The 144,179-nt window shown below is 37.8% G+C and overlaps 5 protein-coding genes across 10 annotated transcripts in view; 4 read left to right on the forward strand and 1 right to left on the reverse strand.

Moving 5' to 3' along the window:
• Nucleotides 1-8,235: 8,235 nt before the first annotated feature.
• LOC127621081 (transcription factor 7-like 1-B) lies at nt 8,236-70,406 on the forward strand. The gene is made up of 12 exons (XM_052094528.1): nt 8,236-9,090; nt 9,200-9,272; nt 9,357-9,484; nt 49,609-49,692; nt 60,093-60,225; nt 60,316-60,418; nt 60,604-60,687; nt 62,330-62,470; nt 64,308-64,467; nt 64,739-64,846; nt 65,048-65,099; nt 68,957-70,406. Exons 1-12 carry the CDS (start codon nt 8,905-8,907, stop codon nt 69,424-69,426), a joined length of 1,722 nt encoding a protein of 573 aa, XP_051950488.1. The 5' UTR covers nt 8,236-8,904; the 3' UTR covers nt 69,427-70,406.
• A 15,549-nt stretch (nt 70,407-85,955) lies between these two features.
• Nucleotides 85,956-94,038, forward strand: tgoln2 (trans-golgi network protein 2). The gene is made up of 4 exons (XM_052094511.1): nt 85,956-86,109; nt 88,528-89,255; nt 90,924-91,007; nt 91,981-94,038. The coding sequence occupies exons 1-4, from the start codon at nt 86,061-86,063 to the stop codon at nt 91,981-91,983; spliced, it is 864 nt and encodes a 287-aa protein (XP_051950471.1). The 5' UTR covers nt 85,956-86,060; the 3' UTR covers nt 91,984-94,038.
• Nucleotides 94,039-95,625: 1,587 nt separating this feature from the next.
• stambpb (STAM binding protein b) lies at nt 95,626-103,054 on the forward strand. The gene is made up of 10 exons (XM_052094170.1): nt 95,626-95,846; nt 96,670-96,907; nt 97,927-98,002; nt 98,132-98,227; nt 99,255-99,615; nt 100,675-100,799; nt 100,944-101,081; nt 101,987-102,099; nt 102,650-102,749; nt 102,918-103,054. The coding sequence occupies exons 2-10, from the start codon at nt 96,705-96,707 to the stop codon at nt 102,972-102,974; spliced, it is 1,269 nt and encodes a 422-aa protein (XP_051950130.1). The 5' UTR covers nt 95,626-95,846; nt 96,670-96,704; the 3' UTR covers nt 102,975-103,054.
• A 1,231-nt stretch (nt 103,055-104,285) lies between these two features.
• Nucleotides 104,286-138,423, reverse strand: fkbp15b (FKBP prolyl isomerase family member 15b). Of its 3 annotated transcripts, XM_052094166.1 has the most exons (30): nt 138,248-138,423; nt 135,937-136,043; nt 135,768-135,846; nt 135,482-135,551; nt 134,547-134,621; nt 134,358-134,456; nt 134,106-134,255; nt 128,817-128,885; nt 128,590-128,733; nt 128,310-128,437; nt 128,136-128,184; nt 127,207-127,332; nt 126,988-127,078; nt 126,732-126,808; nt 124,399-124,441; nt 124,178-124,287; nt 123,971-124,069; nt 123,779-123,873; nt 122,060-122,162; nt 118,610-118,642; nt 118,111-118,282; nt 116,830-116,966; nt 116,559-116,714; nt 114,884-115,036; nt 113,840-113,932; nt 111,741-111,854; nt 111,182-111,289; nt 109,492-110,126; nt 108,335-108,464; nt 104,286-104,422 (listed from the first exon to the last, which is right to left on the reverse strand). In XM_052094166.1, the coding sequence occupies exons 1-30, from the start codon at nt 138,295-138,297 to the stop codon at nt 104,342-104,344; spliced, it is 3,576 nt and encodes a 1,191-aa protein (XP_051950126.1). In that variant the 5' UTR covers nt 138,298-138,423; the 3' UTR covers nt 104,286-104,341. The 3 variants fall into 3 exon arrangements, with proteins under 3 accessions (XP_051950126.1, XP_051950127.1, XP_051950128.1); XM_052094167.1 differs by lacking the exon at nt 118,610-118,642; XM_052094168.1 differs by lacking the exons at nt 104,286-104,422; nt 108,335-108,464 and adding an exon at nt 105,071-105,324.
• The window catches only part of LOC127620858 (uncharacterized protein C9orf43 homolog), a 10,321-nt gene continuing 3,978 nt past the window's right edge, over nt 137,837-144,179 (forward strand). Inside the window, exons 1-5 of one of the 4 annotated variants that reach the window (XM_052094171.1) lie at nt 137,837-137,978; nt 139,920-140,080; nt 141,585-141,741; nt 143,738-143,813; nt 143,912-144,024. In XM_052094171.1, coding sequence (XP_051950131.1) covers nt 137,908-137,978; nt 139,920-140,080; nt 141,585-141,741; nt 143,738-143,813; nt 143,912-144,024 — 578 coding nt within the window. In that variant the 5' untranslated portion in view covers nt 137,837-137,907. Of the gene's footprint in view, nt 137,979-139,523; nt 139,578-139,919; nt 140,081-141,584; nt 141,742-143,737; nt 143,814-143,911; nt 144,025-144,179 lie in introns of those variants that run through there. The other 3 variants (XM_052094172.1, XM_052094174.1, XM_052094173.1) reach the window with 3 other exon arrangements.

Here is a 144,179-nt window from a genome sequence, read left to right on the forward strand (position 1 = left end):
AGCATGTATCTGAAGCATAGCTAAGGTGTAAGAAACACACAAACTATAACAAATCAGTTATTTTTCCTTTTAGAAATGGGTACATTCACATGTTTCTTGTTCTAGGTAAAATCCAGCAGTTTGCAGAGCAGTGAATACATTGCATCCACTTCCACACATCACTGTTACTTCACACCAACACATTATTTATTCTCTATGAGCACATCTCTGGCAATGACGCAGGTGTGTATTCTTGCTGGTGTGTGTGTAAAAAAGACAAACCAGACATTCATAATTTAAGAGCAATGTCTGTTGAATGAGTGACTACCTGAGGGGGAACGAAACATTGGATTTGTTGAATAAAATATAAGAGTTTGAGAAACCCTCGCATGGAATTTAGTATGTGTGTGCGTGTGCGTGCGTGCATGTGTGTGTGTGTGTGTGTATGCAGGTAATGATGTCAGTAGGGACTGAATAATTAATGAGCATGCAAATATACCTGCTTATTTAAACATACAAACAGCGACTGTGTCCCTAGATAAAACCAAAAAACAATTGTACCTACATTTTAATGTTATAATCTACATACTATTCGTGTGCTGACAGTGGTAAAAAAAAGAAGCCCTACGCTGCAGGTTTTGCTGGGTCCAGTTTAATGTAAATGATACTGTCTAGGTGTGTGATCAACAACAGTTGTAGAGAGTGCCAAAAATTGAAGGATGAATACGTGGACACAACACGAGAGTGTGGTGGTTTGACATTTTGAATACAATTACTAGATATTATTAGATAGAGCCAATGATTAGAAAACAGCGCACTGATAGAGTGAATAAGTAGTCCACATTCTGTATTCAGATTCATGTTACATCACGGCAGATGATGCCCAGGGTTTTGGGTGTAATCTGATTACGTAGTGTAATGCATTATATAAAAAAGTTCCTATAATTAAATTACAGTTACTGTCAGCAATTAAGGTAATTTAAAGTACATTACTTGGTACATGTAAAGTACATTATTTCGATATGAATGTCTGTTTGCATTTCTGTGACAGCTGAAGGGTGTGTGACAATGGACGAGGAGGAAATAAAGACATGATTTTGAACTCGATGAACGGAAAAAAATCTAACTTTTCCGTGAAAAGTGTTTTACAAAGTAACTTAAAAGAAGGCATACAACGATATCCATTAATACGGTAAATCACAGTGATTAACATGCAAAATATTGTTATTGTGGGCACTTCAAAATACCGTAAATAAGTCTTTATCGCACAGTACTTTTTTCCATCAATGAATGAAGATTCACAACACAATGTGTGACATAAAACCTGTGCACTCTGATGTAAACAAAATCAACGTGGATGAGAAGCATGGCTGAAGGAGGAATGCAGCCGGCCCTTTATCCGCCTTCTATAAGGGTTAAGTCGAAAGTGCGTATATTGGGTTACTGGTCGGAGATGTTTTCTCTTTGTGTAAAACATGTGATAGAAAAGTGGCAGTGAAACACAGAAACACCTCCAACATGTTCGCTCATCTGCAGGATCCTCCCTAAAAAATGTAAACTAGCCGTAAACTTGATGCAAATTTTCAGCAAATAAAAACGAATCGACCCGACTCATGCACTGCATTCCAAGTGTTCAGAAGTGATACGATCACTTTGTCCAATAAACAGAGTGGAATTTAAACTTCATCGGTTCTCATTGCATCATTATCGACATAGCTGCCATATTTGATTTAATTTGAGAATAAATAACGACTTAAATTTTATTTCCATTTTGTGTTACAGGGAAGTAAAGATAAATTGGTTTGGAGCTACACTTAATTTGGTGAGCTTTTCCATTAATGTAAATTAAATTGTCTAGTCATGTGATCAACAACAGAACTGGATGTATGATCGATTACGTGAACAGAATACTAGATCGTGCCGATTTGACATTTTGAATACAATAAAAGGTATTAGATTTTCAGCACTAAATGTAGCAGATATTGGAAACTGTCCCTACAGGCTAGTTTTCACATGCCTGCAACTTAAGCTGGAGATGACTTGTATTGTTCGAGCAAATTATCCACCTTGGGCAGAGAGGTGTGAGTGTACACACCTGCCAGACTGCATCAAGATACACACATGCACAAATGTATGCATGCACATAATAAGAGGAGCACACACACACACACACGTGCGCATGCAGGGAATGGTGTCCTAATAAGGCCCTGAGAGGCCCTGCTGGTCTGGCAGTCAGACTGCACCGTGCTGACACATGGCTGACAACAACATTGGGCTACTTCTGTCTCTCCCTCTCAGTGTAATGCAGCAAAACTATTGACAGGATTACACTGGCACCCAAATGAATTCAATTAATAATGTTCTGTGTGTCTCTCTCTCGCTCACAAGGAGGAAAATAATAAACTGTGATTTGTGAGTGAACAATTTATGACATGAAAGTGATTCACAGGGTGCTACTTACGGTATTTAGAATAACCTTACTATACCTACATTTTTTTAAATACTTTTTTCATGGCTCAATATATGCATGGCCACTCTTTCCTGTTAAAATTACCACTAAAGGCGCTACAAAAACAATTACTTTTATTTCCTTTCACTCAAATCACAAGTAAAATGTGTCAATGTTGCTTTGTGGGGCTGGTGGGTCACCCAAAACAAACGGAGGAATTTTTGTAGTGCCACATAAACGCAATTACATTTTTCAGGAAAATTACCCTACAAATGACTTATTGTGTGAATATCTTTCTTTCTTTTGCTGAAAACAAATGAAGATTTTTAGAAGAATAGCTCAGCTATGGTCCATTCAATGCAAGTGAATGGTGACCATAAGCTCCAAAAATCACATAAAGGCAGCATAAAAGTAAGACTCCAGTGGTTACATCCATGTCTTCAGAAGCAATATGATAGGTGTGGGTGAGAATAAGATGAATATTTAAGTAATTTTTACTATAAATTTCCCTTTTACTTCCACATTCTTCTTCTTTTGTTTTTGACGATTTGCATTTTTTGTACATATCGCCACCTACTGGGCAGGGAAGAGAATTTATGTTAAAAACTTCACCTCGGAACCGCCATGATACATGTAAGGAACCACGTAATATCTTTATTATTACTTCTTTCTCTTTTTTTGTTGCAAAAATTGTGCCACTCATGTCATTTTCATGAGATTATACTGTACTCTCTGTAAAGGAATAATACAACACAAAATGAAAACAACTGTCATTATTTACTCACCCTCATATTGTTCAAACCCGTATGCTGTTATTCTTTTCTTTTTTTTCTTTCAAGATTTTGAAAAAAATGGTAAGGCACCTCCATAAAACAACAGTTCCAATTTCAGTAAGCTCCAGAAAGGACAAAAACACACCATTAAAGCAAAGTAATCCATATGACTGTAGTGCTATACTACAAGTATTCCAAAAACAATGAAGAATTTACATGTTTCCATTGATCATGGTATAAACATGGTGGTGGGGGTGGGGGTGTCGTACTTGCTTGTTTTGATTACTGGGGGGTTACCTCCCCCATCCCCCCTGGAATCTACGCCCCTACTGAAAACAATTATTCAGTCTAAATGTACGCTTTTGATGGTTGCCAAACAACATTAATATAAAATGTGCGGTCACAAGTGTGTATTGATCAGCATTTTACTTTGTCTTCAAAGGCAGTTCATACAATCAGAACTGTTTTATAACATGGTACCAAACAACATTAATAATTCATTGGAGGCCTTCTTTTATTCTCTTTATACCTGGTGGTCCAAGGCTATGTCTTCTAGTCGATGAGCCGCAGACACAGTGAATTCTCTGGATCTGCTAAGGAAGCATTGTTCTCAAAAACTAATGACCCACAGAGTAATCAAGTCAAACAAACACCTCATCAGCAGAGAGAGAGAGAAAGTTGAGACGTGCCTGAAGCAGATTTTTACATATTAGAGTGACAATGCAGATATAAACAGTGGAAAGATTGCAAATACAATAAGAGCACAATAGCAGTGTGCGTGCACTCAGACGCATCCCATAGTACTCATTTACAACAGTTAGTCTAAACTAAGTGGCGTAGTTGCATTCTTTGAGAAGGCGGTTTCTTATGCCAGCTTATTCTCTATGTTTAGCCTCTAAGCTCAAGAATCACATGGGAGAGTTCCCATCATCTCAATTCTTAAGCAGATTTACTTTCATAAAATGCAGCTCAGAGGAGGAGCCAGTAATTGACACCAAGCTTAAAGGAATAGTTCACATGAGAAAAAAAATTAAGATTCTGCCATCATTTACACTCATGCTGTTCCAAAACTATATGCTGTTATTTATATACAGCATACAGTTTTGGAACAGAGTATTTTTTTAAATTATTTGGATTAAGACTTCATTATCACCTCATATTATTTCTGCGTGTGTTGAATACACAATTGTGCCTAGCAGATTCAAGTGTGTGTGTGACTAGCCCTCGGGCAGCATCTCAGTGGGAGGTTTGGGGATCACTCTGTTCTGAGTGGGGATTTCATCACCCAGCGAAGGTAAAGCCTTCACTAGCAGAGCTTTATTCCTACCACAGCCCTACCTTTACTATTCCACTTTTCTTTCACATGCACACACTACCTCACACAGCTGCAACCAACAATTATGAGAACACCATGTAATTAGAGACTTATATAGACTATTATCACACCCTCACAGACAGGCAGCAATAAAGGGAGCTATGAATAAGAAATCCAGTTTTAAAGAAAACAAGCAAATAAAACCGTGAATAGAGCTGGATGAGGGCCTGTCTGTGTTTAACTATTTAGCAATCATTGTATCAACATAAAACATGATAAGCCTTTCAGTATATGGGTTTAAAGAAATAGTAATGTCATCATCTACTCGTTCTCATGTCGTTCCGAACCCATATGATTTTCTTTCCTCTGTGGAACACTAAAGGAGAAATGTTGACGTATGTACTGTCCACTCTTTTCCATATAATGAAAGTGAATGGGGACTTGAGCTGTTGAGCTCCAATATGACAAAGGGTGCGACGCAGCGCATGGATACGTGAACGGAGGAGATTGGATACAGTGACACCCGGGACGGAGAGGTGTGCTGAGTGGGGTGGCCAGGCTTCTGTTGGGCCCCCCCTCTCTAGCTCCGCACGTGGTCCTAAGTCAAGACAGGCAAGTCCCAATCAAGACAGACAAGTCCAAGTCAAGACCCAAGTCAAGACAGGCAAGTTAAGTCCTCAAATTTAGCAATTAGAATACAAAAATATACATACAAACATTGAAATATACATATAAACATATATATGTAAACAGTGAAAAAAGAATAACAATAGGACACAACATAAATATAAAGGGCAATATGTTGTTCAAATATGTTATATACAGAAATACAGTTATGTGCAAGGTGAATTAATGTGTTGTGCAGAAGAGGTAGGATATGTCAAATAAACATAAATGGAATATAAATATGAATGAATATTTAAATATGCACATGATTGTATTGCCACAATAGAGAGTATCGGGGACAGTTTTAGCTGTTCATAAGGTGAATGGCCTGAGGGAGATACTCTCCTTGTGCCTGACTGTTCTGGTACTCAGTGCTCTGTAGAGTCAGCCAGAGGGCAACAATTCAAAAAGGTAGTGTGCTGGGTGAATGGGATCCAAAGTGATTTTTCCAGCCCCTTTCTTCACTCTTGAGGTGTACAGATCTTGAGGGTGGGAAGGTGAGAACCAATAATCCGCTCAGCATTCTGGACTATCCTTTGAAGTCTTCTGATGTCTGATTTGGTAGCTGAAACACACCAGACAGTTACTGAAGTGCAGAGGACAGACTCAATGACTGCTGCCACAGCAGTGCCTGTGGAAGGTTGAACTTCCTCAACTGGTGAAGAGAGTACAACCTCTGTTGAGCCTTTCTCACAATGGAGTCAATGTAGGTCTCCCACTTCAGGTCCTGTGAGATGTGGTGCCCAGGAACCTGAATGACTCCACTGCTGCCAGGAGTCATTTTGGTTGTTTTGACTGCACCATTGAGCCAGTCATTCAATCTCCCTTCTGTATGCTGACTCATCTTAGATGAGACCAATGAATGTAGTGTCATCAGAAAACTTCAGGAGCTTGACAGAGTGGTCATTGGTGGTTCAGTCATTTGTGTACAGGGAGAAGAGTAGTGGGGAGACCACACATCCCTGGGGGGGCGGGGGGCACCAGCGCTGATTGTACATGTGCTGAAAGTGAATGTCCCCAGTCCCATTTAAGCGTCAAGTCTTAAAGTCAATAGTGCTCTTTGCCCAAATTAGTGTCTGAGTTTTAATTACTATTGTGGTTACACCCTCCACAGTATTATCAGATTGTCCCTTACCCACTGTAGGCAAAATGTCCTACCTAATGTTAACTATCGATTTCTCCGTGACACCATCTGACCAGGTTTTATAGGGGACACATCTCGATTCCTTATTTTACGGGATGGGTTGCAACCCTACCTTCAATGGTACACAGTGCATCTTTTAACTGGTTTCAGCAATTTGGCATGAAATGTAATTCACTGTAGTTGCAGTGCACTGAGCTCTCTGGAACTACATTGCTAGCTAACCCAGCTAACATGATAAATGAAATGCTACTGCAGTCGTTTAGTTACCTTTGATATTTTATTCTTTATATCCAAATGATATTACCTTTGGTGAAATTTTGGCAGTTGAATGTGGAGTGTGGAATTGCAGATTTGAAAATCAAATGAATCGATTACTGGGTAAACTAATCATTGATTTGCTGCACATTTTTAAATGTACAACTGTGATCTTTGGTTTTAGAAGGTATAGTCTTTCCAAGTCACAGGGCTCGAGTCCAAGTCAAGATACAAGTCATTGTTTTCAAAGTCTAAGTCGAGTCGCAAGTCTTTGATTATGTTGAATAGAGTTGTAAGTCATAAAATGTATGACTTGAGTCCAAGTCAAGACCAAGTCATGAAACTCAAGTCCACAACCCTTTTAAATTAATACAGAACTGTACATTTTTGGGTGAACTATTCCTCAACAATACGGATTCCACATCATCATGATAGCTACTGGATTTGACAGTTATACAGAGCAGTGAAATACTAGTGTGTCTTATGACCAGGCCTAGCTGGAGTCTGTAGACTGCTGAATTTGGAGAAAAAAAGAAATCAGCTAAATTGATTTCCATATGACACAATATGTGAAAACTAAGCTATGAATGTGACAATAGTATTAGTAGCTGATAGCATGATCAACAAAAAAAACAAACAGTTATACGGGTGCAGATTCCATGTGGCTGTGCTTAAGACTGTTAAAGATTGGTGAAGTATTTGGGTGGGGGGGAACTTTAGTTTCTGTCTCCTTCATTGATGGTTACGCCCTAGTTGTTCTTTTGTGATCTGTATTGATGGGGGGGGGGGGGGATTACGGCGGCGGCATGCTACCAGTGACACATGACGTGACAGTCTGGGAAAGCATGACATCATTGATTTTCGCCCAAATATCACTGAACCATGACAAGGGAACAAAACCCTAACTTTTATAGTTCTGGACAACACTGGACTACATTGACCATAATCCAAAAAACTGAGAGTCCATTTGGAACACAAAGCATATATTTATTTTTTTTGGGCATTTGCTAGGGTCCTCTAGGTGGTTGCCTACTGGGTCTATTCAAAAGAGCTTCAAAAAATGTCTCAAAATGGGGGTCCCTAGATATGGCTCAGGTCACTCCCCTAATGTAAGCGAGTTGCAAACCGTAAGTACGATAACTTAGAAAAGAGCACCTCTACTCAACCAACATGATCACGTGGGAAGTCGACATGTTGCTACCTTAAGTTCCAGTACCCTAACTTCGACCACATTTTGCCGAGATATTGGCAGAAGGCATATCCCATCAGACATTTTTGCAACAGTTCAAGTGTATTTACCTTCCCCTGTGGCACGACTTGGTTTCTCGTCCCATGTTGAAACCAGAAAGAAATTGTGTTTGCATAATCAATACGATTTGAAGGTTCCATTTTCCCTCTAAGATTAATTTTTTACTCCACTGAAAGTTAGGTTTAAGGTTGGGGATTGGGCCTTGTATAAATATTGATAACGCAATCCCAGGACTTGGTGTCAGTGAACTATTTCAAGAATCAAGCCCTGAACAAACTGTTCCTTAAAACTTCTCTGAGAGTGTGTATGCATGTTGAATGGAGTGTCGTTTTTCAGCGCTTAACTCCTCCTCTGCATTTTGCTCCTCCACTACACACACACACACACACACTCTCCGCTGCTTTCCTGCGCATTCCCCATCAGCGGAGAAACGTGCAGGGAAACGGAGCCTCTTCGCGTTCAAACACGTCGTTTTCAGTGTTTGCTGTTTAGTTTATCCGACGTGAGCGTTTAAATCGCTGTGTTGAAGAAACGTACAGCTGATTTGCGGAGGAATCCGTGTTTTACTTGAATAAAACTAGCCGGTGGGATAGAAAGTAAGAAGGCGACGCGACCGTTGTTGCAATCAGTACGCGTGCTTAAGTGACGGTCGCCTGTTTTAAAGAAAAAGTTGCGCGACTTCTGTTTGGTGGTTTTGGAATGCACAGACAAATTCACAATTACGCGCGTTTGAATTTTGGACGTTACAAGTTCTTTTATTTGTGTTAGTAAGTTTCTCAGGACGGGCTGCAGCGGAGCAGATAGCGTTTCGCATCTGGAGTTGAGTTTGCGAAGTTTTTTGCAGGGATTCTGATGAAACTGGTGTGCCTTTGCGCGATCGCGTGTTTAAAGTAATAATGGACAATTTGGATTTCAATTCATGTGCAAAGGATTACTTCTGAAACGACAAGAAGATTCAAGGTCTTGTGTTTACCTCTCGTTGACTGAGTGGACTGCGCCGTCCTTCTCGCACTTCAGAGTTTACTCGGCTGGTAACGCAACCGTAATCTCGATAACCGTTGCCAGAAAGTAAACATGCCGCAGCTTAACGGAGGTGGAGGAGATGAGTTGGGGGCGAACGATGAAATGATCCCATTCAAAGATGAGGGCGAACAAGAAGACAAAATCTCCGAAAACGTGTCGTCGGAAAGAGATCTTGACGACGTGAAGTCCTCGTTAGTGAACGAGTCGGAAAATAACAGCAGTTCGTCCGATTCGGAGGTGAGTCAAACACGAGCGCGTGCTGTCAAAACAAACCAATGTGGTTGTTGCCGACGGAAAATAACTCTTATGCATTGTTTTCCTCCTCTCTGTCTTATTTCTGCTCCAGCAAACCGAGAGGCGTCCTCAACCGAGAGCTGATGATGACAGTTACGAGAAAGCCCGAGAGTATTTTAGTGAAGGTAAGTGCACTCTTGTATTAAACTAACTTATTGTTTACATCAAATAGAAACCTAAACACGTTTCTCTCCCTGTCGATCATCAAGCTTTGAGAAGACATCAAGATGGAGGATTTTTTAAGAGCCCCCATTATTCAGGCTACCCGTTTCTAATGATTCCAGATCTGTCCAATCCTTACTTGTCCAACGGTGCTCTGTCTCCCAGCGCGAGAACGGTGAGTGCCATTGAAACACATTGTTTGTCTCAGTACATCCGCGTGGCTATTTAGGGAGCACTGAGAAACATCGTGCTCAAGTGTATAGTGGCCCTCAAACAAGAATTGTCCTTTTCTTAGTCTAGAAGTTAGTGGAGCCTAGTGTTAAATATCATGTCTGGTGACCAAAAGGTTAAAGGTTCAGACCCCTCAATAAATGACCATTAATGATGTTAAACGTTTAGAGCAAAGGTTAAGTTTAAAAAGTCATTCTCCATATAGACTGACCACTATTATGAATGTTTTGGGGGGTTGTTTTCCTCCAATGTCTATGGTGGTTATGGTTATCACCCTATTGTCCCCTTGAGCAACACACATTATCAATTTTTTTTTAGGGGGATTGTCTGTGTTAGTGTAATGTCAGTCGCTTTGGATGAAAACAATAGCTTAGTGAGTTAGCTAGTTAGTAAACAAACATCTCTCCACAGGCACTTAGTTGAGAATATTACAAATTTGAAACTGGAAAGTGTTAAGTAAGGATTATTTTGTTCAATTGTGCTAGTTCTGAGCTTACTGATTCAGTGTGGATTATACCTTTGTCACTGCATCACATTTAGCGAATATGCAAGTCTCAAATCAAATTTTCAAGTAAATTGCTGGGGTTTGATGGCATTTCAGTGTGTATTTAGGTCATGTCATTTTTAAAATGAGTTGAAATTCTGTGCTTGAGCTGCTTGACAGATTTGTATTAATGTATTTGTGGCCAATTTTTGTGGTCCAAGTGAGGTCAAGCCACTAATTGTCACCACTTACTACATCAAATTTGCAGAAATCTTAAGTGTTCTTGTAGTGTTTTGGCTTCATAATGTCCTGTTAGAGCCCTTTTGGTTGTCTAAATATGCGCTAAAGATCTCTCGTGTTTGTCTGTGAAATGCTTGGCTAATTAAGCTAATACGCAGTGAATCTAATTCTGAGTTTTCCGCCACTTGGCTGTAATTAAGCATTTTCTGGCTGCTTGTTTAGCCTGCTTTAAAATAAGATTAGTCTGGCCGAGAGTAGGGGTCTGTCAAACTGAAATTATATCTGGGAGTTCGTCCTTTTCAGATAGTTGCAGAGTTTGCCTGCTTTGGCTGTTCTCCCCCTATAGATGTGTTTTGAGTTTTGTGTCAGTGTCTGGGAAAGGTTGGCTGCCCTTTTAGCCTCAGCATTGGGTCTTTTCATCCCAATTTGCAAAGAACTCAGCTGGCATTCATGTATGGCTTTGCTGCGTGCTATGCGTCGGTGCTCTGGAAAAAAAAGAGGAGAGAATAAAAGTTTGGGTCTTTGCTGCAAAAAAAAAAAAAAGAGGAACGCTTCAACCGTGATCTTTTTTTTTTGGCTAAACTATGAGCCATCTCATCAAATGTACAAATTCTACAGTCATTGTTTATTTCAATGCACAAATCCTTCTCTCCCTGATTCACAGTGTGATTTGATTGGATTTGGCCAAGGGTATTGGTGAAAAGTTGTGACCCCCCAGATGCATACACACACACACTCACATAAGTTTTCCTTGGCCTCTCCATTTCTTTTCACTCCTGCGTACGAGCTCTCCCTCCTTCCCAATCCGTTCCATTCAGTTCCTGGGGCGTTAGTCTTGCATTGTCATTCGGAGTGAATGCTGATGGCTTCATTGGGATCTCCATAGGCCCTCATTAGCGTAATGGCTGCTCCTTACAGACTAGATGCATAGTAGTAGTACCCAGATTTTCTTTTGTTCCTCGCCCTATACAGTTTTGTTGTGGGAAAAGCCAATTGGCTTAAATTATCTTAAAGCAGCATGGTTCATCCTAGTTCATCCCACCCTCAACATCGCTTGTACACGCAACTCAATTTCGTATTCTTGTTTTGATGTTATAACTTTGGTGTTTCGTTTGTGATTATTTTTTGTTTTGTTTATTCAATGGCAATTTAATATATTTCCTTAAAGTTTGTATATTGTTAGCGACAGTACTTAAATGAGTGTGCTGATAGCCTTAGACAGTTAGCGTGGTAAAACCATTTAAATTCATCACCTTTACAGCACTGCCGCTGCAGCCATACTCATTCAGATGGAATTTCTTTGCTGTTACGTTGAGACTTGTGCTGTTTTTTTGAGTACCTCACGGAGTTTTGTGTTTTTAAGATGCCATGTCAAATTAAATAAAAAATATTTTTTTATAAATTTGTTTACCCCATGCTCCATTCCATTTGTTCTCTGTCTGTTTTTGAATGCAAGAATACATCTTATGTAAATGAAGAAATTACCTCAGAAATGTGTCGGATTGTGGTCAGATGGTTCTAATTATACAGGGCAATCCATCGACTAGTCGATTTTAAAATGAGGTTATTTTGCACATCCCAAGAGACGTGACATGTTAGAAAAGTATTTGCAGAAACGACCCATTGTAAGCTCAGCTTTGTGCGTATCAAATACTCTCAAATGTTGGTTTATTAAGCCAATGTAATGCAAATCTTACACATACTGAAGCCTTCTGTTATCACTAATATAATGCGCAATAAGGAGCCAGAGGCTAATATGGGCTTACTAGCGAACATTCAGATGATGTCATTCAGGATGAGGATTTAAACTTTTTTTATTTTGTTGGCTGATTGGGCAGTAAAAACTGTAGAAAATTTTTGTTCCCTCATAAAATGACCCCATGTAGCCCAATTCATCCAGCTGTACATTTCAGACAAATATCTATGCTGGATTCATCTTCCCACTCATACTGTTTTGAAAAAGAGGCAGCGCCCACATTTAGCCTAACTCTTTTATTATTCCTCCACAGTATTAGGGGGCTTTCACACTAGCACTTTTGGTGCGCACCCCGGTTCGAATGACGTCAGAGTTCGGTTCGTTTGGATGATGTGAACGCTGTCTTCCGAACTCGGGTGCGCACCCGCGAACCGTACTCGGGTCCGCTTAAAAAGGTGGTCTGGGGTACGGTTCATGTGAACTCCAGTATGGTTCGCTGCTGATATGAACGCAATCGAACCAAACCGTGGAAGTGAACCGCTATTGATGACGTATAATGTGGTCGTCAGTCTCACACGCGTCACTTTCAAAATGAGCGGAAAGGGTTTACTTCGTGCGTGCGTGCGTGTGTGTGTGTATACACTTACCTTGACGAAAAGCGGGATTGACGCACACGCACTGCAAGCAGAGAGATGATTTCTGCTTGCCTTCGCAAAAATTGTCTTCGGCGGACAGCCCGCTGTCTTTTGAACGATTTCAGTATTTTTGCAGCAGACAGACGCAAGTGTGTTTCTGTATCTTGATGTTGAAAACAAAACCAAAGGTTAAAAAAAGAACAAATGTGAACCGAGCAAGTCTATTCATTGAATTTTGACGCCTTTTCATTTCGCGGTTATCAAGCAACACGATTACGCACCAGCTGCAGCTTGATGACGCAAGCGTACCGCGGTTCGGATACAAATATATAATGTGAACACAGTCTATCGGGGGGAGGGGGGAGCAATCGAACTCTGGTTCGGAACAGGCAATCGAACCAAGTGTGAAAGCCCCCTTAGAATCACAGACGTTCGTAACCTACTGAAGTTGAATGGATTGGAGCTTGTATTTTATCTGAAAGTTCCAGTAAACAGATTATCCCAGAGTAAGATATCTCTCTTGTCCTTAAGCCTATCAGATCTAACCCACTGCGGTCCACTGCGGTCCAAGGAAAATGTGTTTGTGTGTGTGTTTCTGACGGGGAGGTCACTGAGGCAGATGAGTTTAGCCTGTCAATCGACACCTCTGACTGAGTTGCGAGTCAGACAATGAGTGGTTGGCATACTTTAAATATTTACTCACTAATCTTAATCTCTCGCTCAGACAGCCTCAGTCATAGCAGTCAAAGTCACATAAGAAAGTTTCCAAAAAAACTGAGGAACTTGAAAGAGCCCCTCAGAATGTGAATTGTCTCCAGTGTTTTACCCCAACTTTTAAACAAATGCACAAATGTGTAGGATGTTTGCCAGGAAAAGCATATGTCTGTACTGTTTACCCTTTTTCATCCAGAATATGAGTAATTTGACACTGTGTGCTGTTTGCCTTAAGAGATATTCAGTGGGTTTGACTATTAACAGTAGACTGAATGTTTTGGAAATGAAGAAATGAATCAAATAAATGACAAGAGAATTATCTTTGTCAGAATGAAAGCCATTCAGCTTCTACCATGATTGAGTGTTTCCAAAAAAATTATTTGAAAATGCATTTAAATCTCTGGTCTAGCTGAGTAGGTTTGTCTAAACCTTTCTTAACCAAACGGCTTTCAGTAAAGTGCACAAATCACATTAAAGGAGAATACGCAGTGCTTGCTAAGGCAGTCCTCAAACACCAAAGAGAAGCCTAAAGCAATTGCAAATAGAGTAAACATCTAATAGTATCGCATCTAAAGTAATATATTGGATTTTGCGAGTGACTTTGTTAATATCCCAGAGGATGTGTTGCGAAACTGCTCAGAATTCTGAGTTATCATGAAATATTTATTGTGTATAAAACTAAAGAAAAATGCCAAAGAATTGGCCAAAGGGAATTCAACGCTCTGAGCACCTGTGGCATTAGCTGAGGCAATTCAAACAAAACCATTCCTAATTTCTTAGCATTCCTCAGAGGACAGAAACATAGTCAAGTGTTATCAGATTGTTATTGTTGGCTATTATTTTTGGGTATCATATGCCTTATTCTGGATATTTAGGGTGCGTTGAGGCATTTAAATATCAGTGTCAAATATGTTTAATTTGTGTGGACGTGCATATCTGAAGGTGGATAAGGTGTTCAGACCTATTCTTTAATTCAGCTAACTAACCTCGCATGTGATTGTGAGTTCATACATGGGCCTCAAGAAATATATCAGGAAAGGTGACACAAGTTCTGCCAAAATCTGAGTGTTCTCTTTTTGATGGTCAGATCCCAGTATTATTACATTTGCCAAAGCCATTGAGCAGCTCAGATTTAAGCTTGTACCTCACACTTGTTTGATCAGATTTCTATTCATCTACAGGTGAGTGTGCCCATCTTAATAACTTAAAAGCATTGTGTAAGAGACGCTCTTAGTAAAAACCAAAAAGAAAGGTAATCAAGCCAAGTTTGTAGAAAAAGAGTCTGAGAGAAGGACAAAATTGAGAGTAAGATGAAGAGAAACGGAGGTATAAAGTGACAGATGGGAGGGACGTGGGGAAATGCAGGCGTGCAGATTTCTTATAATTGATTTAGGGTCTGTTCAGAGCTCAAATTCCTCAATAATCCAGAGGGACTTTTTTTGAGGCCCTTGTGTGTCAGCCAGCCATCTCTTCAGCTCTTCTCAATGGTTGTCAGTGACATGAATGCTTGCGCTTGGCCTGTGGAATTTTCTGTTGGAGGGACTCGGGTTGGAAATAGAGAAGGGGAAGTAATATATACACTCACTTAGCAATTTATTAGGAACACATGTACACCTACTTATTTGTGTGATTATCTAATCAGCCAATCATGTGGCAGCAGTGCAATGCATAAAATGCAAATACGGGTCAGGAGCTTCAGTAAATGTTCACATCAACCTTAGAATGGGGGAAAATTTCAGTGATTTCAACCGTTGCATGATTGTTGGTGCCAGACTGGCTGGTTTGTGTATTTCTGTAACTGCTGATCTCCTGGGATTTTCACATGCAACTGTCTCTAGAGTCTACTCAGAATGGTGCTAAAATCAAAAAACATCCAGTGAGCTGCAGTTCTGCAGACGGAAACATCTTGTTTATGAGAGAGGTCAACGGAGAATGGCCAGGCTGGTTCAAACTGACAAAAATTCTATGGTAACTCAGATAACCACTCTGTACAATTGTATTGAGCAGAATAGCATCTCAGAATTTACAACACGTTGAACCTTGAGGCGGATGGGCTACAACAGCAGAAGACCAAATTTATTAGTCCCTAATAAATTGCTCAGTGAGTGTAGAGTACTGAAGAAGAGGTAGACCAATATATATCAGTTTTACCGATGGACCCGTTTCACACAAAGCAGAAGTTGTCATAGTTGGATGAACTTGAATGGGATACCACAGCAGATGTAATTTATGCTTACCTGTTCGCTCCAAAAGCAAAAGAAAAAAATTAATGGTTACCCTTTCACAGTTTTGCAAAATAAAATAAATATAGAGCGCTGGATAACAGCAGTAAGAAGAGAGAAACAGGACACATTTTCTGTCACTCCCTCGGAAGCTGTATTACAAGCCTCATCGTAGCTATGGTAACTGATTTTTTTTTAAACATATTCCAGTGTAATATAATACAAAGTACAATTAAAAAAAATGTATCCCCAATTCCATATGTGCTCTTAATCAATCTGCGCATTTTATGCACATGGCTTGATGAGCGTGTTACTGCGGAGAATAGCGTGAGCCTCCACACGCGCTACGTCTCCGTGGCATCCACGCACAACTCGCCATGCGCCCCACCGAGAGCGAAACAAATGTACAATGTTACACATTTACACTAAATGTTTTTAAAATTGTAAATATAAAAAAGTTTGCTATATTGAAGTTGTAAAGAAGGCGGAAACGTATTATAACAGGTCTGTGAAAAGGGTCCATTAAACAATCCTGATTGTTGCTTTTCGATACTATCTTTTATCTGCAAAAATCTATGCCGATAGTTGCAAATATGTTTTTTCCTCCTTTTCCAAATCTTAATTTTTTTCTGGCTTTTATTGGGAGTTTGGTTGAACAGTAAACTAGATGGCCATAGTAAGGAAAGACTAAGATATTTTTTTATTTTTTTATTTTTTGTATTGGACGATTATTCTGTTATCAGACTTTTCCATCAACTTAGTTATCGATAATGTCAAACTACACTATCGGTCTGCCTCTGTACTACAGTATGGTGTATATATATACAGTACATATATGTAGTTGATGAGCAAAGTGCAACCTTTTATGGTCTTGTGAGTTGTGGGCCTCTTGGAAAGTCTTAAAGTTCTTTGGAATTAGGGGTTAGTGGACATAGTACCAAGTCCCAACACATTGTAATTTCCCCAATTCCATTCTGTCCTTCTCTCCACCATTACCAGTCCTCTGTCTTATATTATGAATTAAAAATAGCATAAGGTGAACATAAAATGAGTTCTGTCAGTATAATCTCGTAACAGTCACACCATTTCACATAATGCCTCTATCCATTATGATGGCAGGCTTTGATATGTAGGATATTAATGTGTCGTAAGCATGTTTTATGGATTCAATCATAAATGTTTTTCATTGGCCTGTGGCTGTTGCTAGCATTGCACTTTAATCCACATTTACATGCTGAAATGATTTTCTGGTAAATTTTTGCTCTCCTGAAAAGGGGATTGAAACACTCTGTCCTACTTTGACTCCTTTTTTATTCGATTTCGTCCTTCAAACTCCCTGTGCCACAAAACCTTCCAGCACATGCCCGTGTTATTTTAACACATTCAGATGTTTTGGGCGCTCTCGGCTGCAGAACGGTAGTGAACAGAGCGACTCGCCAAACCTTGTAACTGTGGCTTTTGTGTTGCGGCGCCCACGTAGCCAAACAAACACACCTCAGTGGAAACACATTTTAAACTGTTTAGTCTTGTCTTTATGGAGAAGAATAGCACAGGGCATACTCGCACACAAACACACAGTTTTGTAATGCCTGAGCATGTCATCATAGCTCAGGCCACATGTCTTTCACAGCGTTCCAGGCCTCCACTGGGCATTTTTCCACATTCAGGTGCTCAAAGCTATTAGTGCTTAAAATCTTCGAGACAGAGTTGAGTCAATAGCTCTATTGTGCATGTTTTTAAAGATCATTTTCGTGTGTGTATTCATGAAGACGGGCTGTACCTGTTTGATTCTTAAGCCTCTGGCCTCCTGCTGCTACAGTGATGAGTGTAACTGTAACTTCAACAGAGTGAACATTATGGCAAGCAAACACACATGTTTGAGGTGTAGGCATAATGTTCGAGAGAACGAGAGAAAGACAGATCTGTTGAAGGCCATCTGTTAGGTAGTTGTCAAATGTTCCACGATGATACTTTTATCACAACTGTGTAAACAGTCTTGACTGACTTCTACATGGATTTCTTTAATTTGAGAAGAATTTCCCTTCAAAAACTTTCAAATCTTTGGTAAGAGCTACACACATTTACATTTATGCATTTGGCAGACGCTTTTATCCAAAGCGACTTACAGTGCACTTATTACAGGGACAATCCCCCCCGGAGCAACCTGGAGTGTTAAGTGCCTTGCTCAAGGACACATTGGTGGCTGTGGGGTTAGAACCAGTGACCTTCTGATTAACAGCCCTGTGCTTTAGCCACTATGCCACCACCTGCAATTGAAAATGATACTTAAGAAATATAGTCAGTTTAGGCTAATACAGTATATATTACGCGGTCAATTTAAACTGCTATGTACAGTGACTATATCAAAACTGCTGAACCAGTACCGTCTCTTTTAGAATTGCGGCATTTCAGCAAGTGTCTCACAGAAGGTTTTCAGTCGAGTGCACATTAATGAGAGTGGAGTCGCACAGCTTCTTTAGTGAATCCGTACTATGTGTGATTGGAATAATGATTCTAATTTTGTTGTTCTGATCACCAACTGACTGTAAAGAAAAAGTGAATTCAAAGAGACATTATTTAAGGACAAATTGATTGTGTGTGGATCTCGTCTTTGGACACACATTCCACAGAACGAGTCAAACCAAACTTTTACTGTCAACACGCAGTGAAAGGATCTTTGTGATGAACCTCTTTGCCTCTAAACTACTAAATAACTGCCTAGTGATATCTGAAAGCCAATGGCTAGTTGCAGATTTTTTTAGTCAAAACATTTGGTCGCAAATGCGAGGGTTGCACGTCTATAAAGATCAATCTTATAATTTTAGAATCAATATCTAGATTGTAATTAATTGAAAACTTTTCAACAAAATCACATTTTTACTCAACCCTATATGGCATTGGGCCTTATTCATGAAACATCAGCAGAACAAATTTCGGTGTAAATAAGTCCATTCCTCCACAACTATGGGACAATTTTTGTAATGATAGTTTTATGAAGAATTTGTAAATGTAAGAATTGGTTCTGCTCTTATTTCATGAATGAGGCCAATGGAACGGAACAGATTTCCATTTTTCAAAGCGTCAAATTTGAATGGGTAAGGACTATATTCTACCACACATGAATATACATTTTAATTTAGCACAGGACCAGTGGCTGCCTTTGAAAAGACTTTTCAGGACTTATTTAGTAACCAATGTCACATTTATCGAACATTTATATTAGATATTTGAAGAGTACATCTGTTGAAGGTTCTTGTCAAACATAAACAGCACAGACTCCCATAAACCACTCAACTCCTGTCCCAGAAAAGAAATCTATGTGTGCATCGTGTATATGGATGTGTGTTTGCATTCTCCATACTCTTTGAATTGTGTGAAACACTGCCAGCCTTGGCCTTCCCTCCTCCTTCCTTTCTCGTAGGAGAGCTGGAGTTGGCGTCACTTTCTCTGCCACCCATAGCTTGCCCATCAACCCTCCCTCTGTTCCCTCCCTGCCATTACATATTCTGTTTATAGCCTTCTCTGGCTTTTCAAAAGCAGGGCCCTTCAGGAGAGATGCTACCCCCTGTGAGGACTGGCAAACCAAGCAGCCCTCTTTATACACACACACACACACACACACACACACACACGCGTGGATCCCTACGTTATGTGACATCAATGAAAAGGCCTTTGAAGCTGCTTGAGATGAGCATGTGTATAAATGTATTTTTTTCATCAATTTATTAATCTGTGGCAGGCGCTTCGGAGTCGGCCAGGTTCATACAGAAGCACAGCACATGGAGATGCCCACTTTAATTCCGCACTGGGATGTTTTCGACAAGACGGCAAACTGTTTTTGCACACTTTAAAGTCTCTCTCGAACTCTTGGTGGACTGTTTTTATGGTGCCTATTCCCAGTAATATACACATGAGTGACTGGTGTAGAGATACTGCAGCTTGAATTTCTTTCTTTGTGTGAAACCAGCTGTTCATAAACAGGATATTACAAAGTCTCGAGGTAGTTTTTTATAGTTAGATTTATTATATTTGTTATGTAATGGACAATTTTTGCCAGCTGTTCATGAACAAGTACTTAAACCATACAGTATTAAATCTGAAGGTAGTTTTTTGTATTTGCGTAGCATTCTTTAGACAGGTAGACATATTTTTATTATATTATCTAGTTGACCTTTTTGCTGGTTGTTCGTAAACAAATTCATAAACGGCAGTACAAAATCTGTGGACAAGGTATTTATGTAGCATTCTTTTTATGGGGTAGGCTTTATATTTATTATATGATCTAGTTAGCTTTTTGCTTTCTGTTAAAACGACACAATGCAAAGTCTCACTATATTTTTTACACTTGTTTTGCATTCTTTATATGGGTAGATATTAGATTTAGTTGTTTGGATTTCAAAAGTGGTAAACGTAAATTTCTACATGTATACAGCCTTTAGAGACTTCTTATTTATGAGAATTAACCTTTACATGTATTATTTTCTCTGATAATATAAAACCACATTCAATTTGATTAAAACGGCAATGTCAATAAATAAACGATGTAATGTCAAAATTATGTTCAGTGTGTCATACTGTCGTATGTCTAAATTTAAAAACTTAAGTCGTCCAGAGTGTTTTGTCTATTGCCATGTTTTTTGAAAGTCATAGTTTCAAGGGTTATAACCATGGGTGTATATTCTCAAAGAATAATCCAATAAAAATAAAAAACAAGTACGCCCAAATGATAGTTTAACCAAAAATAATCATTCTCTCATCATTTACTCACCCTTATGTCATCTCAAAATGGTGTGACTTTCTCCTGCGGAACACAAATGGAAGATATTTTCATAGATGTATGATGTATTTATATCCATACAATGCAAGTCAATGGAGTTCAAAACTTCCAAGTTCCAAAAATGACATAATGCAGCATAAAGATAATCAATACAACTTCTGAAGCGAAACGATCGATTTTGGGTGAGAATCAGACCAAAATGTAACTCCTTTTCCCCTTATAAATCTTGACATCAGCAGTCTCCTTGGCACGTTCATGATAGAAGCTCAATTACACTTCCTTGCGTTTGACTATTCTTGCGTTATAGACACAAATAAATGCAGCAATTTACATAAGAATGGTTTTACGAACAATTTTCACATTTGTTTTCCTCATGTTTCAAAAGGCCCATTGAACATTCTGTACTTGTAAACCTCACTGCATTTTTTTCTTTTCAAATTTAATGTGACATCCATTCTAAGGTCTATAGATAAAGTTACTGTTTACAAATGAACGCTCTGCCCCGCCACTTCTGGGATCTTTTGGTAGCCCAGAAAAGAACTGCTGCCTTTTGATGCTTCGTACAAATTGCACTGAAGCTTCCCAAAATGTGCTGTTTGTGGGGTTGAAATACCCTGTTTCCCACAGATTATTTGAGATTTGGGCTTCTTTACATTTCCATCAGATCGCTTCAGGAAAACTCAGAATTTTACTTAAATTATGATATTTCACGAGTCTATTAGACACAATTGTCAGGATATCACAAAGCAGCTGTTGGTGGTTATAACCTTTTGTTGTTTTTATGAAGAAATCGTGCAAAAGCCAATTACAAATGGTGTTTTTCATATTCAAAGTGCTGTCACTGTAACATATGAAAAAAATTATCTGACAATTATCTTATATGATCAAGACCACCATGTAGGATTTACCGGGAGGAACGAGACCTGTCTCCACCACTGCAGTTCATTGACTAGATATTCCTTTATAATAACATTTTATTAACATTAACAGAAAAATGCAGTGCTGCCTATTTCCACCATTGAAATATGCTGCTCAAAAGAACCCGGAAGCATGTTTTACTGCTGTGTGACATAAGAGTAATTTCATCTATAGGGTTTAATTTAGTCAGTTGGACCTGGTCATTTGGCACTCTGACTCATGAGCTGACGTTTGCAATGCACACCCAATTGTGCATAAGCACTAGCTGTAGTCTATAGGCCAGGGGTTGGGAACCTGTGGCTAGCGAACCATAAGTGGCTCTTTGTTAAAAATCAAGTGGCTCGCCGTGTCTCTCACCATTCACTAACACATGATCGTTTAAAACTTTCTAGAAAGTTTAACACATGATCGTTTAAAACTTTCTAGAAAGTTTAACACATGATCGTTTAAAACTTTCTAGAAAGTTTAACACATGATCGTTTAAAACTTTCTAGAAAGTTTAACACATGATCGTTTAAAACTTTCTAGAAAGTTTTTGCAATCGCACCACACTTTCTAGAAGTGTGGGTGCGATTGCAAAGCTTGAAGTCAATGACACTGTTTTGGTTTCCTTTCTCCTGAATTTTACAGCCTACTTCTGGTGAACAAGGTTTGAAATGAACACCCGCCAAATGCAGAGTTTTCATGCAGAGTATTTTGCTGATGTACCAGCCACTGTGGAAGGCAATCCTAAAGACTTGTCGGAGAGATATATAACAAGAAATTAGAGACAAAGACACTCGTTTGACGAATTCATTATATTTTGAAGACCAGATGAAAGAAAAGCCGCCGATGCTTGTCTGATGTGATGTGTGCGCGCAGTGAGATCTGAGTGCAATGAAAGCACTTCTCCAACATACGCCCATTCATACAGTTCTGGGACTCGTTTCCCAATAACTTTTGATCTTAGCTGTTAAGAGCATTTTCTACGAGCGATTTTATTAATTTAGTTATTTTTTATGTGCAACCAGGGTGTGATATAGCACCCGTAAAATGCGACGAGACTCAATCCAGTTTGCGAGCTCCTCTCCAAATGCATTTCATGCACGAGTAATTTTGCTCATCTACCTGCAAAGGTGTCTTGGAGTGACACATGACAAGAAATGCTGACGTGTTTGAAGAAACACTTTATTATATTTTTAAGAACAGACAAAAGAAAAGTCGTCAATGCTCGTGTCTGATTCACTGTTCAGAGGCGCGCAACGGGACCCTGTCTAGTGAAACAAGCGCATGTAAAGAGTTATCACTCCTTTTTCTCAGTTTCATTCAACTGACAACTGTTTGGAAGAATAATGTAATCTATGAGAATGCTGCAAATGATCTCCGATCATCTCGTGAGGTACTGCAAGCTTAGTTTGCTCTTAAACATTTTGAACGCAACTTCAGTAATATATACGGGTATCTTTGTTTTGAAGAAACAAAGATGAAGGTGATTAAAGTTTAAGGTAATATAAGACACGTTCACCTTGAACCTAAAATTGAGTTCTATTTTTTTTCTTTAGGCAGCATAAATATGACCAAAACGGAATACAAACACATTCGCTAAGAACACACATTTGGCAGCATTTTTTGGAAACACAATTTTTTTTTTAGGCTTATTTATTATGATGATTATTATAATTATCTTTACATTTAGAATTGTCTTTAGTTCTTAATTTGCTCCTTTTGCTGCATATTGATACTTGCGTGATGGCAAATGGAGCCGTTGGAGATGGTTATATATAAGATTTTTTTATCTCTTCGTTATTTGTATTGCTTTTTCGTTTAGTTTAAAGTGCTATTTGAATTTAAAAATGTCTTTTGTTCAAGTTTTTTGTGTGTCAATAAATGTATAAATTTTTTAAAGCAAAATCAATAAAGCTAAAATATTTACCGATCCTTGGGGATTGAACATATAATCGAATATTTATATTTTAAATGCGGTTATCATTAAAATGTTTTTTACGTATCGTTCAGCCCAAAAGGGAAGTAACGTTTTTCATGAAGTAAAATTAAGTCATTTTATGGAGACCCGCACAAACATTTGTACTCAAATCCATATTGCAACATGTTACCTATTAATATTTGCATATTTGTTTGTTTTTGAGGAGTCTATGGGCAATATAAACATTTTATTTGATTGAAAAACTTAAACTAGTGAATTATTCATTTGTGGTATGGCTCTTTCGAAAAAATGCATCAACCAAAAATTAAAAAATTGGCTCTTTAGTGAAAAAAGGTTCCCGTCCCCTGCTATAGGCTATAATGTGGAAAACACATGTAAACAATGTAATGCACTTTGTGTTTCCAGAAAGATATTGCAGCTGCTCGTATGTCAAAAGTATAGAGTTGGCCATGATGAAATATAGTCCTGTTTGTGTGTCTATGTATGTCAGGCAGTTCATGCTTGTCGTATGTCAAACTAATACTGACTTGTCACATGTCTGCATTAAGTATACAAGTATATGTGTGCACGCACTTCTCATATGTCCCACTAATATCCACTTACCCCTCTAGGCTGTGTGTATCAGCGTTAGGCCAAGCTTAAGCCCCCAACCACTGGGCCAAGGTTAACCCCCTGTAGGTTGACTGGGTGTGGGGGTCATCTGTCTATCTCCAGGGTGATAAGGGGTGTTTGGCTGATTGATAGCAGGGCTCTGTACGCCCTCCATGCCATAAGCTACAGCGGGGCCCCTCCGGATCATGATTGGCCCCTCACGTGGAGAGCAGGATTTTATTTCACATTAAGAGCCATCGGTGCTCTTAAAACCAGAATGCTAAGTGCTGGAGTATAAGCTAATAAAATCTGATTGTGCAGAAAGAGAAAGAGGGAAGGGAGGGGGAATATGTGTGGTGTGGGGTGGGGGCAACTCCCAAGCAGACCTTCATCAGTCTGGTATTCCAAGCAGATGGTTTTAGTTAAAGCTTTTACAGAGAGAGAGAGAGACTGGGGTTGATATGCTGCACAGTTGGTGGGTGGACAGAGGAAAAGTGATAGTGATGATAAGGAAATAAGTAAAAGGAAGGGGGGTTGACGGGGAGAAAAAAAAGGTGTAGAGAGAAGAAATGTTGGACAAAGAAGTTTTACACTCGCATAGAGTTCGAGAAGACAAAATATTTTTCTAAAAGAATTAATTTTTTTTGTGTGACTCCTTGCCCAACAAGAGCAGTGCCTCGTTGGGTATGCAAACATGTGGCCCATCAGCCCCTGGATGCTGACACATCCAGATTAGGATCTCTGATCACTCTCATATTTGTTTGAAGGCCCTGCCTCAGCCCACAGGTCAAATGAAGGCCAAAAAAATATTCAAGAGTTGCAGGGCTGATATTCTTCTGCAAAGACAGCTAAGGCACAGCAGTCCCAGCAAACTAATGATAAGATGACTCCTCCAATATTTCATGTAGAAAAAGGAATGAAGCGATTCTTTCTCTCACTCTGTTTGTTTTTGTCTTGCTGTCGGTAGGTCACATTTGTCACAGGATATGCCCCTGTGCTTGCGTACCACCACCTGAATATCCTGCTCTGTTTCTCCTGCTTCTCCCCTCCATCTAGACTCCTTCCCCTCGCTCAGCAGAGCTCCAGATGTGAACGATTAGCTTGCTTAACAAGGCCGCTCCAGGCAAGACGCTTTGCAACAACAACAACAGTCCCAAACAGAGTTGTCAGGCCTACTGCGCAGCTTTCCGAAACCTCAAAACTCGCTTGTCACCTTTTCCATTGGGTCAGTGAGATTTCAGGGACATTTTTGTGACTAAGTAAAGAGCACATCAGTGAGCCATCAAATCTTTTTTCCTATGTCAAAATACTTTCCTGGTTAATGTGCAGAAACAACTATAAGCAAGGTTTCGTAGATCGATTACTGTTGTGTCCAAATGGTAAGCCTCATTCAGCGAAAAGTTGAGATTCATACATTACATTTATACACAGTTTATTTGGAGTCCAGAAGTAACCCTAATCTAGTAGCAGAAAATGCAATCCTAACAAAAGTTTCACAGAACAAAGGTTACCATCAAGACACAACTGTTAATTCCCCAATGCTTTCTGGGGCTCCCTGGCAAAATATTTCTATTCGGTAGTTAATGGATAGTAAATTTGCATAGAATAAAACTTTTTGCTGCAGATTATGGAAAGAAGTTTGTAGCTCTTTTCCAGTAGTTGTGAATTTGCCGTTAAGGGTTTGTAAATCAAACCTTTGGCAGTAATGGACAATTTGCTACTGCTAGCAAATAATTATATGGCAAACCTGTGGCAACAATGAGAATTGTTTGGCGCAAAGCTCATTTGCATTTTAAAATATTAAGTGGCAAATTTGCCAGAACTTTAGATTTTTATTATAAAAATTTTTTTATCCTCTTCTCCCAATTTAGAATGCCCTATTCCCACTACTTAGAAGGTCCTCATGGTGGCGCAGTTGCTCACCTTAGTCCGGGTGGTGGAGGACAAGTCTCAGCGGCCTCCGCTTCTGAGACAGTCAGTCCGCACATCTTATCACGTGGCTCGTTGTGCATGACACCGTGGAGATTCACAGCATGTGGCGGCTCATGCTACACTCCACGATCCACTCCATGATCCTCCAAATAACCACGTGCCCCATTGAGAGCTAGAACCACTAATCACAACCACAAGGAGGTTACCCCATGTGACTTTACCCTCCTTAGCAACTGGGCCAATTTGGTTGCTTAGGAAACCTGGCTGGAGTCACTCAACATACCCTGGATTCAAAGTCGTGACTCCAGGGGTGGTAGTCAATGCTCGCTGAGCTACACAGGCCCCCCCTAACTTTAGATTTTTGTAAGGGCATTCAAAACATTGCCTTGTATCATTGAGTCCAACATGTCAACTTTTGGCTCACCCAAATGGCGTGAGATTGGGACTGGACTACTTGTTTGTCTGAAAAGTTAACAGGATGGGGGCTTAGAGTTAGGAGCATGGTTTGGGCATAGTCATTATTTTTGAATTTCCATTTGGCACTACTAGTGGGGCAGAATTTACAGAAAATTTAAGCATACCCTAGCTGAGAATCTTTATAGTTACACTGCCATCACCTCAGGGTGAATGGATTAGAAGCCTAACCTCTGAACAACCTTTGTGTAAACACGTCTAAATCAATTGGACTCGTTAGCAAGTCACGATGTTCCACCACTGTGCTGGATTAAATTAGAACCCATGAGACGTCTTCTAACCAACTTCCTGTTATTAATAACAGTTCCTGATTGGTTAACACACTTTTGAGTAATAGTGTGATGTCTTCTGTCTAAAACTGGTATGAAGATCAACAAGAATGCCTTGTTTTGGTCTGTCATAGACACGCGGTCAGTGCTGACTCTAGCACTCAAAGATCTCTCACCCCCCCCGTTTGGTGAGTTGGTGGTTTGTTCTGTAGTTTGTACTTCAGAAGGAATGTGTGTGTTACATTTGATTGTGGAAAGGAAAGTACAGCAGTGGTTGTGAATGGACTCTTTGAGAGTTTCAGACTGGCATGTGGGATGGGACAAAGATACAAAGCACAACAGCTTGGAGTTGTACAGCAGAGGCCTACACACGTACCTTTCTCTTGTTTGAACATTACTGCTAGAGCTGCGTTTTTGTGCATTTACACACTAGCGAGAGATATAAGATAAGGTCAGTTCTGAGGGTGTGGAAAGAGCCGGATCACTTAAAAATCTTAAAGCACAACTTGACCTGCTTATGTTAGAGTGCATTGCGGTAAAAGTTAGTCAACTCTTGGTCAGATGCTCCATCATTATTGCAAACCTGTATGTCCTTGCAGTGTACTACGGCATTTAAACCAATGGTTAAAATATGAAAAACGTACATTTTTATTTACAATTGTTGCTGTTACATTTGGTGTAGTGTTTGTTAAAGCCAAAATGAAATAAAAATTATATTGTTTCTGAAAACACTTTCTTTGTCTTATTGTGCATCCAATATATTCCTGGTGGATGGGGTCGGGAACCAAGAACTGGTTCAAATAAAGAACAATAGCTACCAGCTTACTACAACAGAGAATGAAAATGACAAATCAGTGTTCGTTTTAAGGGTTAGCTAGTGTCCAGTCTGATACCTCAGCTTGAGTTTCCCTCTTGCTTGTGATATGGTGTGGCGCATTAAGTGTGGGTTTTAGGGCAACGCTGCTGGGGTGTTGGCTCGATGATGGGACTGCAAATCGAATGCATATCGATTTTGGTCTCTCTTTTGGCCCAGGCTGACCAGTTGATGGCAGTAGCCCGATAGTGGAAAAGTGGCTAACATGTGGTTAAAGGCACATTATGAGCTTTGATTTACTGAATGGTACTTTTTATAATGAATGACTAAAATATCTTTGTGAAGTCTGTGTTAACAACCACTCAATAGAATCAGTTGTGTTTAAATATGAAATGATCTAATCACTTGATAACATACTGCTGAGGGCAGTAAATCCAATTTGAATTGCATTTCTTATTACCAAATAATAGTTTGTTTCACATTAGTTATGTTGTGGTGCTCGTGCAGGAAAGGCGCATGTATCAATGTGTCAGTATCAATCCCATTCTTCTTCCCATTCATTTCCAAAAAAAGGTATTGATAGTTCCATACAGCAAACAAGAGGCTATATTGGCTGTTTTATGTATTTTCTTATCAGTTTTAGAAGAATATAGCATGTAGAATATGCGTATTATGTGTGTGTGAGTTTAACCTAGTCAGTGGGTACGCTGTGTTTTATAGTTTTTTCCCTCCCATCCCCTGCTGTGGCATTACTTATATTAGTTTTAGCTCAGGAAAGGCTCTTAAACAAATAGCAGCACTGTTTTAATAAAAACTATTCTCTCTCTCCTCTCTCTCTCTCTCTCTCTCCTCCCACCCCCCATTTTGCTTTTCCTTTCACATTCTCTCCTTCTTTCTTTAGCTGTTAATCTCTGACATGATATGATTAATTCAGAGGTGTTGGAAAACAAATGCAATTAAATGGGGGAGAATCTTAGTCCCAGAATTAGACTCACTGCTGGGGCCACATGGTAACCATAACAATTCACAGAGGCCCACTCTTGAGCCAAAGGGTCAGTTTATGCCTGTATACACACAAACGCCCACACTCCTAAAAGCTTACTCTGGTTTAGCTGTCACTCAATACTTTTAACAGTGAAAGGTCAAGGTTCAGGGTCACAAAGCTGAATGGGTTTCTTGAGACTTGATTGTAAGTTTGAATGAATAAATTTTTAAGCCCGGGTTTCAGTGTTTTTGGAATCTAACACAGAAGATTATTTTAAATGATTTATATTTCTCTCTCTCTCAAAACCTGTTCCATAGCACAAAGCATTATGGTTAGAAATGTACAGTACAATGAATCGACCAGATCTTTCAAAAACGTTTCAATCCTCAGGACTTTGCATTTATATGTGCCTCATTCACTCAGAAGGAAAAACTTTCACTTCTGCAATTAAAGGCCCTTGAACTTGGTGATCAGTCACAATATTCCCTCTGTAGTTTTGTATAGGTGTATAAGTATTTATGTGGCAAAACGAGGCAAAAAAATATCCTCAGAAATCTGTATCTGTTTAATTTTCTTTTTCTCCACTGTATATACATCTTCATCTCGTTTGAATGGTATCATCTGAAGTGTTGACTTAACCTTGATTTCAATGCATCCTTCAGTTATTTGGAAAAGGCAGTTTGTTTGAAGCTTTCATCTAAATAGGAGTTTTGCACTTTCATTGAGTTCATGTCAAAGTGGCATCTGAAGTAATCATGGTTCACATGATTACAAGGGTTGGCTGAATAGGGAGCTGCTCGTAGCTTTGGACATAAAACACTATCTGACTTCAGTGTTAAAGAGAGAAATGGGTGAAAGCTATATGACCTACTGAAAACATCACCCCATATGTCCAGCAGTTATAACTGTGAAGAAAAACTGTGCTTTTTTATATTAAGGTGTGTGATTCCTTTTAAGATGTGTCAAAATTGTATACATGTTTTCTCTCGTTCTGTGGCAAGTTGTTTCAGCATTTTGGTTGAACTGTTTCTTCGTTATAGTTATGGTAGTTTAGAGTTTGTGATACTTGCATCAAGAATGCATTCACAAATTTTGTTATCTGTTTCAGAGTGAAGCAGGAAAAATATAGGCCGGGAGTTTTTCCCATCAGGGATTGGTTGTATTGCCGAAAGTGGCCGTTACATACCATTTTTAACTTTAGGAATAACTTGTGTAGCTGAATCATGCACATAAGGCCATGAAAGTGTATGATATAAATGACATAAGATATAAATGGTTTATCAAATGTTTTATTTTTTTCTATTTGACTCTTTGGTTTCCATTTCATTTCATGCTTTCTCTCTCTCTCTCTCTCTTTTTTGTTTTTCTTTCAGTCACATTCTAAATAGGGTTGGTGTAAATAACTGTGTGCTTGTGCTGTCATAATGTTGCTGTAGTTTGGCTGTAATGGGGTGTTGAGTAGATTTACATATCAAAACTCTGTTGTTCACACCTCATTTTAATAGAGCATGTTGCATTCCTGCTTTTGTGTACGAAATTCCACCTTTACTCTGGAAGTTGATTAGTCAAGCGCATAATCCTCACAATTAAATGAATCGTTCACCCAAAAATCTCTCATAATTTACTTTAACCTGTCAGATGTGTATGGCTTTCTTCTGCAGAACACAAACAAAGATTTTTAGAAGGAAATTTGAGCTCTGTAGGTCCGTATAATGCGAGTAAATGGTGACCAAACATTTGATTCTCCAAAAAGGACATGAAGGCAGCATAAAAGTAATTCATAAGTCTTCAGTGATTTAATCAATGTCTTCTGAAGCGGTCCAATCAGTTTTGAGTGAGAACAGACCAAAATACAATTCAATTTTTACTGCACATCTTGCCATTGTGGTCTTAAAGGTGTGATCATGATTTCAAGCTTGATTACCCTTCCTAATGCTTGATGCATGTAGAGTGCTAGAGGGTGCTATTTGGAAGTGTAATTGAGTTTGAAATCATGATCGCCAAGGAGACTGCAGATATCAAGATTTATAATACAAAATTAGTCATATTCTGTCTGTTCTCATCCAAAACTGATTGGATCTCTTCTATAGATATGGATTTAACCACTGGAGTCCTATGTGCTTTTTGGAGCTTTAAAGTTTTGCTCACCATTCATTTACATTTTATGGACCTACAGAGCTGAGATATTCTTCTAAAAATCTTTGATGTGTTCAGCAGAAGAAAGTCATACACACCTGGGATGGCATGAGGGTGAGTAAATGATGAGAGCATTTTATTTTTGAGTTAATTATTTATTTAAACCTAAAGTGTATAATTTCTGTGCCACTAGCTTTTGAAATTGCAAAAATAATGACTGTTTTCAAGCAGGTTTCTCTGAACATTCCTTCCTGTCTTCAGTTTCCCCAAACTCACAATATTGTTGAGCCAATGTTGCTGTGTCGGGCTAGCCAGGATGTTCAATGTTTTGATACTGCCACACTGTTAAAGGTGCATTCAGTAATTTGGGGCTAATTTAAAGTTTTACACATTAATAAATTAATTGTGTTTTTGGGAAGAGTGATCTGAAGGGTGAGATGAAGACTGTACAATTCTATAAATGTATTTTTATTATACATGGTATGGGTCACTTTCTTCATTGTGTATCGCCATGATATGACCCGTGGTGTTTCACTAAACGTCGAAGAAGCAAATACTCTTTTTATTGGCTGCCGCCTATGTAGGTGACGCGAAGAGCGAAAAGAACACAATGGAACATATTTATTATAGAAGCGGAGAAAACAGGAGATTCAGTAGCTGTACGGCTGAAGAATCGAAAAAGGTCCGAAGCAAGGCAAAAGACAGAAAGGCAAAAAACTACAGTAAACATCATAACAGTATACACAAAGTGGAAAGATTTGATGATGGAGAAAAACATGAGTAGTGATGCCGATATTTCTTCTTTTTTGTTGGACAGGTAAGACATTATTAATTGTTTAGACCACTCTTTAAAATAGTATCAGTGGAAAACTCGTACAAGTTTCCCTTGAATTATGTGTGTAGTCTACGTACGTTAGTAATGGACAGTTTTTAGCTGTGTTTACAAACGCAACTGTAAAGCAATGTGTAATTTTCTTTATCACAGCTATAGTCAAGGGGGCCCCTCTACCTCTATGAAATGGTTAATGTCTTTATTCGTTTAGTTGTTTGAACATCGATTGTTGTGGATTTTGAGTAAACCGTGACATTGATTTGCTTGGAAACAAACAAGTTCTTCAAATACAGTATTCATGGACATGCTTTTTGTCCAGATTTGGTCATCAAAAACACTTCTAATCATTCCTTTACAATAACATTCTGTATTGCTGGATAATTGAGGTTTATTTTAAGCGAAGCAGTTCTCTAATAAAGGTAATAACTGTCTTTAGAAATAACGTGAAACGTAGAGTCTCTGAAGATAATTGATTTGAGGGGCAATAATAATGTGTCCTTAACTGTATTAGTCTGTTCACTTGTATTCTGACATTTGTTTTTAGGCAAAGCAATTATATTATAGTAATAATAAATAAGTTAAGAAATTACCTCAAACCCAACATTTTCCAGATGGAAATGATATTGCAAAGCTGGCGGGGGCAGCAGAGATGATCATGCTGATCCATGTCGATAGATGGTAGTATAGTGTACTGTTGTAACACCACTGTTGTATTGGTACTTAAAGTACACGAAGAAGAGCAATGCTAACGCTAGCTAGAGAACTACTGAATGCCCCTTTAAGACTTTTTGGGGGAATCAACCTACCAGTTGCTTGCTTATTGTTGTCTCTTCAATTTAAGTTGGAATTGGAGAAAGTATTTGAAAATGTAAAAATGACACACTTTATACTCCTTTATTTTCATTTCCAATCTGTTATATGCATGCACACTGTCCTTTGGAGATTGTGTGTGAGGCAATGTACTGGCGATGGGAGGTTTTACGAGACATTCAGGACACCAGTGCGATGACGTAAATGTATTTAATAGCTATTTACAGTTTATGGCGTGGATATGTCTTATTCTTTGACTACTTGCAAAGTTTTTTGTGATTCAGCGTCCCACTTATTTTCACTCCCCGGTGATGAGAAAATAAGGCCAAAATAACATTTGTGTTCAGAACATTCTCACCATTCAAATTCATCTCTCAACACAATGAATTTCCACGTAACGCCAGGCCTCTAATCCCATTCAAAGTTTTCAGTCGCAAATAAAAACAATGGACTTTGTTAGTTTGTTAGTTTAACTTGTCCAGCTAATTTCTCAAACGTGTCACACACACCGCCGGGTCCATTAGTGCCGGACGCATTCTTGAAAAAGCCGAATCCTGTAATGTTTGGCTTCCCTTCCATTATCCCATTCTCAGGGTACGTTTTTGAACCGTGTAGAGGTGAGAAGGCTCCTGACCCCTCAGACCCTCGACCTGGTCCACGGCCATAATACGAAGCTCCTCTTTGGACTTCACCCAAACCTCACACAATCATTGGAGTTGGATACTGTTTGCTTTTCTCATTGTGTGGTGAGCTTTCCTGTTTGCTCTGCTCTAAAACAACACAGATGATCGAACATGTTTTGAAGAAGGCCCACTGGTGTTGACAACTCAAGAACTCGTTGTCGCATTACGAATAAAGGTGATCATAGTGATGAATGATGAGATCAGAGGGTGGAACATATTAACATTTGGGCTCTCTGCTATATTATTAAAAACACCATTAAAGCAGTTCATATGACTCGTGCATTTTATTCAGAGCCACTTAAAGATGTGTGATAGCTCTGAGAATCACAAAAGGCTGTGTTTAATAAGTAAATATATAAAATGCACGTGCAGCTCTGACACGTCAGCGAATGGTGCTGCTCTGTTTACACACACACTCGCGGCTATTTTTATCCTTCACAGCAGTGCGCAGTATTTGAGCGCTACTTATGAACAACATCTCAGATGTAGATGCTCAATAGTTCGGTTCACTTATAATATGCATTTAGAACGGCACTCAAGGTGTATTATTTTTTGTTTTTACCAGAATTTGAATAAGAAGCGAATTAAACTACCGTGAACTTGCCTACACACAGACACTTACAGGACTTCCTGGAGAGTTCAGAATGTCAAAATAAAAGCGTGAGGGTTTATAAGTTAAAGGTGCATGATTGAGATATATTACTATTATAATATATTATTATTATTATTATTATTATTATTATTATCATTTGTTTAAAAATTATAATAATATTTAAGTTGAATGGGTTCCAAAAAATGTCTGTTTGAATGAAAAATGACCTAATAACTTACAACTAAAAAAGAAAAATAGATCTCAAGTCCAGATGCAAGTTGAAAAAAAAAGGCTTCTTTTCTACTGATGACTTATACTGGAATTACTGTTAATTTTGCTGATACATTATCCAGCATAATCAAGTGTTTCTTAATAATCTATACATTTATATTGAATTAATGTGTAGTTAGAGGTTTGAGTTTCTTTACATATTAAAGAGCACACTCAATTAGTTCCACATAATAATGTAAAGATATTCTAAACTGATTATGCAAAACAACAACACTGGTAGGATCGGTATCGGCCGATACTGAGATTTCCGATAATGGATCGAAAGAGAAAAAGTGGTATCTGTGCATCCCCAGTATTCATATAGTGTATTTGTGCTGAAATGGATTTAAATAATTTTTTAGAGAAACCATTTTAACCAACCAAAAAAAAAAAACTAGTAAAATACATTACAAATTGAGTTTACTTTCTAGTCTATTAAATAATCAAGGCACGTTTCCTACTCACAAAATGACCACAAGAATTATTTTAATATTTTTTACTAATTTACACAATTATAACAATAAATGGTAATGAACAGCAATGTTTATATATATATATATATATAAACATTTTTGAGTGATGCAAACAAATTGTTCAAGCAAAGATTTAACATTTATACAGAAAATAAATCAAACTTAACAACTAAAGGGGTCATTCAGACCAAATGTGTTCAAACATAGCATAATGAATAGTAACTTTTAGCGGCCAAGCATGTTTGGAACTACGAAAATAAGCAATTAGTTAATCAAGAGCGATGTAAATGTAACGCACTCCGCTCATTAGCTGTGTGCTATGAGTGTGTGTAGTATACCACAGAAAACAGAGCTGCGCACATACAAAAGGCAAAGTGAGCAGCACGTGCAGACTATTTATTTCATTAAATCGCAGCCCTTGCGGTTTAATAATAGTCATATCACAATTTCGATTTTATTTTGATGAATCGTTCAGCCCTTGTCTCTACTGCGTCAAACATTCTATAAACAGCTGTGCGCGTGCGTGAGAGTTTCTGTCAGAGGAGCTTCAGAGTGAACACAATCAGTGCTCTGTTTTCATAATACTTGTGGTATGTGTGAGCAGAAACAAATGTTTTATTTAGCCCTGTCTGTTCCTTCCACCATCTCTCTCTCTCTCTCTTTCTCTCTCTCTAGCACTCACTCACTTTCTCTCTTTCTGAAATGATGTGTCATGACAGTGAAAGGCTAGTTAAAATGGTAGCAGTGTGTGTTCAGCCTCTCTTAGCACAAGCCCTTATTGAGCTGCATGATCAAATTTACACTGAAGCAAATATTTATTTTCTCTTTTGGCCTCAAAGTACTGAATTCAATTATTATAATTTTTTTTAATCCCATGTTTTAAAGTCACACCTGTGCCCTGTTTTGTAATCTTGCTATGTCTGTGTTAAGTTATATAAACTTGTATAATTTGTGTAGCCATTGGCGTCAACTCCAATATAGTGGACACCATAATAATCAACACACTGGTAGAAGGTACCTGACTTTGTGCCTGACATACTGGTGAGGCCTTTAACGCCTTAAGCACCTTGTGTAATAATCGTACGTTATGGTCACATCTCAGATTGTCTGTTTAATGTAGACGCAAAACTGGTCTGACACGTTGCAAGTTTGCGGTCATGTTGTACGTGCACATGAAAATAAACAAAATGAGAAAACTGTTCTGAAAACCAAAGCTCCTAGAATAGTAGTACATTATAAATATACTGAAGTACTAGCTACTTTTTAGAAGTTACTTTTGTTGTGAATTCTTCTTGGTCCAAGTTCATATATTCACTTTTTGCTCTTGTAGCTCACATAGCTTAATTTTTGTGAATATATCTTTTTGTTAGTAGACTCATTGCAACAGCTATGGAGTGTATTGTAGTGTATGCATATGCTTACACTTGCACACCTTTTACAGCAAACTTCCAGTCATCCATTTAACAGCTTGTGTGAATGTACAGTTGTACATGGTTATTTCCATACCACAGTGTATATATTGAGCATATGGACTGATGAATGCTTTTGGAAGGGACGTGCTCAATGATTGTAAAGCTGTTGTGTTGCTTCGCAGCTAATAAACAAGAGTGGACATCAATAGAGTAGCAAATGGGCTCTCCATGCTGTCCTATCCCTGTTTGATGGACTATTTGTTACCTTAAAAGCCAAATCCATCCATCAACCCTGCTCAGACCTTGGAATCTGTCAATTGTTCGGTTAAACCTTTGCCCCGTCTCTCTGTTTCTCGTACACTCATTGAAGCTCCTCCATCCTTCCTTACTAATAATTCTTTTGTGCACAAGAGTGTGTTAAGAGGACCGTGAGCCTGGTCTTAATAGGACCACATTGCCATGGAGATGTGTGCACTCTGGTAGGTTGACCTTTGACCCAGTTTTTAGTGTTGTCAGGCAATGAATGGATGCACAAGGAAGGCGCGCAGGTCACAATAGATGTCCAGTGAGAGCAGGAGAACCCTGTCAGAGGCACTTAACTTCACGTAGTCCAAAGACCGAGGAATTCTTCAAACATGGCAGCCATTAACCTAGAGGTAGATACATACTTCAGATATAGCCGCCATCAGCCTTGTGCTAGGAATTCTGCTGACCTTGAGAAAACTGTTGGGAGTCTAGCTGTAGACTAGCTTTAGGGTTCTGAATAAATTTCTGTCCATTCATGCAAACATAAAAGGATGTTTTTATTGAAAATGATTACAATCGTCAAAGCCGTGGCCTTGCGTTACTGTGGCGGAAACACACCTTCATATTCAAGGGGGCGATGGGTACCTTTCAATGTCTGTGCCATTAAACTGAATGTTATTAGTCAAGTAGTTGGCTGTAAACCTGTCAACATTTAAATTACTTTTGTTTGTTTTGCAAGGCTGGCCTTGAGAGTAGTTGACCTGAAAGAAAGAACGGACTATAGAAGCAGACGGTTTATACAAATTTTGGCAATAATACACTTGATAATGTTGCACTTATTTGCATTCTGTCACATTTTGGAACAGTAGTTGAACCAAAAGAGAGAACTTTATGCTAATGTCAGCTATAATACACTTTGTCGTGCAGTAAGAATGCAATGCATATTTCGTTTGGAAACATTTTGGAACACACCGACATGTGAAATTGAACCTGTGTAGCTAATATATTGTTTTCACGTACTTGCGTAGAATATGTTTTGGTCTTAGAGTTTTGTTGTTTTCTCCTACAAGCAGGTTAGTTAGTGCTAGTTAACTCTTCCACGGATCGACTGTTAAAATGAGCCATGTTGCTCAATTTGGAGACGTGAGATTGAATCAGTCTTAGACCATTTGCCCCTTATTTTTCGTCATATTTTACTGTTCTCTTTCTACAGTTTCTATCAAGAAAGGTGGCAAATTAGATCAAATGAATTGGTGTCATACAGATGAAATGCTGATATGAAGAGGTCTTGCAAGGTTACTAGTTACCAGATTATCAGATTTGCACTTGGCAAACAGATACATACCTGAACTCAAAAACCTGCTTTGCAGTGTCTCAAAGTTTGATGTTGAGTGCACAGTAAGTAGACAAAGGCTATGCCTCAACCTTGCAAGCTAGACAGCATGTGTGGGCCTTGACAGCATTTTTGGGCATGCAGAAATGCTCTGTCCTGATTGTGGATTTTAATACTGAATAGAGTATGGAGTAACGGTTTACAATAATGTACGTTAACATGAGTTAATGGATTGTTATCATGAAATAATTTTCCATGTAGCATTTATTAATCTTAGTCAGTGTTAAATTACATTCAGTATTGTTTATTCTGTGTTTGTAATACAGAAGTAATGTTACTGTATTAACTTTTAATGTTAAAAATGTATTTGTATAGGTAGACCATTAACCAAGATGATTAACTAATGGGTGGGAATTTGTTTCGAAAATAGTTTTCCATGCCCTTGCACTGTTTTACGTTCCCTTGCATAGTTTACTATATTTACCATATTTTAACCTTTTTATATTTGTAGTAAAACCATAATAATAATACAGAAACATTTATTTGTAGTAAAACCATAGTAACCACAAGAATTACCATGGTTAATCTATAGTAAAACCATGGTTACTACATGGATACTGTATACTGCAAAGGTCTTCAACAGGGGGTGGTACCGCAGGGGGTCCACACAATTGTTTGATTCCCCTTTGTCACTCATAATAATCACTTACTCACACACGAGCCATAGCGTGAGAGAGAAGTATGTATTTGTGGTATGTGATTAAACTGCTAGCCTGGCAAACCATTCATGTAACCATTGCTCATCATGAGCCACTCAGAGCAAGGCACACATCAGTTTTAGCAGCGCTGCAGAAGAGGGTTAAGTAAACGTGTCTGCTTTGCGTTGGTCACGCTGTGCATTTGAGCAGATGACAGCCTACAATTTATTTTATTATTAGTTACTTTTTCTTTCCGAACAATAGCTCACTTGCCTGGTGTAAATAAACAGATACCGCTGAAATTATCAAGTTGGCGTACATGATCCTTAACGTTCCACACGCTCTAGACAGTGACTCTCAAATCAACATAATTAAAGGTGCACTCAGTCATTGTTTTCCTCATTACAAATTTTTTCTCAAAGAAATTAACAGTAATTTTGAAATATATCTATAAAATCATGACTCTATTTTAGTAACCTTATAGAAATTGTTTTATTCTGCATGGACAGTTTCTGTCTGTCTTTTGTGGAGGAGGTTTGGCGCAGCGAATAACATGGAAATTTTAAAATGTATTTAAAATATTGAAACTTGGCCCTAAGATGGACTCCACCAGAAATGTATCTGACTTGGGCTCAGTTGACCTGCATTGCACCTTACACCTGCATCACCTTGGTCAAATGATGGACTACACTCTTAAAATGGAATACATTTATAATAAATTAATTGCAGCCTTTATCAGCCAAATAACAATAGACATCTGTTTGCACTTCTGCATTTAATTAAGAATGTAAATTCTAAGACTTTACTCATTAATCTTACAGTTAATACAAAAGCTTTTTGTTTAAACATTGGCCCCTAACACTTTCTTAGTTTACTCATTTTAAACCATGACTTGTACTACACATAAATAACTAATATTGGCATTATATTCATGCTGTGTTGTTAAAAGTGTTCAAAACCAGACTGACTAGCTATGATCAGGCTTGGCGTCAAGCTAAAACCAGCCAACCAGCTAATGCTTAATTTATGGCTACTGTAGTAAAACCTTGGTAAATTGAAAAATGTGTTGTGAGGGAATGCAAACTATTGCGAGACCATGCAGAACTATTTCAGAAAACATTTAATCCCATCCTGTCCTCTTAGGGGGATCAATAGACTTCTGGTTTTTAGTTTATAAAAGAGTTTTAACCCTTTCCAGGGTTGTCAATTTTAAACGCAGACATGGTGCTGAAAGCGCAAATAAGTAGTCTGACTTAAAATTGTGGTCTAGCCGAGCTGTAAACAACTCACACAGCCAAAACAAACACACCTGTATGTTGAGCAGACTTGCTAATGTGGCAGAGTTTACCTATGGGAGCGTGTTGCTGTCTAGCTCAAGTTGCCAAGAGGAATGGTGGAAATTACAAGGGGATATGGATCTATAGACATCCTGACTAACTTAAACCTGAGAAGTAAGACCATGTATTTATATACCAAAATATAGCAAATCAGAGAGCACTTATTTATGGTTTAACTATCCTTTTAACACTTGGGGTTGCATGTCTTTGAATGGCAGACTCTTTCCCCAAGACACTATCATTGCTCAAGTTTAATCTCTTAAATTCAGTTACATAACACAAGATCTGATGAAGCATTGTTGCAGTGCTGCATCAGGCCCACCCAGTTTGAGTGATAGTTCACCTCTCCCTCCAATTAGCATGATTACATCTCTCATTTGCTTAAGAATTACTTGTATAATTGTGTAATTACCCTCAACGCATTGAAGCAGAAGAGCTCGGTTTGAACTGGGCGGGCTGGTCTCACCTCTATTGTGTGCTGTAGCTGCTGACTACCTGTGTAGTCAGGTTGGACTAACAGTAGGTGTCAATGGCTTGTATTAAGCTGGTGGCATGTTCTGACAATGGGAAGTCATGCAGGGCAGATCTGTGTGTGTGTTATCAGCGCTGGGCTGCTCAGATTGAGAGATGTGATTAACACTAACACACTAGCCACAGGGAGGCCCATTTGGGTCCACCATGGGGTCTTAAATAAAACAGACCACACACTGGGTGATTGGCATTATCCACTGGCACTGACTGCATGTGTGGAGTTGAACTGAGCTGTGGTTATGAATAGGATTGCTCTCTTCAGACATCTAATCTTGAGAAGGCTTAAATCAGGGTTTTAGACGAGTAGGATTGTACTAGAATTTAACCAACGCAGAGCTCCAGACTGCGACTAACATGGTTGCAAATGCGACCAAAAATAATTGATTGCGACAATTTAAAATCTAGTCTGGTTGTGAGTTCATATGCGGTTTCGTCAGATATCATCTTGTGATTTTCTTTTTTTGGAAAACATCTTTAGTGCATGTCTCGTGCCTCTTTTCACTGTAACAACAATCCCAGCGTGAGAGAGTCTTGAACAAATCTCTTCTGAACCGGGGTTTTCATGAATCAGTTAAAAAGAACTGAGGGACTGCCTAATATTGTGTAGGTTCCCTTATGCCACCAAAACAGCGCCATTTTATTCTTCACACCACAATTGTACAGAGCATTATGAGTAGACTTTGAAATAAACTAGGGATGTCCCAGTACAAAAACCGATACCATCAGAATGTCGTAATGTAAACATTCAGAGCACAAATTAAAATCGCGTTATGTCCTTCTATGTTATTAAACCGCAAAGACTGCGATTTAATGAGATAAATAGATCGTTTGCATGTGCTTCACGCTGTAAATATGAGTGTTGTGAAAATGTGGAGCCTGTGTTGTGTTGACATAAAGACATAAAATACTCATAACTTTAAGAGCTCGTTGAGTCATACACAGAAAACACCATCATGAGCATTGCGTGCTCTGTTTGTAGCAGATGACAGATTGCTAATTCACTTTTTAGTGCAAGGCATTAACAGACTACATATTTATTTAATTAAATAGCAGCCTTTTGTGGTTTAATAATCACTTTGAGTCACATAGCGACCGGCTTTTCCAGAGAGGGAAGCTACCATCATAATGTCTGAGTAACTTGGTCATAACAACACAGAAACACTTCAAAATAAAAGCAAAAAAAAGGGGAAAAGTATGACAGAAATAGACCACTACTGTATAGTTATGTAATATTCACTGTAATACTATAAATAATAATAATAATTAGTTATTATTAGTATTATTATAAATCAATAGTAATTGTATTATATTTAAGCTATATCTCACATCTATTTCTTTGAAAAAAATATCTCTAATGTTTTATTTTGGATTGTGCTGTAATGTTCTGTATAAAATCACTTCATTTGATACAAATAATACAATATTATGTTGAAAATTTATTGTTATCCTTTCATTTGATTAAAGTTTTAAGGAGTTCATTTAGTAACACCATTTTGATGATGAAATTGAAATAAATAGTTTATGGAATTCAGAAAAAATAAAACAAAAAAAGGTTATCGGTGAGTGCCAAAAAGAAAGTATTAAAAAAATGGACATCCCTAAAAAAAAAAAGAAATAATTGTAATATTTATTGTGTGAAAAATATTTCTATACATTTTTCAAATTTACACTAAGTACACTAGTGTTTTTAAATTAGTATACTTGTTATCCAAGTTGACAAAAGTGTCAATGAACAGCATGCTTGAGATGAAATATGAGACAAATGATGTTTGAAGACTTGAGATATACTGGAAATGACACTCTGGTTCAAATTTCCAGAACATATTAAAAAGGACAAATATTATGTGATGCATGTGCATACATTGCTGGACAGTGTTAGACAAATGTACTATACTAGAGTGTGTGTGAATTTGTTTAAACAGGATTTCACATTCTTCGGAAAAATAAAGATGGTGAAAGTTTCTAAGACCATTTTAATGTGAAACTAAAAACCTATAAAAATAAATTGACAACCCCTGGGACCTAAACACGCCCATAGTTGAAGAAACACCCTGTAACAACATAATCTTGGTATTTTTGCTAAAACTATTTACCATGTAATGGAATTTTTTTAATTACTATTTCTTTTTAAGTGCTTAGGCTAAAACTGGAAACAGTTTGATTCCATCATCACCCAGACATTTAGACTTTTTAGCCTAAAAACTCATCTTCCTTAAGGGAGCGACACAGATCTTGAGAGTCCAAAAGCATGTCAGCCACTCATTACCTCGACAGCAGAGCTGCAAGTTTGTCAGGACGATTCTATTTGGTTGCTGTTGGCAGCCACTGCACTCTCTCCCTCTGTAACAAATATCCCTCACATCTGCCTCACAGTATCCCTGGCAGCGCTGCCTCGTCTCCTCCGAGCTGACAAAGCCTCCTGGCCCCCCCGTTTGCCGCTCTCTCCATGAAAGGAGACGAACAATTGGACTCTGGCGCTGGCACCTAGCGGGCCCTAGAGCATATGCCATATTCTGTCTGTTCACCAAACCAAAGGGCCCGGTGCTTGGCTTTTCTCTTGAAAATTCTTCGCCACCTTTTGTCGCATCTGTGTCCTCACTCTCATTACGAGAGTGATCGACTGATGTTCGGTCCGATCTGTTGGAGGCCGATTCAGAAAGCTGGAAGACAATTAGAGAGGAGAGAGAAATGGATCAGATAGCTCTGCGACAGGCTTGAAGCTGAGAGACTCTTATGTAGGATAAGGATAGAGGAACCCAGTGCATAGAAGGCATGTGCAGCTTTACGAGAAAGTCCAATTCAACTGTTGAAAACTGTCTAGTTTCCAAATGCATCGGAAAGATTTGAACGTATTCAAACTGCAGCCAAAACATATACAGTATATTCCATATATTCATAATTATCAAATAAACTATTTTTCCATCACAAAATATAGTTCATGAACATAACTGTACACCATTTACGATTTCCAAGCAATGTAGTTGCGTTGCGGTTGTACCTGTTGGCTCTTGTCAATTAAAACCAATAGTTACGACTCTAAATTATAACTGGATGAGCTTCAATGTTGTTGTAAAATGGCAATTATGTGCATGACTGTCATTCTATAATAAAGTGCATTGTTTGTCGTAGCCTAATAATAAACGGCTAAACATCTCTTACCTTTAGTAAAAGCACTGGAATGCACAGCCTCTTTTGGCTTATTGCTACATTTTCCAAAAGCTTCTAAAATGACTCGTAATTATATTTTAGACTTGTAATCTGTTTTATGACCAACATTAGTTGTATATTGCTACATAGTGTTGATGTAATTTCTCAGGTTCATTTGAAATTTAAAGTGCTTCTCAGAATAGACAACAAAACATAATTTGAAGACGTTATCAATGCACTGGTTAAAAAATTGTTGCTGTGCTACATTATTTGTAGCCTCTACAATTTGTAACACAAGCTCATCTCATTGTTTTGTTTGGTAAGCGCTCATCTCCTTTTCCTCTTCACTTCCTCTGTCTTGGTCTATATTTTATGTTCTCTCCAGCTTTAAGCTCAACTCAAGGGCACCTGCAACGCATTAGCAGTGCCTGAAGTGTACTTTAAAATGTAATTGGCAAATTGAGTTTGTGTGTTTTCAATCCCTGTCATTGTAAACGCTTATAACAGGATCGCAATGAAGAAATGCTCACTCTTGTTATGTCCAAAGCACTTTTCAAATTGTACCCACCCTTGTCTTTCGGAAATAAATTATGCTGACCAGTTTGAGGGGCTTTTTGCTGCTGGTCCTGTGTGCCAGCTTGAAGACAGTTTTAGTGGGGCAGGGCCAGACCACAGTGGTGTAGTCGGCACCAGTGTTTGGGTAGAGCTTAAGTGCTACATGGACAGGATGCCAGTGTATAACAGCCAAGGGAATTGTTAGGTTGAGTTGTTGAAAATAGTATGAAAGCCAAAAAAAATTGTATTACATTTTTTATTATTATTATTATTTTTTTTTTTATGGGAGTAAACTTTGTGTCGTGGTTGTGAAGTTAGGTGGTGATGGTTTTCCTCATCTTGGCTGGAAACATCCTAGCTCACTCTGAGTCACATGTGAAAAAGTTAAATGAAACCTTTGAAGCCAAGTGCTAGATAGAGACAAAAATGCTGAAACAGCCTTACTGTTGCTCCAAGAGATCCACATAAGCTTAATGTTTAATAAGTTGTGGATTAAGTTTGTGAAGAGATCCAGTCTAAAGAGCCATTGTTGTTTGAAGGTGTTTATTTAACTTCCACATATGGCAATTTTAGACTCCATGAAAGTAAAATTTACTTTCTTAATAGTTGTCTCTGGTCTTATTGCGCACGATTCATTAGTGCATGTTATTAGAAAAAAAATCGGAATTTTGTATAATTATTGTTTTACATTTTTTTGCCGACAAAATCAAGGCTGTGCGGGTGGGGAAAATATTATTAACCCATAATATCACATCCTATTTTCATGTCCAATTTTCACAGTCAAATAAAATTCTGATGGATAAAATCATGTCCCTTCCTACATTATTTGTGCTGAATATTTTGTTTTACTTGAAAATGTCCTGACCATATCTTATTTAAATTGTATTATTATAATTTAATTTGAACTTTAGTGCTTCCATAATGATAATTCTGTAGTAGAAGGTATATTGAATCCATGGAAGTCATTCATTAAATGTTTTAAGATGTTTGCAATTGTGAGAGACAGACCAAGGGATCTTTATTAGAACTATAGGTATTTTAATGACGCAATGTAATGCGTTTTATGATTTAATATATAGCACTGTGCATGATTATTTTGGCCTGGATTCCTTTAGTTGGATCATAGATGACCAACTATATAGAGTAGTAATATCAGCCCTCTGTTTCTTTTTAGCAGTTGTGTGGACCCTGTATTATTACCATGACATTCAGCTTTAGGCTTGTATGTGTGAGGGATAGTTGAAGGAGATGACTGATGTCAGCCCCAAGAATTTCCTCTCTTTTGGATGGGAATAAGGGGCCCCCTTAGCCCCCTCCGAGTCACCCAGCTGTCAGGAAACAATACCCTTGGCCTGTTCAGACAGAACTCATTCCTGAAAGTGTTTTTTTTTTTTTTTCTCTCTCTTTCGCTGGCCCTCCCACTCCCTCCCGTTTTCCTTTTGTGCTATAATGTCTTTTCCATTTTTAACCATAGTCATGTAAACTTCCTTCCTCCAGAACTGCGTTTGAAAGCAAGGTCGAAGCTGTAAAGGTTAAATAGTGCACGAGATCCATATTAATTCATTAGTCATCATGGGCAGAGTTGAAGTCTCTTGTCAACACAAGGCTAGTCAGGCTGCAACCGACATCCAAGAATTCTCAAATAGTTTTATATGGGAATTTATAGGATCTGATTATGATATTTATCAGAGGAGAATAAATGCATTATATTCTTTATTGTATAATAAAAGCAAGAAAAAGTATATGAACCCTTTGTAATTAGCTGGTTTTCTGCATTGATTGGTCATAAAATGTGATCTTAACACAAGTATAGACAAACACAATGTGCCTAAGATAATAACACACAAACAATTATAATCGTATTGAACACATCGCATTAAACATTCACAGTGCTTGGTAAAAAGTAATCGAACCCTTGGATTTAATAACTGGTCAATCCTTCTTTGGTAGCAATAACCTCTAACAAGCTTTTCCAGTAGCTGCGGATTCCTGGTGTGAACAGCTCTCTTGAGGTCATTCCACAGCATCTCTTATTGGGTTAAGGTCTGGGCTCTGACTGGGCCACTCTAAAAGGTGTATTTTCTTTTTTTAAGCCATTCTGTAGTGGATTTACTGCGATAATTAGGATCATTACCCTGCTGCATTAGCCAACTTCTTCTGAGCTTCAGCTAGTGCAGAGCCACCCTGACATTGTCCTGTAGGATGTCTGGATAAACTTGGGAAATAATTTTTCCCTCTGATGATAAGCAGTGCAGGCCCTGAAGCAGCAAAGCAGGTCCAAATTATGATGCTCCCTCCACCATACTACACCGTTGGGATGATGTTAATTATGTTGATATGCAATGCTCTTTTTACACCATACGTAGTGCTGCAGGTTCTTCCCAAACAGTTCTACCGTTGTTTCATCAATCCACAAAACGTTTTCGCAGTAGCATTGTGGAGTGTCAAGGTGGTCTTTGGCAAAAATCAGGTGCACAGCAATGTTTTTATTGGAAAGCACCAGCTTCCTTTCATGGTGTCCTGCCATTGACACCATGCCTGTTTAATGTTTTCCGTATAGTAGACTCATGAACAGAGATGTTAACTATAGTTCCATTGATTCCTTCAAGTTTTTATCTGTCACTCTTGGGTTCATTTTTTTATTTACCCCTCATTGAGCATTCAACGGTGTGCCCTTTGAGTCCTCTTGGCTGGATGACCACTTCTAGGGAGAGTAGCCACAGTAGTAAATCGTCTCAATTTATAGAAAATGTGGACAGAAATCTGAGTATTTCTAACCCACTCCTCCAATCTCATTTCATTAACTGCATGCCAGGTTTGCCGACTCTAATTGGCTTTTGTTGAGCTCATTAGCCTAGGGGTTCGCATAGTTTTTGTAACCTATACTGAATTTTTTAATTATGTAATCAATATGTACAAGAACAATACAATAATTTGTGTGTTATTAGTTAAAACAGATTGTGTTTGTTCATTATTTTAACTTTGATGCAGATCAAACCTTAACACGAATTCATGTATGAATGCATGTAATTCCAAAGGGTTCACATACTTTTACTTGCCACTGTATTGCATATTAGGGCTGCACAATTACGACAAATCATTATTGTGGATTTTCCCCTCAACATTGCTTAATTGCAATTAATTATTTGAAATTACAGTGAAATACTTATTTTGTGTGGGGCATCTGCATGCCATATACCTCATGTATTGCTAATTTATACATTAGTAAATCAGGCCTACTTAATTGCGGCAGCTGTAATTGTAATCTTGATTGTTTATTTAATTAATTGTACTGCCCTATTATAAACTTTAGTAAAAGTATATAAAAGAATATATATGTAAATGTGTATACATAAATGTATTGCTTTTTTATTTTGCATTTACCATGGTCCTGGGTAGTTTATTTCTTTATTTCTCTAAACAAGAAAAAAAAGAAAAGATAAAATACATGCTCAAAATCAGAGCAGCTGGACTGCTCTTTTGTTTTTGGAGACTTTGTCTGTACTTAGTCAAATGTTGATTACACAAACAATGTGGACAATAAGCCAATCAGCATTAAGGAGAAACACAATTGGTTTAATTTAAAAAAATTGCTTCATCCAATCAGTATGCAGCAACATAAAATGATGACAATTCCAGTGTGATTGTTTAGATTGCTCATTTGGATTTTGCATGGACCGATTTGGTATTTTTCTGTTTGGGCTCATAAATTTAAAAGGAAACATTGCTTCTCTGAGTATACGGAGTATAAGTTAATATAATTGTATGGTGTTGTTTATGGTTAAAGGAAGTTAGAATGTCAAAAGGCATGTTGAGAATTGGATATCTCCATGTTAAAGGAATATTCAGGGTTCAACATTAGTTAAGCTCACTTGACCGCATTTGTGGCATAACGTTGATTACCTCAATTAATTTAATTAATGAATTTTTACCTGCCCCTCCTTTTCTTAAAAAAACAACAAAAACAAACAAACAAATATATATATATATATATATATATATGTATGTATATATGTGATAATCTGGGTTACAGTGAGGAACTTAAAATAGAAGTGAATGGAGCCAACTTATGGAGGGTTTAAAGGCAGAAATGGCAAAGCTTGTAATTTTATGTAAGCACTTTAATTCTTCTGTTAAAACTCATGTATTATTTCAGCATGTTGCGACTGGTAGCTTTGTCCACAGCGAGATCTATTTGGTCCAAAAATCCTGACGCACATAATTGTTTATTAAATATAAAATATGTTCTGATTGGATGGGATTTTTATTGGATTTGGTTTAGGGTGTTTTAAAGTTTGTGCTCATAAATTTAGGAGGCATCATTGATTTCCTGTGTGTACTTGTATGTAAAAGTTATGTTATTGTACATGTTAACAGGAAGTTATAAAGTCAACAGTGCTTCAAGGCATGAGATTTGGGCACTTTTGTTTTTTGCATAACCGATGCACCAATGAATTGTGCACAATAAGGCCTCAAGCATTAGTACAGTAAATACGGTCAACTTTGATTTAATAATGACTTGAAAGTGCTCTGCTCAACCACTTCTTCAAATATAAGTGAGAATATTAGCTTATGCAAAATCTGTTGCAATGAATTTCAGATTCTTGGGCAGCCTAAAGAAATGTCCACGCACTGCCAGATACACTGCTGTATCTGGCAGTTAAAAACTGATATATAAACCAGATGTCTGAACTGAGCTCTTGAGCCACAACTCCATTGAGACTTCAGCTATGACCATAAGTCAAAATGGGGCAAAACAAGAAATCGGAGAAAGAAATGCATTTACAAATTGCATTACACAACAGTGAATATCAGCACTTGTAGAGAGTGGTGCAATGTTTGAGCTGTCGAGACCGAAAAATCTAGTGACCATCCCATAGGGTGAGCTATGATACAGGAAGTGGTCAAAAGTGCACGGCTATTCGTTTAAGTATTATAGATGCAAGTGTTTTTTCCACAGTCCAGTTTTCCCATCTCTTTCCATGGGACTTCCTCTCAGCTACACACACACACACACACACACACACCCTCCCTCCCTCGATAGGCGCCCACAGCTGGACTCTTGTAGGAACACATTCCCTGACAAACACTGATTTCACACACAATACACACACTGTCGCAGGTGTCTGCCAGTAGAATTACTCTCCACTGACCGTTTGATTATTTATTACCCTCTACACACTCTTGCTGAGAGGCAGATCCCTTGCTAGAATATTCCGTTAAGTCTCCTCCAAGTTCAGCATTTGTTTCACTCATTCATTCAAAGTTAGTCATCAGACAAACCTGTCTAGACATACACACACTCTATTATAAAGGTGTTATTGTAAACAGGTTTGACAAAACGTGTTGGTTAGCTTTGCCACCCACTATGGTGTAGTTTCTTTGTTTTGAGTCAAAGGTTTTCCATTGAAATTTAAAATGATAATTGGGTCTTTTTTAAGTAGACTAACCTCCTGATACCAGAGCGTGACTGCTGTGTGTGTTTTAAATTTCCGTATTGATTTGTATTTAGTAGCACCTAATAAACGTTCAAAAAATGTTTTTCTAGAGCAAATAGTTTTCCTAAAAATTTATGGCAACCTTATGTGGACAGTGACACTAAGTTATGAAATTGTAAAAAATACCAATCTATAGAATGTCAGATGTTTGTTTTTTTTAATCACATTGTTTATTATGTTTCCAGTAGTGTTGGTTATTCATGTTTTTGAGAGATTACAGACATTACATCAGAAATTAGCATAATTCTGATTCAAAGTAATGTCCGGCATCATCCAATCACTGCCAACCATTTTAAAATAAAATTATATATTCTAAATATACAATTCTGAATCTATGAACTGATTAACATTGTCCTATGGCTGCCAAACATGTTGAGTGATCCAAACATCATCATCATCATCATCATCATCATCTGAAACTGAACGTTTAGTTGGATTTTAGGAGTGAATGCACTTTGCAGCATAGAGAGATGCTCCCTTGCTCCCTATTTAGTGAATGATGTAATCTCCAGCATGCTGTCTTTTTGCACTGGTCTCAGAACAGTTCTAAATATACCTTATTTCATCGTAACTCCACATAAAAAATGTTCAGGTTTTGGATGAACCAATGGATTCTAAATGTGATAATGCAATTTCATGTTAAAATTGAAAATCTGGGTCTGGGAAAAAGCATAAACGGCATTTGCAAAATATCAAATTATAGTTAGGCATAGTAAAAACTTTGCAAGATCAAATATGTTTGTTAAATGAAACCCTGGGTTATAAAAGTGCAGTTGTTGAATAAATGCCCTTAAATGTGTGTTTGGTGTCTCATCTGCGTTTTATCATTTTGTTCCACAGTATCTGCAGATGAAATGGCCTCTACTGGACGTTCCAGGCACAGCAGCTCTCAAAGACCCCCGATCCCCGACTCCTGGACATTTAGTGAGTGTTTACAAATACGCTCACACATACTAACATTCAGGCACCCCAAAATATATTTGGACACTTTCTGGTTGTCAAACGTTAGTGGAACATGTCTAATAGATAATGTGAACTACATTTGTGGATACTCTACTAGGACACCGGTTTAACTTCATACATCCACTAAAATCACCTTGGGACCAGTTGGTTTAAAGTAATTGCAAAAATGGCTCAGAAAAGTTCTAGCTTCATTTGTTGTCAGATGCAACTTGGTTTTATATCTTTTTATGATGTTTTGTTTTGGGATATGCAATGAAATGTATACATTTTTAAGTGTTGTCTCAGTGTCCAAATACTTTTTGAGGCCACTGTAGACATAAATACACAAACACACGATTCACATCCATGCAAACGTCAGGTTCAATGCAATCACATTCCTGGATATGCTTTCTGCACCAAATTCATCCCTGGTGTCTTTTTAATAAATGCAATCAGGAAGTCCATTATTGACACACAAGCATGTATAGAGTAATTTGTGAAGTATCAAGTATTTTTTTGGTAGCCTGCAGGTTACGCTGCTAAAGTAACCTGAGATATTTTGCAATGTTAACCAAAAATTGTGTTACGGCTCAAACAAGAATGTGCGGTATGACTATGCCACTCCTTAGACGAAAATGATCACTGTTGGATAAGAATTGACTTCCCTGTTGACACGGACCTGTTCAGAGCTGAATTCCAGTTAGCAGAAGAGCTGGTTTGGAGGTCAGTTTGGTTTGGTGGTTAGTAGTTTATCCTCTGTTGACCTGTATGGTTTGATTCACCTCTGGTAGACGCTGCTGATGTAAGGTGATATATTTAATCAGAGAGTTACATTCCTGCTATGGTGGAGCGAGTGTGTTTGCAAGAATGCATCTTGAAACAAAGACACACCCATAAACACACAACACGAGGAACCTCAGATAATGAGTCAGTCAAACTGACCCATATTGACCCATTCTGGATGAGTGATTTTTCAGCACCCAGCTAAGCATTAGACCTCAGCACTTCAAACTCTCAAACTTATTGATGGTCAGTAAAACTATCTAACATTGAGTTTGGGGTGTTTTTTTTCCCCCAATGGCAAATGGGGAAAAGTGTTTGAGGAACCTGTTTGAAAACGGTCATGTTTTTTTGCGTTTGTTTGGTGATTGCAGTGCATTGAAATGACACATTAAGGGGCATACTTCCGCTATTAAATGTATTCCCTGACACACTTTTACACACTAGCACATTGCGTGTAATGCACATTTTGCCATTAGCACAATACGTGCGAACTGTCCCTGTGCAGCCCAGTTTTTCTAGACATGGGAACACTCCGAGACTTTGTGTGCCGTTGACTGTGCTAAAATACAAAGCAGTTGTAGTGTGCATGCATTGAATGCGTCAGTATGGGCTCGCTGTCAAAGGAGTGTACTTTGAGAGCTCTAGACTGTGCGTGAGAATTAATTAATAGCTGTTACTATTGTGTATTTTAGCACGACTGGAAAACTTCATTGACCAATTGGCACCACGACCGGAACTATCTGTTTTATAACTACAATTATGTAATCAATAGTTCAGGAACATTTAGGAACGTTCACATATACATGAAAATATGTTAATCGAAGTTTAATTAGACAAGATGACTAATTTATGTTATGCAAGTTATTTACGTTTTATCTTGTCATCTTTTGTAATCATTCCTAGCCTTAAAAGAACAGTTTGGCTTCCTCGCATTAGTGGTTTTTAATTATAATTTTTTTTCTCTTATTCAGTATGATAAATCTATTTTTTTTACTTTTGACTTTCCCTGTGGCCACACTGGGCATACATTGTGACATCATGAATCCAGAGGGATGATTGACAATGTCATCATTGACTCTTTGTCAGCCAGGGGGGGGGTGTGTGTGTGTGTGTGTGTGTGTGTGTGTGTTGTTTCACTCTCCATAAACCCAACTCATACTCTCTTTGTTGCAACAACCCCTGAACTCTCTCTAACCTCTTAAGCACAACATGGGATTGTCCTTATGAAACACAGTATGCCTTGTTTCACCACCCAGTCCTGTAAATGGGCCTTTATTGTATTTGCTTAATATATAACATTATAAAATGCATCCATACAGCAGAAAATTGCTAATAGCAATCAAATTAGCTGGAATTGAACAGCAAGTATTGAGGATTTGATGATAATGCATTTTGTCTCCCTGTGGCATTCCTTCACACTGACACCCACCACTGGCCCTTTTTTACGACGGAATGGAGCCAGCTGGAATGGAGTGGTTTGCTTAACCTTGGTGTTGGCTACAGGATTGTTTGAGAACAACATCTGATCTTGAATGTCAGACTGCGATGAGGTTAATTTTCATCGGGGTGTGAAAAGGGTAAATGTTGGGGGACCTCAGGTGTGATTTATGTTTTATGCTATCTTATATCAATAAAACTATGGTGGACGAAAACTATCACCACACAACAACACTCCACCGCGTAGTTGAAAAATATCACACATATGATCCTGCAGAAGGACTAGGGCTGAGACACTAAATTCCAATTTTTACTTAAATATTGCTGGAACTCAAATTATATTTGAATTTTTTAGACATTATTTTTGTTAAGGTAAAAAAAGCTACAAGTCCACTAGAGGGCGCAACAATAATAATATAAACCCACAGCACTGTGCTACCTTGTTTATTGCAAAGAACATACCTGGCTATGAACAAAAACATAAAGTGCATAAAATTATAAAATCGAAATATTTACCACAGTGTTTTTCATTAATTACAGTTATATGTGCATGTACGGTAGTGAGATTCGCAGAAAGTAGTGGTGTTCGGTTGAACTCTGTTTGTGAACTGGCATTAGCGGCTTAAACTCTGCCTCGTCAGAGTAATTCCATATAGATAAAATATCTATAAAATAAGCTAGGTAGAATATTAAATATTATAATTGCTTAGCAGACTGTTGATTAACCCTTTCGCACGTACGATCAAACCGGTGTGATTACACTAGGCTGGGCTCTGATGCGTATGATCAAACCGGTGTGATCTGCATTCATGCTGCTGTTGTCATAATGACTGAAGAGGTTGTCATAACGAACCAACTTCTCAAATAGGTTTTTCAGCATCAAATTATCTTTATTTTTACAGTGGCATTGGAATGATGTACAGATTTTGCTGTTTTGGAAGGAAATTGGTACTTTAATTCACCAAAGTGGCATTCAGTTTTTCACAAAGTATATTCTGGACATTACTGATGTGAAAAAACAGCACCATCACTATTTGGAAAAAAAGACAAGCCCCATTTCCAGCAGCCATCACTCCAACACCTTATCCTTGAGTAATCATGCTAAATTGATCATTTGGTACTAGAAAATCACTTGCCATTATACAAACACAGTTGAAAGCTATTTGGTTCATTAAATGAAGCTTAACATTGTCTTTGTGTTTGTTTTTGAGTTGCGACATTATGCTATAGACTGACATGTCTTAAGGTCAATATTAAGTAAAAAATGGCAATAAAGAAACCGCTTTCTCTAGAAACTCATCAGTCAATCATTGTTTTGAGAAATGAAGGATATACAATGCTTGAAATTGACAAAAAACTGAAGATTTCATACAAAGGTGTACACTAAGGTCTACAAAGACAAAGGACAACTGCCTCTAACAGGGACAGAAAGAGATGTGGAAGGCCAAATGTACAACTAAACAAGAGGGTAAGTACATCAGAGTCTCCAGTTTGAGAAATAGACGCCTCACATGTCCTCAGCTGACAGCTTCATTGAATTCTACCCGCTCAACACCAGTTTCATGTACAACAGTAAAGAGAAGACTCTGAATTGCAAATAAAAAGCCACTTTTGAAACAGAAAAGCAAAAAGTAAAGGCTAGAGTGGGCAAAGAAACCGACATTGGAAAACAGATAATTGGAAAAGAGTGTTATGGATCTTAACCCCATTGAGATTGTGTGGGATCAGCTAGACTGTAAGGTGTGTGAGAAGTGCCCGACAAGACAGCCACATCTATGGCAAGTGCTACAGGAAGTGTGGGGTGTAATGTCACCTGAGAATCTGGACAAACTGCCAGCTAGAATGCCAAGGATCTGCAAAGCTGTCATTGCTACATATGGAGGATTTTATGATGAGAACACTTTGAAGTAGTTTAAGAAGTTCTGATTTTTTTTTTCAAATTGTGATAGTAATCTTTCAGGTTATTAATGTCCTAACTATACATTGTGCACTGAAATATACTTCACCTTTTAATTTTACACTCAAGGTGTTTTTAAAGAGACCTTTACTGGTTTTGTGAAAACATACCAAAACAGGATTTTACTTAAGCAAATAGGCCAATCCAGTATTCATCCTTCACTATCATTCCTTCCTCAATCCCTCATCCTCTCACAGACCCACTCACATGCTGAGGTTTGTCAGCTTGAGCCCATAAGGTCTCTATGCTAATGTATTATTCTGTTCACTCCAAAACGTTCAATAATTCACGAGACGAGGTTTGCCTAGTATTCTGCTGCACCTCTGTGGGTGCTTGTGTGTGTGTGTGTGTGTGTGAGAACTCAACGAGGCCCTCGCTGTTTTAGTGCATGTCAGCTTGTGACAATTTAGGCTAGCTGATTGAGTTAGCCTAGCAATGAGGGCTCAGATGGGAACAATTGTGTGGGTTAATGTTGGGACTCCATATTGTACACAACCAACCACAGATTATTTGGGGAGTTTTTCAATACAACACAATAGAGAATTGTGAGAAGCCACAGAACATATCCATGTTCTCCCTCAATTTGTGAGATTTTTGTTGCAAAAGGTACTGAATAACCCAGAGCCCCATCCTGGAAAAAAGATGTTTAAATGCTTGAGACATGTAAATATGTGTTTACATTTTTTGCACACATTTGTGTATATAGTTGTGTGCAAGTGGTCAGTGTTTGGTTGGGTAGCATAGTCTGTTAGCCCCTGCTGATAGAAACATTAACTATGCCATTATGCAGGCATAAAGCCTGTTTCTCCAGTTCTACCATCTGGGTACCTCAGCAGAAATCAAGATTCATAAGACCAGGCTAGGTTTTTTCAGTCTTTAACTGTCCAGTGTCTGTGAGCCTGTGCCCACTGCAGCCACAGCTTTCTGTTCGTGTCTGACAGAAGTGGAACCCAACGTGGTCTTCTGCTGTTGTAGCCCATCCACCTCAAGTTTCAACGTGTTGTGCATTCTGAGATACCAGTCTCCTCACTACAATTGTACAGAGTGGTTATCTGAGTTACCGTAGATTTTTGTTAGCTCAAACCAGTCTGTCCGTTCTCTGTTGGCCTCTCTCATTAACGAGGCGTTTCTGTCCGCAGAACTGCTGCTCACTGGATGTTTTTTGGGTTTGGCACCATTCAGAGTAAATTTTAGAGACTGTTGTGTGTGAAAATCCCAGGAGATCAGCAGTTACAGAAATACATAAACCAGCACATATGGCACCAAAAAAAGCATGCCATGGTCGAATAAACTGAGATAACATTTTTCCACAACAATTTACAAATTTACTTTGCTATTCTTTCATGAATTAGACCCCTTAGGTTGACTCGAGATTCATAATGAAATTTATAAATAGAATGTGTGTTGTTAATGTTGCCTTTTTGTTAAGCTGATGGGATCCCTGGAAAAGGGGAAAAAAAACAAAAACATTTCCACTTACACAAAGAAACCAAACTACCACTTGAGCTTTCTGTGTGTATTTGCTTTTGTGTTAATGTTTGTCCCACTAAATGCTGATATCATACTCTGCCCACTCTCATATCCGTTTCCTCCCCGGGTGTCAAACAAGCATCAGCTATCACATCAATGCCATGCACTCTCCTCTTTCCCTTCTTTTCCTCGTTTTTTTGCTTAGTTTTTGAAACGTTTCCTTAAAGACCCAGAACCTCCCACCAAAAACAAGAAAACACACACACACACACACACAGAGAGCTGAGAAGGTTGTTTGGTTTGCTGGTAACTTTTGTAACCAGGGGCTGTTTCCATAGTAATTTATCACAGATGTGAAGCATTCAAAATCATGTTTGGCTGAGCGAAGTCCTCTTTAACATGGACTCCACGGCCAACAGCAGGCCTGTCTCCTCAGCCTGGTCCAGCAGAGTAGTGCCCTCTTGGCCAGACCACCACCATGTAATCTGTGCAAAACCACCAAATCTGGGCTGACACTAACGACTTTTAGCTGCAAATCTTTGCTTTTTTGGAGCTCTGATTTTTATCATGCTCTCTCGTACCTCTGTAGATGCTGAATACCTTGTAAAATGCCTTCAACTTGGCAGGGACTGTCTAGAGATCGTTGACAGCTTATTAGTGAATTTTAAAAACTTGGGTCTTTCAAAACCACAGATTTACCATCCCCACTTTACATTTACACATTTTCTGATCAAGACATCAGCAAACAAACCTGGAACTAAAGTTAACATGAAATAAAAATGTACCCTATTTACTTAAAGTCCCCGTGAACCGGAAGTTGCAAACGACTTTTCTCCAGTGTTGTGACGTATTTCCGAGAGAAATGGAATACTAAATGAGGCAAAATAGTGGGCGTGGCTTTTTTTCCAACTAGCACCTGATTGGATCTAAAAAAGTAGGTGTTTCATTCAGAAATGGAGGCAGATCTTAACGCAAGTTTACAATCGGTTGTTGAGGATTACTCGCCGCCTGAAACACCTTCCTGCAGCAGGAGGAGGAGGAAGATGAAGAAGAACAGGAACACACGGAGGATCATTTCGTCACGGGGGGAATCAGACCTTACATGTTTGAGCCGTTACATGTGGAGGGTTCGAATGGTAAAAGTGTTCCGTGAGTGTCACAACCAAAAATGCACCTCCTCGCCATCTCTCCTTTCACACGCTGTCAATGCTCGCAAACGCACAGGCAGCCTGTCTACTGTCAGTTGGAGGGGCGTGGTTACGGATGTTAAGGAGACACCTAAACGGTCAAACCTACGTCATCAGGCAAGGTCCTCCAATGCAGAGGGGCGGGGAATTTTCAGATTTTGATTAAAGATTACGAAGCCAAAAAATGTTTTTGTGTGGATTGACTTGCATGGATGAATTGTTCACCACAAAATGATCAATTTAGGCAAACAAAGTAAGTATGGTCAATTTTGAATTCATGGGGACTTTAAATACATGTTCCTGGTATTATTGTGAATGATTCATCTGTACATATTATTCCAAAGGAATCAAATATTTGTCTTTGGAATCTTTAATCAAAATCTAATAACACGCTTTACCTCTGAAATTACCTGCCTTTATGGTTGATGTCACTAAGCCCTCATACTTTTCAACCCCTCCCCTCCAACTGCCTGACTCCAATTTGATATGTAATGCCCACTTTTCATGATTCAATCAATTACTGATTGATTCATTTAATCCACCCATCTCATGAACAGTTAAAATTGCCCCATTGAGCAATAATTATGTGCAATACACAGTTAAGTCTATTTATATTGTCCAACATATCAACTTCTTCCATTACATACATTGCTCTGTACATAATATACGGTATTTTGTTCTTTATATAACAGATTTATTTTAGATGTGCATTACGTGTGGGTATGTATGTAGGTGTGTGTCTGAGTTAATGTACGTATATGTATAATAATTTATTTGTATTATTCTTTTTTTTTTTATTATTATCTATGTCTTGCTGCTGTTTTTGTATTGTTGTTGACTGGAAGCTCCAGTCACCCAGACAAATTCCTTGTATGTGTAAGCATATTTGGCAATAAAGCTGATTCTGATTAATGTTGTGTTATTGTAATTGTATCAGATTATACAAGTAAAATGGGTTGTGATCATTGTCCGATGATGACTTTTAAATCATTTATATTTTCCTAGATTTATATAGAGAGGGAGCTATAAGTAAGCCATTCATAGGTTAATTTCCCCTCCCAAATTTTGCTATGTTGCACTTTTAACAATGCTGTGGTTGGTCAAGTGGCCTGAAAAACCAAATTGGCTCAACTAATGGTGTGAGTTTTGGTGCAAGACTACCTGTTTGGCCAACCAGTGGCAGATGGAGTGTTTGGGAAACCCATTTGAGAACGGTCATTATTTTTGCAATTCCCATTTGATGAGGCTAGTGGCTTGGATGAGGCTAGTGGCTTGGAAACCTTTAAACCCGCCCTGGTAGTTTGTTTACATTACACCAGAACAAGCCATGGCACAGTGTGGATCATATCATACAGTCAGACTAGCAACAATTGTAGAAGACCTTACAAAGTTATACAATGTGCACATGAAGAAAAACCTGTAGAGTGATGCATAGTAATAATAAGTATGAAGGTATTCTGTATATATTCTTTCCTCACCTTATAAAGTAGTTCTGTTTACACACAAACTCTAGAATCACTTTACTGTGGTTTCAGCAATGTTTTCACGATGAAATATTGATGCAGTAATTCCTAAATCCTACTGATGTGCAACCCAAACCACAACATCTCTCCCTCACTTTCAAAAGCAAACAGCCAAAAAGTGTAAAATAATCCACCTAGTCCACCACCCAAATTTAGTCTGCTGTGTAGATTTGGTTTTAATTTACTTACCTAAATATACTAATATATATATATATACACACTGTCATGTAATCAGTTGTTTAGGTTGATTAGATATATTTGGAGTATTGCAGTGTAGGCTCCATTCTCCCAGCATTCCTTGGTGCAGGGCCAGATTGCTTCATGCTTTCTTGTCACACACAGATACAGAAATATGCTCTTATACATAAACAACCGCTGGCCTATTTTTACCCAAGAACCATTGCATTTACCATTTACATCACAACACACATTCACAATAGTCTCTCACACACACACACACTAATTGTTTTGTTTAAATACAACATCAAATGGTTTTCCCAACGTTGTTTTTAAGAATTTTAAGTGATTTAACTGTTGTGAAGTGACAAGAAATAAAATAGGCAGAGCTGGGTTAAAATATTTTGGATTTGATTGGATTGTAAAAACGTGAGAACTGGGATATGGTATTTTTGGTGAAATTTAATTTTTTTGCCTATTTCAGAAGTGAAGAAATTTGTTACATTTTGAGGAAGCCAACTATATTTTTTCTTTAGAATAACATGCTCTGATAAATCAATCAAAATAAGACTAGGGAAATTTATGAAGGCCACGTCCACACTAATTATTTTTAGTTAGAAAATGCATCTTTTTCTCTTCATTTTGGATTTCCATCTACACTTAGACAGCGTTTTTGAAAACTGAGCTTTTCTAAAACACTCTCAAGTGGATAAATTTGAAGGCAGTCTTCAAGTTGTAGTGTGAACAGGGTAAATGGAGAAATCTGATTTATTTATTGTTGTGTGACGCAGTCATGCGATCCATTCAACCCAAAACAATCAAAATGGTGGCCCATGTTGTAGCGGTGTTGTTGTGCCTGTTATACACATTGATAGCGATGATAAATGTCACTTCCACAATGTATTCCTTCAAATGCAATGGGAAGTTTACTCGGAATTGCGGTCTGTCGATGGAACACAAGGACAAATGCTTTTCAGACTGTACATAGAACAACGTTTTTTTTGCATGCACAGTAAGGGGATTTAAAGGAATAGTTCACCCAAACGTTTGAATCATACAGATTTGTATGACTCTTTATTCTGCTGAACACAAACAAATATTTTTAGAATAATATCTCAGCTCTGTAGGTCCTCACAATGCAAGTGAATGGGTGCCAACATTTTTACGCTGGAAAAAGCACATAAAGGCAGCACACATATGACTCCAGTGGTTAAGTCCATATCTTCAGAAGTGGTATGATAGGTGTGCGTGAGATACAGATCAATATTTAAAGGAATAGTTCACCCAAACATTTTAATTTTCTCTTTATTCACTTACCCTGATGCCATCCCAGATGTGTATGACTGACTTTCTTTGGCAGAACACAGTTTTCAAATGTATCCAGATTAATGTGGACGGAGCTTAAAGAAACTGATTGAAAAAACATTTAAGCATTCCAATAAATAAATCTTATCCGATACATTTATTAGCAGATTAATCCTTTATCTACCTTTTTGAGCTTAGTTATTATCAGAATTGGCAAAATCCACTATTGGTCAGCTTCTAGTTCTGAATGTTTTTAGCCCATTGCTAGAGAGTTCTGGATTCTTGCTAGGGTGTTCTTGATGGTTGCTTATTGGCCCAAACCAAAGGATCACATCACATTCTCTGATATTCTGGTCCCAAGCTAAAACAATAAAACGGGCAAAAAATATATCAGACAAATGCTAATAGGCTAAGGGATTATTTTTCATTAGTTCTGTCTTCTGCCTACAAACATATTCTCAACAGGCAACACGATTTGAGATCTTTCATGTGTCTTGCAGTATTAAGTGATGCAATAGTTTACTCTTTTTCTCTCTGTCTCAGTCTAATAAGGTCCCAGTGGTCCAGCATGCTCACATGCACCCCCTGACCCCCCTCATCACCTACAGCAATGAACACTTCTCTCCAGGAACTCCTCCATCCCATCTCTCCCCAGAGATACTGAACCCAAAGACAGGTATTACACACTTTACTCACGCATACTTCATTTCGGTTCACTGACGTTCGTGTGTCCCATCATGTGAGTGACGGTATATCTTTTGCTTAGGTATTCCACGGACCCCACACCCATCAGAGCTGTCCCCCTACTACCCTCTTTCACCAGGTGCCATGGCGCAGATCTCTCACCCTCTGGGGTGGCTTGTTCCACAGTGAGTATCCCAAACCTCATCAGTTACTATACGCATATACACACTAACACACTCAAGAAACCTTTACTTTTAAAAGTGAAGGGACCAATTAGAATTAAAAAGGTTTTTACAGTTTGATGCTTCAGAAGAACATATTTCAATTCCTCAAAGAACTTTCTATTTAATTGATCACTTATCAATCTCAGGCAGGGCCAGCACATGTACCCCATCACCGCTGGTGGTTTCCGTCACCCTTACCCAGCTCTTGCCATGAACCCATCCATGTCCAGGTGAGTGTGTTATGTTTCCTGATTCATTAATACTGCTATTTACAGCTCCTTGCACTGACCCCAATTTGGAGTTCAATCATACACACTTAAGATCTGAATTGGTCAAGAACAGATCTTAATTCAGTGATAGCCCTGAATTAAATATAAAAACAATCTGTACTGAGCTTCCCTTATTATGTGTGTAAGAGAATGTTGAATTATTCATACAGAGTTCATAGTGATCAATACTCTGTCCTCTTGCAGACCTTTACAACCATTGTCAGTACAGTGCACACACAATGCAAGCACAAGCCCAGCAATGCTTGTTTCTTTGGCCTTTTTGTTTTAAAAATGACAATGCTTTTCTGTCCTATTACTGAAGACCTTATTCATAGTTAGGGTCCATTCAGTAGGAGAATATATTTGAAGAAAATCTGAGTTCTTACCCATGCAAAACTTGCCACCACGATGCTAGAGTCAAAAAAGCCTTTATGATATGATACTATATCTGTCTGTGTCTCAAGTCATCTCTACGTTCACCTCTAAAACAGGCTGGTTTTGAGCTGTGAGGAGGTTTTACCTGCTAGTCTGCTATTATATACCTGAGCAAGCAGTGGGCAGTCTTTCTATGGAAAAAATGACTTTAATAAGAAACAGAGAAGAAGGGGGAGCGGGAGCGTCGCTCACTTTTTCCAGTGCACAATGATGACAATGATTCATTGTGCGTTCACCTCACGAGAAGCGCTGAGAGCTCTAAGGTGTCCCATTCAGTCCGTTGTAGGAAGTGGTTTCTATTGATTTTGGAAAAGGGCGTGTGTGCTTGGGGGGGGGGGGTGTACATGGTCTCAGGTGTCATGCTCTGTTACATTACCGAGGTTACTGCACAACCAGCACTTATACCTATAACAGAAGCGGATAAAGGAGCTTTTGAGTAGGTCTTTATTTAGACTGAATATGACATAGGAACAGAAATAAGAGTGTGTTTAAGTCTAGATGCAGCATAAAGGCCTAAATGTGAAATAACATGGGCATCTCTGTGGGAGTTTAAGGGACCTTTAAGGGTTAAAGGTCAAGATGTGTGAACTGGCACATGGGTTGGAGTGTAAGGAGGTAACTTTGCTTGCTGGTAAATGTTGTTCTTTGTTGGAGCTGTTGCATAGTGGTTGGCACACATGGCCCAGAGCTACTGAGCCTTTGTGCTCATATGGGTAATCCAGGTTTAAATCTGGACTAGCATTTGGGCTGGAGTGTAAGGAGGTAACAGTGCTTGCTGGTAAATGCTGTTCTTATTTGGAGCTGTGGTGGAATGGTTGGCACACATGGACCAGAGACATTGATCCTTGGTGCTCATATTGGAAATCCAGGTTTAAGTCTGGATTAGCATTTGGGCTGGAGTGTAAGGAGGTAAATGTGCTTGATGGTAAATGTTGTTCTTAGTTGGAGCTTTGGCGTAGATGTTAGGACACATGTACTTGAGACATTGAGCCTTTGTGTGCCTATTGGAAATTCAGGTTCAAGTCTGCCCAGAGATTCTTCAAGAGTGGAGGGGTCTTCAAGATTTGGATATAGATTTTAGTTTTCCTGTGGCGTCAAGTTAAAATGATAGTTTACCGCTTTCACTTTGTCAACTGCTCTCTCTTTCTGTCTCTTTCACCCTTTGTAGTTTGGTGTCGAGTCGCTTTTCCCCTCATATGGTTCCTCATCATCCTCACAGTCTTCATCAGACAGGAATTCCTCACCCAGCCATCGTCTCTCCAACTATTAAACAAGAACCTAATGGAGATCTTAGTCCAGCAGCTCACATGTAAGTACACACGCATACAACACTCAACCTTTCTGTAAAGTTGTACAAGATGTAATGTATCAGCACTTTAGTTCTGACTCTAAAATCTGATTGGAGGAGTAATTTTCAAAGCTGTTGTAAAATAACCACTATATGCACACCTGTGACTGCACTAAAATTAAATTCTGTATTTAAGCAAGAAGGTGCGCAAGTATTTAGTGAGTGTATTTAGCTACATTGTGTAGCACATTCTCAAGTCCATTAGTTATTTCATAAAAAGATTAATACATAATACAAATGCACCGCGTGGTCAAAAATAAAACAAAAAGTCACTATTTGGATTTAAATGAACAGATACTTAAGAGCCTATGTTTGGATCATTACTGCAGTGATTTAATATGTTTGAAAGTAAGAGCAGTTCCACACAGTGCAACGTGAACTTAAAAGATTGGGCATAAACAGCTGTGTGGCAACAAGAAAGCCACTTGTTAGTGAGTTTAATCGGAAAAAAACAACTTAAGGTTGCTAGGGAGCATAAAGATTGGACTGTGGAGCAATGGAAAAAGGTCATGTCGTCTGATGAATCCAGTGTTACCCTATTCCAAAGCGATGGGTGCATCAGGCTAAGAAAGGAAGCACATAAAGCGTCATGCATGGTGCCCACTGTACAAGCCTCTGGAGGCAGTGTTATGATCTGGGATTGGTTCAATTGATCAGGTCTAGGCTCAGCAACTTTATTCAGCAATAAAATGTCAGCTGACTACCTGAATGTACTGATTGACCAGGTTATCCCATCAATGGATTTTTTCTTCCCTGATGGCACGGGCATATTCCAGGATGACAACGCCAAGATTATTCAGGCTCAAATTGTGAAAGAGTGGTTCAGGGAGCATGAGGAATCATTTTCATGCATGAATTGGCCACCACAGGGTCCTAACCTTAACCCTATTGAAAGTCTTTGGGATGTGCTGGAGGAGACTGTACAGAGTGGTTCGACTCTCCCGTGGACAATACAAGATCTCAGCCAAAATATAACGCTGCTCTGGATGGAAATAAATGTTGTGACGTTGCATAAGGTTGTCCAAACAATGCCACAACGAATGCACGCCATAATCAAAGATAAAGGCAGTCCAACGAAATATTAGAGGATGCAACTTTTAATTTTTTTGGGCCAGGCTTTAGTCTGAAGCGTAACTATACCTACATTTTCGCATTTTTGCCACTACAGCAATGACTTGTATTACCTTTTTCATAAATCACGGGTGTAAAACAATTATCAGTTATCAGTAAGACGATACTTTTAATGTATGCATTACATTACCAACTGCGTTTGCCAGGTCATTCAAGTGCGAACAAATTGCGTGATAGCTCACTGACATGTGAGCAGAAAGTGTCATAGAAGCACCACTAAAGTACGTGGTTGCTTCAGCAATTGCACATTTGACTTTTATATCACTATTGTTTAAGTTTAGGTTTAAGGTTTAGGGTAGGGAGGTATGTTTTGCATCATAGCTGTTACTATATTGTGTATTTAGCACAGCTAATACAAGGGTGTCTTTTTATCATATTGATGTTGCTACAGTTTAGTTTAATAGCAATAAGCCATAGTAAAATCACTGTACTGCACAACCTCATGTGGCGTATTGCTTCTTACCAGGCAGTCACCTTATTGATGCTCCATTCAGCAAGCAGCTAATAACATTAGCATGACAGTCTCACCTCCTGTGACACTAATAGTCTGGATAAAAAGAAAAAAGTTTTATCATTGTGCTTTGTCTAGCAACTTATCACCATGGTAAACATACCCCGTCTTTCTCATTGTCAAAGTCTAACCCACCTGTTGTGTGTATGTAAACAGGAAGTCGCCATGCCAGACTAAGAAGGAAGAGGAGAAGAAGCCTCACATAAAGAAGCCTCTGAATGCATTCATGCTTTATATGAAAGAGATGAGGGCTAAAGTTGTGGCCGAATGCACGCTGAAAGAAAGCGCTGCCATCAACCAGATCTTAGGCCGCAGGGTGAGCAAATAGGCCGTTTATGACCCAATTACATCTCATCTTACCTTGTGTCTCTTGAGACCAGTTGTGAACGGGGCCTGTGTTTTAGAGTCTGGTCTGACAACTCTTTTTGCATGTATGTTGCATGTATACTATACTTGGGTGGGCAGTCAAGGTATGTGTGTTGTGTGTAAATTCAGTGACTGTTTTGCTAGTGAAAGCAGTATCTCTATGTGCAGTATATATGTGAGTGTGTTCACCCTTTGGCTGACTGTGGTGTTTGGGTTTGCAGTGGCATTCTCTAACTCGAGAGGAGCAGGCCAAATACTATGATCTGGCCAGGAAAGAGAGGCAGCTGCACTCTCAACTCTACCCTGGCTGGTCTGCCCGAGATAACTACGTGAGTCTCACAGCCACACACTCACATTTAATACCTCCTTCACATTGCCTAATTGCACTGCTTTTAATTAACAAAAAATACAATTTGTTCTACACTCGTCCTTACTGTATTTTTTGTCTTCTCTATTTCTGACTCTATCTGTCTTTCCATGTCTCTCGTCATCTGTTATTCTCTCGCTGTCTCTGTATTTTTGCTCTCCAGGGCAAGCGGAAGAAGAGGAAGAGAGATAATAAGACAGACTCAACACCAGAGGGTGAGGACGGACACACACACACACGGACACACACGGACACACACACACACACACACATTCAACCTTTCTGTCTCGCCATGTCCGTATCTAACCCCGCTCTCTCCTCCTTGCTTCGCAACTTGCAGCTTATGAACTCCAGTGCTAGCACAGGCAGGTATGTCTGCAGGCTTGAGGGGCGATCACACTAGACTTTGAGCTCCGATCACCTCCATTCATATTCATACAAATGCGGCAGCGCAAGCATATACATAGGAGTTTCCTCTTTCGCTGCTTACCAAAGTTAGCTGAATTTGTTTAGCGATATGATTGTAAGGATACTCTACATTCAGCTGGTCATTATCACAAAATAAACCTAGAAAGGATGATTAGTACTCTGACGTATTCTTGTATTACCCTGAAGGGGGTTCGTTTGCCATAATGACTGAGTTGAAATTACGATATGTGAGAAGGAGACTGAGGCATTATCCAGCTTATTACAAGACTACTTGCAAAATAAATAAATAAATGGACACTAAATGTTGATTAATGGAGTGGTGGTGGCGCAGTGGTTAAAGCACAGGGCTGTTAATCAGAAGGTCAGAGGTTCTAACTCCACGGCCACCACCATTGTGTCCTTGAGCAAGGCACTTAACTCCAGGTTGTTCTGGGGGGATTGTCCCTGTAACAATTGCACTGTAAGTCTCTTTGGATAAAAGCGTCTGTATGTAAATGTAAATGATTTGAGTTTAAATTACATTACGTGAGAAGGAAACTGAGGAGTCTTCAGAAACAGCAGAATTCTACCTCTGGTTTGTGTTGGAGTTGGTGTTTATATTGTAAGAATGACCGTCTGACTACTCATTATCCAGCTTATTACAAGTCTACTTGCAAAATAATTACTTGCGGCATTTATTCAGAATTATCAGACCGCTGGATGGTGTGATTGACCAATCAGAATAGAGTACTCATAAAAGTCATGTAATAAAGATGATTTAAACACCACAGATTTACCTCTTGGCACAATACAAATAACAAACTTCGTGGTTTGCAGTGTTGCGGGAAAGTGTAGTAGAATGTTTGAACATTTACATTTCTAGCAATTTTTAATTCCAAATCAAATCAAATCACTTTATTGTCACACGACCATAAACACAAGTGCAGCAGTGGGTGAAAGTCTTGTGTGCAGTTCCGAGCAACATAGCAGTCATGACAGTGACGAGACATATACCAATTACAATAAACATCAGATTTATACAACACAATAATAATATACAATGTACAGTAAACAATACACACAAATGTAAATAATTTAAACATTCAAATTATTGATTCATTTCAAAACGGATGCTTTAGAGCATGACATCATAATTTGTCCATATTCTAAAATAGTGTTGCATGCTTAAAATCTAGTGTGACCTCATCTTTAGACAGTCAGTGGCTAAACTTTCTAGAATACAGCCCACTCTTCATTGTGGTCATATCCAAGACCAGCGTCTTTGCATTTCATTTGAATACTGTGATGTCGACGAGTTCACATTGATGCCATTTCCATTTTGTGATCAGTATTATATCATGAAACAGTTCAAGAACATGTCAAGGAGATATTTAACCCCAAAAGAAAGATGGAAGAAATGATATTTTTCTAGAATGATGGTAATATTTGTTGTACCTTGAATTTATGACTATTTTAGTGTGTTTTGGATCAATAAAAAAACAAAACTAACACAAATTCAAAGTACTTTATTGGCATGTTTGTGTTTACGTACAATATTGCCAAAGCATCCGTAATGCAACAAATAATGACTAGAAAAAAAGAGAATATAATGATTTTAATATAATTACCATAACCTTTAAACTAATACTGAAAAAAAAAAAAAAACCAATACTGTATTACAGTAAAGAGAACCAACATTTAGAAGACTGGGAATTACAAAAAAACTCAACCAAAAGATGTCTAGATGCATTACGGTAATGAGAATTTGGTGGAAATGTGCTTAATTGTAATGCAAATAATGTAAACATTTAACAAAACAATTGAACAATAATAAAAATAAAAATAAATTATTTATGCAAAATATTTCTTCCTCTAGATTTTGGGTTGAAATGTAACCTGGACATGTTTTGTGTAATTGACCCACTGTGTAATTACAGTGTTGGGTGTAATCCATTTACAAAATAATAAGTTACTGTAATCTAAATACTTTTTTTGTCAAAAAGTAGTTTAATGCATTACATTTTAAATTCTTGTAATCATATTACAGTTTCTGACTTTCAATTAATTTAATTACTTGTAAGTGTATAATAGGGTTCTGCTTATTTCTAATGTACACTCACCTAAATGATTATTAGGAACACCATACTAATACTGTGTTTGACCCCCTTTCGCCTTCAGAACTGCCTTAATTCTACCTGGCATTGATTCAACAAGGTGCTGAAAGCATTCTTTAGAAATGTTGGCCCATATTGATAGGATAGCATCTTGCAGTTGATGGAGATTTGTGGGATGCACATCCAGGGCATGAAGCTCCCGTTCCACCACATCCCAAAGATGCTCTACTGGGTTGAGATCTGGTGACTGTGGGGGCCATTTTAGTACAGTGAACTCATTGTCATGTTCAAGAAACCAATTAGAAATGATTCGAGCTTTGTGACATGGTGCATTATCCTGCTGGAAGTAGCCATCAGAGGATGGGTACATGGTGGCCATAAAGGGATGGACATGGTCAGAAACAATGCTCAGGTAGGCCGTGGCATTTAAACGATGCCCAATTGGCACTAAGGGGCCTAAAGTGTGCCAAGAAAACATCCCCCACACCATTACACCACCACCACCAGCCTGCACAGTGGTAACAAGGCATGATGGATCCATGTTCTCATTCTGTTTACGCCAAATTCTGACTCTACCATCTGAATGTCTCAACAGAAATCGAGACTCATCAGACCAGGCAACATTTTTCCAGTCTTCAACTGTCCAATTTTGGTGAGCTCTTGCAAATTGTAGCCTCTTTTTCCTATTTGTAGTGGAGATGAGTGGTACCGGTGGGGTCTTCTGCTGTTGTAGCCCATCCGCCTCAAGGTTGTGCGTGTTGTGGCTTCACAAATGCTTTGCTGCATACCTCGGTTGTAACGAGTGGTTATTTCAGGCAAAGTTGCTCTTCTATCAGCTTGAATCAGTCGGCCCATTCTCCTCTGACCTCTAGCATCAACAAGGCATTTTCGCCCACAGGACTGCCGCATACTGGATGTTTTTCCCTTTTCACACCATTCTTTGTAAACCCTAGAAATGGTTGTGTGTGTGAAAATCCCAGTAACTGAGCAGATTGTGAAATACTCAGTCCGGCCGGTCTGGCACCAACAACCATGCCACGCTCAAAATTGCTTAAATCATCTTTCTTTCCCATTCTGACATTCAGTTTGGAGTTCAGGAGATTGTCTTGACCAGGACCACACCCCTAAATGCATTGAAGCAACTGCCATGTGATTGGTTGATTAGATAATTGCATTAATGATAAATTGAACAGGTGTTCCTAATAATCCTTTAGGTGAGTGTATTTATGTAGAACACTTGAATTATGGCCCCATAACGAATCATTGTGAAGGAGAAATGTGAGGTGCTGAGTTATGACTTGTAACAATGAACAAGAAAGAAATATAATTTAATTTTTAAATGATTTTAAAAAATAATTTATTTTTGTTCCAGAGTAGGTTTTTGTATCATGATGTCATTGCATAGAATAGCAGGTCTTTAAGGAAAACCCCCTGAAAGACTCTGATCTTATCTTTGTTGTTGTTTTATCATTCATTGGCTCCCATTACATTAAGACAAAGCGCCAAAACTATTTCGATATTCATATTGTCGACTTTCTGTTCCCTCTTAGATTTCTCACCACGGAATAAGAAGCCGTGTGTGTACCTCCCTCAGGAGCAAATGATTGACAGCCCGGCCTCCTCCCACGGCAGCATGCTGGACTCTCCAGCCACGCCCTCTGCGGCCCTGGCCTCGCCCGCTGCTCCCGCCCCCACTCATTCAGAGCAGGCTCAACCGCTGTCACTCACTACCAAACCTGACCGCCACCACCACCCTCATTATTCTCTTCCCTCCAAACCCTCCTCTATATCCTCATCTACATCATCAGCATCCTCCTCCTCCCAGCCTAGCATCTCGCGACCTATTAGCTCCTCGGCCCATCAGTCAACTCCGCCCCTTCTTTCACGGCCATTCCCCTTCGCTTCCTTGCATGCTTCGCTGTTGTCCCCACCCTCCCCGTTCCATCATGCCGCCCTACAGTCCCATCACGCTTTGTTCCAGTCTCAGCCGCTCTCTTTGGTAACCAGATCAGCTGACTGACTCTTCTGAAGCAATTCTCTCTTAATCTCTTTTTAAATAATGCTGTATATTGCTTTTTACCTTTTGGAGAAATAGATGTCAGGTTAACTTTTTTGATAAGTGAAAAGGAAATAAATATTATTGGTCAATATTTGATCATGTGCTTTTCTGTGTCTGTATAAAACAATGTATTTTTTGTAATGTCTACTTTGGAACTGGTTTCTTATTTGATGCATTTATTCAGTAAACTTGTGTAAAGAATACATGTATTAAAAACTACTTTTAAAAGACGAGAAGGAACAAAAAACTTCACGCTTGCCTGTATTAATGGTAGTTTTGGAGCTTAATTCCTAGTATTGGCGATTTATTAGACCTCTTTGCAATGACCCCCCACCCCACCCCAGTTTTGTAGTGTGTGAACTTGATAAATAAAACTTGTAAATTGTTTCTAAAAAAGGATGGCATTGTCTTCCTGGTGTTACATTTATTAATTAAACAGTTTGTTTATGCATTTCTTATACATTATCCCAGAGTTTGTCTTGCTGAGAAAGTTCCAGGATTGCCAGAATTAGGGCCTGAAAAGGTTTAGGAAATGTATTGTTAATTGAAATATTTCAAGGTGAACTAAAATATTTTGATCAGCTAAAAATGGGTCTTTGTGAGTGCAATAATACTTATTATTACTTACAGTATTCATGAAAAACTGGAAAAGTCATTAAAAAAGTGGATTGCAAATGTGTGTATTTTTATATTCTTAAATATGAAATCATTACAATATTACAATATCATTGCAATAAGTTATTACAAAGTCATTGCAATATGAGCCCTCTATATTCTTGTGTTAAAAGCATAAAAAATGTTCATCAAAAAATCTCGTATTCTATTTTATTCTATTGACAGTCACCATCTTCAACAGTAACAATAATAACAAATTTTAAGATTTTTCTTTTCTTATGGTGTGTTTTGTGTTTATCTTGCTTTCGGATAGAATAGTTGATATTGTGTTGAAACATTCTAGTGTGTTTATCTTTGCCATTTTTGCCTTGCTTACTGTATTATTTCTGTAAAGCTGCTTTGGAACAATTTTATTGTAAAATACAAAATATTTTCAGCAGATTTTTTTTCTCTTTTGAGTTTATATACATCTAACAGTAGGCAATAGGTGCTCTAATGCAGCTTAATAGTGGGCAGAAACGAGATATGCTATTAATGTAAATATTTTCTAGGTTATTTTTGAATTTATTTGGGCTTTATTATATTATTTATTTTGGTTTTATAACAATGATAATATAAAAGCTTTTTAAAATAATTTAATATTGCAAATTATTTAAATGAACATGTCTTTATAATAGGCCTATACCGATATATTTATATATTTTAGGAAAGTGTCCCCTGCAACATATTTAGCGGATCTTTCGCGTCTAAACATTTGAAACCCCTTGTTATAGAGTACAATTTTATAAAACGATAACATAGTTAGCTGCAGGATGTGTAAGCTCATTTTAAGTACCGAGTAACCCCACTGATATTTGAGCGGAATTGGAGTTAAATCTTTAATAGGTAGAATTTAGGCAAACCGCACTGGAAAGTAAACAGCTGAGACAGAGTAACAAAATATTCTGCCAAAAATAAACACGGTTAGGAAAAAAATTAAATAATAATAGACATCTGTTCCTTCCTGGAATGTAAAGTCCCAAAACAACGACAAAAGCAGGTCAGACCCAATCTTTCACTCTCGCTTTCTCACGTCTCGTCTTTATTTGTGGTTTGGCTAGCTGCTGGCGCTGTAATTAAATGAGAGGTAATAGGATGGAGCTCCTGGGAGCTCATTAGTCTTTTCAATTAGTGGAAAATACACAAGGTAGAGTCCTCTGCTTTATATGGACTTTAGAAACGGGGAGAGATGCCAAGAACGGTCCCTTTCGCTTCCCCCTCCCAACAGTGAAACCGGGTGGAGCTGTCCTGTCACCCCTGACAGACCGCGTATTCCTGAGGGGAAGTCGCGCCGTGTCTAGCGCAACAGACCCCGCCCATATTTTAGCCGTCTGGGTTTTTTTTCCAGTTGCTTTTAATACAATTCTTCATAAAAGAGTTTTAAGCCATGAACCTAACCAGCTCCGAGGTGAATCACGAAGTGAACAGTACAAAAATACAATATCTGTAAATCAGACAAAAAGATAAATGTACGACACTGTTTACTTAAAGGACTAGTTCACCCAAAAATGAAAATTTGCTGATAAATTTCTCACCCTCGGGCCATTCAATATGTATATGACTTTCTTTCTTCATCAGAACAGGATTTAAGATTTTTAGGAAAGTCAGTGAATGGACATGCGAAAAATGTTTTAGCGCATCAAAATAAAGCTGATGGAAACGCACATTATCGCTAAAATGTCACAAATGTCGACATAATATTTTTCAGTTTAATTCAAGAGCATAAAATCTATGTCGATACATCAAATGTCACGAAAAAGTTGTTTGGAAACACTATTTGTTGATAAAATCGGCATTAACGCAAAATTGTAGTATCACATGACAGAGTTTGCCCCAATCATTAGCCTGTGTTAATCATGACGACAGTATTGAAAGACAATTTCTTGTGCATGATTATGGATTGAACTTTACGGCTGCAAACATGACACTTCCAGGAGTGCAACACAATTATCTCGTGCACATTGAACAACTGAATGGCCACTAATTTATTTAATCGCAGTATCCATCCGTTTATTTATTAAAGTTGCTTTTCCACACCATTCAAAATAATAGACGGCAGTCACGGAGTTAGCCCACAAAACATAAAACATATAATTTATGTGCATAAAGATGTTTTAAATTAAGAATAAATACACAACGCTAGGTACACTATACTTTTACATTATACTTACAACCCAATTCTATTAAATTATTGTTTAGTTTTATTTTTGAAAAAATGCAGGCAAAATTGTCTATATAAAATAAATGACCAAACCAAAACTATATATATTTTTAGACCTATATATGCCTTTTCTTTACACAAACTTAAATTAGCCTTACCCTGTTCTGTAGATGAAAACATTCAGCTGAATGACGTTCTCAACATGTTTTTTCAAGACTATAAACTTTCAGAACTATTTGTCCAATGAGTTCACTTTCAGAAAACAAGCTTTTGAACATTTTAAAACTTTAAATGTTTTAATTCTTACCATCTTTACCTCGGATCACATTTACTGCTTCTTCAGAAAATATAATTTTGCATTATGAAGCTAAAATACATTTTAGATGATAATCCAGTTCAGTTGGTCATTAAAAGTTGCTGGAGAAATATGCGGGACATAATGCAGTTGTGATGGCGATGCTTTAGATTAGATGATTGTTCAAAATATTTAATGTCAGGAATGTATCATATATGTAAACCCTGATATCACACCGCATCATTTTTTTTTTCTTTAATAGCTGTGCACACAGCATATACACATCGATCGATGGTCCTTATACTGAGACAGAAAGTTTCCGCCACTACTTGGTGCAGGTTGTCAGTTTGAACAGGGCCATGACAATCTGCTTTTGGGTCGGAACAGGTGCCAACCTGTGATATGCACAACATCAAGACCAATATTACAGTCCTATCAGAAGGTCACGTTTGATTGCAATTCCTCTTCTGATTGCTTTTATTTGTTAATTAAAATGACATTAAGCTGACTAATTTCAATTAAATGTCTCAATAATCTCCCCATTTTACAAAGACTTCGGAGGAAAAAAATTAGGGACATATGGGAGGTGAATTAGCGATAAACACTAATTTCTGAATGGAAACGGCTTCAGGGCAGATTTATTTTGCGCTAAACCAAAACTGTGTATTTAGGCATGACGTCATCACGCACACCCTTTTTATCGATAAAAGGCCATTTGAATGGAAACGGGCAGAAGGCGGCACATGTCGCAATTTTATTTTCTGCATTTTCACTTTGTCGATAACAAAATAGTGCGAAAGGTGGATGGAAACTAGGCTATAGTCAGCAAAGTAATCCACACGACTCCCACTGATCAAGTAATGTCTTCTCAAGTGAATCTATACGTTTGTGTGAAAAAAGAATCGCTATTAAAGCTTTATTAACTTAAAAAATCGCTTCCTGTAAAATGCCTCCACTAAATGCCTCACGTCACTGTCATGTGACGTCATCATGTTGGTGCGTTCATGCGAGAATTCAGAAGTTCCGCTCTGTTTACCACAGAGGAACATACTTCACGCGAGAGTTAGGTCAATTCAAATAGTTACAGAGAGCTGGCGGAAACACTGAGTTAAAGTTAAAAACATTTTAATTGGCGATTTGTTTTTCACACAAACGTATCGATACGTTGATTACGCTGATGCTGACTAAATATGCTTTTTGGACCATAAAAAATTCTTGTCCATCCACTTTCACAAACGTGGAATACTTTTTAAAAATCAGTTACCATAGCTGCGATGAGGCTTCTAATACAGCTGCAGAGGGAGTGACAGAAAATGTGTCCTGTTTATCTCTTCTTACTGCTGTTATCCTGCGCTCTATATTTTTATATTCTTGTGCAAAACTGTTAAAGTGTAGTCATTGATTTTTTCTTTTGCTGTTGGAGCAAATGGGTAAGAACATATTTAATTAGCTTTGGTCCCCCATTCACCATCATTCAAGTTTATCCAACTAAGACGACTTCCACTTCACAAACGCGGATGTGTGAAAAGGGTCCATTTGTGGATTTATTTAGTGATTTTGAAGTGGAACACAGCCATGGAAGTAGGCGCTTGCTTCTGGAATTGTTTGGCAGGCTTTGTTGCTGTTCTCTGACTGGTGGATCTCTCTCTGCTGCACCATGATTAGTGTATTTGTTCACCAGTTCCATTATTAAACATGATTTTTAAGAAATAAAGTTTCTTAAAGGAATAAACAAGGAATATACCATTGATGAACAACCACAGAGTTCAAGCTGGGTCTGTCTTTAAAGGTTTATAAGTGATCGTTTAAAATCTATTTGTCTATGGAAAAAACAAATAGATTTTTACTTCCGGAACCAGACTGTTGCGCTCTATAGCGAAGTCTGATTTGTCAGCGAATCGTTCTTTTGAGTCAGATCTTTTCAATGAATCAGTTGAACCGGTAACAAACAATTCGTTCATGAGTGGTTTTCAGGTCAACAACTCACTGGCTGTGGCCAAAGGCTGGAAAATGTTGCCTTCACAGGCTTCATGCAGAGGCAGAAAGGCATCAAGGCATGTCCAAATCTCAAATATAATGTTTGACTAACCTGTCAATCGAGAGGTCTGTTTTTAAAGACAGGATAGCGTATGGGTTTCGCTGGTTGTTTCAACTAATAAAATTGGCTTCCAAAGAAGCTGTTGAAAGAAATATATTCATTTAGAAATGTCCAGTTTTTCCATTTTTGAATTTGTAACTCAATGTTCTCCAAAGATTTAAGCATTGTAGTTACGGAATATTTGCTGGTTATCTCTAAAGCTCACTTAAAATGGTTTAGATCATTAGACATGACATGATGGTGCCTTGGAATGCTTTCTGAAACTAGTTCCCTAATGAGATATCTTCATACACAAAACTTTGTCTGTGAAGTCATTGACTGACTGGGCAGTGAGTCCGCTCTCTTAGCTTTTGGACGCAACCACTGACTCTTTCAGACAAGTTCAACATGTAATGAGTCTGAACTGAACGGTTGAATATAGAGGTAAATGGGGAACCAAATATTATTTTTGCGTTGCTATAAGTATTGGGTGTAATCAGAGTAGAAAATAATTAGTTACTGTACTCAGTAAAGTAATCTGAAAACGATTTTAGTGAAGTCAGTAGTACTTTGTAGTTCATTCCCATTTTTGAGGATCCTACACAACACTGCTTGTCATTTGCTCCAGCAAAAGAAAACATCTGCTATTATATGACTTACTAAAAGAGGGGGAAAAATAGAGGGTGATAGAGTATGGCAGTCAGAAGAAAGAAAGATAGATAGATGCCAAATTTACTGTCACTCCCTCAGCAGCTTATTAAAACCACATTGCAGAAGTGTTGAGATTGTCTTTTTATTAATGCCAGGACAATAGAGTATAGCACAACAAGTTCACACTTGACAACAGGCGCAGCCTGATTTATCGAACCGTGTGTCTTTGAACGTTCAGAATGTGCATGCGCCTGGAAATATTTGGGTCCACAAGGTGGCAACACTCCCATTTGAGCCATTGGTCTCACAAAGAAGCGCTAGAAGATGTAATCATCGATAAACAACAGGAGATGAATTTGGAAACAACAACAGTGGATGTACAGTACACGTCAACAACAGAAATAAAAGAACAAGAGGTCAGGAGTAGTGTTGTCAAAAGTCTTAGTACTTCGGTACCAAGTCAATACTAAAATAAAAAAAGATGGAACGATTCCAGTGTTTCTGCAGTACTGGTAGTACTGTGTCGGTACTCAATCTGGTACCAAAGCACAGTATGAAATATAAAACATGATTTGGTAAAAAATAAAACAGATTTCAGTAGGGCGCCACATACAAACACTTAAGCAATGCGTCCATGATTGAGAAACACATGAAGGAAACATGGATTTCTTGAATGTATTATTTACAGTATGTAACTTTTTAAATCGGCTAAACAGGTGTGTTCAATAGCACATTGTCATTTTAGCATATTTATGCTGAGGTATCGAAATTGGTATCGAGATCTGTGAAATTTCACTGGTATCGGTACCGACTACTGAAATTGTGGTACCGTGACAACACTAGTCAGGAGATTCCTGCATTTGTATAACTTTGTATAGCTTCAATTTATGCCTAACAACGCCCTTCAGTGGTGTCTATATTCACAATATAATTATAAAAATGGGCTACAACAGCAGAAGACCAGCAGAAACCGAGATTAATCAGACCAAGCTATGTTTTGTCAGTCTGTCCAGTTTTGGTGAGCCTGAGCTCACTACAGCCTCAGCATTCTGATCTTGGCTGACAGAAGTGGAACCCGACGTGGTCTACTACTGTTGTAGCCCCTCCGCATTAAGGTTCGATGTGTTGTTCATTCTGAGATGCTATTCTGCTCACTACAATTGTACAGAGTGTTTATCTGAGTTACCGTAGACTTTTTGTCAGCTCGAACCAGTCTGGTCATTCTCTGTTGACCTCTCTCATTAACAAGGTGTTTCTATCCCAGAACTGCCGCTCTTTTTAGTTTTTGGCACCATTCAGAGTACGTTTTAGAGACTGTTGTGTGTAAAAATCCCAGGAGATCAGCAGTTACACAAATACTCAAACCAGCCCGTCTGGCACCAACAATTATGCCATGGTCGAAATCCAAAAGATCATATTTTTTTCCCCATTCTGATGGTTAATGTGAACATTAACTGTAGCTCCTGACCCGTATCTGCGTGATATTATCTGCACTGCTGCCACACGATTGGCTGATTAGATAATTGCATGAATAAGTAGTTGTACAGGTGTACCTAATAAAGTGGTCAGTGAGTGTATGTTTGACTTTATTGGAACGCTTTATAGCATGCAATATGTCATGCTTGAATATCAGTGACCATGAGATTAATTTTTTACCAGTGCATTGAACAAACTGTTCAAATAAACTAAATGATTCAGACTCCCTCACTTTCGAGGTAAATAATGGCCCTGAAATCCTCAAATCTGTTAAAAAGCATAAAATCCCCATCGATGTAAATCAGCTCTGCATGTTTGAATTTACATTCAAACAGTTGTGCCTCAGAATTCATCTTGACCATGGTGAACTTAGACCCACCAATGCTTAGTTGTCCTCAACAGTCCTAAAATACTTAGCCTTCCTGCCTCCCCTGGTGTAATCATTAATGTGTCTGTGTGTACACTAATATATCGCACTGCAATTATGTGCGATGATAAGATTCAGGTCATCTCCATCCAGCAAGTTGAACAACCTCCCTCACACACCCAGTGATAGTCAATCAAGTCAAGTATGAGGATATTCAATCCATCATTTTCACTAATTGCTTAATCATGCCTTACAGTGTGTGTTAGTTCCCATATGATTTAATACGGGACAGGTTGACACACGTTGAGTGCTCATTTCCCTCTATGCCCTCAGGTGAGGCACAGGCCTGTCAGTCACACACACACACACACACACACACAGATACACACTAAAGCTTATATTTTATTTTGCTCGGCAGTCATTAGAGAAGCAAGAAATATGCCTTGCATCATCCCGGGCCCTGCAATGCTCTCTGGGGCCCCGTGTGTCTGTGTGTACCCTTAGCTCTAGACCCATCAACCAAATTAAAGGTAATGAGTTGTCAGACACAAAAAAGGCCTGGCTCCTTAAGGATAGGACTCTGATGCGCAGGCCTATTCTCCATACACCCACAAACACACAAGCACGCATGCAATGCGACCAACAGCGTGCCAGGGTGAGTGACTTTAATATGACTGGCCTGTTAGAGAGATTGGCTGGAGCCAGGATATCTGTGATTATTCTCCCAAGCTTGTTTTCTCCAAGTCAATTCTTGGAAAAGTGCTTGTTAACTCCGCTGGAGTTGCGGGCACAGCAGGATTCTGTGTTTACCTTATGAGCTCAGACATTATTTAATTGTGGTTCACTTCATTGCTTTAGCAGTTTACAATTAAGTTGAAATTCAATTCTTAGTTGAAAAGAACTTTCTGGATTTGATGTTTATTTTTGTTGTTTAAATATGTAATAAATATTTTTTTATCTTTCATGTGTTTATAATTTTACTTTGACATTTGACATTTGATATTTTTTATGATAAATATTTAAATATATATATATATATATATATATATATATATATATATATATATATATATATATACGAACAATCCCATATTTTATGGGACAGATGACAACCCAATTTACATTATACTGAAAGTTCAGTGTGTATTGCTTTTCTCATGAAGCAAAAACTTCTGGATCTGTAAAATCTCAGCAACACTATATTTGTTATACAGTACAAAACATATACAGTTTATAATATGCTAATGTGTTTGTTGTTTGTAGCAGCAAGCTGCAAGTTTCCAAAGAGTTATTCGAACAGATCCAATTTAAGTTGTATTAACTCCATTCATTTAGGTTTTTGCTACATTAAGTTTTTGAGTAAAGCCTCCATTTTAATTTCATTTCAAAGAAACTCAATTTCATTGTGTGGAATCAATGTCCACAATTGAATTAAGTTAAACCAACAATTTTTCAGTGCAGTTCCAAAAGAAAACAAAGCAGGATCAAGCAGAGAGTACACACTAAAAAACGCTTTTAATTTACATGATTTAATCATGTACATCGGTTCCACATGAATCAATTACGTTACATCAACACATTTTTTCCTCTTGGATTAGCACATGTAATTTCAACATAATGGAATAAAGTTATTTTTAAATGACCCAGTTAAGTAGCTTTAAAGTGATTTCATATTATTGATTTATGCTAATTAGCTAACATTTAACTAGAATTAGCACACATTAGCATGCTTATTGCTAAGAAGTATTTGCTTCTATTTCTTTTCTTTTTTTATTCCCTTTTTCTCCCAATTTGGAATGCCCAAATCCCACTACTTAGTAGGTCCTTGTGGTGGTGCGGTTGCTCACCTCAATCCAGGTGGCGGAGGACATGTCTCAGTTGCCTCCGCTTCTGAGACCGTCAATCCTCGCATCTTATCACGTGGCTCATTGTGCATGACAAAGCGGAGACATTTAAACAGTGAAATGTTCCAGTGCTGTTGCATAATATATGCGGTCTTGGAATGCCGCTTGTCTTATCAAATCAGTCGACCTAAAGTGGTGGTTAACTCTTCATATTTATTCAGTTTATTCAAATGTATCACTTTGAGTCATTACATAAAATAATTCATGAATATATTTTTAATTAAAAATAAAATAAATACTGCACTTATTTTAAAAAGCAAAAGAATTCACCATAAAAAACAGTGAATCTGAAGCTGTCTCTTTCATTTAAGGGCTGTATTTAATAATCACATGCAGCCAGTTCGACACAACGGGAGACCGTCCACTTTAAATATGTTTATTGAACAAAGAACAGTGAGATGAACTCTCTCTCATAAGACACATCTGTCTGCTCCTCACAAGGTCAGAATTAATACATGTTAATTCAGCTCATTAGAGAGCACTGGCCCCTGGCCAAGCTTCTGCCGGTGGGCCCTGCTTTGATCTTGCATTCGTGCCAGGTTATGCCTTTGATGTCTCTGAATCACTTGACATTGTGTTTACATTCCTCTACTGTGACAATAATATTAAGACAAAAGAATACATAAATCCCTTTGAGTAGGTCTTGGGTGAAGTGCAAAATTAATAGACTGATTGTGTCTCTTAAAGAGGAGGAAAAAAATGACATATTCATTTTGCTGATTAACAGAACAGTTCATTCATGTGTGGTTATTGCCGATGGGAATAATTGATTTCAAATGGTTGAATATTGTACATAGTATGATATGTCATACTGAATAACAGGTGTTACATGATTTTAGGTTAGGTGTGTGGGGGTGTGAACTCTAAACTGTAATACAGCAGTTAAAAGACACAATGTACAACTGTAAACCCGAATAAGTTAGCAGAACTCAAAATATTTGAGCCAATCCGTTACATAAAATTTAAGTTAATAAAACTACAAAATGTAAGTAAATAGGACTTTCAGATTTTGATTTTGTACTACACATGCATGTTAATTGCTCTTAACTTGACATATTGAGTAAGCTCATTTATATATTTTAATGGCGCTCTGGCTGAACTTCACATTTCCATATAAGCTCAACGTAAATACTTCGAGAACCTATGCCCAGTTTCAGGTCAATTTAAGTTCCTGTAAATTTAAAGAGACAAGTTCATTGAGCTCAAACCAATAAAATAATACAGGTTATTAAAAGGTGTCAGTTTCATAAACTCAAAAGAAAGAGAAAGTTTGAAATACTCATCAAGGTTAATTTATTTGAACTAATTTGTATGATTAAATTTTTTCGTACTTCAAACAATTATATTGAGCATTAGGGTTCATAGTGTATACAGACAGTATGTTTTCCTGATAACAATTTCATTTATTGTTTCATCGACACTTTTATTACATTTTGCAAAGTCTCTGTTAGCAACTCCAGGTAACACTTGGCTGTGTGCCCAAGACTGCCTCTTAAAGTTTAGTTTACAACCATTTGAATTTAAAGAAGGAAATGCAGATGAAGAATAAGAGGGATTGTTTTCGGTAGTAAATGTCAGGACTATAATTAGGCCTGCTGGAGTATTTGAGGCTGCTGGGGTTATTTAGTCTCCAGCTGAGGAAGGAAAACATTGATTAACATGATTATTTGCATGTTTTACAAGATCTTCGGTCACAGTAACAAATTATGCCATGCATGATATAGATTATAAATGTGATGTACATTTGTGGACAAACATATTGCCACCCTTGGTAAATATGAGCAAAGAAGGCTGTGAAGAATATGTCTTTATTGTTTATACTTTGATATTTCATTCAAAATATTCTAAGAATCTAACCTTTAATTGAAGTAATCTAATTGAAGTGTGTGAGTGTTAATCTCTCCTAAACATGTTTGCCACAATTATTGGCACCCCTAGAAAATGAGTAAAATATATCTGAAGTATATTCCCATTCATATTTAAAAAAATATAGTACACCTGGGTGACTAGGAACATTAAATTGATCAGCCATGCCTTCCTGTTTCACATGGTTTTAAATACGAGGTAACGCACTGGACAATACTAAAGAATCAAGTTATGATGTGCGGTAAAAGCTTGTTGAGCTTCACAAAATGGGAAGTAGCTAGAAGAATGAGCCAAAGCATTGAAAATACCCATTTCCACCATCAGGGCAATAATTACGGATGGTGAGGAGGATGGTTCAAGTGGACAAAAATACTCCCAAGCATCACAGCTGGAGAATTGCAGAAATAAGTTGGGTCTTGGTGTCAGAAAGTCTCCAAAACTACAATCAGAAGTCACCTACATCACCACAAGTTGCTTAGGAGGGTTTCAAGAAAAAAAGCCTCTGCTCTCATCAAACAACAAACTCAAGCATCTTCAGTTTGCCAGACACTACTGGAACTTTAAATGGGACCGAGTTCTGTGGCCGGATCACTTGCCATGTCTTCTCCAACCTCATTCAGCATTATAGGAGAAGACTCAGAGCTGTTATCTTGGCAAAGGGAGGTTTCACAAAGTATTGTGTAAAAGAGTACCAATAATTGTGCCACACATACACTGACAGCCAAACGTTTGGAATAATGGACAGATTTTTCTGTTAAGGAAGAAAATTGGTACTTCAGTTTACTAAAGTGGCATTTGACTAATCACGAATTATAGTCAGGACATTATTGATGTAAACACAGCACCATCACTATTTCAAAAAAGTCATTTTGATCAAATCTAGACAGGGTGCATTTCCAGCAGCCATCACTCCAACACCTTATCCTTGAGTAATCATGCTAAATTGATCATTTGGTACTAGAAAATCACTTGCCATTATATCAAACACAGCTGAAAGCTATTTGGATTGTTAAATGAAGCTTAACATTGTCTTTGTGTTTGTTTTTGAGTTGCTACAGCATGCAATAAATATACTGGCATCTGTTAAGGTCAATATTAGGTCAAAAAAAAAAAAGAAACTTGTCAGTCAATCATTGTTTTGAGGAATAAAGGCTATACGATGCTTGAAATTGCCAAAAAAATAAATAAAACTAAAGATTTCATACAAAGGTGTACACTAAAGTCTTCAAAGACAAAGGACAACTGCCTCTAACAGGGACAGAAAGAGATGTGGAAGGCCAAATGTACAACTAAACAAGAGGATAAGTACATCAGAGTCTAGTTTGAGAAATAGACCCCTCACGTGTCCTCAGCTGACAGCTTCATTTAATTCTACCCGCTCAACACCAGTTTCATGTAAAACAGTGAAGAGAAGACTCAGAGGTGCAGGACTTATGGGAAGAATTGCAAAGAAGAAGCCACTTTTGAAACAGAAAAACAAAAATAAAGGCTAGAGTGGGCAAAGAAACACAGACATTGGACTACAGATAATTGGAAAAGAGTGTTATGGATCTTAACCCCATTGAGCTTTTGTGGGATCAGCTAGACTGTAAGGTGTGTGAGAAGTTCCTGACAAGACAGTCACATCTATGGTGAGTGCTACAGGAAGTGTGGGGTGAAAGGTCACCTGAGTATCTGGACAAACTGACAGCTAGAATACCAAGCATCTGCAAAACTGTCATTGCTGCATGTGGAGGATTTTATGATGAGAACACTTTGAAGTAGTTTAAGAAGTTCTGAATTTATTTTTCAAATTGTGATAGTAATCTTTCAGGTTATTAATGTCCTGACTATACATTGTGATCAGTTGAATGCAACTTTGGTGCATAAAAGTACCAATTTCTTGCCATAAGAGCAAAATCTGTACATTATTCCAAACTTTTGGCTTCCAGTGTACATTTGACAAACAGATTGTTTTTTTTTTTTGTTTGTTTTTTTTTATCAATCTTTAGATATTCATTAGATGATAGATTTTTGTGAATATTTTGAATGAACGCTCAAAAGGATAAACAATTAAGACACATTTTTCACAGCCTTCTTTGCTCATATTTACAACGGTAATGGACAAACAACTGTACATCAGCTCTTTGGTCACTATTTACTTTAATTGTATGGAAAAGAACAGCATGTACATTCTGCTAAACATCATCTTTTGAGTTCCACAGAAGAAAGTAAGTCATACTAGTTTGGAAAGATATGAGTGTGAGTAAATAATAACAGCATTTTTGGGTGAACTTGTTCTTTAAGAGGCCACACAGAAGACCTGGAGACACATAAAGCATTTGGTTTTGTTATTAAAATTAAAGAGAACATCTGCTGTGAAAGAGACACTAGAAAGCATTATAAATCTGCTGGACCTGCTTTCTAAGAATCTGTTCTTCTGTGTTTGTATTCTCTTTTGGAGTTACATGTTTGAGCCATTTTGGCGTTGTTTTTTTGGATTGAGTCTGGCATTCAATCTGTTCATTCTAGATTCTAAAGTCTGTTCTGTTTTACTTTCCTGGAGGAGGAGCTAGATTTAGTCTGTAGAGACTGTGTGCTCTGAGTTTCTAGTTTAAAACATCTCACTCGTAGGCAATGTGTTCACTTTAGCAAAGACTAACTGGCATGTCACATCTAGATTCATAATACATTTTGCACACTCTAATTCACCAAGGGTCTTATTAATATATCTTAGAAAATAGAGAGAGAAAGAGACTAGAGAGAGAACTGTATTTGTGAAACACTAAACTGGTACTACACATGGTCCGCTGAACCTTTGGCTGTTTCTTGGTCAAACAACGCCCTCTAGAGTCCAGAATCTACTTGCATTTCTCATTCATCAACAAACGCCAGTTTTATGGTGGAATAGGCTTTTATTTTCTTAGTACTTTCTTTGGTATTGTCAAACCCTTAATTGTTTTTTTTTTTTTCAATAAAAAAAATTAAATACAAAAATAAATGTATTTACACACTGCGTTGTATGCCTCAAACGTTTAGTATGAATTTAAACACATAGTATTAAAGTTAACATTTACTTCTGGAGGTAACTGTTATCTATTATGACATCCAATCATGTCATAATAGACCTTATTCACAGTATAGCACCATATTTTATTTTTGACGAGAATGAAAACTAGTCTGTATGTGATGAATAGACTTGCAGTCTCTGTAATGGCATGCAGAGTATAAAGCTGTATAAAGCTGCTTGATCACATCTAATTTTCCACAACTAATGTTTTGTGGAGTTTTTGTCTTCTGAAATCTTTGGAAAGAATCGACCATACATTTGAAAGAGTTAAAGGGATAGTTCACACAAAAACGAAAATTCTCTTGTCTATTACTCACCCTTATTCCGTCTCAAACTCTTATGACTTTATTTCTTCTGTGGAACACAAATAACAATTTTGCAATTCACATGATATGTGTTTTTGTCCATACAATGCAAAGCAATGGGGTCCAAACATAAAGGCAGCATAAAGTTAATCCAGACTCGCTTAGGTGTAATTTAGGTATGGGACTGGTGGGACATGTCCCTACCACTTTTTGCCTTAAAGATTAATACAAGTTTTATTAGGGTGGATTAGAAACTTTACCATGAGACCAATCAGTCATTCTGATTACAAGTAAGTGATCCATGTATTTATCCACTGACTAACAAAATCCTAGTACTGACAGATGTACAGATCAAGAAATTATGTGCAATATTTATTGGAGCTCTTAAATTGGTAATCAAGAATGAATGTTAATCAAAACAGAAAAAGATTATTTGACATTATCCTCACATAACCTAATTAATATTCATGAGTTTCGCCACTTTGTTTTTTCAAAAGGTCCCCAACATTCTTTAAAACAAAGTGAAGCCCATGTAGACTCGAGTGGTTTAATCCATGTCTTCTGAAGCAATAAGATCAGTTTTGGGGAAGGGGCAGTCACACTACACTTCGTGCTTCATTCACTCCCATTCTACACTGGAAACGCAAGCTCATGCGAAGAAATATCATACTCTGCTGCGTACAAGAGTACAAAGTTTGGCGGACCCTGACCTGCGAATGACGAGAGGACGTGTCACCTATAGAAGAAGATCAAAACATCACACACTGACCTCTCTGCTCAAGACAAAGAATACTTTTTTTTATTGTTGCAGGAAAGTGAGAAGAAATTACATTTGAAATATAATATTATTTGTTATTAGTTATGTATTATTTACTTACAGCAGAAGCTGTCCTGCGTGACATCATATCCTGGCTCGTTGCGTTGTCAGAAAACAAAGTACGTACTCAAAGCCTAGTGTACATAGTCCCTTGAGAAACAGACCAAAATGTAATTATTGAGAGAGAGAAGTGTCGTCGCGTTTGACACATACACAAAGCCGTTTGACACAAACTTTATGCTGCCTTTTTGGAGCTAAAAAAATCTTTTTTTTCCACAGAAAAGAGAAAGACACTAGTTTGAGACACCATAATGGTGATTATATTTTGAGAGTATTATCAATTTGGGATTAAAGGAATAGAAAAATTCTCTCATAATTCACTTACCCTGATTCCATCCCTAATGTGTATGACTGCCTTTCTTCAGCAGAAAACAAATGAAGATTTTTAGAAGAAGATAGAGCTCTGTCAGGTGCTTATAATAGAAGTACACGGGTGCCAGCACTTTGATGGTCCTTAAAGTCATATTAGGCAGCATAAAATTAATCCACACGACTCCAGTCAAACAATGAATGTCTTCTGAAGCGAATCGGTAGGTTTGTGTAAGAAACAGAGCTCTATCTTTCATTTTTGTTCTGTTGAAGAAAGGCAGTCATACACATATGGGATGGCATCAGGGAAAGTGAATAAGAGAGAAGTTTCATTTTTGGTGAACTTTCCCTTTAACTACTATTCCTTTGAACTGCTTACAGTTCTGAGTTTCATGGCTTTAAGCCCCGCCCACTTTGCACTCCAGCGTAATCCAGTAATCCAGACCTTATTTTATCTCCTACCGTTCTGCTCTTTGTGTAAACACGGAAGTCGCTACGCCACACCGGAATCGTTGTGTTGGCGTTCTGTCGGAATCTCCCGTATCTACATCGGAGCGTTGGTCTTTGTCAGTCGTATCTTACCAATATACCACTCTCTAAATCTATGATGCGGTTCACGGCGCTTTGTATTGTTTTGATCTGCGTGTCTCAGGGTAAGTTAAGTATTTCTGTAGTTATACAGTCAACTGGTGCATGTTTTTTTGGAGCTTGTGTGCCTGCGCGTGTGTACATAATTAAGTAAAGCTCGTGACGTAGCTACTTGTAATTCCTTGCGCTCATCTTCACTATTAACAGAAATTTAAAATGTTATACATTTGTACTATTATTTCAAACGTTAGCTAGTCAGCCAGAGCACAAGCTTTCTTTCCAGTACCTGCACAATCAAAGATGATGAAAAGTGTTATCAACCAGATTCCAGCCAGTTTCTGAAAATCAATGTCTTTCTGGTTAAGGTCGCCATTGTTTAAAGGTTGAAGAAAATTTACTTTATTATTGCCTTATTGTAAAATCCAGCCTGGTTGACGCTTAACATCTAATCTATATAAAGAAGAAGAAGAAAAAAGAAATAAAAAACGATCTGTTATATTGCTCATTATCAAAAAATATTTAACCCTTAAATGCATGTTAATTATCCAATTTTGGGGTCTTTAGAGACCCGGCACTTCTATCTATCTATCACAAAAGGATTGACAAAATACCCAGATCGTGTAAAATAAAATAAAAATATTTTCAAGATAATTAGAAAACATCAAATATACATTTTCATAAATTAAAGAGAGAATGCAACAAATCAGGACAACTCTAGAACAGGATTAATGACACTGAAATTTCATTATATACACATTATATACACAGGTGTAATGTATGTGTAACTTATGTGTATTTTCTAAAGTCTAAATAGATGCACAACTTACATGAATTAATTAGTAAACCCAAATGTTAATAGTCAAATCATACTGTTCATGTAAACTTGCTATAGTTTAATTACACATTGTTTCTCCGTCAAATATAAATTGAGTCTTGTTGCACAGAAGATCAACGTGATGTAGTATTTATTTGTATGAATAGAGCACTCATTTCTCTTGTAATAAACAAAGAACTATATATATCCTGTGATAGGAAAATCAAATAGACATGAAATAATTACAAAAAATACAATTTATGGAAGTGCAAACAGACACTTTCATAACTTTCATAACTAGGGTCAGTTAAGACCCTATACACTATTGGTACTTTTTTTTTGTTGTTGCAATTTTGGCATTTTTTGTGTCACTATTTACAAGAGATAGGAATACTAAAGAGGTGTGGGCACAACTCCAAAAAATGTATGAGATACAGGAGGTGGAATGAGGTTCCGGGTCTCTAAAGTTAAAATGGTAATGTATATATTTTTAAAATGCATCATCGTATGTGAAATGGTTTGACTCTATATTGTTTTACAATGTTTTTTTTATAAAATGTATTCCATTTTTCAAGCCTGAAAAACCCTTGTCCCCTTAATCTGATACACCCCTTCTATGACATTTACAGTTATGTATGTGCTTATTTTTTAGTAATAATTAATCATTTAAATAATTTTAAAATAATGTGTGTCCCTTGATTTCGTGTCATTGGAATTAATGGTGTTAAAAATATGTATTTTAAAAATAACAATTTGTGAAAAAGAACTTTCAATGTTCAGAGGAAGAAGAGGCTGATCAAATGTGCATATTGTAATTTACCTACTATGTTGAAAAGGTTATTCATTTATATTTTTCACATGGTTCATTTAAGGTGCACCCAGTAATGTTTTCCTCATTTAAAAAGTTTAACTCCTAAAGACATGAATTGTAGTTTTGCAGTATATGTAGGAAATCATGATCATATATTTCTACAATGGCATCAGAAATGGGAAACTATTGATTTTAAATGATGCAGCATCTAAGCCGCTATGTGTCAGCGTAAGTCCAAGATGACACAAAGACAAAAGTTACAGAGTGCACCTTTAAATATGTCATTGGTTTAAGGTACATGTGAAACATTTTAGTTGAAAAAAAAAAAGGATTTAATGGTATGATTTATTGATTTTAGTCTGATCAATGGTGTGTGTTTTGTGATGCTATTGCAACCATCATAGAAAATACATATTTTTGTAACTGGTGTTATCGTCACTTTATTAAATAGTCAAGTTGAGCTTTAGGAATAAAAATTATATAAAGATGTAAAAAAAATGATTACCCTCTGCTTTTATGGACGAAATCTGAACTGGACTAAATTGAGAATTTAGACAAAGTCTGAATTTGTGTATTGAGGGGCGAATTTTAAATGGTCCAGTGGTGTGACGAATACATTTAAAATACAAATATTCCCTGTAGTTTCTCAATATGAGGTAATGACAGCTGTGTGCATAAATTCATACAAGGCTTAGAAAAATGCTTTTTAAAATAGTTTTAGATAGAGGACAGCATGTCAAACTGCAGGACATGCCATCTCCCCAATAGTATTTAGTCAACTACCCATATTCTCATGAACGGCCTATAAGCTACAACCAATTGTGTTTTGATCCAAGCTTTTATTGTGGTATTTTCCAGCTGGTTCCAGACCACTGGAAAATGAAGATGAAGATGAAAGTCAACAGACTGACACTATTCCACAAACTACAGTAGCTCATAAGATTGAAGAAGGCCAAGACACAGAAGACAAACTGAAGAAGAGTGAGACTGAAAAGAATGTATCAGGAACTAGTATTTCTACTTCCATTTCTGAAGGTAAAGAAACAAAAGAAATGCCTTCAGAGAACATAACTTATACAGTGAACACAAACAATGAAGAATCAGATGAACAAATTCAACCTGACAATCCTGAACAGGGTGATGAGAAAAACACACCTGAAACTCTTGAAGATGAGGAAACCAAACCTGAAACTCTTGAAAATGGTAAAGAAGATGAGGAAACCAAACCTGAAACTCTTGAAAATGGTCCAAAGGAATCAAATAATGGAGCAACAGAGGAACAGAATCCGAATGCTCTGAAGAACCCTACAGACATTGATACAAATGATGATCAGATGGGTGCCATTCAGAAATCCGGAGAGGTGCAAGAGATTGAGGAGGATGGTGATGATGAGGGTGAAGCTGATGATTTTGATCAGGGCACATCCAACCAAAAACCAGCGATCGAAACAATTGACCAGAAATCAAAAACGAAAGACAAACTTCAGCTAGAGGAATCTCCAGAGAACAGCCACTTCTTTGCCTATCTCGTCTCTGCTGTTATACTGGTGGCCGTGCTCTACGTTGCCCGTCACAACAAGCGCAAGGTTGGTTGTTTTGTCTGTTTTTGTGCTTTTTCCTCAACATGGACAAGTAAAAGTATGCAGGCTGTCAGAAAGCATGCCAGGAAATAGCTAACAGCAGAACCTTTGGGGGAACTGTCTCCATTGATTTAAAGATGCATGTTGAAATTTTACCTAAAGGAATGTTTTGGTTTGAATACAAGCAGCATTTTTAGCATAATGTTGATTTCCACAAAAAATTATTTCAACTCAAAGCAAAAATCGCAGTTACAGTGAGACACATATAATGGACGTGTGTAGGGCCAGTCCATAAACATTATATATGTTAACATCATTTTAGTGTGAGAAAATTGCTCACCTTAATTTAAATATTATATACAGTCTTACAACTTCGTTGCCATGACTACGAAATCCTGTAACTTTACACAGATAAGGATAGTAAGCGATTTTATCACACTAAAATCATGTTAACGGGGATAATGTTTACATTTGCATTTATGCATTTGGCAGACACTTTTATCCAAAGCGACTTACAAGACACAATGTTGGTGGCTGTGGGAATTGAACCGGCAACCTTCTGCTTACCATTTCTGTGCTTTAGCCCACTACGCCACCACCACCCTATGCAGTTTACATATTAGCTATACTTTTGATATGGTATGCATTTTAACATTGATGGACTGGCTCCATTGACTTCCATTGTAAAGGCCTTACTATCATATTAAAAATGAGCAGTGAGTCAAAACTTTATTTTATATATTTGTAATCAACACTATGCCTCAAATGCTGATGATTGAGCTTAATTTTTAATAGTTCACCCCAAAATTTAAATCTTGTCATTATTTTTTTTTTTTTAAATAATACTTTTTTATTATTACTCACCACATGTTGTTCTAAAACAATTTCACTTCTGAGATTTTTATTAATATTCATATAATGACCATAAAAGTTCATTGTGACCATCTGTCAAATTTGAGAAGAAAAACACCATAAAATAATGATATTTATGCACTTAAAAAAATTGCTTTTGGGCTAAACTTAATTTAATTGTGGACAGTGGTTTCCTTAACTTAAAAATACGATTTAATCTCAACACAAACACTTTTTGTTGAAAGAACCTAGTTGAATTGGGTAAACCCAACAAAATTAGTCGTGTCAGTGTATCTCAAATAAATCTCTTGTTTATTTATGAACTAACTTGTGAAGGTGAATTTTAGCATGCTAAATACATGTTAGTTTGCTAGAAATGTAAATCCCCTGCCCAGTTTCATCAATTGTACATTAACACCAGTATTCATGTAGTCCCAACTCAAATGGTTTAAGTAAACTTCCATTTTACACATTTAAATGGATAGAATGCAATGAAATCATGTTGACAAAATGTTCTAGAATTGTGTTGCTTTAGTTCATTTTAATTAAGTAAATTGAACAAGCAGCAAAAATAATTTTTTGAGTGTGGCAAGTTGGATGACTTATGTAGTCATATGTAGCCACATGGATGACTTTTAATGGTGTTTGATGTATTGTCCTTTAGAAAACTTTGGTCACTATGAACTGTCATTATATAAAAAAGCTGGGTGAAGACTTTTCAAAATGTCTCATTTTGTATTCTGCTGAAAAAACTAACAGTGCACAGTTTTAAAATGACATGAGGGTAAGCAAACAATGAAAGTTCAATGACTTTTCTTACAGATCATTGCATTTGTTGTTGAGGGCCGGAGATCAAGAGGCTCGCGGAGACCCAAAACATCAGATTACCAAAAACTCGAGCAGAATGTAAGTAGCAACATTCATCATCACAGGACATGTGTACATTTTACTCATGCAGAGTGGCAAGACGTGAAATGAAATGGAACGTACACTTGATTTGTTTACTGGCAGTTATTAAAATAACGGGGTGAATTCTGCTGTTTTAAAGTCGACACTAAACACCATTTGCAAACAGTTTTACTTATTTAATCCATAACCAACTCCCTAATAATGCCTGTGGTATTGAAATAGGGTGACCATATTGTGGGTGGGGTAATGGGGTTCAAAACAGTGTTACCGTGAATGCAAACTTTAATTCAGAGCTAATGTGTGCTTCTAAATCACTTGCACCTTTATGGCAACTTACACATAATGCTAGCTTTACATGTCATATGTTCTGCTTCCCATGGATCTCGACCTGGACGAAAGCATGGGAGTGTTTTGTGCAAATCTTCTGTAAATTTGCATTTTCATTTGGGCATTGTTTCCACTCCGCTCTCATTTGCTGCTACTGATTGATGCCAAACACAACAGCGCTTTGCGCGTTCGCAGACAGGCAGGAATTTGGCCAATAGTTGCTGCAAGCCTCTTATAATCGACCAATTGGTGTATGAGAAGGTGGGACTTACAAAGAGGGGTTAAAGCAATGCAAAAATGTACGCACGCACAATTTAGTATTAGACCAGATGCACATCATAATGCAACTAAAGCCGAATCCCAGACATTTTCGGACATTCGGAATCCCGGACGTTTTCGCAAATTTAGAAATCCCGGCCGGATGCTTTTTTTAAGGTCCGAAAAAGAGGACATGTCCGGGAAAAATAGGACGTATGGTCACCTTAATTGAAAATACATTCCGACAGGTGTACATGTTTGGGTGTCCACGTACTTGTGTTGCCTTTTAAGACAATGTGTTGTGTTGTAACTGCAACTTACACAATGGCTTTATTTATACCATTGGAATTAAATTGTTTTGTGTCTGTTGTATTCTCTTTTACAGTGAGCAGTATAAGCAGTAAGATGCAAAACCTGATGTAGGTGGTGGATGAATCAGAATATTTTGACTGTGACCTTTAAACTTGAATTATTCCCCATGAGGCATACATCATAATACTGCTCATCAACACTGTATGACAATTGTCAGTTACATCACCTAAATATATAAAAAAAAATGACAAATCCTTAAAAAGATATTTGATTCTCTCATCATAAATAATTTTTTTCATTTACTCACATGGATATGGTGTTTTTTCGTTTATTGCTGAGCCTCTTTTTTTTCAATCTTATTTATGATTACATAATAGTCTAACAGAGAAGGAAACAATATGTATATTTTGCAGACATGAAATATTTGAGGAAATAAATTAGTTTTTCATGGTCACGGTAGTCATTAGGAAGTTTTGAAATTATAAATGTTGCTGGTTTAAGCCCTAACTGGAAAATGAGGTCATAAAGATGTTAATGATTGAAGTTAATAACACATTTATCGGGCATGTGAATTGCACATTCTACCTGTGTTAGGAAACTAGTTGTAGGCTTTGTTTCTAGATTATGTATGTTTTACACACTGTTAATGCAAGTTAAACAGATGTTTTGTGATGTCACAGGTTTTGTTTTTTTCTCATGATTACAATTTGTGGTTTATGAATGTTTTGAATGCTGTATTATCTTAGTTTTTGCCCATATGCAGAATTTCGGTTGCAGCTAGTATACAGTGTAAGCTGTCTGTTTACATTATATTTGACATTGTCAGTCCTCGGTTCAGTTTTTGCACCTTTCTTTCAGTCAAGGCGTTTTGCTCAGAATCAAGTGACTTGTTTCCATGACAGTAATGTTTAAACAAGCCGTCCAGGTGCGTTGTTTGTTTCAGAGTAAAGTTTACTTTTAAAGGAATATTCCGGGTTCAGTACAAGTTGAGCTCAATCAACAGCATTTGTGGCATAATATTAATTACCACCAAAAAAAATAAAAAATGTAATGTTAATACTCTGTTTCAAAAGTATAGCCATGACACATAAACAATGTGTGTTAACATGATTTTGTTTTTTTTTTGTTTTTTTTATAAAACCACTTCCTAACCTTTTCTGTGTAAAGTTATAGCCAATTTTACAACTTCGCTGCCATGTTTATGTACTGTCAACAAACCCTAAAATTATTTAAATAACTTTACAACTCAAATAATACATGCATTTTAACAGAAGAATGAATAAAAGTGCTTTTATAAAATTATAAACTTCACATTTCTGTTTTTAAACCTTCCAAAAATGGTCCCTATTCACTTCCATTGTAAATGCCTCACTGTAACGGCAATCTTTGCTTTTTTTTAAAGAGACAGAGGGACGAAAATATATTTTTCTGTTAATCAATATTATGCCTCAAATGCTGTCGATTGAGCTTAAATTGTATTGAGTATTATTTTAAACTGGTGAAGAAACACTATTTTAGTTACGTCAACTGCATTTGTCTCTTACTTTACTGTTGAACGTTATTTTACAATAGCAACATTTGTTTGAAAAAGGACACCTCAGATTCTATGTGTGAATAATATATAATTTGTGCAATATTTTAAAGTATAGTCGGAAACTGTTGAGCTGTTCAAGTCACAATAAAAAGCTTATTTTGTTAAAGTATGACGGTAGTAGCAGTGAAGAAGATTGGGTTTGATGTAGATTGAAGTTACAACACTTAATTTATGAAATGAGCAACAAACAAGATTTCTGTGCCAAATCAAGACTGTGCCCTGAAATGAGAGATTCATACTCTTTTATTTCGTCTTTGATTTGTTTTATGTCATGTTCTTGTGCCTACGGCATGAATCAACACTCTTTACTGGTGATGTTTGATATACTGTAATACTTGTCCCGCTTTATTGTCTGTCAAACCTGTGGGTGTCAGCTCAAGAAATAACCAGTGACTTTGCACATAACCACTTTTCTTGTAATGCTGGAACTATTTTGAATTGTTATGTGGTTAAAATGGTTTGATGGGGATTTTATCAACTGTGGTCTATCTTTTTCCATAGGTAATGCTCTTTCTACACTGAAGAGAGTTGAATAAATGGTTGAAATTTTTCCTCTGACTGGTCTCTTTTATTAGCATCAGCATTCTTCATCTAATAAAAAATGGCCTGTAATTTAAATACTGTCAACTGAATCTTGTGAGCTATAATTCACCTAGAAATCATGCATAATCTTAAATATTTCTTCATTTTACATCATAGTTTTTCTTTGGTTTTACATTTTTCAAAATCTTCAATTTGGTCTCTGACATTTTGGATCCCATTGCATGTTTATGTCCCAATACATGTCACTGCTTTAAATGATGGTGCATGTCTTTTTTGTTGTTGTTGGGTGTGTGACTAGTCTGAAATGTACATTATAAATTTTAGCAGACTAAATACTCTGTTAGTATATCCACTATACAGTAGTAAGAATGTATCATGATTAATAATAAGACCATGTTGATGGGTTATTTATTGGCTATATTAGCTACTTCAAATTTTACTAACATGATCAATGTAAGGTTTCTTGCACCTAAACATCTGTAATTCACTTTTTTCCACTATAATTTTCAAACTCTCTAAAACAGGCTGTTTCTGTTATTTCACCTTAGTACTTTTATATGTAAATAACCGCTGTTATGTGAGTTAATATTTTAATGTGCTCGTAGTTGTGATGTCATAACATGACTATTTCTTTCTTTTTTTCATCCCCTTTTCTCCCAATATGGAATGCCCAATTCCCACTACTAATTCAGATTGACAGTCTCCGCTGCTGAGACTGTCAAGCAGCGCATCACATGGCTCGCATGAGACTCACAGCATGTGGAGGCTCATGCTTCTCTTGATCCACTCACAACTTACCATATGCCTAATTGAGAGCGCGAACCACTAATCGTGACCACAAGGAGGTTACCCCATTTGACTCTACCCTCCGTAGCAACCGGGACAATTTGGTTGCTTAAGAGACCTGGCTGGAGTCACTCAGCATGCCCTGGATTGGAACTTGCAACTCCAGGGGTGGTAGTCAGTGTGACGATTTCTAAATCAGTGGTTCCTAACAGTTCTTGCTGAAAAAGTGGTAATAATAATATATATATTGTAATATATATATATATATATATATATATATATATATATATATATATATATATACACATTATTTTGAAATATACTTTTTAATACACACTATTTTAATACAGAAACTATATTTTGATGGGACATTTTTTTATGCAGCGAATACAAACATTGCAAAACCTTTTTTACTGAGACTGAGAATATTTCAATGACCTGTTTTAAAGGCAGTAAATAAGCTAAAGTCTGTTTGATCAGTCAAACATTAACTGACACACCCTGAATATGATAAAGATTGTGTAAGTAGCCTATGTAAAGGCGCGAGTTTCAGTGGAAGGTTCAAACAGACTATTTACGTTCAAATCAACTGAGGGAACCAAAACAGACGGTCGTGTATAGAAGGTAACCTTTCTGGTACATAAAGTCTCGCGAGAGCCGCTTGCAACGCTCACACGCCGAGTCCTACAGAAACCCTACACCTACCGCTAAACCTAAAAATAAACTTAGCTTTAACCCTACCACTAAATCTAACCTTAAACCTAACCTTACTAACAACGAATGATCCTCTCGCGAGACTTAGTCTGTGGGGGTGTTATCTTCTAGACAGCCTGTCATACAGGAAGAGGAAGTAATCGAGTACTTAAGATTAAAGCGTAAAGAATGAAACACACAACCATAGAAACCGATTTAACGTGTCTGAAATTAATTCACATTAAACATATTAAAGACTCAATGAAGCACTTTTGTCTACTAATGTGACTAAGATCTGGAAGGAGACGAAATTTATTATCGGGGTAAGGTTTTTTAAAGGTTTATTAACGTAACATTAGTCAGCCAGCTGCAGATAGTCATATTGAGTCTTCATATCAATTGATATTTTTCTTAAACAATATAAAATGAGTTCATGGGTGTGATATGTTAACTATTATACCAGTAACATTTTGTTTCTTTTTTACATTCTGTCAGTACACTGAATAATGTTGCTATATTTATAGTATACTCACTTTAGTAAGAATGTATCTTTATGTTTAAGTCCATATTGATGCATTATTTATAGTCCATACTCTGCACTTGCTTTTAGCATTTTGTACGTCCTCTTATAATGTTATTGAAGGTTTCTTGCACCGAAACAGTCGTAATGTAGTTTTTCATCAGACTGTTTTTGTTAGTGTACCTTTAACACTTCTATATTTATGTGTGGTCATATGTTTATGTGCTCATAGTTTTGACATCATAACATGACGATTTCTTAATCAGTGGCTTTCAGTGGGTCATGCTTGAAAAGTAAACAAAATTGCCCTTAATATAAAACTTTGGCATTTATTTATATTACTTATATTAATCTAATATTAAATTAAGAATGTAATGACATGGTATAAGAGTTTAGTGACATTTTATTATTTGCATTTAGCATTTATTTCCCAACTGTCCGTTACCCTATCAGAACAGACCTGTGACCCATTTAGTGTCCCGCCCCACCAGTTTTTCAGAAAAAACAGATCTGATAAATAGACTCAAGATGGACTAACAAAGCACATACAACTCTTATTCAAAAAAGCAAGGAAATTATGTTTTTCCTTGATATGACACCTTAAATGTTTGCTTTTTGTATCACAGGGTTGAAGGTCTAATCTTGGATCACTGTCCACATCATGCTGGACCATGCGGATGTGAGTTTGACCCCAGAGGAGCGGGTGCGGGCATTGACGAAGAAGGGCAGTGCGGTGGACGTGAATATAGCAGTGCCCCTCCGAAGATACTTCCGCTCGGGTATGGAGATGATTCGCATGGCCCATGTGTATGCTGAGGAGGGCAACACAGAGCATGCTTTTGTCCTCTACAATAAATACATCACGTAAGAAGATCTATGAATGGTGGTCTAGCGCTTTCCTTTCCATTTAAAGGGACAGTTCACCCAAAAATGGAAATTCTCTCATCATTTATTCACATTCATGTCATCCCAGATATGTATGACTTTCTTTCTTCTACTGAACACAAGTTAAGATTTTAATAGAACATCTCAGCTCTGTCAGTCCATACAATGCAAGTGAATGGTGACCAAATCTTAGAAGCTCCATAAAGCACATAAAGGCAGCATAAAAGTAATACAAAAAATATGATCGGTGTGGGTGAGAAACAGATCACTAATTAAGTATTTTTTTTACTATAAAACTCCACTTTCACAATCTTTTTCTTTTGTTTTTGGTGATTTGCATTCTTTGTGCATATCGCCACCTACTGGGCAGTGAGGAGAATTTATAGTAAAAAAGACTTAAGTATTGATCTGTTTCCTCACTTCATCGCATCTGAAGATATAGATTTAATCACTGGAGTCTTATGGAATATGACACTTATGTGGCCTTTTTGTGCTTTTTGGACCTTCAAAGTTCTGGTCACCATTCACTTGCATTTTATGGACCTACAGAACTAAGATATCATTTAAAATCTTAATTAGTGTTCAGCAGAAGTAAGAAAGTCATACACATCTGGGATGGCATCTGGGAGTAAATGATGAGAGAATATTCATTTTTGGGTGAACTATCCCTTTAAAGGTGCACTCAGAAATGTTTTATTTTGTAAACCATAGTGTAAGGAGGGGTCACTGTGAGGTTACAGTGAGCAGTATCTGGCTGATCATGTGATCTCATTGGCTGCCATGAGAAATAAAAAAACACGTTTAGGCCACTCATCTCATGTGAGTGTACATCATTCTAAACATGAGTGCACCTTTAACATGATTAGTTCTGTTTTGATCACATTTCTTTTAGTTTTTTCAGCTGAAGTGCATCTTGTCATTTGTTAGTCTTCAGATGACAGTCATGTTGTTCATAATCTCCAGCTCAGTTACAAAACTCCCTGCTTTTAATCCATCAGGCTTTTCATTGAAAAGATCCCTAAGCATCCAGAATATAAGATCCCTAATATTCCTGAGAAGAAGGAGACTTTAAAGGTAACATAGCCCGGTTTTGAACTTCAGATGGAAAAAGCTTGCTTTGTAAATCACCAGGTTGATCAATAATCTCAAATTACCATCATCAGATACCTCGATGACATTGTTTTGCTCTTGTTCTTTACACAGAAGCTAAAGGAGATAGCCTTTCCTCAAGCAGAGCAGCTGAAGAAACTTTTATCACAAAGATATGAGAGAGAATATGCTCAGTATCTCAGTAAAAAGGTGAGGCACAAATAGTGAGCATTATCTTGATAGAAAAGGTTGAATCTCACGTGAAGATCAAATAATTTTTCACTCAAAAATCCAAAGAAAAAATAGATACGGTGAAGTCATCTGGTCATTATTCCTTAGTACATGGCTATTTGCCAAATAAGTGAATACATGGACATGAAATTATATTTATTTTGAAACAAGCATAGTGTAGGAGATTGGTTGAATTTGGAATGGTCAAAATACAGTTGCATGCGGATATTATATAAAGTGTTTGACCAAAGATTGACTCATCAGGATCAAGTATTCCACAGAGCCGTGTATTAAGACATCATATTTCGCTAACAGGATATGAAGCCAATTGTTTGGTCCATTATTATTATTACTTTTTTATTTTATTTTGTGTTATGCCATTATTTACATGTGAATTCTTTCTTCTGCTTAAGACAAATAAAGAGTTTTAGAAGAATAATTCAGCTCTATAGATCCATACAATGCAAGTGAATGGTGACCAAAATGTTAAGCTCCACAAAGCACATAAAGGCAGTATAAAAGTAATCCACAAGACTCCAGTGGTTTAATACATTTCTACTGAAGCGATATGATAGGTGTGTGTGAGAAACAGATCATTATTTAAGTCCTTTTATATTATAAATCTCCACTTTCACTTTTAGAATGTAAAAAAGTGAAAGTGGAGATTTATAGTAAAAAAAGACTAAATTATTGATCTGTTTCTCACACAAACCTATCCTATCACTTCTGAAAGCATTGATTAAACCACTGGAGTTTTATGGATGAATTTTACGCTGCCTTTATGTGCTTTTTGGAGCTTCAAAATTTTGGTCAACATCCACTTGCATTTTATGGACCTACAGAGCTGAAATATTCAGCAGAAGAATGAAAGTCATACACATCTGGGATGGCATGAGGGTGAGTAAATTATTTTAGAGAATTTGCATTTTTGGGTGAACTGTCCCTTTAAATAAAAATAACAACATTTTGATCAACCTTAGATGTGGTTCTATTGTGTTTTTTGCAGCATGCCGAACAGGCAGCACTGGAGCGGGAGTTGTCACTGCAACGAGAGCTGGAGGCCGAGAGAAAGCGTGTGGCAGACATGCAGAGGAAGCAGCTGGAACAGGAGCAGTTCAGCATGTTTGAGGATATGATACGGCAACGCGACCGTCAAGGCGAGCGTCAGACTATCAGAACGTCAGCCTCTCCCCCGGATGATGCTCTGCTCATCCCTGGAATCCAGGGCCCACCTGTGCCCTACCCAGCATCCCCCACTCCCCCTCAGAGTCCACAGTACCCCTCAGCCAATCACAATGCTCCAACTGCACCAAGCCTGGCTGCACCCCCAAACATTGACCGCTCACTTAAACCAGGCCATCACAACAGTACGTATCACTCTCATACTTCACTAGACACTTGGGTTGGGAATCGAGATCCAGTTCTTATTCAGAATGGTTACATTTTTGAAAGAAATACCAGCAAAATCCTTCTCTCAAAAACGAATGACTCTAATGAGCTGGTTCTTTTTAACGAATTGGTCAAAAGTCTCACAAATCAGTCTTGATCTCATGAAATATGTTTGAATCAGTTGGTGCAGATCTTGAGTTTGCCGCTGAACTTAAAGGAATGTTCCGGGTTCAATACAAGTTAAGCTCAATAGACAATAATTGTGTCCTAATGTTGATTACCGTTCCTCTTTTTCTTAAAAAAAAAAAAAAAAGCAAAAATCGAGGTTATAGTGAGGCACTTACAATGGAAGTGAATGGGGCCAATGTTTTAAGAGTTTAAAACATACACAGAAATGTGAAGTTTATAATTTTATAAAAGCACTTATATTAATTCTTCTGATAAAACTTGTGTATTATTTGAGCTTTGAAGTTGTTTAAAACGTTGTTTTTATGGATGCTTAAGGGTTTTAGGTTTTGTTGACATTAAATCGTCATGGTAACAAAGTTGTAAAATTGGATATAACTTTACACAGAAAGGATTTATAAGGGATTTTATCACACTAAAATCATGTTGGCCCATATCCTTTATGTCTTGTGGCTATATAGTTTTGAAACCGTAAGTATTTTAATGTAAAAAAAATTGGCCCCATTCACTTCCATTGTAAGTGCCTCCCTGTTACCCAGATTTTATATATTTTTTTAAAGAATAGCAGGAACGAGTCATTAGAAATTTTAGTGGTGATCAACATTATGCCACAAATGCTGTCGATTGAGCTTTAACTTTATTGAACCCGAAATCTTCCTTTAAAGTCCAATGGAAATGTAATGGAATCAGAATCCTTAAGCGGAACTGGAACCAAAACAGTTTAATTCCTTACTACTCAAAAATCTGAATGAAGCAGCCTCTATTTTGCTGCTGTTTTATGAAGTATTATGTTTTTGTTTGTTTTTCTGTGTTAGTGGGTTTTCACAGTTTGTGTTCTCTTCGTGTTTCAGCTACATTGGTAGATGGCTTACGCCAAATAGCTGTTCCTGCAGAGCTTTGTGGTAAATTCCTGCAACTGGCCAACAACAATACAATACGAGCAGTGGAAACCTGTGGCATACTCTGTGGGAAACTGGTATGACTTTGTTGTTTATTGTCACTGACATAAAGCTGCTTCATTATTGAGAAAACGAGTATGCATTATACATGGATGAATTGTGTTTTGATGAATTTACTGTATGGAATGCATTTAAATGGTGTGTCTGTGTGCCTGTTGCAGAATATGAACACGTTCACCGTGACACACGTGATTGTGCCGAAGCAGTGTGGGGGTCCAGATTACTGTGACACAGAGAACGAGGAAGAGTTGTTTGTGGTGCAGGACCAGTACAACCTCATTACACTGGGCTGGATACATGTGAGTAACAATCACACAACTTAAGAGATATATTTGACATGGGTGATCCTCACAAAAAGATCAATTCTGGGCCATATTTTCACTCCAATATAAAAACAAATATAGGTTCCTTTAATGATATACAGTGCTGTGAAAAAGTATCTGCCCCTTCCTGTTTTCGTGTATATCTTATACTAAATTGTTTCAAAAATTCAAACACAATCTAACATAAAACAAAGGCAATCTGAGTAAACACAAAATACAGTTTTTAAATTATAATGTTATTTATTGAAGCAAAAAAAGTTATCCAATACCAACTGGGCCTGTGTGAAAAATGATTTATCGATTATATGATCCTGTTCATAAGTTTACATCCCCTTGGTTCTTAATATGGCGTGTTGATCCTCGATGATCAATGATTGGTTGTAAGGTTTGTGATAGGAGGCTGGTGATCAGTGTTGGGGATAACATGTTAAGTAATCAGATTACTTTGAGTAACGAGTAAAGTAATGCAATATTTTTTTGAGTAACATGGATGAATTTAATATATATATATATATATATATATATATATTAAAACAATATTTATTGGTCTACATCTACTTCCCAACAGTAGCTATATTATGTTGACATCCAGCTTTTAACACTACTAAAATTGACCTTAGGACAAGTGTTTTTTTCTTACAAAAAGTGCAAACATTCATTGATGCTCAAGCAGGCAACAAACAATATTAGGAACCAAGGGATGTAAATGTTTTTTGGGGGGGGGAATTATATACATAAATAGGTTTTAGTTTTAGGAGTTATTTGAATATCTATATATAGTCATATTCACTTTGCTGCAAAGTACATGTAAACAGCAGAGTAGATCAGAGGTAAGGATACAAATAGACCTGTTCAGATGTCACTGTCCCTTTCTTCCACAGACCCACCCCACTCAGACAGCCTTTCTCTCCAGTGTAGACCTGCACACTCACTGCTCCTACCAAATGATGCTGCCAGAGTCTATCGCCATCGTCTGCTCTCCCAAATTCAACGAGTAAGTGCAGTACTACATTGATGTCGGCTTAGCACATTGTTAGTGAATAAATGTCACGTGTGACTCATTCAATCTGATTTTTTTAATATATATAAATCAGGGGTTACATGGTCATGGAAAACCTGGACATATCAGTTATTTTTGGTGTTTTTCTGAAAAAGTAATGGAAACAATTAAATCTTAAACATCATCAAAACATTTATTTGCAATCCTTTTTTTATTCACAAATCAATCTGAATGATTCATTAACCAATAAGTCTAAATCAAAATGCTTTTTAATCAAAAACAAAATCCTTATCCAGTTATTACAAATGACTGGAAACATCATATAAAATTAATGGAACTTTCTCGTTGTTTTAAAAGTCTCTGAGAAATGTGCAACAATGTTTGAGAGACACCTCACTTAATCATTAGTAATAACACAATGTCTATGCTATTGTGTAACTGCAGTGTAGTATTTACATACTCAACATTAGTGAGAAGAACAACACTAACAAGTTGCTTATATTGAATACTAATGATTTGGACATGTGTGCACTTTGTATGGTAGAACTGGCTATTTCAGATTGACAGACTACGGCATAGAGGAGATCTCAACCTGTACACAGAAAGGCTTTCATCCTCATCCTAAAGAACCTCCTCTTTTTACAGTAAGTGACATATAATGTATACTGGTTATTTTCAGAAGCTAATTCTTTTACAATACATTTTGTGAGCAAACTGATCATTTGTTTTATTGGAAATGCCACGTTTGACTGTTTGCTTAACAAGCAGACAGGATGAAATGTCAGTTTTATGCTTGCTTTATTTTTCCTCAGAATGGCAGCCACATTAAAATCACAGAAGGCACCGTATCAATGCTTGACCTTCGATGATCCTCTCTGGTGTCTACACAGCGGTACTATGAAGTGGATTTCTTTAAATCTGGATTGTAGCTTTTGTCCTTGTTAACTCCTCTTATGGACTGGTCCTGTTGGCCAATCAGCATTTACTGGTGGTGGGATTTCTTAAAGAGACAGACATGCTTGTCTACAGCAAGCTTTTTTTATTTTTTTATATTTGAAAACATGAACACTAACTGAAAGTCTTATATCTATTGGGAGCTCAGGAATGTAAACACATCCACAGGACTGCAACACAAGCATTACACTGAAACATTGTTTAAATTTGCTCTGTCCTAATGAGCAGTAGGAAACTGTTTTGTTGCCCTAAGGTTTATTTATGGTCTGTGGTGACATCACACACTAACATATCTCCTATGTAGAAATAACATTATAGGAAATAACTTTAAGAGATGAAAATAGTAGCCACTGTACCACTGTATTGAATTCTTGATTCTCATGGGTTTGTAGAAAATGACAAAACAACACCTTTGAATGTTTATAATGTTCTGCAGTTCCAGATTTGTTAACCACATTACATTTCCATATCACTCCGCCACATTTTCTGCAAACTCCAGTAATGGCAGCTTGGGCTGTTTTAAGATACATTTCCACATTGAATTGTGCAACAAATTATGTAAAAAACAACAAAGAGATTTAAGGACAAAAATCTAAAAATTGTCTTGAGAGATACAATTTTGACCTCATTCATAAAACACACAAATTTCTTTGTGAATCATTTGTAAACCATTCTTTCTTTAATTGTTGCAATTCCATTTGGTTCAGGTGGTGCAGAAGTTACACAATTCGCCTTTGAGGTATGAACTGATGGAACAAATCCAAATGTAAAAAGAAACTGACAGGTAGCCAGTTTTATTTAATATTTACTTTATTAATATGGAATTGGTTGCTGTTAGCTCAATTTATAAATATTAAGAACCATTTAAGCTATCGTCGTCAGTATTAAGCATGACCCCCGTATTGAAGAAGGGAACATTGAATCATAAATTACACATTGTTTAAAAAAAAAAAAAAGCACAAAAACAATCAAAATGGCTACAGTATTAGGACTACAGATTTTTTTTAGAGATGATTTCTAAGACTTTTTGCTATATGTGCTTGAATATCAAAATGCAGTTTTGGAAGCAGCTGTCAGTCCATACCTACATGAAGGTCATCACTCAAATACCTTTACGGTCTTGTGCAAGAAGTCATCTATTAATGGTTGCTGTTCTCTGATCACATCAGAGAACCCATAATTTAAGTCTCATGAAATTTGCTGTCCAGCTGCACTCACACAAACACAAGTTCCCCATGTCGGAGTTTATCTGGCCTCCTTGACACTCGGTTGGAGGTTCATATCAGCCCAGCCAGTCCAGGTCATTATCATCATCACTGTCATCACCAAACAGAGGGGCAGGAGGAGGCCGTCCTTTTAAACTCTGACAACATTCACAAAAGAGTATGAGTCAATACACTTTTAATATTCCTATTGACCAATCATATTGAGCACACTTAAATATAGTTTTTTTGACAGGTCACATAGTTGTATGACACACCAAAGGAATAGTTCACCCAACAATGATCATCCTGTCATCGTTTATTCACAGACACCTTTCTAAACCTGTTTGACTGACTTTCTTAGGAGGGACACAAAAGGAGGAATTATAATGAATGTGAATAAAACACTCATGGTAATAAAAGCTATTATATTGAAAAGACGGACCGCAATATTCATTAAAACATCTTTTGTTCTTCTGCATAAGAAAGAAAGTTATCCGGGTTTGGAATAACATGAGGGTGAGTGACAGAAATAAAACATTTTTGGCAAATTATTCCTTTAAGCCTCCATGAAACAAGTAATAGGCGGCGTGGTGTGTGTGTGTGTTTTTTTTAAAGAATGTAGTTCAATACGGATTCAAAATTCAAGGTATGACTGTGTGTAATTTATGTTGTAGAATAAAACGTCTATGTATCGTCAAGTAATGTTTACTAAACCCTATTTTACTCACAAGTTCAAAAACTCCCATGCAACCCATGGTGAACAACAACAAAAGTATTTCTGTATGAATATGCTATAATCTTCATGACGCAGTCTGTCAAGCAGGTCTTCCAAGAATGTAGGCTACTCGCAATAATATTGCTACATTTTGTATGAAGTTCACGTGGCGTGACATGCTCCCCCTCTGCATCTTGCTACTAGAGAGTTAGCTTGTGTCACTCTGGAGGAAAAATGAAAAGTCGGGATGGGGGCTGGGGATGCTGGGGGGCTGTGGATGGGGGCTGGGTAGGGCTCTGGAAAAATGGTTCCTCCCCATTTTCCTCTTCTACACTCTCAGATTGACTGAGAGAATAGCAGGATGAGCACAGATGAGACGAGAGACAGAATGGGGGGAATTTGGCCAGGACTAGGTGTAAAACCTGGGATATTTAATGACCACAGAGAGTCAGGACCTCGGTTTAACATCTCATCTGAAGGACGGTGCCTTTTTACAGTATAGTGTCCCCGTCACTATACTGGGGCATAAGGACCCACACAAACCGTGAGCACCCCCTGCTGGCCTCCCTATTACCACTTCCAGCAGCAACCTTGGTTTCCCCAGGAGGTCTCCCATCCAGGTACTGGCCAGGCTCAAGCTTTAGTGGGCAACCAGTCAAAAGCTGCAGGGTGATATGGCTGCTGGCTGATTAAATGTATCCACTGCATTTGTACACTACTCCACACACAATTTATCATCATCAGTATACAAGAGCAAACAGATAATATTATTGCAGAAGTTACAATCATGGTGATTAACGTAAATTTACGCTAGTGTTACTAGGTTAATTGGCATAACGTTACACTGCTTATGTCTTCACTCGCTAGCTATCGTTAGCAGTCTGAGGTAACATTAAAAGATAAAGAGCTGAAACTGACATCCCTAGTTTTTACCCTGCTTTTCAAATGAGCATACAAAAATATTTGTGAGATGTCAAACCCAGATGAGGTACAGACATGGTGTCTAAGTTAAATCAGGCCCTGTGAGAGATTAGTTTAGCACCACAGACTCGAGCTCTGAGTGAAAATTGTGGGTCGGGTAGTGTCAATCCAGCTAATTTTAGCCAATCGTTTTTGGCGAGGCAGGCCTTGGCTCTGTCAATTAAACCATGGCTGGGGGTGAAGAGCATCATGTATATGGGGAAGAATTGTGTGCGCTGTTTCTCACAATTCAATTTATTTCAATGTTGCCAACTTGCAGCTTTAAGAGCACAAAATTGTTTATGAGAGTACAACACTAGTCTCTTAATTTTGCTCTCAAAGTGCACCAGATGGAAATATTTAACTTTAAAATGTACAACATTTTCGAACGCGGGAACATGCCCCCGAACCCCCCCTAGAGGATTGGAGGTCCACCCCCATACTCTCACAAAATCCAGTGGGAATCACTGTACTTTCATTGTAAGTAAGGTGCCAGAGTGCAGAAAAAAAAACACAAAAGGTAGAGCGGGGGTTTTTTTTTTTAATGGGGCCGGGCTAAGCCCAAAACATCCTCAAGTCCTAGAAACGCCCCTTGTGAATTCTCTTCCAGGTTTTTGGACTACAATCTGAACACCTCCTGAACCGTGCGTCCGATTCGCTCGAAATTTTGTATTATCTAGAGCAGGGGTACCCAATACGTCGATCGCGATCTACCAGTTGATCGCAAAGGCAATGCTGGTAGATCGCACAAAATTTAAATGTGCTTTCGTTAACTTTTAATAAAAAAAAATATATAATGTATTTCCTTCTTTTAGTTTCTGTTTGACTTGCACTTGATGAGTAAATTTTGACCAGGCGAGATTTGTGTTTATTCAGTTGCCATGCCAACTAGGTTCGGGCCTTCCAAGGGCTTCTGAGAACAGAGTGCGAAATTGCGAAACTAGCAGTGTTTGAGACTAGCTACCAGCAGCTACTGCCCGGATTATGCAAAACTGTCTGATTCCATTGAGAGCAAGTCATCAGAATAAGGTAAATGTAATCTATTGTGCTGTAGGTGTTTTGGGTTTAGTGTTAAAACTGAATGATATCAACATTGAACATTATTACATATCTTTTTTTTTATTAATTAGAAGATTAATTCCATGTAGTATGTTGGGGCAGTAGTCCCAACAAGAATAAAAAAAAAAAATTAAACTGTTTTTTTTTTTTTTTTTTTTTAAGTTGGAAGATCTTATTGAGTTGGCCATTTAAAAGTAGATCATCATGCAAAAAAAAGTGTGGACACCCCTGATCTAGAGACACTCATAATAAATAGCCTAAAATCATGAGACGGGTCACTTAAGATTCATTGGGGCAAATGGAGGTGAATGATACCCGGTTGGCCTTACTTCCTGTCCGCCACATTGAATTTAATCAAAAACGTACTTTTTCAAACTTCTCCTAGGCCGTCCATCCTATTTGCATGACATTTTCTGTGTATCATCTAGGGACACTTATGACAAAAAGTTATGAAAAGCTTTTTGATAAATCAAACTGTTCTTGTGTAATGCATTAACGAATTATATGGCAAGATGCCAATAAGGATCTAATGAACATTTTGCTATAGAGAAATTAAACTTCATTTGTGGCATTATGACAGCCCAGACAACACAATATCAATTTGGTGACAGCGCCACCTATTCACCTAAAAGTTATAAGCACTTGTATTACACTACAAGTCATTTTTCACCACCTTGATTAAAATCATTCCTAGAAGTCTAAATTCAATCAAAATGATTGTCGTTGGTGTGCTTGGCCCCGTACTTGTTGCTCGCAGCTATATTTACAGCAATTATAATTGATCATTTAATACAATAATTGATACATTTAATTTTAATTGTCAGATCCATGTATCGTGATGCATAAATGCATTTAACGATGAAAGTGATACCTTAGAATAGAATAGGATCTTTTTTTTTCGACATTTATTTGTATTATTTGTGAAACTTGATATCACCAAAGAACAGCACCATGACTTTTTCCCCCTGGAAAAATAGAGAATAATTGTCTTGCTCGAGGCCACAATGGAGATGGCTCAAATCAATCCTTGTGGGGATCGAATCACCAACCTGCTATCCGACCCTGAACATTAATCACTATGCCACACCACCCCCATTAAACACATCTTTTCACATGTTATACTGAAAAATATACTGTGTAATTCAAGAGGATTTGATCTTTCAGAATCACAGTTAATAATCATTCATTAGATTATTAGATCATTAATTACACATTTTCAAAGTTATTTTGACAATTCTCTAGAAGACAATATGTACAAAATGGGAAGCTGTCAAATGGGAACAAAAGACCATATGAATGTTGTGTGTGTGTGTACATGTGTGTGAGCCTAGCTCACCAGCTCCTCCTCCTCTTCATCAGTGGGTGCGGATGGGGGCTGGGGATGCTGGGGGGCTGTGGATGGGGGCTGGGTAGGGCTCTGGAAAAATGGTTCCTCCCCATTTTCCTCTTCTACACTCTCAGATTGACTGAGAGAATAGCAGGATGAGCACAGATGAGACGAGAGACAGAAAACAGGACAAACACTGAGTGTGTCTAGAGGAACACATGATCTAACAGGGCACATGCTCACACGGGACAGTGAGGGTTAAGTGGTGCTGCATTAGTAGATTGGTTTAAAAAGTTAATTTACATTGTTATACAGTGATCATAAGCTTTATTTGGTTTACTTTTGGATTTATCAACAATCATAAGCATGATTTAATGATTCAATTACTCTTCAGTCTGCATGCTGTAAAATCTCATTACTGCCAAGAGTGTAGAATGGTTCCTGTTTGCTTATACAAGCATGTTCAGTGGAAAAGACTAACTCCATAAACTGCTCACATGTGTAGATGAAGAGCCATTGCATCATTTTAAGGGATAGTTCACCCATAAATGAAATTTAAACAAACCAGTATGACTTACTTTCTTCTGTGGAACACAAAAGGAGATGTTCAGCAAATCGTCCATGCTGCTCTTTTCTATTCAACGACTGTGAATGGTGATGGACATCGTCAAGCTCCGAAAATGAAGCACCATCAAAGTAGGCCATACAACTTGTGCACTAGATTCCAAGTCTTTTGCAGCCATACGATAGCTTTGTGAGATAAAGAGACTGCAATTTTAGTCGTTATTTGCTGTAACTTCATGCATGAAGCTATGATGGAATGGAAAGATTTTCAGCGAATAAAGACCTACATTTTGTTTCGTTTCACACACAAAGCTATTATATAGCTTCAGAAGACTTGCAGTACAGTGCTTATGTAGTATGTACTACCTTTATGGTGTTTTATTGTCATTATTGGAGGTTGACAGCCCCGGTCACTATATGCTTTCATTGTAAAGAGAAGATCAGTGTGAACATTCTTCAAGATTTCTCCTTTAGTGTTCCACAGAAGTAAGAAAGTCATTCAGGTTTGAAACGGCATGACGGTTGGTATATGACGACAGAATTATTGATTTAGGGTGAACTATCCCTTTCTACAGCCATAATGTTAGTAGTTAACTACCAACCTGGAGAGCGGTGCAGATGTTTTGGTCGAGTCATCTTGTAGAGGGTTGGGGGGTGGTGGTGGTGGGTTCATAGGAGGTCCTCTTAGTGTCACTTGTGCAGTTTCTGTTTCATCTAAAGGACCTGTAATGCTCTCATTAATTACCTTAACTTCCTGTTTAGGACCTATGTCATCAGATAATTTATTTCCAGTCTGTCCTTCAACTGCGGTCTCTGTCCAACTTTCACTGTCCAACTCAAGAGCCTGCAAATTCTGTTCAGAGCTGGCATTACCTTCAACAACTTCATTTTCTCTCTTTTCTACTACAACATCTTCCCTCTTTTCCTCTTCAACTTTCACTTCCCTCTTTTCTTCCACAACGTCCTGTTCACACCTGTCTTCTTTTTCGAGTTCATCCTTTACTTCTTTCTTCTCCACTGCTGGCGAAATGTTTTTCTTCTCCACTTGTGACTGTCCTTCTTCATCCTGGCTGGCATAACTTGAATTCCTCTCCTCCTCTCTCCTCATGTTTATATGTACCTCATGTCTTGGCTGTGCATCACTGTCGCTCTCCTCATTTTTTTCTTCCTCCTCTTCTTTTTCACTGTTTTCAGATGCAGATCTCACAGGTTTAGTGAGGAGCTGTAGTGTGACACTCTGTGACAGAACAAAAACAAATGGTGACATTTTAACCCTATAAAGCTGTGTGTATCAAATATGATACATAATGTTTGTTTTTGTCCTCTGTTCAAGCTTACGAGCCAAACCACCATTGGTATGCAAGTTTCATGTGTTTATGGCACCATCTAGTGGTTATTTGTGGAAAAAAGGTGGTTTCAATGCACTAATATAGCGGAGATATAGCGTGTGTGGAGGCTTTACGCTATTCTCTCACCACACACCCCACAGAGAGCGAGAACTACATTAAAGCGCCACGAGGAGGTTACCCCATGTGACTCTACCCACTCTAGCAACCGGGACAATTTGGTTGCTTAGGAGACCTGGCTGTAGTCACTCAGCAATTCCTGGGATTCAAACTCACGACTCCAGACGTGGTAGTCGGCATCGATACTCGCTGAGCTACCCAGGCTACCACATTTAAGCTATATTTTGTACGAATGTGTGAATTGTTTAATTACCGTTATTGAATTACTGTTAATAATAACTTGTATACCAGATACATATTTGAGTTCATTAAAACTTCACGTTGTGGAACGTGAGATATTTTGGACATTTGGTATTATTGTTTTATTTGAAATTAAGTCAAATCATAACACACTGCATGAACACAGTAGCCTACATAATATACCGTTTCTCTGGTGCTGGTGAGATGTCAGCTGAATCTGCTTTCCCAGCGATCACTGACGTATTTGTAGGTTGGGATGAAACAAGGAGACCAGCAGATCAACAGTGTATGCTGTTATGTTGTACTTTAACACACTATCATGGTGTATGCAGAAAATAATGTTCATTTATAGAGAAACACTCCAAAAGTGATTGTGGTTCTTCTGTGATGCGGACAAGACGTGACATGCAGCACACAAGCGACCTCTAGTGGCGGGTGACTGTATAGAGAGCCTTATCGATGTCTGCTAGCATGATTACTGAAAGCATTTGTCCTGAAATTAATTAATCGACGAACGATAAGCTTAATCAATCAAATTATTAATGTTAATTTATGGATTTTAATAATTACTATCCCTAAGGCTGACCTTGATGGTGTTGACCAGCACTCTGAGGACAGCACTTCCTATGTAGGTCTCATTCAGATCAAATTCGCCCCTCAGAGACTGGAACACTCCATTCATCACTCGCTTCACCTGAAAAAAAAAAAAGATTGTCAAGATTATCGTATGACTTAAGAGGACTTGGAATATGACACACGAGTATCATGGACAACTTCTATGGTTCTTTTGGTGTCTTTTTAAAGCTTTAAATTGAAACACTATTCACTGCCACTGCATTGAAAAGACAGACCAGGATATTCATTAAAAATGACTTTTTTGTGCTCCGCAATAAAGTATTATGTGTTGACACAAGGTAGTCTCGATTTTGACAGAATTTTCAGTTTTAGGGTGAACAATCCTTTTAGCCTACCTAAACATTTTTGAAGACTATATCTTCTAGCTGAAAGGAAGGCATTAATTAATTGTGAAGTGAATATAGTCATGGCTGAAAGGATTTCAAATACTCTGCTTTGTGCCATGCATAACATGACATCTTGTAACTTGTTGCTTAACTGTAATGCATATTGAGTTGTAGAACGCTCACCTCTCCTGCTGTGTCTGTCTGCTGCTGCTGTTCTGCCAGGTTCCTCTCCAGCTCTGAAACCCGCGCCTCACCCTGCTGCTTCAGCAACACTACTTTCTGCTCCAATACAGAGCACTGAAACACAATAAACCACTCCTGACTAAAGGGGACAAGAGCAAGGAAGATCCTGTCACAATCTAATGCAGGCCTTAATAAAAGGAACTGAACTATGTTTGACCAGACAGCAAATATGCATCCCATTGTTAAGAAAGCATTGTTACTATTTGACATGCCAAGCAGTTCTTCAGTTATAACAGAGGTCATTTACTTACGTAAGTCTTAAAGGTACAGAAGAAATAATACAATTATATGTGGACTTCAGGTGGAAAAATATTGCTAGAAAAATGTAGAATGAGAACCCTTTAATATTGTCTTATCTGAGGAGAGATTAAAGAATGATATAAGCAAGGCCGTGGGAAGTAGGTGTGCTGCAGGACCCCTGATGTCGAGATTATGGTTGTTCTTATCTTTTTGTCAGTCTCTTTTTTTTTTTTTTTTTTTATAAAACACATGAAAAAAAATGTTTTAGGATATGTTTTCCTAAAAAACTGTATACTTGAAGTCTTGAGAAATAATTTACAACACTGAATAGTGTCATAATTATTTACAAATCATGAGGGTCTTCTCAACAACCCCTGAACGCCGAGCCACGTTTGGACTAATTTAACTATTGGAGCACCTAGACGCGCATATCATGGTAACGTTTTGGTTTATTTTAAGCTGCCGCTAAGCAATTTAATATAAACAGTTGTCAGTACCTGTGGCAAAGCGGAGGGCGGGGACGGGGACGGGTCGTGAGGCTACACACCCGGAACCTAATCAGACTAATTAAGCCCTTGAGAGGGATAAGAGCGGCCAGAGACCGCACTACGACAGAGAGAGAGATTTACGGGCAGCTGCCCGACAACTGTGTGTGTTTTTGTCTTTTTGGTTCAGTTTATTATTAAACTGTTATTTATATTGTCAAGCCGGTTCTTCTCTCCTCCTTTCCATTAACCCCTTTACACTGGCACCGAAACCTGGGAAGGAGAAGAGATGCGCCATAGTAGAGTCCTTGCCACTACCGTCCACCCAAATGGAGCAGCCTGGCCATCTGCCAGGGGATGGAGGAGCCCGGCCGCCTGAGAGCGGACGAACGGCCGCGAGGGAAGAAGGGGCTCCTAGATGACCGCCTGGAGTGGCCAGGGCCGCAGCTGGGGGGGGGGGAGACCCCTACCAGCCGCTAAACGCAGCGGGGTCAAAACGACCTCTGACCGTGAGGGGCTCCCGGCCGACCACCAGGAGCGGGAGAACACTGCCAGGGGTGGGGGAGACCCCTTCTGTTCCCCGAGAACACGGCGGGCGTTCTGTCTGCCAGAGGCCGGAGGAATGCCTCCGATCCGCCCGGGGAGGTGTGGCTGTCATCCATTAGAAGGTGGAGGAGTGGCCAAGGACCAAGCTACAGCGAATCGGAGAACCAGTGAGTAAGTGTTTTTTTATCCCCTCTTCTGCTGTCTGTGAGCCTATAAGAAAAGTTTACTCATCTGCTTGAAACCAAAAACTGGGGAGGGAGAGATGATAATAGCACATGTCAAAGTAAACAAATAGCCAAAAAAAAAAAAATATATACCTAATATACATCCTCTAACAAACCATAAGTAAAATTGCAAACCTGTATCAACGAGTCATGTGATGTTATAAACCACTATATGGACAGGAAATGTTTTATGTGGGGCAATATAATGATTGCCAGAGTTCTCATTGATTTTACTCCCATCCAAAACGAGCAAATCTGTATTTTTTCCATGAACGCGCGCGCGACAATAAAGATTACCTATGCCCTAAAAATAACCCAAGTAAAGGTGGCCCACTGTGAATTGACATGCTGGTAATTGATTTCTTTAATTCATTTTTTAATTGACGTTTTTTTTTTTTTTTTTTTTACACGTACACGCAAAAAATGCACCTCCCATTATAAACATATCGAACATAAATCATCTTCCCATGGCCCTGGATTTAAGAATACAAATACAATATTAGAGACCAGAGGCAGGATGTGTAAGTTTTTCTGAGTGTATCACCTTTTCTCTCAAGGCTTGAAGTTCCTCTCGCTGGTCCTGCTGCTGTATTAAAAGCTGTTCATCTGATTCACGTGACTGTTTGAGCGCATTAAACTATAAATGGGAGATAAAGAATAGAAGTAGTTTGGTTGTTTGCATGAGTGTCTATTTAACAAATGAATACAATTTATTCTTTAATGTTTGTATGAGTTAAAGAAGATTCTCACGGAACTATCAAACAGGTGTGGACTAGTACAAAAGTTATGAAGCGTTCTTTAAGCATAGATCAGTGTCGGGGTAGCTACTTTGCGTGATGACATGCTATTTACAGGATACACATAATTCAAAGCATCAAAGATACAGTCAAGATACCCTTTTAAAAAAGTAGGTAGCTACTAGGGATGCACCGATGTATCAGCTGCTGATATATATCCCCCAAATGTAAGCCATCGGCATATCAGTTATAAGCATGAAAATGAAGCTATGAAAAAATGATTGTTTATTTATAATGAAATTAGTAGCATGTTGTAAAAACACCATGGATTAAAATGCATAATCCAGAATAATAGCCACAACATGCAAAAGGCTTTGATGACATCGCTTTATCCATTAATGCTACATGACTGATTGAATTAAGATTGAAATCACAATATGAAATCACTTCAAGCTACTAACACAATGTAGCTCACTACATTACAATACTTTCATTACATGAATATTTAAGGCAGAAAAATCTTTAGTTAAATCAATTTCAGATTATATAATTTAGTTTAGAAATGAAGGATATCAAATGATGACATCATCATAAAAAAATAAATATTTGAAATATTTACTACATATACTGAAACAAATGTATTCAAATTTGAACTACTAGCTACAAAAATCTAAATGTAAAATAATGACAAACGTTACTGCTGAATATATAGGTGAAAAAAAAAAAAGAATCCAAATGAAACAATTCACTAAAATGAATTGTTTAAAGAGAGAGAATACATCCTAAGAGAGTGTGTATAATTATTGACTAAGCTCACACTGTTGTCATATTGTGTGTGTGTGTGTGTATACCTTCTCCTGCAGCTGTGTGAGTTTGAGCTGCATTGTGTCTCTGGTTTCTGTGAGTTCAGTCAGTTCTCTCCTCTGCTGTTCACGTGCTGCTGCAAGAGTCTGATCACACTTCAGCTGCCACTCCTGCTCCAGATCTGCCTGCAACTGAGCCAACTACACAAACACATGTTGGTTAAGCTATTTTTGCAAAAAAAAGCATATAAAAATATTATTTAATAAACTATTTATAAAAGAAAAAGTAATAGAAACGTGAGGAATTTAACAATTCTGGGTCAAATTATGATTCTTTTAATGATAAGACCTAGTCCTAAATTCCCAACCCCATTCAGAAAACATTTAGTAGTTGCATTGTCAACTGCTGGGACAGTCACAAAAGACCAGTGTAAGTTACTCAAATAAGCTAAACACTACAAGTGACTAATTACATCTCAATAATTGTAATCAGATTACTATATCTTTATTTTTCTCTCTAAAACATTTTTATATTTTGTTAGTCTGCTTAAATTCTAAATATCTATATTTAGTCCTTTTTCAATGTGGCGCACACCCTTCAGCAGACACAGAAACACAAACAGTGAACATATGAATTCACATTTTATATCTAAATAAAATATGTGCAACCCAAGTAATGTTCTTAATTATCTTAATTCAGTACCTGTAATCGGATTACAAGAATTTAAAATGTAATTTGTTACAGTAATCAGATGTTGTAATCGGATTACACCCAACACTGCAATAGACCAAACTGTAATGAATTGAAGAATTTACAAGAGTATAACTGTAATAAACTTAGTTATTTTAAATTTACACCAACAAACCATCCACTAAACCATGAGAAAATGGGTCTATTCTAGGGATGTAAATCGATTTAATACTAAATAATCACTGTTTTCTGTGCTTAATTGCGATTAATCATGATGGTGCTTTGAAACAAACATTGAAATATAATCATAAATATATTTACTTTATACTTTATGGTCGCAAAGCAATTGAAAGAAATTGGCAAGTCATAATTTATTTTAATTCTTTATATATATGGCCATGTTCAAATATTTTGAGGACAGTCAATTTTTACAGGTATAAATCTTTGATAGAATTATAGTTTACATGCCATAAAATCAGCTGCCAATGAATCTTTTTTGGCAAGATAAACTTAAGTGTACATTGCTAATGCATTATTAGACACTATACATACAGATATAAAACATTAAATGCTGAAGTTTACTTTGCTGATGTTTAAAATCTCGAAACGATTATTTTCTCTGGCTGCCGTTCAGTCTCTATCACGCACACACTGGGTGTTATGTGAGGTTATGCGTTGGTTATGGATTGCGTTTTCATGCAATGCAAAGAGATACAGGACCGAAGCTTGCCCAAATCTCTCCCACCACTTGTGTTATTATGCTCGAAACATGTGACACACGTAATGACATTCAATTTCTGTGCTAGGATGTACAGTCGGGTTGAGCATGTACCACCTGGAAATTTATATAAGGCAATTTTATCCACAGGAAGTAGGGGAAACATTAGTGAATTTTCAAGAAGGGGGGGGAGGGGCGGGGGGGGACGGATCGTTTTTAAAACTTTATTTTGACGTGTTAAACAGTCAACTTTTAATTACAGATATTAAAGTGTTACATTTCCCATCCTCACTCTATTCATTCGATTTTTTTACCTGTTCAGCTGAGGCGTGGTCAGTGCTGGTTCTGGCTTTACGTAATTGTCTCCTGAGGTTGTCCATCTCCTGTTGCCCCGCCCTCCTCACCTCTTCCAGTTCCTCATCACAGTGCTGCCTCTCCGCCTGCCACTTCCTCTTTCTGTCTGAGAGAGTCTGAAACAGTTTAATTGACATGATTACCCCAAAGAGGTCAAAACGAAGGTATTTATATTCCTGATATTCAGTCATACTCTCTCTCACAAATATTAACACAACAATAGTTCCTCACTCGCTCCAGGCTGTCCTTCTCGGTTTTCATGTCCTGAAGCTCTTCATCCATGTTGTTAAGTTTGAACTCCAGTTCTTTACGTTTCTGTTTCTCCATCTTGTATTGACTCTGCACTCTTTCGTCTGTCTCTTTGAGCTCTGAAACACAAACAGAGAACCATACACCCTGACTTAAAGGTGCACTCAGTAATTTTTTTGGACTTGTGGATGCAGCATCTTTCATACACAATAGTTTTCAATTACCAATAGCATTATAGAAATTCACTATTCAAAGTCAGCTATAATTAACTTATTTCATGAGTAAAGGGTCCAATAATGGCAGTTACTGAGATTAAGAGAGTAGAATGTGGCTGGTCATGTGATTCTTTTTAAATGAGGAGATAAATTACTGAGTGCACCTTTAAACAAGCATGATTATACAACAGGTAACGTTTTGGTCCTTACTGAAAGTAGGGATGCACTGATACCATTTTTTTCTCTACCGATCCGAATCCGCTACCAATGTTGTCGTTTTGTCTTAATGAGTATAAATATACACTGGTGGCCAAAAGTTTGGAATAATGAAGAGGTTTTGCTGTTTCGGAAGGAAATTGGTACTTTAATTCACCAACGTGGCATTCAACCACAAAGTATAGTCAGGACATTAATAAAGTAAAAAAAACAAGCAATATCACTATTTGAAAAAGTAATTTTTTTATCAAATCTAGACAAAGTTGTCATTGATGCACATGGAGGATTTTTTTATGAGAATTCTTTGAAGTAGTTTAAGAAGTTCTGACATTTGTTTTCAAATTGTAATAGTAATTTTTCAAGTTATTAATGTACTGACTATACATTGTGAACAGTCGAATGCCACTTTGGTGAATAAAAGTACACATTTATTGCCATAAGAGCTAAATCTGTACATTATTCTAAACATTTGGCTGCCAGTGTATATACTGTGTAGAACTGATTGGAAGTACTCTTTTTATGTGGAAGAAAACAAAATAGTTTGTTTATTGTAAATAGTTTAGATCTCCTTTTTGTTCACTTTAGTTGTAATAGGATATCTCTCCTCTTTTCAATGAATTTTTTTGGAACCAAGTCAACTTAATTTTTTCCAGAATTTGTTAAATTACAAATGTTATTTTATTATTAAAAATAATAATAATAATAAATATAGCTGCAAGCAGCAATTACGGGGCCCAGCACCAGAACAGCAAGAATTGCACCATAGTAAGCACAACACAAATTGGTGTGTACACTGGCTAAGATACATTGTGTAAGATGCAGTGCAGCTCACCCAATAGTTGGGCTTCCAGCGTAGTGATGTGTGTGCTGTGTAGCTGGCTGTCCTGCAGTGCAGCGTTGAGTTTGGTCTGAAGAACTGCAGCATTCTGCTGCTGTGAGCTCAACTCCAGCTGCAGCTCTGACACACGCGCTGTGGAGGAAGCCAACTCCTCCGTCAACCGTGCCTTCCATAGACAAAGAGAGAGACAGGGCCTACATTAAACCGTTTATTTCACGACTGCCTCTGCAATGTTAAAACACCTGTTGAAATCAGATAAAATATGATGGGACTGTAATGAAAAGATAAAAAGAAAGGGAATGACACATATTAAGTGCGAAGAAGAAAAAAACGTGGTTGTAGACAGACAGCTATGTACCCCTGATGAGAGCTGAATGGTTAGTGAGTGGTGCTTGTTACAACAATGAGAAAATTGTAAACTGAAATAGAATGATGGAAAGAGAACGTGAAGACTATAAAGAAATTGATTTGGCTGGACAGCAGTTTTGCTCACCTGACCCCAGCCCAATTCCTGTGGCAGTGCATGCTGAAAAAAGAGAGCAATCACTACTAAAGGCTCTCAACCAATCAGAGTAGAGTTAATAAACCAATCAGAGCAGAGATTTGCGGCTTAGCAGGAAATAAAGTGTTAACAGTACAGATTTAAAAGAGTCATTGTTATACCAACATTAAAGTTAAGTCTGCAGTGTTCTAAAGTCCACTTGCTTGATAAGGGAGTGCATATTTTGTATATCTTCAACATATCATTCTGTCATCAAGTATGACATCAAATATCTCAAACACAACTTTGGTTGTTTAATGCTGATGATAAATGGTGACAGTAAAATAGTTGAAAAGTATATGATTGTGTAATGTTACAAGTTTAGATTTATATGTGTGTGCCATTTAACAAAAACTTTAAACGTGAATCGTTTGTAAATCCTGTTCTCTGTTCTAGCATTAGATGTTTTTGATAATGTTTTTATTTGATTGTATCATAAAGGTATCATGGTGTTTGATTGTGTCATTAGCTCAGTACCAAAGCATTTGAGGACATCATGAGTGTGTTACTGATGTGAAGACTGTTCCAAACGGCAGAAAAATTCAGCTACTTTTGAAGATAACACATTTTGGCTAAAATCTAAGGTATATTTTGTATCCTTTACAGAGAAGGCAATCATCCAAGATGGTGGACAAAGCAAGAGAAATGTTGATTTTAAAGGGGTCATGAAATGGAGAATCAAATTTACCTTGATATTTAGACATATAAGCAGTAACTGTACTATAAAAACATAATGTACATTTCAGAATTCAAAACTTCCTCCCCTAAAAAGTCTAAAAAGAGCATTTATTTTTACCACCCTGCTGAAAAGTCTCATTTTGAAATCTGTGTGTTTGTGACATCACAAGCAGTGTTGTAGCTATTGGGGTTAAAGGTGTTAACAATACTAGGGGCCCAAAGGTCCAGGGAAGCCAACAAATTCGAAACTATTATTTGAATAGGTAAGGGGCCCAGAGCAACATATTATCAGGGGGTCCAGAATTCCTTGCTACTGCCCTGGTCACAAGACATTGCTCATTTGTATTTACATATCCCACAACATGTGTCACCGTCGTGGGTATACTGTTAAAGAGAGAACAGCTTAAGTTACTACTGCGAGGTGAGACGTTTCTTTTATTGAAATATGCGGCAGTGCCAACAGTATTGCACCCTGCAGTAATGCTAGTAAGTAAACCATTTATTTCTAATCTTTCATTTATCAGTGTTTTTGTAATATTAGTAAGTTTGTAAGTAGAGGTCTGCAACCCAACCCGGACACGATGGGACGTTGGGCTCGGGTTTTCAATTAATGAAGAATAAACAGGCCTACCGAACTTGTTTCGTGCCGCACTCTCACTCACAGACTCCCGCAAACGGATGAGTTAGGGGCTGTTCATATGAACGTGTTTTTTGCGTGCATCTGCTATGTTCATCATCTCATCATTATTTTCCTATGTAAACATATGCTAGATGAATCTCTTTGACTGTTGCATCATGTCTCACTATTTCTTCAGCATCTCGCGCAGGACTGGCACATTTGTAAACACCTATTGCAACAATACTGGCTAGGAGAAGGAATGATAAAGACATTGAGCGATTTCAGGTTTGGGCTTAAAATCACTAGCCGCTATTAGCCTAGGAACTAGAGACCAAAATCGATCGGCTTTCCCACCATCGAGCCAAAAGCCCTGCAGTGTTGCACTAAAACCCGCCCTTAATGCGCCACCCTAGTGCCAACGTCACACACCCTGCGCATTTCACAAGCAAGAGGGAACCTTAAGCTTAGGTATAATGTTATCTAGAAAATAGAGTTAATATCAGTTTTAAACATTATCTAGCTAGCAAGAAAAGCTAGCATTGACAACTCACCAACTGTAACTGCGATGGTGTCCCGAGTGGTCTCTCCACGATGACCCAGCACACGGTCCATGATTTAGAACCAGAAATGTATTTCTTTGGGCACCACTTTGTCCACCGTGCATTTTAATTGATTTGTACTGTGCCCGCAAGTTTTTTTCCCCCCGAACCTATACTTTTAAGCGAAGGATACACAACCTAGCAAGTTCGGCAAAACTCTGCCTTGGACGACGCCTCATGACCCCTTTAAATTACTTATAATTCATCCATCAATAAACTAACAATAATTCCAACTAATAATTTAAAACCAACATATTTTATCCAATATTTGTGTGCGCTATGTATTTTAATCGGGCTAGGTTGCGATACAGATTTCCCGATTCGATTCCGATTCGAAAGCTCTTGATTCAATTCGATATCGATTCATATGGTTATATCTCAGTTATAATGTCCCTTTTGCTTACATATGAAATACATTTTACTAATTATATTTTATGAATTTTTCATAATTGGTCACATTTAAGCTTTTTAAAAATAAACAAATCCATGTATTATATCAACAAATATAATATTCCAAATATTATGTTATTTATTGTTTAACTGCATCATTTGTAGTATTTACATTAATCTGATGAACACATGCTAAAAATCGGTACTGTCTCTTTAAGAAAACCGGTATTTCTGTAAAGAGTGTCTGTAGATGAGCACATGTTAACGAGAGGGACTCGAATGGCTTTACCTCATCCATGCTATGCATGATTAGAATTAAATGCTTATTTTTTTATTTTTTTTTGTAGAGAACAGAAATGGTATTAAAAGAGACATTATTCAATAACACATGGTTTGCATGGATCTCTTCTTTGGACACTCACAGAACAACTTTTACTCTCACCAAGCTTTTAAATGATCTCACTGCTGAATACTCCACCACTATACTACACAATTACTGATGAGTGAAATCTAAACATTTACCAGCCAGTTGCCAAATATATCCTTTTATGTAGAATAGCACGAAACTTGGTTGCAAATGCGAGTGATTTCCTCTCACTGTAGTGGAGGGTTGCGCATAGAGGAAAAGATCCATCTTGGGATTTAAGAATCGATATAGAGATCATTCAAATGCATCTGAAAATCCACCCCTATATTTTTATGCTTATTAGAGTATCACATTGTTAGCTAAGTAATATGTCAAACTCAACTGAAATCTGTTGAAACCAATCAGAGTCAAGTCTCTTGTGAACTTTGCATGACGAGTGCCATTTGTTGTGGTATGCAGCGTTGCTGCTTACTGTATATACATAATTACATTCTGTATATACAGTAAGCAGCAACACTGTTATAGTAAGTCAACTATAAGGTTCCCTGTTGGTTAGGATGCTGCCTTAGAAGGTAGTTGCCTACTTAGGTGGTAGACAGCAAGGCAGCTCATGATTTTGGATCAGAGGTATTGTATATTATATTTGTGAAATGAGGTTGATTGTTAAATGGAGTAATGGTGTGTGTGTGTAATGGTTTTGATCATTTAATAGTGTTTACATTGTTTGTGTGAGGGTGATTGAACTGTACCTTGTCTTGTTCTGCCTGGAGCATTCTGGCCTGACTCTGTTCACTGCTGTTCTTCAGTGAGTCGTTTCTCTGCTCCATCTGTAGATTACTCTGCTCCACATACCTACACAACCACATGAGTTAAAGCACACAGTGCAACAAGATTTTTTATAAGAATAGGAAATGATGTGTAGAAGAGGGAGAAACTGGATCAGGAAATGTTGTGAGCCTGACTCAAACTGCCGTTATTAATGCATTAACTTTGACAGCCCTAATACTAATACATTTTTAAAATGAAATGTTGACCGTTGATCTCCTGTGCGCGTTCATGATAGGGCACAAGAGCAACAATTCACGTAGCCCCCTTGCTACATTGTGGCGTTCAAGTGAAAACTTGTTAATCAAAAAACAGGTCCACACCTAACAGAGAACAGAACATACTAAACATGTCTGAAGAGTTTGTAGTCAAAGAATTTATGCATTTCTATGCCCAGCCTTTTTATTTTACGTTTTTGGACCGGTGCCATTTCACAGTGGACGGATACCTTTGCAATGCCGAAAATAGAAAACACTGCTGGTTAGGACAAAAATTCTGATTAACATACAGTAATGTGAAAAAGTATTTGTCCTCTTCTAATTTCTTCTATTTTTGTAAAATGTTCATACTAAATTGTTTTAGATCTTCAAACGAGATATAACATAAAACAAAGGCAACCTGATGAAACACAAAATACAGTTTTGAAATATATATTTTTTTATTGAATCAAAAAAGTTATCCAACATACATGTGAAAAACTAACTGCCCCCTTGACTTAATAGCTGGTTGTGCCACCTTTAGCAGCAACAACTGCAAATGCTTCCAATAACTGGAGATCAGTCTTTCACAACGCTGTGGGGGAATTTTGGCTGAACTACTATTGTTTAGTATGTTCTGTTCTCTGGTTTGTGTGCAGCTGTGTTGTGTTCTCTTGTCACAATCTGTGTGAATTGTTTCTCTCATAACCTAGCATGAACGTGCACAGAACAGTCAGTTATATTAACAGTCAGTTAATATTTTTACTAAATAATACATTCGATTTTGTTTAGTTCCTCACCAAACCTTATTGTAAGTTTTCATAACAATCATGAGTCTCATGGAATAATTTATTAGACTTCTGAATTATACTTTTGTGTCCTTTTGAAGCTTGAAGGGGTGCTCACCATAAACTGCCATTGTATGACATCACTGAGTAAATTTGTTTACACAATTTCTCCTTTGTGTTAAGAAAAAGACAGAAAGTCATATAGGATTATAACAACACACTGGTGTGTAAACAATTACTTAATTTTCATTCTTGGGTGAACTAATCCTTTAACCAACATAAACACAGATTAATAAATGCAGTAAAATTATTGTTCATTCTTAGTTCATGATAACCAATGTAATGTAACTAATGTTAACAAATGGAACCTTATGGTAAAGTGTTACCAATATTTTTTTGTTGAGTTGCACATTTCTGCTTTTAAACCCTCCTGAATGCCTTGCCCCATGGACATCCTTTCTAAGTGCATCACAATAAATCAAAACAGAGCGACGAATAATAATTATTGCTGGTGATAATCAACATCAATTCTTAACTTGCTTAACTTGCATTGAACCTGAAAAGATGGAAGATACATAAACATACATATATTTTGTAAAAAATAACAAAATATGAAAATATGAAGTGAAATTGTCATACAAAATCTTGAGATTCTGACCTCTGGTTTTGATTTATGAGCTCACCAATCTTGCGGTTTTGTTCCTCAATACGTGAACTTTTCTCAAACACCTCTTTCTTCAGACACTCGTTCTCCTGAGTAAATGATGAGCGGACACATTAAGTATTGAAAACTGTGATGGATGGTTTGAACAATCAATCAATGCTCACCTGCCAATTCACTGCCAATTACCTGTATAATTCGCTGAATGTTGTGCATGATCATGGCTGTTTCCATTGATACGTTCGTTAAGCCTAATGAAACGTTGCCTTGCTTTTGAAGGTTATCAATCTGAAAAAGTGGAGAGTTTTCTAAAATGGATGGAAAGATAGAAAGAGACCACAAAGGTAGTGCAAAAATAAAATGGAGCTATGTACAATGTACTAATTATGTACAAACCTTAGAGGACAACTGGTCTAGTTTGTCTGCCACTTTACCAACACCTAATCGGATTTCAGTGCTGTGTTGTCGAGCCTCTGTCATCAAGAAGCATGTGACATCACTAGTTCCTTGAAGGCAGAGAAAGACATTGAGAATTTGCAGGTTTTGTAGTCTGTGCATGCTTACAGCTATAGTCTTTTTAGTAACATTTATTTCTGGTGTAAAAGTATGCACTTTACCTTGGTAAGGCACAGTCTGTGTGGGGAACATCTGACTGACAGGCTGCAAGAGGGAATTCATATTCAAATGAGTGTTAGTGTATTACATACAATAAAGAGAACCACTCATGAATCTAGTCAGGGTAGAAAGTTGTTTTAACCCTTCAAGATCTGAAGGTGTTTTTAAAGATTTCCTGTTTCAGTGGCATCCAAAATTAGGCTTATAACGCAAATAAAAAACAAAGAAGAGTCAATAGTTTGATATAATTTTAAAGAAAACGTATTTAAAAAAACTTAATTTATGATACAGATTACGATAGATTATGAGACTCTCTGCCAAAGAAACTGCTGAAATATCACAAAAAACGATCCAATAATGAACTTTTTCTTATTTAACATTATATTACAGATCTCAGGGTGTAAATAAGGTAGCTCCAGAAACCTGTTTTTGTTTTGTTCCTAATCATGTCACACACATAACTGTAAAATTATATCATAGTGTCCAAAAACATCCAAACAAATAAAACATAATAATTGTACATAAGAACTAAATCACACATTTACATACAACAACGACAAAGTATGCTCTCTCTCAAAGCATCCAGGCATGTGTAACGAGATCTCATTCAGTTCCATTCTGTGTCATTTGAGTCATCATTGAGTGTTATGTACTTGGCGCCATCTCCTGGTGGCCATATGTAATTAGACTGAATGATCCTCTCTGCCCATATTTGGATGACGACAATGTCCTACATAATTTCCGATGAATAGGGATTTTAGCTAGATAGCACATTATTTGCTGTGTGCACAGTGCTTCATGTGGATTATCTCATGGTCTATGCATCCGATTACATTGTGTTTTACATTGTACATTGTGATTGCTTTAAAGATAATTGCCTCTTCAAAGTAATTGTATGTATTTTATGTTCTGTTTATTTTTTGTGAAGTTATAAGCAAAAATGTGACATAACAATACCTTTTACATGTAACATGCATGTCAAAGACATACTTAGCTATTACTCGCTACACTGTAAATACTTATAGTAATCTCACATGACAAAAAATTGTTTGCTCAACTTAATCTTACATTTTTAGTATTCTTACTAGTTTTAATTAAGTTACTGTTACTCTCTAAATCCTAAAGTTATCATGAATAAAAACATTAATTTGGTCCTAATTAAACATTGGAATCATAACTCAAATACATAAGTTCTTTAAACTTTGCCTTCGAGTATTACTAACTCAAAATTACCAAATACAAAATTGCAGCTGTGTGGAATACTCATGCACCCTTGCACTTGAATAAATTATGTTTGTTTGGTCAAAACAAACATATTTTTTATTTAAAATGTTTTTTTTTTTTCATTCTAATGACTATTGAGGTTGTTTTGTTGTAGTTGGTTGATAATTGAGATTTCTGTGAAGCTCAGGTGAACTTGAAGCCTGTTAAGTTTAAACCTTAAAACTTTTAAGTTTCTTCTTTACTCAATTGTAATTTACAGAAGTGCAGATTTATGTGCACTAAGAAGTACTGAGTAGATTCCAGTATGCCATATGACTTGCAAGTTAATGGTTATAAGACATGTTATATACTTAAATCAAAACAATGATACTTTAATTATAGATGAGTTAAGCTTACTGTAACTAAATAAAGTTACTTAAAAAATTAAGTTCAGTTTACTTGAGCCAAATAAGTAAGTTTACTTAGAAAAAGCATGCAAACCAATTGCCTTGAAAAATCTAAGAAAGATCAACTAATTCGATTTTACAGCGTAAAACAAATAAAACAAATTGGTTGGTTTCATTAAATTATTTGGGAGCTTTCCAACGACATATGACACATGGCTATTTGATCAGATTGATGTTTTTACCATTTACAATAATATGTAGTGCAAAAATATGAATTATCAAAACTGAACACTTCTGATTTGTCTGCAAATTTCAAAGCACATGTTTCTGGTCATAATGCCAACATGCACTGTAAAGTACAGCTTTACAGCGTCGGTCAAGACTGTAGTTATTATTATTTGGATCTTTTTATTTTCTCACCAGTGGTCCAATCCAGGCTTAAATGTTAATTTCAACCTATGCAACACTGAAAATACATCTTTTTAAATAAAGAAATTGAATTGGTTGTGAACTTATTACTTTCATTAATTAGTTACAAACAATTATTTAATGCAGAAAAGTAGTTCATGTACATTCAAATAAATATATGAATTAAAGTTATATAAAGCACATTTATTATTTATGTAATAATGTTTGTTATTGTTATAAGTCTAAGATATTACAGAGTCATTGCCAGTCATTAATATACAGCTTAAGTTATTACACGGTGAAAGGGAGTTACCCACCTGAAAGGCATGAACAGCTCCTGGCATCATAGGTTGTGTATTTGCTGTTGCCATGGCAACAGGTAAAAGAGCCGTAGCTGAAAAGGACAGCATATTTGATGTAATAATCAAAAAGACTATAACACTCTCCTCTTAAAGCAAAAGTGATTTATGTTTGACGTTGTTTTCTCTTTATATATAGTTTGTTTTTATATTACGTAACACCACTGAACTGAAGTAAATTATATGGTGCATGTGTAATGTAATGCGTGTTTACCCTGCACTGAAGGCGGAGGTGCAGATGTGATGTGTACAGGCTGCGGTGATGGTGCACTGATATGTTCCTTCAGTCTGGACACACTTGGATCCTCCAGCAATAAAAGCCAAGATCAAAATGACAGAGGAATATCCATAAACTTTCGAACACACACACGCTAACTTTCTATATACCTTATATTTGTACTTCTCATACCATCCATCATGCAGTAATTCTTACCTCAAGTTCTGAGTCACTAGAATCTGGCTGGGAGGGTGATGATGCTGGGCCGGAAAAGAAGGGCAGCATTGGCTGGCCCATTTTGGCCATGCGTGAGATCAGTTTAGCTTTAGTGGCATCAGGATTCTGAAGAAATTGCAAGACACGTGAAAATATACATGTTATTATATGTTTAGAATATTGTAACTACACTTTCAGTAATTTTTTTTTTTTTTTATTAAGAGGGGGAATGGGATCTGGAAATGTTGCGATTCAAACTTTTGTTGCCCACAAGAGCACCAGAGACCAATGTTTCAGAGTATGTTAAAGTAATATTTATGTTAAAGTAATAGATCAATCATTTACTCACCCTCTTGCCATCAAAGATGTGTATGACTTTTTTCTTCTGCTTAACACAAATGTAGATTTTTTGAAGAATATTTCAGCTTTCTAGGTCCATTCAATGCAAGTGAATGGTGACCAGACCTTTCAAGCTCCAAAAATCATATATAGGCAGCATAAAAGTAATCAATATGATTCTATATATGTCTTCTGAAGCAATGCAAATGCCTTTTTTTAAAATTCCTTTTTTAATATAAATCTTTCAGAATGTGAAAGTATAAGTGGAGATTTATAGTAAGGACTATTGATCTGTACCTCACCCACACTTATTTTATCGCTTCTGAAGACATGGATTGAACCACTGGAGTCATATGGATTACTTTTATGCTGCCTTTATGTGCTTTCTGGAGCTTGAAATGATGGTCACCATTCACTTGCATTGTGAGGACCTACAGAGCTGAAATATTCCTCTAAAAATGTTTGTGTTCAGCAGAAGAAATTAGGTCTTTCACATCTGGAATGTAAATGATGAGAGAATTTACATTTTTGGATGAACTGTCACTTTAAGAAAGCCTGTACTAAAACACAAAATGTGTGGGAACACTTACACTCAGTTGCTCATTCAACGAGTTTGACTTTGCACGAAGAGGTGGTTCACTGCAAGCAAAGTTGAAACATATCAAACCCGACAACCTGAACTGAATACTACCAAATAGACTTACAATAACCCGTGAATCAACCACACAAGCACAGTCAGGCTGAAAGAAGGCTGTATGGGTAACCTGGGTTTGAAAGATGGTGGGGTAGTACTGAGGGGCTGGTTCAACTCAGAGGGGCCCAGACTCTCCACACTGGGAGCTGGAGAAGGAGCCGCAGACTCTCTTGAATTTCCATCCTTAGCAAATTTAATCTGCACATTCAACAAGAGAATTAACTTTAAAAAACCGCAGGAGAATACAGATGAAAAGGGCTATATTTCGATCGATTCTTATAAACTGTAGATCACAAAATGCGAAAAAATGCATGATCCATAAGGAAGTCAAGGCTGTTATGAAGACATACCCGGCGGATCTCTGCTTCAAATACCAGTGTGCTGTCTGGAGGAACCCGGTTGGGAACGCCCTGTGATCCGTAAGCAAGACTGGGTGGAATCACCATAAACCGTCTACCACCTTTCCGCATGCTCAACATCCCCTCATCCCAGCCCTGAGAGAGGGAGAAGGAAAATTTTAGACTGCCGTACAGGTGACAGCTAAATCCACCCCAGCAAATCTCTCTCTCTCTCTCACCTTAATGACTTTCCCAGCCCCAAGCTTTAGTCTCAGCAGTTTGTCTTTATTTAGATTAGAGTCAAACATCTGGAGGAGAAGAAAATATACAAAGAGATTGAGTAACATGCTGGGTTTCTCAATGTTTTCGCATAAAAGCACTGACCACATTTGCATACACAAGTATATTCAGTTAGAATTTGGTCATATTCAGATTATTGTATGTATGTGTCTTGTAAATACTGACTGCCAAACCTATATAAATAAAACCAAATAAATATTCCAGTTACTAGAAATTCAAATAAGTGAGCTCTCATATGCCTGTACCAATCAGAATTCGGAGTCATGTAAACACCTTATTCGTATTTTCCACTTTAATGGAATATTCCTAATATGTCCGTAGAAATTCTGGCTTCCAAGACATAAGGAGTTAAGAGATGTCAAGGGATAGAAGAGACATTTAGCAGCATATTTAATAACATGAACAAGGGTATCTGGTATTTCACAGAAGAAAAATACGCACAATGTCTTATTTTATTTTAATCAGAAAAAATGTGCATGTAAACACGGTCATTAACCCTTTAAGCTTTTAAATCTTTTAATGATTTCCTGTTTCAGTGGCATACCCAAAATTAAAGGCTTATTACAAAAAAAAAAAGAGGGTCAAGTGTTTGTATCATTTTAAAGAAATAAATTAATTTTGTAATGATTTAGATTATTATAGATTCTGAGACTCTCAGCCTAAGAAACTGCTGAAAATCACAAAAAAAACTTGAGCCAAACATATCATTTTTTCTGAATTTTCAGATTTTATTTATATGTATCAGGGTGTGAATTAGGTAGCTCTAAAAAACTGCTTTTGTTTTGTTCCCAATCATGTCACCTGTAACGGAGTAGAATTTTGTGTTGATATGACAAAGCAAATAGAAGGTTACAATATTAAAAAGATAATTTATCCTTCTGTGCATAAAAATTCTCCAATTGTCCAAAAGCCTTTCCAAACAAATAAAACATAATAATTGTACATAAGAATTAATCGCACATGTATATACAACAATTATTAAATGTTTACTCTTTCTCCAAAGCATGCAAGCATGAGAAATGAGATCTCATTCTGCTCCATACTGTGTCATTTCAGTCATTGAGTCTGTGTCATGTACTTGGCCCCATCTCCTGGTGGCTATATGTAATTAGAGTGAATGATCCTCTCTGCCCATATTTGGATGACTTCCAGCTCTGGTTGCAGCTATCTGAATCCTAATATGATTGTGTAACGTATGACCTTGTCCTGTTTTTCTGTTTCCCCTTTGTCTTCCATTTTGATACTTTCGTCACTCCATAGTTTTCACTTTTGAACCTTCTGTACCTCCATAGTCTTGTTAGCCATCGTGTTCATTGTTCATTGTTCTCACCTGTCCTCGTTAGTTTCTCATTGGTTTCTGTTCATCACCTTATCATGTTATTTTGAGTTCTGTTTGTTCATTGGTCCCTTCTTGTATTTATACCCTGCCTTTTCGTTCAGTCACTGTCGATCGTTGTTTGTTGTTATGAATGTTAGTTTATGTTGTAAGCCTGCTCTGTGTTTCCTGCCCTTGTGCTCTGTTCATGTTTATTTCCCCATCGCGGTGTTCCTTTGTGTTTGTTTAATTAATAAATATACTGCGTTTGGATCCTCAACCTTGTCTCCCTCGTTGTCCCTGCTAATTCGTAACAGAACGATCGACCACACATGGATCCAGCAGCCTATTCAGCCAATTATCGGCTCCTTAGCCTCAAGCAGGGGACCGCCCTTTGGAAGACCACATCCAGGACTTCCTTCCCTGGCAAGCGTCTCTGACTTCCCGGAACCAATCCTGGTGAGCTTCTTCAGGGGCAATCTGAGCGCCTCACTGAGGGAGCGGTTACCACCAGCAACGCACGCAGTGGTCCCTCTGCAGCTTCATAGAGGTGACTTTCTTGGTCGGCGGATCGCTGTTAACCGTGGGCGTTGCTGAGGAGGACTTTACCTCACCACCCACAGGGGAGACCCTTCAGCCATCCCTGGGCTCCCAGTCACACCAGCTCCACATGTCAGCGAGCAAACCCCCACGCCAGCCACTTCCCCAGAACCCACACGGTCAACCTCGTCTGCCGGAGGAGGAGGAGAAGACGGGCTTCGCCTCCCGGCCCACGCCTGCCCGGTCTGTGAGCCAGACCCTCGCCTGTCACCGTGAGCGAGCCAGAGCCTACGCATGTCACGGTGAGCGAGCCTGCGCCCACGCATGCCGCGGCCAACCAGCCAGAGCCTGATGCCTCAGACGTCAGTGAGCCAGCGCCGGTAGCCTCAAGCATCAATGAGCCAGTGCCTATAGCCTCGACCGCCCCTGAGCCAGTGCCTGTAGCCTCAACCGTCCGAGCCAGTGCCTGTAGCCTCGACCGTCCCTGAGCCAGCGCCTGAAGCCTCGACCGTCCCTGAGCCAGCGCCTGAAGCCTCGACCGTCCCTGAGCCAGCGCCTGAAGCCTCGACCGTCCAAGAGCCAGCGCCAGTAGCCGTGACCGTCCAAGAGCCAGTGCCGGCAGCCATGACCGTCCAAGAGCCAGTGCCAGTAGCCATGACCGTCCAAGAGCCAGTGCCAGTAGCCATGACCGTCCAAGAGCCAGTGCCTGTAGCCTCGACCGTCCCTGAGCCAGCACCTGAAGCCTCGACCGTCCAAGGGCCAGCGCCGGTAGCCGTGACCGTCCAAGAGCCAGTGCCGGCAGCCGTGACAGTCCAAGAGCCAGTGCCAGTAGCCATGACCGTCCAAGAGCCAGTGCCAGTAGCCATGACCGTCCAAGAGCCAGCACCCCCCGAGCTTTCCAGAGCTCCGCCTTCCGAGCTTTCCAGAGCTCCGCCTCCCGAGCTTTCCAGAGCTCCGCCCTCCGAGCTTTCCAGAGCTCCGCCTCCCGAGCTTTCCAGAGCCCCTTCCCCCGAGCCTCCCAGGGTTCCACCTCCCAAGTCTCTCGAGCCTCCCCGGGCTCCACCCCTCAAGTCTCTCAAGTCTTCCAGGGCTCCGCCCCTCGAGCCTCCTACGGCTCTGCCTCCAGAGCCTCCTGAGCCTCCTACGGCTCCGCCTCCAGAGCCTTCTGAGCCTTCCACGGCTCCGCCTCCCGAGCCTCCTAGGGCTCTTCTACCCGAGCCTCCTACGGCTCCGCCTCCAGAGCCTCCTATGGCTCTGCTCCCAGAGACTCCAGAACCTTCTAGAGCTCCGCCTCCCGAGCCTCCTATGGCTCCGCCTCCCGAGCCTCCTACAGCTCTGCCTCCAGAGACTCCCGAGCCTCCCTCGGCTCCGCCTCCTAGGCCTTCCTCGGCTCCGCCTCCTACGGCTCTACTCCCCGAGCCTCCTATGGCTCCGTCTCCAGAGCCTCCTATGGCTCTGCTCCCAGAGACTCCAGAACCTTCTAGAGCTCCGCCTCCCGAGCCTCCTATGGCTCCGCCTCTAAAGGCCCCTACGGCGCCACCTTCCTCGGCTCCACCTCCAGAGCCTCCCTCGGCTTCACCTCCAGAGCCTTCCAGGCCTCCGCCTCTGGAGCCTCCTACGGCGCCACCTCCATCGGCCCCACCGCCAGAGCCTTCCAGACCTCCGCCACTAGAGCCTCCTACGGCGCCACCTCCATCAGCTCCGCCTCCTGAGCTTCCCTCAGCTCCACCTCCTGAGCCTCCCTCAGCTCCGCCTCCTGAGCTTCCAGAGCCTCCCTCAGCTCCGCCTCCTGAGCCTCCCTCAGCTCCGCCTCCTGAGCCTCCAGAGCCTCCCTCAGCTCCGCCTCCTGAGCTTCCAGAGCCTCCCTCAGCTCCGCCTCCTGAGCTTCCAGAGCCCTTCTCAGTTTCGCCCCCGGGACCTGTCCCTATCCTGAGGCTGCCTCCCAGGCCTCTTGGACCCGTCCCTGTCCGATGGCCACCTCCCAGGCCCCCTGAACCGGTCCCTCTGTGCCCCCCGGGACTGCCTAATTGGCCCGTGTACTGTCTCCTTTCCCTTTGTGCCCCCGTGGACTGTTTAATTTCCCCTTGTTGCCCCCTTGGACTTCCTGCCTGCCCTCTGTGCCCCCTTGGACTTCCTTCTGCCCCTCATTGCCCCCTGGACTGCCTGTCTTTCCCCGGTGCCTTCATTGTGTTTTTCTATGGTTTTTGTCTTGGGTTTTGTTTTTGGTTTGGATCGTCTGGGATCCGATCCTTAGATGGGGGCTATGTAGCATTATGACCTTGTCCTGTTTTTCTGTTTCCCTTTGTCTTCCATTTTGATACTTTCGTCACTCCATAGTTTTCACTTTTGAACCTTCTGTACCTCCATAGTCTTGTTAGCCATCGTGTTCATTGTTCATTGTTCTCACCTGTCCTCGTTAGTTTCTCATTGGTTTCTGTTCATCACCTTATCATGTTATTTTGAGTTCTGTTTGTTCATTGGTCCCTTCTTGTATTTATACCCTGCCTTTTCGTTCAGTCACTGTCGATCGTTGTTTGTTGTTATGAATGTTAGTTTATGTTGTAAGCCTGCTCTGTGTTTCCTGCCCTTGTGCTCTGTTCATGTTTATTTCCCCATCGCGGGTGTTCCTTTGTGTTTGTTTAATTAATAAATATACTGCGTTTGGATCCTCAACCTTGTCTCCCTCGTTGTCCCTGCTAATTCGTAACAGATTGGTTTAGCGTTCCATGACGCTGGACAATGTACTACATAATTTCTGATGAAGTATTGTGATCCAGGAAAGCTAACGTGTTTTTAGCCAGATAGCACATTATGTGCTGTAAGCACATTGTGCTTTGTGCAGAAATTGTAATGATCCATGTATCCAATTACGTTGTGTGTAAGCTCGTTTTAAAGATAATCACGTCCTCTAAGTAATGATATGTGATATTTTATGTTTTGTTTATTTGCTGTGAAGTTAAGAGTGAAAATGTGGTAAAGATGTACTTAGCTATTACTCGCTATATTTATATCTGTGAGCAATACAAATAGGCTGGTTGCATTCTACTCTTTGAGAGATTTCAAACAACATATGATACCTGGCTATTTGATCAGTTTGATGTTTTTACCATTTACAATAATATGTAGTGCAAAATTATTCAGAAATGATCAAAAGTGAACACTTCTGATTTGTCTGCAAATTTCAAAGCACTTGTACATTTTGGTTATGCCTACATGCACTGAAAAGTACAGCTTCTAAGTTTTAAAACATACCTATTTTGTGTTGGTGAAGACTGTAGTTCTTAATATTTTAATCATTTTGTTTTTCTCAGCAGGCCAGCCAGCCCAGCCAGTGGGCCAATCCAAGCTTAATGGGTTAATCAAATATCTTTACCGTTCCAATGGTGTGGTTTTGCAGGAGCCAGCCAGAGTAGGCCACTTCTAGACAATCTCCATTCTCCACACCCTGCCCCTCACCAAGCAGAAGATCCTGGATCAGGACAGAGTCTAACGAACTGTTGCAGTTTGCTTTTGTGAGACAAACCTAAAACAATGAATCCACTTATTTAAGGACCAGAGTAAACAAGTTCTGTTGTGCAAAAAAAACTTATACAATACAGTGCCACAGAACTCAGTAAACACATACCTCTTTACAAAAGTCCGTAGCTGCTTTCTCCGATTCAAACATCAGTGACCAATTCTGTCTCTGGTCATCGTAAAATGTGCAGTAGTTACTGGGTTGGACCTGAACGTGAGAGAGACAACCATAAACAATACAGCAAATATACGTATATTCTATCTTCAAATCAGTAGGTGATTGTAAATAAGAGCTCACAGTAAGAATGAAGCCGTTGTGGATTTTTGCTGCCGTAACCTGCTTCTGCTGACTGACATAAAGCAGGATCTTATACTGAAGAAGAATGTAAAAGTGTGCATTATAATCATCATTCCTGATGACACATGCAATTAGACCAAAAACATATGAAGCAAAGTTAATCCGCACATTAAAGGGATAGTTCAACCAAAAATGAAAATGTTCTCATTTACTCACACTCATTCCATCCCAAATATGTATGCTGTTCTTTCTTCCCGTTCAACACAAACAAAGACTTTTCGAAGAATATCTCAGCTCTTAAGGTCCATAAAATGCAAGTGAATTGTGATCAGAATCTTCAAAATCATATAAAGGCAGCATAAAAGTAATCCTTGTGACTACAGTGGTTAAATCCATGTCTTTAGAAGCAATATGATAGTTGTGTGTGAAAAACTAACTTTTACTATAAATCTCCACTTTCACCTTTATTTCCACATTCTTCTTCTTTTGCATTTGGCGATTTAAACACTTCATTCATATCACCACTTTCTGGGCAGGGAGGAGAATTTATAGTATAAAGGACTTAAATATTGATCTGTTTCTCAACCACACCTATAACATGATTTATGAAGATATAGATTTAACCACTGGAGTCTTATGGATTACTTTTATGATGCATTCATATGCTTTTTGGAGCTTAAAGATTAACTTGCATTTTATGGAGCTAAAGAGCTGAAATATTTATCTAAAAAACTTTGTGTTCAGCAGAAGAAAGAAAGTCATACACATCTAGGATGACATGAGGGTGAGTAAATGATGAGAGAATTTTCATTTTTGGGTGAACTATTCCTTTAAATTGCATTGATGAAGGCTCTCTACAGACATCATGCTTTAATTCAAATCTCCCCTTTTACACAGATCCATTTAAGATCAAAGTGAGCCACTACTAGTCTAACCTCTTTAGTTGTATGGTTTCCAAGCACCGCAGCTCCGAGCTTGCCTTGTTTCACATACTGTCCATTAACACTGCATTCAAAAAAAAAACTTGATCACTGTATTTTCCTGTTCATTAATGACAAACTGAACATTAATCTGCTAACTTTCCGAAAACCTAGACAAATTAAACTCAGGATGTACTTTGCTTTGGGGTGGAAACAAAATACAGATGTTACATATTTCATGCTGTATTCTTTACACTTAAAATTACACATTAAATTCTTTTGATTTTGATTTTTAACTTACTATCTGAAGGCATGTACTGCAGTAGCAAATAGAACGGCTGGAGATTTGGCAGGTGGGGTTGACTTTTGTGTTGGGGGTCCTTTAAAAACAACCAAAAAAGTGTAAATAAAAGTCAGACAAAATGTATATTAAAGCAACAGTTTACACTCTAAGAGTTTCCTTTTTTTACCTGAGTTTGTGGTGCTCGTGCGAGGCTGTTTGGGGGCTGTATACTGGAAAGACTGGTTGCCCTGGGACGTAGCCTGGTCTAGTCCAAAGAGTGAAGCTAACTTTGCCCTGAAATCACAAAAGAAGAGTGAGAGATATTTATAGCAAGTAAAACCACTTGTGCCAATTTTATTGTTCAGTTTGTAAGAGGCCACATGAGTCTCAATTCCATTTGAGTCTAATTCAGCACTCCTAAAATTAAAGTTGACCTCATTTTGAGTTTTTGATTAAACTCAAGTCAAACTAAATAACATCAACAAACACTCAAATGTTTGTAATAAAAAAAAAAAAAAAAAAAATGGAAGACATCTGTAACAAATAAACTCCATTTGTAGTCATTGTCCTGCATTGGTGCCATGTTGAACTAGGACACCAACCCTGAATGTATTCTGCCAGCTTCAAGTGTCAGCAAACTAAAACTACACAAGGATAACCACCAGAATATCACTCCACAACGAGTGTGTGAGATTCACCCCAAATGATTTCCAATTCCAAGTAACATCAGATATTTTTGCCAGGTCTGGCACAGTCTAAGGCCACATTGGGACTGAAGTTGTAGTGTTCCTCGTGACTGCGGCCCTACTGAGGCCCTGATCCTGCACTTTTAACCACCAGCATGTCAACGGCATTACCATGCCAACTCTCCAGCTTTCTGCAATTCTGTCCAACATAGCTTTAAATTATGTTATATGTTTATATTCCCCTTTTACATGTGTTTAAAATCCAAGAAATATATTAAATTAGAGTAGACTGAAATCTTGGATATAACTTCAAATTAATAAGACTTAAGCTACACTTAAAAACGTATAAATGTAATTAAAATTAATGCCACTTTTTAAATCTAGTGTAGAAAGATAACATTCCACAATAAAAGTGCATTAGGTTTTAAAACTCCAAATATACTGTTCAAAAAGTATTTGTGTGGTTAATCTGCTAGAAAAACTGTGTGAACTTGAGGGAATCTGACTTTGGCTAAAATTAATAGCTAGTTAAAAGTTAGTTCTGAGGATAGGTCTAGCATCAGTTGTTTGAAGATGCCACCCACTTGGTTAGATATTTTGTTTCTAATGCAATGACATTGATACAGTAAGTGTCCAAATAGGTTTTGGGGCCCCTTTTCATTTTATTATTCTACTAAAACTATTAGGGGGATGTTTCCAAGTGGGCTGTGACATTTTGATGCTGTTAGTTCAGAAATCACATCAGTACTAAATTAGTGGAAAGGATGACAGCAACATCCCAGTAAAGAGGCATCTTTAGCAGGACTGTTAAAGATCACAAATCATATGATCAAGGCAGTCATGTGAGAACAAATTTAACAGATAAGCGTTAGAATACAAGCTGATCCAACAGATCCTCACAAAAGTTCATCTTACTTGATCTGTTATCCAAATGAATGCTACTTTATCACTTCTACAGTTGAAGACAGAAGTTTACGAACACTTAGGATGAAGAAGTCATTAAAACCATTTTTGTAACCACTCCACAGATTTCATATTGGCAAACTAAAGTTTTGGCAAGTAGTTTAGGACATCGACTTTGTGCATGACAAGTATTTTCCAACAATTGTTACAGACAGATTGTTTCACTTTTAATTGACTAATTCCAGTGGGTCAGAAGTTTACATACATAGAAGCATTCTGTCTCCTAGAGATGAACATAGTTATGTGTGAAGTTCATATCAATCCCAGAACAACAGCAAAGGACCTTGTGAAGATGCTGGAGGAAACAGGTAGACAAGTATCTATCCACAGTAAAACAAGTCCTATATTGACATAACCTGAACGGCTGCTCAGTGAGGAAAAAGCCACTGCTCCAAAACCACCTTAAAAAAATCCAGACTACAGTGCACATGGGGACAAAGACCATCGTTATGTTTGGAGAAAAAATGGTGAGGCTTGCAAGCCGAAGATCACCATCCCAACTGTGAAGCATGGGGGTGCTTTGCTGCAGGAGGGACTGGTGCGCTTCACAAAATAGATGGCATGTTTTCTACGATGAAAGGTCAGGATTTGTGAAAAACTGAGTTTAAATGTATTTGGCTAAGGTGTATGTAAACTTCTGACTTCAACTGTATCAAATTGTATTTGTCCAATGAGTGACACTTCACTTTTCTATCAATCTTACACCATATCTGCTTTCTTTCCCCATATCGCTGCCACATTGAAGCTGTTTTGGTGTTATTAATAGAACTACATTTTATTTAGATAAAGTGAACGATTTGTCTGACTTTTGCACTCATGATATCGTGTCTTTTCCCGTCATAAACTCACCCTCCTGTGGGAGACAGAAAATCTCCGTCGTCGTCGTCTGTTGCAAACATACTCCCTGACTGATGTGAACAGATAAGTCAGATGTACTTATATTCCAGATATGAAGTTGTGATTTAACTACACAAGCATGCGGTGAAAAAAATATGAACATATAATTCTCTCCAGTCGCTTCCGGTTTCTGTTGGTGTCAGCTGACCCACCATATGATCACGTGCTCTACGTCACTGGGCAATTCTGCACTTTGAGAACATTTATAAAGAAACTTCATTGATGTATATTTTTTCCTTTCATGCCCTCTTAACTTAGTTTTTTTTTTTTTTTTGTCTTTTGTATTTTTATTTTGTTCAGTGTTCTATAATATGCTTTGTTTCACTTAACTTTAAATGTATAGATTCACTTCAATCGCAGATGTGGATATAGTTAAGAGTTTAGCAAACTCTTTTTATAACAAATATCCCAGTTTATTTTATTAAACCAAAGCTATATTGTAACTAATGAGAATATGAAATTAAGGGGATAATTCACCCTAATAAGGAAATTCTCTCATTATTGACTCACCCTCATGCCAACCCAGATGTGTATACACTTCTGCTGAACACATATTAAGAGTTTTAGAATAATATTTCAGCTCTGTAGATCTATACAATTCAAGTGAATGGTGACCGGAACTTTGAAGCACCAAAAAGCACATAAAGGCAGCATTAAATTAATCCATGTGACTCCAGTAAATCCATGTCTTCTGAAGAGATATAATAGATGTGGGTGAGAAACAGATCAATACTTAAGTCCTTTTTTCTTTTTATAAATCTCCACTTTAAAAATGTAAATGAAAGTGAAAGTTTGGATTTATAGTAAAAAATGACCACTGGAGTTATATGGATTACTTTTATGATGCCTCTATGTGCTTTTTGGATCTTCAAATGTCTGGTCACTATTCACTTGCATTGTATGGACCAACAGAGCTGAAATGTTCTTCAAAAAATCTAAATTTGTGTTCTGGAGAAGAGAGAAAGTCACACATCTGGGATGGCATGAGGGTGAGTAAATGATGAGATAATTTTTATTTTTGGGTGAACTATACCTTTAACTTTGGTAATCAGTTGGTCTTGCCAACATATCTTTAGTTTAACAAAGGTAAGCGTCCTATGCACTAAGGTATAATTTCAAAAGTATTATTTAGGCATATCAATGAATATGAAAAGATTTGCATTGTCTCGTGTAAAGTGAAAGTAGTTTAACGGTTGCTAAGCAACCAAACTTTACACAAGTAATGGCGCAAGAGCTCTACAATTACGAGCTACTGCGCCGTGACACTGTTTTAACAAATGAGGTGAGCATATTCGTTTTTCATGATACTTGTTTATCTAGGCTATGACCATGCGTTTGAACTTGCATTTAAATCGGAAGAAAATAAAAACATTTTGCACAGTTTTTTACATAATTCAATTTAGTTCGATTTAAATGTACCTATTTGTATAGAGCTTTTGCATTCAAATCATTCCAAAACATCTTTACAATGAGTAGTTACACGAATAGAACGAGATGAATAGAATTCTTCGTTTTGTTTACTAATTTAGTAACCTTGGTAGCCTAAATATTCAACTATAGGCAATTCCTTTACGATGTAAGTGCGTCATTCGTTAATAGTCCAAAACTCTTTTCTTTCCCCTAGTTTCAGTGACTTTAAGCGGAGTGTTGCTCGTGAGCTGGATGAAGCTCACTGTCTCAGTGTGTTGTGTTGTCACACGTGCTGCTGGAACACTGAACACCGTGTCGCGAAAGGAATCCCGCGCCACACTCCAGCACGAGTAAAGAGATGCTCATTCATAGACGGTGGGTTCGCTTTGCATCTATGAAAACTCTTGCACATCTACTTCCTCACGTCATTACATGGCACGGATGCAGCGAATGTATTTGTATTCACTGAATTTCTAGCGACAGATGATTGTGTCATCTCCAGGCTCCTATATTAATTCAAATGTGTCTGTTTGTGTCTACAAGACTACAAGGACACCCACTTCCCGACACGCCCACTACACGTAACGCCCCTCTGGATCATAAAGCGATTTTATTGGCCACAAAACGTTTTATATCCTTTTCAATCGCTGTTTGATTCATATTCTCTTAACTCTTAAAATATGACAAAGAATAACTTTTAAATTATGTCGCATATTATTAAATGGAAGATAATAATGGTACACGTAACTTACTTGTTTAATGGGACATTTTGTGGTAGTGCTCTATACTCTATTCCTGAAGGTGTTTGTAATAATACAAAAATAATAATATAAATAAATGTAATTTATTTTGTAATGCAATTATAATAAAAAGATATAAATGGTAAGATAAACATTTATCTGTTGTGTTTCCTCCAGTTTGCTTTTAAGGTAATTGGTTGTCCCATAGACATATATAGATGGCTCGTTAGCCGCTATGCGTAAGCCATACGCCATATTGGAAAAGTCGAAGTCCGTACATAAACACAGGAAAGCTGTTGACCACGTGTCTGCAACAGACTTTGGCAGTGGATTTTCACTAGATTTAGTTGGTCATTAAAGTTAAATAATTCTATATATTGTAGATAAAATGTCTTTAAACAGAAATTAAATGGTTAAATCTCTTATAAATATTGTTAATTATCAGGGAAACCAACAGCCAGACTGCTTAAGCTTCATATTCACACCTGTGAAAGACTATCCGATTTCGTCTGGAAATTATGTCTCTGTGGTTTTTACAACCGTAGGCAGCACAATGTTGTGGCATTTTCAGTGAGTTGGCTGGTGTGAGTTCTAGTCGCTGACACGTTGACCCTTCCAAGATGGCGGATATGTTGATGTGTCTGGAGTGGTGGAATGGGGAATCAACTGTACATATAAATAGCTATGGGTTAGCCTATTAGCTTAGCATACTGCTGGGTGTCTACTGTATGAATAGATATCTATGGGTTAGCCTATTAGCTTAGCATACCGCTAGATTCTTCTCCTCTTTACTTTCATTAAATTTCTCATCACTGTCACCACCTAGTGATCCGACAATATGATTGTATTCAAAATAACTTTTCATTTTAATTTGCTGTATATTTAATGGTTTTACAAACTTTCATTTTAAAACTATTTATGGTTATGTTTAGATTTATGGATAGGTGAAGTTGTAGACAACAAACATAATGTATGAATGTGGCATCCAACTGTTCCAAGTCTTAGGATTTTCCTGGTTATTTGGCAGGGGCGTAAGTTGTAATGGGCATGTCTTGTAGAAGTCTTGCACAGGCCCCTCTCATTAATTTGGTAATTTCTGTCTGTGTAATGCCATGCTGTTGTACTGTTTCTTGTAATAGAGGAATTACCATCTCTCAGTATTGTAAATGTCTCAGAATGGGTTGGACAGAGTACAACTTCCACAGAAAGGCCAGCGTACAAAGCGGATACAGAAGCATGTTTGAATGATGTCTCTTGTGTTCGTCTCACTAAAGAAACAAAGGTCACCAAAAAGAGGTGAGTCTCATACAGTGTAAATCACAATCATACATAGAAAACAAGGTATATAAAGTATATGACAGAAAAATTAATCAGAAACACAAAACACTCACTTCTGGGCACAACATGTGAGGTCATATTTCTGCAGAAATTATTCCAAAATCAGACAATTCATTTTTTTACAGAAGAAAAGTGGGCCATACCTGTCAGCGTAGGTAAAAATTTGCTTGGTATTCATGTAAACATGGTCCGAAATTAACACTTGGCATGTGTCAAATGCAAGAAAAAAATTTGCTTTTGGTAAGAAAATGTATGGAAATATTCACTAGATGGTAGGTAACATTATTAGCAACTAAATCATTAAATATTTTCATTAAACAGTGAACAACAATCAGAAGCTTGCTTAATAAAGTGACAAGCACAATTCAAATCAAACTGTCAACATCTGCCGCTACTCACGCATCTAAAGTATAAACATATTTTATTTCAGTGTAAAATTTACTATCAGATAGGTTTAACCTATGATGCCTAAATGCTGAGATGCCGATTTCTATTTAAAGAGACAGTACCAATTTAGTGTGTGTTCTGAGTATCAATGTAAATCATTGTAAGTAACAATTTATTCATGTAAATAATAAACATGTAACAAATACACAGTATATCCAAGATAATAAATGCAGTTTCAAGACATTTATTGATGGAATATAATCAATTTGAATTTTTCTTTTAAAGCTAATGGAAACAGTATGATAAAAACTAACAAAATATAATTTGTAAAATTATATTTTCAAATTGTACCTAGAAGGGTTACCTAGAAGGTTAGAAGGACCCTTCATTATTAACAGCTTGAGCTAAGAATTCATTTATTTTATATAAGATAAACGGGCAATGTAACCAAAAATATCTTTATGTATCCATACAGAATAAAATCTGTAACAATATCAAGCCCTAATTTTAAGTTAATTTTGGAATGTGGCAGGGCGGAGGGCGGGGCCGAGTCGTGATCCTACACACCCGGTCCCGTATCCCGCCCTGCCACATGGACCTTGTGTAAATATCAGTTAGCAAGTTATGATTTTCTAAAACTATCTGAGAGCAGAAATATCTCAGAATAGATTGAACAACCTGGCATTCGTTTCTTTTCATAAATGTTATGGTGATTTTGCCAACAAGAAAACTGAGAAATGTGTACATTTATAATTTATTTTGTTAGTAGGCTTTGTTTATTATTATTTTTAAATAATGTACTGCTTGATTCAAATAATATTTGCATATGAAAATAAAAAGTTATGAATTAGCACTGTTTAATATCCATAAAAATTTTTTATACTGGATATTATCCCCACCTCAAACTAAAATTGGTCAGGGGGCCCTAAAATAGTTCTGTGCCCAGGGCCCAAAATGTGGTGCTACGCCCCTGTTGAAGGACACATGTGGACTGCTTATCTTTACACCAAGTCATTCATTCTTACAAGTTTTGTAAAGAAATTCATACATAGACACAAGTTTTTCTACCAAATAAATTTCAAGCATTTAATATTTAAAGGGAAACTATACCCCAAAATTATAATTGTCTTATCATTTACTCACCCTCATGCCATCCCGGATGTGTATGACTTTCTTTCTTCTGCTGAACACAAACAAAAATATTTGAGAAATATTTAAGGTCTGTAGTCCATACAATGCAAGTGAATGGTGGTCAAAACTTCGAATGTCCTAAAAGCACATAAAGGCAGCATAAACGTTATCCATAGGACTCCAGTGGTTTAATCCATATCCTCTGAAAGGATATGATAGGTGTTGGTGAGAAACAGATAAATATTTAAGTACTTTTTTAGTATCATTCTCCACTTTCACTTCACTTTCAAATTTTTCTTCTTTTGTTTTTGGCGATTTGCATTCTTCCTGCATATCGCCACCTACTATGGGAGGGAGGAGAATTTATAATAAAAAAGGACTTAAGTCTTTTGTTATGTTATCCCACTAATCACAATTTCTTATAATTTTCTGGCAGGGCAGATCTTTCCCTCCCAGGATCCAACTTGGTATTTCCCATCACACCCACTAATAAACAAAACAAAATAGTCAAGGTATTCCAAATGAGTACTTTCAAATGATCAAGTTTGCTTTCTGACACCTTTTGATCTACAGTATGTGGTATAATTAATCATAACTTTTGTGTTTGCAGTTAAATACAGTTCACATCAGCCCTTTGATTGGCTGCTCTGAGTTGCCACGAAATCCAGTGGTCATGTGGATCCGCAACCCACATCATGTGCCTCAGTGGCTCAACCAAAACAAGCAAGTCTAACCTCTCAATAACTGTCATAGTAGTATTTTACCTGGTTTCCCATTATATCAAGCATAGAAAAAAATCAGCAAAATCAAACAAAATGTCTAGGTTACTATTGTAACCTCCTTTCTCTGATGGAGGGAACGAGACGTTGTGTCGAAAA

Source organism: Xyrauchen texanus, chromosome 27 (genome assembly GCF_025860055.1).
Source record: "Xyrauchen texanus isolate HMW12.3.18 chromosome 27, RBS_HiC_50CHRs, whole genome shotgun sequence".
In the NCBI taxonomy this organism is placed as follows: domain Eukaryota; kingdom Metazoa; phylum Chordata; class Actinopteri; order Cypriniformes; family Catostomidae; genus Xyrauchen; species Xyrauchen texanus.

Excerpts from the sequence above, each read along its gene's own strand:
- LOC127621081 (XM_052094528.1), top strand. The coding sequence starts at position 8,905 with ATGCCGCAGCTTAACGGAGGTGGAGGAGATGAGTTGGGGGCGAACGAT. Across the intron at positions 49,693-60,092 it reads CCCCGACTCCTGGACATTTA|TCTAATAAGGTCCCAGTGGT; the intron begins GTGAGTGTTTAC and ends TCTCTGTCTCAG. Across the intron at positions 60,688-62,329 it reads ATGAACCCATCCATGTCCAG|TTTGGTGTCGAGTCGCTTTT; the intron begins GTGAGTGTGTTA and ends CACCCTTTGTAG.
- tgoln2 (XM_052094511.1), top strand. The coding sequence starts at position 86,061 with ATGATGCGGTTCACGGCGCTTTGTATTGTTTTGATCTGCGTGTCTCAG. Across the intron at positions 86,110-88,527 it reads TTTGATCTGCGTGTCTCAGG|CTGGTTCCAGACCACTGGAA; the intron begins GTAAGTTAAGTA and ends GGTATTTTCCAG. Across the intron at positions 89,256-90,923 it reads CCCGTCACAACAAGCGCAAG|ATCATTGCATTTGTTGTTGA; the intron begins GTTGGTTGTTTT and ends CTTTTCTTACAG.
- stambpb (XM_052094170.1), top strand. The coding sequence starts at position 96,705 with ATGCTGGACCATGCGGATGTGAGTTTGACCCCAGAGGAGCGGGTGCGG. Across the intron at positions 98,003-98,131 it reads AGAAGAAGGAGACTTTAAAG|AAGCTAAAGGAGATAGCCTT; the intron begins GTAACATAGCCC and ends TTCTTTACACAG. Across the intron at positions 100,800-100,943 it reads GCATACTCTGTGGGAAACTG|AATATGAACACGTTCACCGT; the intron begins GTATGACTTTGT and ends TGCCTGTTGCAG.
- fkbp15b (XM_052094166.1), bottom strand. The coding sequence starts at position 138,297 with ATGTTTGCAACAGACGACGACGACGGAGATTTTCTGTCTCCCACAGGA. Across the intron at positions 134,256-134,357 it reads CTACGGACTTTTGTAAAGAG|GTTTGTCTCACAAAAGCAAA; the intron begins GTATGTGTTTAC and ends TCATTGTTTTAG. Across the intron at positions 111,855-113,839 it reads TTCAAGCCTTGAGAGAAAAG|TGCTCTGTATTGGAGCAGAA; the intron begins GTGATACACTCA and ends ATTGTGTTTCAG.